The following is a 144,179-nucleotide window of genomic DNA, read 5'->3' as shown; positions in this document are numbered from 1 at the left end:
ACATCTGATTTGTGTCCATTATTCTTTACGTAGAGACTGTCCAGTTTGACCAATGTACATGGCAGAGGGGCATTGCTGGCACATGATGGCATATATCACATTGGTAGATGCGCAGGTGAACGAGCCTCTGATAGTGTGGCTGATGTGATAGGCCCTATGATGGTGTCCCCTGAATAGATATGTGGACAGAGGTTAACAACAAGCTTTGTTGCAAGGATAGGTTCCTGGGTTAGTGGTTCTGTTGTGTGGTGTGGTTGCTGGTGAGTATTTGCTTCAGGTTGGGGGGCCTGTCTGTAAGCAAGGACTGGCCTGTCTCTCAAGATCTGTGAGAGTGATGGGTCATTCTTCAGTATAGGTTGTAGATCCTTGATGATGCGTTAGAGAGGTTTTAGTTGAGGGCTGAAGGTGATGGCTAGTGGCGTTCTGTTATTTTCTTTGTTGGGCCTGTCCTGTAGTAGGTGACTTCTGGGTACTCTTCTGGCTCTGTCAATCTGTTTCTTCACTTCAGCAGGTGGGTATTGTAGTTGTAAGAATGCATGATAGAGATCTTGTAGGTGTTTGTCACTGTCTGAGGGGTTGGAGCAAATGCGGTTATATCTTAGAGCTTGGCTGTAGACAATAGATCACGTGGTGTGATCTGGATGAAAGCTAGAAGCATGTAGGTAGGAATAGCGGTCAGTAGGTTTCTGATATAGGGTGGTGTTTATGTGACCATTGCTTATTAGCATCGTAGTGTCCAGGAAGTGGATCTCTTGTGTGGACTGGTCCAGGCTGAGGTTGATGGTGGGATGGAAATTATTGAAATCATGGTGGCGTTTATGGCAGGGTGGGAGGTTGATGCAAATTGCCTGGCCGCTGAATACGCGCAGCCAGACACCAGGGCGGTTAGAAGAGCACAGCAGGAAGCGGTGCGCATCAGAGAAGCTTTGAAAACCAGTTTCATGACTGGCCAGAGTACTGTGTGACACTTCTGTTTGTTTCTCCTTGATGAAAACCCGTCCCCTTGGTTGATTCTAATTCCCTGTAAGCCACCCGCCCTCCCGCCTTCGATCACAGCTTGCTTGCAAAGGAAATAAAGTCACTATCGTTTAAAAAACATGTATTCATTATTAATTGATTATAAAAATAGGGAGATAACTCACAAGGTAGCCCTGGTGGGGTGTGGGAGGAGGGGAGGAGGGAAGGAGGGAAGGAAAAGGCCACTTTAAAACTTGTTGAATGCCAGCCTTCTGTTGCTTGGGCTGTCCACTGGTGTGGAGTGGTTGGGTGCCCGGAGCCTCCCACCCCGTGTTCTTGGGTGTCTGGGTGAGGAGGCTGTGTAATTTGGGGAGGAGGGATGGTGGTTAAACAGGGGCTGCAGCAGCAGTCTGTGATTCTGCTGCCGTTCATGAACCTCCACCAGATGCCGGAGCATGTCCGTTTGATCCCACAGTATCCCCAGCTTTTCCTCATGCCTCCTCTGATCTTGCTGCCGCCACCTCTCCTCATGTTCATCGGCCACCATCCTGTACTCTGCTATTGTGTCCCTCCACACAGTTCTGTCAGTGCCGGACGACTGCATGAGCTCAGCGAACATGTCATCGCGCGTGCGTTTTTTCGCCGCCTTATCTGAGATAGCCTCTGGGATGGAGGAGGGAGGCTTGAAACATTTGCAGCTGCTGGAGGAAAAAAAGGGAGTGAAGTATTTAAAAAGATACATTTTACAGAACAATGGCTATACTCTTTCACCGTGAACAACACTATTCACATTACATGGCACATGTGATTTTGGTACAAGGTCTCATTTTACATCTTATATTGAGTGCCTGCGGCTTTGGTGTTCTAGATCACACTCGCAGGGCTGGGCAACAAAATTCGGCTTGCAGGCGGCCATGGTAAGCCATAGTCTTTCGGCTTCTGCAATCTTCATAACAGCAGCCCCCTCCTTTCCCATAACAAGCAAAGCCCGTTGAGTTGGCCATTTACTGCTGCAGTTTTCCTGTTAACGTGCAGCAGCAGAAACCAAACTAACCTCCCGCCCCCATCCAGTTCTCTGGGATGATTGCTTTTCCTCTCCCCCTACCACCTGGTTGGTATCAGGGAAAATCCCTGCTAGCCAAACACGAACAGCTCAGCATCATTGGCCCCCCTCCCACTGCGTGGCTAACTGTGGGGAGGATTTCTTTTCAGCCACAGGCAAACAGCCCAGTAGGAACGGCCACCTCTGAATGTCCCCGTAATCAAATTCCCCTATTTCAACCAGGTTACCATGAACGATATAGCTCTCCTGAGGATAACACAGAGAGATAAAGAACGGATGTTGCTTGAATGCCAGCAAATACCGGGACCATACGCTGCCAGGCTTTGTCATGCAATGATACCAGATTACTTGCTACTAACATGGCATGGTAAAGTGTTCTACCATGGAGGACGGAATAAGGCTGCTCTCTCCAGAAACCTTCTGCAAAGGCTTTTAGAGTACCTCCAGGAGAGCTTCATGGAGATGTCCCTGCAATATTTCTGCTCCATCCCCAGACACGTTAACAGACTTTTCCAGTAGCAGTACTGGCCACGAATGCATCCCAAGTCCTCCATCATTAACAAATGCTTGCTTTTATAACCTGTATTATATTTAAAAAGGTACACTCACCAGAGGTCCCTTCTCCAGCTTCGTTGGATTGGGAGGGTATTTCTATCAGGGTGATAAAAAGATCCTGGCTGTTGGGGAAAACGGTGTGCTGTGTGCTCTCCCCAAGCTTGTCCTCCTCCTCCTCATCTTCCCCATCTGCAAAATCCTCAGCCATGGCGGAGAGTATCCCATCCTTGGAGTCCACGGACAGGGGTGGGGTAGTGGTGGCAGCCCCCCCTAGAATTGCATGCAGCTCAGCGTAGAAGCGGCATGTTTGGGGCTCTGTCCCGGAGCGTCCATTTGATTCTTTGGTTTTCTGGTATGCTTGTCTGAGCTCCTTAAGTTTCATGCGGCACTGTGTTGCATCTCTGATGTAGTCTCTGTCCCTCATGGCCTCGGAGATTTTTTGAAATGTTTTGGCATTTCGTCTTTTGGAACATAGTTCTGATAGCATGGATTCCTCTCCCCATTCAGCGATCAGATCCAGTACCTCCCGTTGGGTCCATGCTGGAGCTCTTTTTCGATTCTGTGCTGATGAGCTCACTTGGCCAAACAGGAAATGAGATTCAAAAGTTCCTGGGGCTTTTTCTGTACACCTGGCCAGTACATCCGAGTTCAGAATGCTGTCCAGAGCGCTCACAGTGCTGCACTGTGGGATAGCTCCCAGAGGCCAATACCTTTGAATTGCGTCCACACTAACCCTAATTCAAAACGACGATGTCGATTTCAGCGCTAATCCCCTCGTTGGGGAGGAGTACAGAAATCGGTTTTAAGAGCCCTTTATGTCAAAAAAAAGGCTTTGTTGTGTGGACGGGTGCAGGGTTAATTTGGATTTAATGCTACTAAATCCGACATACACTCATAGTGTAGATCAGGCCTTAGAGAGTTAAGCAGCTTTGCACTAAGTGCTCCTGTAGCACACGCATCATCCATTGATGTTTTCTAGGGGAACAAATGCGGTGTATATTCTCAACCTCCTGAGCACGACTGGCCTGTATTCGGCAGCAGAGACAGGCTGCTATGAGCATTCCATACGTGTCAGCATGAGAGTGCTTACCTCCATGGCCTTAAAACTCATGCATTTCTGCAGTGCAACGTACGACCCAACTCAAATGTAACTAATCCTGCTCCTGTCCCTACGCGAATGGATCGTTACAGCCCATAGGGCTCGTACAGACAGCCACAAAGAGTTACTTTATTCTGTTAAAATGCAGTGATGTCTAAGTGGTTCAAATTGCAGGCCTGTAACACTCAGTGATATCAAATGTCCTTGAGGCTTTAATGGCAAAGGCCAGGTAGGGGTTGATAAATGGGAGACAGGCAGCAGACAGCAGTAGGGACTGTGGCCTGGCCAGATGAGACAATCAGTGGATGTCAGAAAGGCTTGACAGGAGCAAGTGGAGGTTTTCTATTTGAAGCATTAAGGAAATTCAATCTGGAAGCGAATTTCTTCAAACAGAGTGGAATCCTCCCTGCCAGCAGGGTGGTGAGTCACAGCTGCTCTCAGCAGCACCCGGTGATACCATATGACTTCTATGGGCTATTTTAGACCCAATCTGACTCTCATTAAAGACACTGGGAATCTTTCCATTGACTTTAATATGGGTTAGATCAGGTGCTCACTCAGGAAAACACTTAAGCCCATACATACAGCTAAGCACCTACTTAAATCTCAAGGACAGGAATAAGATTTCAGCACATGCTTAAAATTAAGCATGTACTTAAGAGCATTATTGAATTGGGACCTGAGGTAAAATAAAAATGAAGCCAGTATACTTGGGATTATATCCGTGCTCTTGAAAAACCTGTCTTGTGATTTATCATCATTACAGTAGCCCCCAGAGCCCCTGATCAAATTGGGTCCCACTTTGCCAGTTACCTTAATTATGCATCTGATCAGAGAGATGGCACCTCCATTAGCACCTCACTGGATTTTGGTTTGGGACACACTCGGAGAGAACAGTGGATCACCACTGCAGGATCTGTAACACTGCATCTTCTTGTGATGTCTCTTATCCCACGGGGCCCATCTCGTATAGCTTGATAGCTATCAACCAGGTCTCCTCTTGAGGGTATAATGCTTGCAAATAAATGTAAGCACGTGAAAGGACAAGACAAGAGTTCTCCCCTTGTTGTTGCTACATGTCTTTATTTTCTTGGCTCAAATAAAAGTCAAGATATAAAGAATCTTGGGGCTGTTCTGTCTGGAAATGCTCATCCCCATAAATACTGATCGCCGCTTTGCAGACAACGTAGTGTGGACAGTTATCAAACTGATAACTCATTGCAGGGTATTCAGGGATGGAACGCTGGAGTCTGCCAAAAGACCTTCCCTGTGAGATCTTCCAGAGAATTTGTTACCTTTTCTGATGGCTGCGCGCAGTACAGCTTGGAATATATGTCGGAGCAGTGGTTGGGAGACTCTTGGGGGGAATCTGACACAGGCAAGAAAACAAAGGTTGGAGAATTATACAGTTTGGCTCACATTCATAGGCTATGAAGCTAGGACAACGGACACCTTCTTTTATTTGCTCTGGGTCCAAATCTGTCACTCTTACTCTGATTAGTAACGTACTACACAAATGGTCCCACTGAAGACAATACCTAGCCCTCGTCTAGGGCTTTTCATCTGTCAGTCTTAAAGCACTTTCCAAGGGAAGTCAGTATCATTATCCCCATTTTACAGATGGAGAAATGGAGGCAGTGAGGGGACGTGATACACCCAGGGTCACTGTGACAGGATTTGCCATCTTAGAGCGCCCCCTCACAGAAAGACCCAGCCCTGCAGCACTTCCACCTTAGCTTCCTCACAACCACAGGTGCTGAGTTTTTCTTTTCCCTGGGGGGTGCTTCACCCTGCTCTGCCCTGAGGCCCTGCCACCACTCCACCCCCTTCCCTGAGGCCCCTGCCTGCTTGCTGCTTTCTGCCCTCCCCCAACCCTCTCCTTCAGTTTCCAAATAGCTATTTGGCAGCGCCACCAATCAGCTAATCGGGAGTGCTGCCAAACAGTTGTAGCTGGGGGGTGCTGAGTACCTACTAGTATTTTTCCGTGGGTGCTCCAGGGCTGGAGCACCCACGGAGTTGGCACCTCTGCTCACAGTGATCTTCAGCCTCTTCCTGCAATAGATGGGACTTGGCCTTCTGGCCAAGCCACTTTACAGCATTCAATCCCTTCTAGAGCACAAGGATCCTTTGGTCCAAGCCCAAAAATAGTCTCACAAGGAAGATCTCCAACCTCACTGGGCTCAACCTTCAGTCCCCTTCTTGCAACCCGGTGCTCTCACACTCTAACCACCAGCGCCTGGCCTCCAATCAGCCCAACCATCCATGTCAGATCTACCCTCCTACCAAGGGCCTCTGGCCAGCCATAGCAGTCAGCCAGCTCCTAACTCAAGCCCAGCTTCTTGCCTCACATCGGAGCTCTTGTCTGCTCTCACCCCAGCTAGCACTTAATTGCCAGGCTTTCTTCCTTAGTCCCCCAGTGCTAGTCCATTCCACAAGCCTCTGGCTCCTCTTGGGCTCAATTTTACATACCACTCCAGCTTCCTCCTGAGCCAGGCATCCCCAGCTCTCATGTCCCAACCTCCCAACTCAAACCCAACAACCTGTCCACTCTGCTCCCCAGCTGGTACTTGACTGTGGGGTTCTTCCCTCCTTGTAACTCCCACACTTTGCACAGGGGTAGCCAGGCTGGGCAAACTGAACAGGGCTGACCTGCCCCAGGCCTCCTGGCTTTAAAGTTAGTCACCCAGCAAACCAGTAGCAGAACCAGGAGCAGAACACAAGGTCTCTCAAATCCCAGTCTGCTGCTCTATTCACTAGGCCACACTGCCTGGAGACAGTAAGGTGCTTCTTGACACAAGTAACTGGATCAGAAACCGGCTGAGAGCAAAGTACTGCTCAGTGCAAATGCGGGTGGCAGAAGTGAGGACTAAATGAACACTGCACAAACATTAACTCTTAAAACACCATTGAAACTGAAATGATTGGCACCATGGGAAGATATATTTGTAGTCGTGTGCACATAGATCACTGACCCCAAGTGTTCAAAAAATCCCCAGTCAGGCCTCCCAAAATGATGAGATTGGTTTTACCATCATGAGCTTTCCAACAATAATAATAAATTTGGGGTACTTTTTATCTGTTTTTTGAGCCTTTAAGGTTCATGTTTTCAAACTTTTCTCAGTAGCCATGAGCGCTAGAAAGTTCCTTTAATGAATGCTGACATTCTCCCATAATCACATGACTCCAGGAATTCAGTCTTTAGGAAACTGTCATATGTTGAGACTCATGATAAAATCATGAGAGTGATCACCAGGGCAAATGAAAGGTGGGCTGGATAGCTCAGGGCCTTGGTACTGGATTAACTAGCCCTTTTGGGTCTGCATTGCCTGTTTGAATCTAACCCACATTAGTGGTCATCAGTAACAGTTACCTTCTCCAGCAGGGCCAGGACCGAAGCAGCTGGAGTAAAGGTTTACCAGGTGATCACCAGACCATACTTTTTTTCTCATTTTATATCTAAAATATAGATTGTGCTTCATTAAAAGGAAGAGATGGAGTTTACGGCATGAACATGAACAGAAATGCTATCCTTACATTTTGATTCACGTTCATTGCAAACTTGTATGTTTATTTTTGTATGTAAACATTCCTCTCCATTGCTGCAAAGCCAAACCCTGTGGGCCTACTCCTTAGCTGGATATCAGTGAAACTCTGCCAGTTTCCACCAGCTGGGGATCAGGTCCCTCCTATAGTTCTTGAGACAGTGAAATTGACTAAAACAGAAAGTGAAAGTGGTTCCACTATTCAAACTGAGTGAAATACAGGAAGTAAAGAAACAGATGAATGTTGAAAAAGTACATTTATTATTTATATTAAAGAAGCACCCAGTGGCCCCAGCTGAAATTAGAGCACCATTGTACTAGCTACTGAACAGACACATAGGAAGAGACAGTCCCTGCCTCAAAAACTTACAGTTTTAATAGACAAAGGATGGTAGGGGAAACTGAGGCACAGAGGGGTGGAGTGATTTGCCCAGAGTCACCCAGCAGGCTTGTGGCAATGCTGAGAATAGAACCCAGATGTCCTCAGTCCCAGTCCAGTGCTCTCTCCAAGAGATCACACAATGTTGCTGAATTTTAAAATATCTTTTCACTTTCAATCACCCTGTGGCTTATTTGTAACACACGCCAGCCACTTAAACACACACACACGCCATGACTTTCAAAGAGGAGTGCCTGAAATTAAGCACCTGTCTCCATAGTTAGATATCTAAATCATCATCTACGGTACTTAACTCTCCCCCATTACTCTTGTACCTGAGCGCTTCACAGTGTTTAATATATTCTCCCTCATAACACCAAGGTGAGGGAGGGCATTGCTGTCAGCCCCATTGCACCATTCGGGAACTGAGACACAAACGGGAGGTCTACACTGTACACTGAGCCTGGGTTCTGACACGGGTTTGAACCTGAACCACCCTCTGCCTTCTGTCAGACATAAATCAGTCCGACTCAGGTAAGCAAGGCCTAGGTAGTGGCGTGAGTCAGAGCCCAAGTCCTGTCATTTTACAATGTGGACAAGCCGCAGGCCCGAGTTAGAAGGCCCATGAAGTGCAGTATGGAGACATTAGCCCAGCTGCGAGACCCGGGTCCAGCAACTGCAAGCCCAGTTTATCATGTAGTGTGGACACTCAAGGGTGAGCTTGGAAACACTAGCTATGTCTGCACTGCAATTAGACACCTGCAGCTGGCCTGTGCCAGCTGCCTCAAGCTCGCAGGATTTGGGCTTAGGGGCTGTTTCATTGCTGTGTAGACTTCCGGGCTCGGACCGAAGCCTGGGCTTTAGGACCCTGCAATTAAACAGCCCCTTAGCCCGAGCCCCTTAGCCAGAGTTAGCTGGCACAGGCCAGCTGCAGGTGTCTAATTGCAGTGTAGATCTATCCACTGAGTCCACACGCCCAGGTCCCACAGACCCAGGTCCACAATGCAGTGTAGACATACCCAGAGAGACTAGCCCCAGGTCACAGAGACCAAGACACTGAACCCAGGTCTCCCAAGTCCAAGGCTCGTATCCTAACCACTGGGCCACCCTCCCTCTCCACTCATTTTAAAAAAAGCGGTCGGCACCTTTCAATCAGACCAAATATTTAGCTATCTCAGTATGGACGTAGGCACCTGATTTTAGGCCCCTGTTTTTGAAAATCATGGCTCGCTCCTTCATGTTGATGTTGCCTTTCTAACCACATCCTGGCTGACACGCACAGGACTGAACAGAAGAGCACAGTTTGCTGCTTTTATGTGGGGTTTACTGGGTCAGAGGTTCCCTGGAGTAAAAGAAATTTAAAAGCAGCTCAAAGGCTATATCAGCACATGCATTTAGGCCCACATGAAACAATCCTCAGCATTACAAGAAAGGGACCGAAGGGAGGCTTAAGTTTGGGTGGCTTTACCCATGTCTGAAAACATGGGTGGGTTTCTTGGCATTGAGAATTTTTCTGTGTGACCTGTAATCCTTTATACAGCTTTCAGACGGCTGTGGCCAAGGGGAGGGAAACACTGCACTGACCTTTTCTCTTTGCATTCGTCCTCGGCTCAGCCTCTCCATGCCTGCTGGGCAAACGCCTCCTTTCTCTCCAGCTCAGAGAGCTGCACTCATTTCTGACCACACTTGCCAGTCAGATGTGCCTGATCCCCGAGCTTGTTGAAACCAATAACACATAATCAAATAGGCTGAGCAACATTTTCCGTTGCTTTGTCTTTGTCTTAGCACTGACAGGCCATGGGAATCTGCTCTTGATGGTTCTTCAGACGTATGTACATCAGAATCCTGATGGTTACGATGGCATGGTGATTGGGTGTTACGTTTTATTCAGATCAATTTATCTTCATTGTTTCTCTGCTGTCGCGGCAGAGAAAGCTGCTCCTGGGACTGGAAAGTGCAATTCGTTCAGCTGTGACTACTACTACAGCCTTCCCCAGCCTGGCCCTTGCATTAATGATCGAACATACAACTGAGGATCTCAAAGCACTTCACAAATAAGCAAGCCTCGATCACCCCCTCCTCTGAGGGTGGAGCCTCCCAGGATGGGGGTTTGGGGTGAGGAATCTCCATCCCGCTCAGGATCCCTGCAGGTACTAGGGATTCACATGTAGCAAAGACCTTCCATGTGGAGGTCCTGTGCCTCTATACAAGCTCTGGGCTCCCCTGAACCTCCCTCAGCTCCCTGACAGTGTGGCTCCTTGGCATCTTCAAAGCAGTGCACCCAACTCCCCCAAGAGGCAGAACAGGGCTACGGAAAAGTGAGTGCAGCCTCAAGTCTCCTGCATCAGCTGCAGGCATTCACTGGGCTTTGCTGTTGGTCCAACTAGCAGTAACCTCCAGGTGAATGTCCCCTGGGGATTCCTTTTGGACATGTGGTAGCAAGCCCCACCGCATAGCATGCTCCCTACTCCTCCCACTCTAATCTTACACCCCAGGGGCACTGAGCCCCAACTCCATGGAGCGCCTGCAGAAAGGTCTCCACAAGGTCCAAGGAAGTGAGGAGAAAAATACTGGGGAGCCAGTCCACCCCTCTTCTTTGGCACCACCAGCCTCTGCCCAAGCTGGGCCCCCTCCATATTCCCAGAAGCAGAGAGGGTCACAGTTCAGAGCACCTGCACCTGTATTCCCTCTCCGTGGTCCAGCCAGGACACGCACTCTTAGGTTTCTGCTCCCCAGCTGTCACCCCTTTTGGGGAGAGCCCCACATCTCTCCCCTTTCTGACTAGGGACTTTCCAGGCTGCTCAGTTCCCTGCCTACACGGTATTATTCCCAGAAAGCCAGACTGGCTGGGCTAGCCTGCACTGGTGCAAACGCTTACTCTTTGAAAGCTATGAACAACGTAATTGCCCACAGCTGTAAGCTGTCACATAGCCTTTTCTAAGCAAGCACATTTATTCTTAAAGTGAAAGCATTACAGAGAAAACACATTAAAAACAATAAAACCTACCTGCATGATAAGACACTTACCAGAAATCTCCCCCAACTCCAACAAGGGCTTTGAGAAAATCCAGTCCTTCAAACCCCACAAAGGGGTTTTCATGTGGTTACAAGTTCATAACAGCTTTTAGCTCAGAACATGCACCCTAATGCATAGGCTTCAGAGTAGCAGCCATGTTATTCTGTATTCGCAAAAAGAAAAGGAGGACTTGTGGCACCTTAGAGACTAACAAATTTATTTGAGCATAAGCTTTCATGAGCTTCAGCTCACAGGAATGCATCCGATGAAGTGAGCTGTAGGTCACGAAAGCTTATGCTCAAATAAATTTGTTAGTCTCTAAGGTGCCACAAGTACTCCTTTTCTTTTTCCCAATGCATAGGTTAGCCTGCTCTTTCTACAGCTTAGGTCGTCAATCTCCTGAGACCCTGAACAGGTAATCGGAGGAAATCTCCTCAGGGCATAGCTTCAAAAAGTTGGGTCTGGAGGTGGGAATTTGCATTTACCTCCCCCCAGGTATTTACTAGGAAACCCTCTTAACTTTGTTTGTCCCAGAAGTTCCTTCTTGTCTGGTGTATCGTCCTCTGAAGTTTGTAACACTTCCCAGGGTTTACATAGGCCATGTCTCCACCCTCGAGAAGTTACACACAATCCCACAATAAAGCATAACCTTTGCATTTATAATACAACGGACTCCAAAACTATTTAAACTTAATTCAATAAGATCTCCTATAGATATTCCCGGAAACTCATGTTTCGAGAAAGAACAATCAGGCTCTAGGCACAGAATTGATGTAATTCTGTGGCTGAGTAATGAGAGACCCACCACTTCTCTGAGACTACTTAGATTATGACCTTTCTGGGCCAGGGACTGTCTTCTCTGTGACTTGTTGGTAGCACCATGAGGCCCTGATAATTGACTGGAGTGCCTAGGGCAGCAGTCCCCATACTTTTGAGAGTCACACCCCCCTTACGCTGTCCACGCCTCCCCCCCCAGAGCCGGAGCTGGGAGTCGAGACGCAGCTCCGGGGAGAACGTGGACAAGGGTAAGGGGGCCGAGGCTGGGGCTGCAGCTGGGAGTGAATCTGGGGCCAGCAGCGGGGCAGCGGCCAGGGGTCGAGGCTGGGGGAGGGGACGGGAGTGGAGCCACAACCCGGCAGCCATGGGGGCCAGCAGCTAGGCCTGTGGCCAGGTGTGGCTCTGCTCCCAGCCTCACCCCCAGCCTCGGTCCTCGGCCAGGAACAAAGCCATGGCCAAAGGCTGAGGCTGGGGGCTGGTGTGCAGCTGGGAGCGGAGCCGTACCGAGGCTCGAGACAGGGCCAGGCGTGGGCTGAGAGCTGGGAATGTGGCTGGGGGTGGGACCAGAGCAGAGCTGGGGGTGGGGCAGGGCTGGGTGGCACTCCCTCCCTGCCCCCCGTGGGGGTTTGCCTGTGCCCCCCCCATGGATATTCCTCGCCCCTCTAGGGGGGCATGCCCCACAGTTTGGGGACCTCTGGCCTAGGCACTAACCTAGTAGAAATCAATAATAATTGTGATACATTTGTTCTGCTAGTCACCATCTTAGCGCATTCTCTGTTTATCCCCAATGGACTGGAAATGCCATCCTCATCCTAGGAATTGGTGGTGGAAACTCCTCCACACAAAAATATTTTGCCTGACCAAAAAAACTCTCCCTCTTCTATCTCAAGGGCCAAATCTTGGTTTTATTGGCATCAGGGGGATTTTTGCCATTGGCTACAATGGGATCTGCATTTGGCTCCAAACTATTAGACACCTTTTGTACAAAAAAACCTCAACACTGAAAAATATTTTCTAGACATGTTTGACAAGGTTCAGTGTAAACGGGAGACAAGTGGACAACCGCGAAAGTAGACGTGAGTGGAAAGTGAAAGTGACACTTGAAAAGGGAAGTACAAATAATCTATTATTATAATAGCCGCATTGCTCTGATTAAGACTGAGCTGCTGTGCTGTTTCCATGATAAATCTCTCTTTTCAAGGCTTGGAAACCCAGCTCGTCAAAGTTTGAGCTGAGCTGAAATGTGGCAGGAAAAAAAAATCTCACTTCAGGAATAAATCTGTCATTCGGTGGGCTGATCTTTCTAGGCATTATTTAAGGGCAAACAAAGGAAATTAACATTTTTATGATCTTTTATATGGTAGGAAGGGCAATTTAGTGGATAAGGTCCTGGATTCAGACACAGTTTTACGGTGTGACCTTGCGCAAGTCATTTACTCTACTCTGTGCCTGCATTCCCCATCTGTAAAATGGGGATAATACTTCTCTATCTCTCAAGGTTGTTGTAAGGATAAAATCCATGGATGACTGAGAGGCGCTCAGGTACTCCAGTGATGAGGGCCACATGTGCAAACAAAGCCAACCTGCTAGTCCACATCTTAACACTCAAGAGATATGTTTGGCATATGTGTTCTACTGCCGATCTATCATAAAAGAGAGTGCTGTCCTGTGGTTTGAGCAGGAGTCTTGGTGTTTGGATTCCTTCATTTGAGTGCTAGCTCTGCCATTGGCTCACATCTAGCTAAGGTACTTATATGACTCCACCACCATAGGATATGATCGCTGTCTTTAATGTATTTATCCTCACAATTCCTCTGGGAAGTAAGGAAGTGCTATTATCTGCATTTTACAGAGGCGGATCAGAGGCATAAGGAGACAAAGGCCCAGATCCGCAGAGCTGCAGAATAACTTCTGTTGAGTTCCATGGGAGTTAGGTGCCTAAAAACTTTTGAGGATCTGGGCCTAAGTGAGTTAGCCAAGATCACATAGGAAAGCAGTGGCAGAGGAGGGATTTGAACCCAGATCTCCTAATTCTTAGGCTACTGTTCTAAACCAATGAACCATCTACCTCAGTTTTCCCATTTCTAAAATGGGTATAAATGTTATCCACTTCACAGGAGGTTTGTGAAGGGTAATTTAGCAATATGGGAAGGGCTGGGTGGTTATGACTTCCAGGCTGAGACACTTGTTTGAAAGTTTTCTCTGTTCTCATTTTATATGGTAACCATCTGTGGCCACCTAGAAACTTCAAAGTTTTCACTATTCTGCACACATTATGGTCATCCTGAACTTCATTATAGCAGTGGAGAGCTAATGGAGATGCTCCTACTCCATACACAGGAACCCCTCTTGAGATAAATGCCAGCACTATAGGGCAGATGACACAATGGAGCAGTTAGGTTCCACTCCATAGTGGGCATACACACACATTCAGTACAAAGAAAAGGAGTACTTGTGGCACCTTAGAGACTAACAAATTTATTTGAGCATAAGCTTTTGTGAGCTACAGCTCACTTCATCGGATGCATCCGATGAAGTGAGCTGTAGCTCACGAAAGCTTATGCTCAAATAAACTTGTTAGTTTCTAAGGTGCCGATGAAGTGAGCTGTAGCTCACAAAAGCTTATGCTCAAATAAATTTGTTAGTCTCTAAGGTGCCACAAGTACTCCTTTTCTTTTTGCGAATACAGACTAACACGGCTGCTATTCTGAAACATTCAGTACGCTGTACTCTGGGATGCAAACAGACCTTTAGTATTGGAGAAAAATTGATTAATCTTTTATGCATGTCACAGGATCCAAAGAGCTAATTTTTTCTTCTTCAGATTAATTCCTCAGACAATAAAAATCTCACAGCAGCGTCACCTGACAATACCTCACTCAACACCTGACTGGATTTAAACCTGGCCAGTGAAATGCAAGGATTAACAGACAAAGAGACAGACTGCATGGTAGAGTGATATTTACCTCCTTTGAATACAAGTGACTTTTAAATCATGTGTGTTTTTCCATCCAGTTCTTGCTAGACAAGGTTTATTTGTGAATCGTAGTTATAGGAAACAGGTCTGGATATTGGTGTTTTTAAGAAGTATTTCAATATCGTTTGAAGGTTTAAATGTCTCCCCCAATATAAAAGAGACTATTCAATTGCTGATCTCCCAGTATAACTGACACTGTTATATAAAAAGAAAAGGAGTACTTGTGGCACCTTAGAGACTAACAAATTTATTTGCGCATAAGCTTTCGTGAGCTACAGCTCACTTCATCGGATGCACTGTAGCTCACAAAAGCTTATGCTCAAATAAATTTGTTAGTCTCTAAGGTGCCACAAGTCCTCCTTTTCTTTTTGCGAATACAGACTAACACGGCTGCTACTCTGAAAACTGTTATATTACTGATCCTCCTGTGTAACCAACATTACCATATAGTTGATACCTTGTTCCACTATCCTGAGAATCCCCTCTCATTACCCCTGTTGGGTAAATCATAACACGGCTGCTGCTGTCCTGTGCTGTCACTTCCCCCGGAAATAAAACTGCTTCATACACCAGCAATAACTTCCCCAAGGACTCAGCTTCTTTTTCTGTTCTCCGTCTGCCATGGCTGAAGCCCAAATAGAGAAGTCAGCTGTGTTTGTAAGCAGAAAGGAGAAAGGGAACCTAAGGTTGCTTCTGCAGAGACAGGAGGGGAAGCTGTTTGATATACTGAAGTTACCATGGGACAGAAGGTTAAACACAATGCAGACACTTATGGAATATTGAAATGTCCTGACGTTCTGTGGGAATCAAGATCTCCTCTCTGGTCTCAGGAACCTTTAAGCATGTGAATGGTCTCACTGACTGCAAGGGAATTGTGGCTCTGCCAAAAATGTAGTATTAGCACTGGTAAAACATGCCAATTATTCAAAATTTCCTTCCAAAATGCTTCAGGCAGCTTTTTGGAAGAAGGGAGCGGGGGGCGGGGGGGGGGGGAACAACCGCCACCACCACCAACTCCTTGCCACCCCCGCGCCCCAAACACACACACATATTTTCAGTTTCTGAAAGCCATTTTTGGTAAAAGAAAAGTTGGGTTTTGGTTAAAAAACAAAGTTCACGAAACCAGAAACTGAATATTTTTGCCCCCCCACCCCACATTCCATTTCTTTTTTAATTGAAAAGCCAGAAAAATCCAACCACAATGACAATTTTCTTTCCAGAAAAGCCATTTTTCATAGCAAAATCAGTTGAACAAAAAATATATTCAAGTGGTGGCTCGATCCAGTAAAAGTCTGCTCCTGCTCCCACGCAATTCAATGGGGAAACCTCCAGTGACTTCAAAGGGGCAGGACTGACTTCTGTTTTCTTAAGTGCTGGTTAAGGGACTTAAAGCAGAAGGCAGACAGGGTTCCTTGGTTCTGTTCGCAGCTCTGCACAGAACTGCTGTGTGAGCTTGACTATAAGTAAGGCTATGATTTAGTCACGGGTATTTTTAGTAAAAGTCATGGACAGGTCACGGGCAATAACCAAAAAATCAGGGCCAGTGACCTGTCCGTGACTTTTACTAAAAATACCTGTGACTAAATCTTACCTGCTGGGGGGAGGGGGAGGGCTCCAGGGGACGCTGCTGCTCCTCGGGGTGGGGGGTGGCCTGGGGCCCTGCCACCGCTGCTGCTTCTGGGGGTGGGGAAGGGAGCAGCCTGGGGATCCCACCACTGCTGCTCCAGGGGTGGAAGGGTGGCACGAGGCTCCACCGCCGCTGCTCTTCCGGGCAGGGGGTGACCCCACTGCCACCACTCCAGGCGGGGGGGGCAGCCCAGCACCCCGCTGCCACCTCTACTCTAGGCGGAGGGCAGCCCGGGACCCCACTACAACTGCTGCTCCTCCGGGCGGGGTCAGCCTGCAGTGCTGCTGCTTCTCCCAGCCTGCCGCTGTGGGGCAGCGCCTGGGACCAGTTGCCTGGGGCCGCTGGAGCCGCGGCCAGTGCGGCTGGCCCCAAGGCCACCCCAGCCGCTCAGGCGGGCAGCCCTGGGGTCAGCTGCACCAGCCGCTGCCATTGCGGAAGTCACTCAGGCCTGGAAAGTCATGGAATCCGTGACTTACGTGACGTCCGTGAAAGATTTACAGCCTTAACTATAAACATGCAAGTATTCCCATTGACTTAACTGCTATTCACATGCGTAAAGTTAAGCACATGTTTAGGTGCTTTTCTGGATGTTGACCACCATGAGATCATAGACTACTAAGAGTTCCCCCTTTTTTTTTTTTTAACTCTGTTGCAATGCATTTGTTGGGTGAGTGTAGAAATACATATAAGTAAACTAAAGATGTTGTGATGCCATCTCCTTGACACTAATTTGCAAATCACTGTAACCTGCAATGAGTTCCCCAGCGGTCAGTGTGAACTGATGAGGTTCTGTTCCATTATTTTATAGGTATGTAAATTCCCATAGCAGAACAGAATATGGAAAACAAACAAAGTTGTTGTTTTTTACATATTGGCTTGCTTCGTTTTGCACTTCGGCCCATACCCAGAAATGCAAAACTTTGAAAACTTGGTTTGGAGAGTGTGCGTTGAACCTTGCGTGTCCTTCTCTGGGACCAGTGTTATTGACTGCATAGAAATAACCTTGTGAACTGGGTGAGCAGGATTAGCCCCATGTTTGATGTTAATGAAGAATAAAGAGGAATGAGTCTTTCTCTGACTCACACTTCTAGCTGCTATATGTTTCCTCATGTTTCCGCCTTAATCTCTTGATTCAGTGTCTCTCACCTGTTACAGAATTTAAACTATTTTAACTCATTTATCCAAACAATACAAGAGGCAGTGCAACAACATCCGATCATAACAGGCTGATACCTGAGCATGCAGGAGAAAAACCAACAAGGCAATGAGACTGAGCTGGGAGCCTGGGTCCAGTTCCCACCTCTGTCAAGGTCTTCCCATGTGATGCTGGGTGTGTCACTTCATGTCTTTGTGCCTTAATTCCCCATCTGCCAAATGTGGTTAGAAATAACAATGCTTCCTTTCTCCCAGCCCTTTATCTGGGTTGGCTATTTAGATTGTAAATTCTTAGAGGCAGAGACTGCCTTTTGTTAAGGCCTGCTCTACATTAGAAAATTAGGTTGGTTTACCTACATAGGTCAGGGGTGTGAAAAATCCACACCCTGGAACAGCATAGTTAAGCCAACCTAAGGGCTTGTCTACACTACAAAATTAAGTCAACTTTATCTCATTCGACTTCGAGCCTCCGAATTAATTAATTCAATTGTGTGTGGCCACACCATGCTCATTGTCCGGATGGCGTGCGTCCTCACTAGCAGTGCCTGCATTGATGCACAAAGCAGTGCACCGTGGGTAGCTATCCCAAAGTGCAACTTGCCGCCGTGTGTTTTGGGAAGTTTGGGCAAAGCCTCATGGGACCAAAACATTGTTGCAGGGGAGAATGGGAACATTACATCAGCATCCCATGATGCACTGTGCTCAACGGCAAACAACCCAGTGGTTTTTGCACCTTAAAACTGCTGCGTGTACGCCATAACCCCAGAAGCATGGAGCCTGCTCAGTTGTGCACTCTTGTTGTGAGCATCTCAAACACCTCGTGCCTTCTCCTGCAGTATTTCCAGAGCTGAAGTAGGGCCCGCCATGCGGAAAATAGTGATGTCCTGCAAGCAGCCCCGCTGCAAGCCATTGAAAAAAAACAATTCACAGTTGCTGCTGGCAGTCACAGAGCAGCTGCACTCTGTTGAGCGTTGTTTCTGGTTCCAGGAAACAAGCACTGACTGGTGGGACTGCATTGTTTTGAAGGTGTGGGATGACGAGCAGTGGCTGCAGAACTTTTGAATGCGTAAGCCACCTTCCTACAACTACAATACCCACCTGCTGAAGTGAAGAAACAGATTGAGAGAGCCAGAAGAGTACCCAGAAGTCACCTACTACAGGACAGACCCAACAAAGAAAATAACAGAACGCCACTAGCCATCACCTTCAGCCCCCAACTAAAACCTCTCCAACGCATCATCAGGGATCTACAACCTATCCTGAAGGACAACCCATCACTCTTACAGATCTTGGGAGACAGGCCAGTCCTTGCTTACAGACAGCCCCCCAATCTGAAGCAAATACTCACCAGCAACCATACAGCAGAACCACTAACCCAGGAACCTATCCTTGCAACAAAGCCCGTTGCCAACTCTGTCCACATATCTATTCAAGGGATACCATCATAGGGCCTAATCACATCAGCCACACTATCAGAGGCTCGTTCACCTGCGCATCTACCAATGTGATATATGCCATCATGTGCCAGCAATGCCCCTCTGCCATGTACATTGGCCAAACTGGACAGTCTCTACGTAGAAGAATGAATGTACACAAATCAAACGTCAAGAATGATAACATTCAAAAACCAGTTGGAGAACACTTCAATCTCTCTGGTCACTCGATTACAGACCTAAGAGTGGCTATCCTTCAACAAAAAAGCTTCAAAAACAGACTCCAACGAGAGACTGCTGAATTGGAATTAATTTGCAAACTGGATACAATTAATTTAGGCTTGAATAGAGACTGGGAGTGGATGAGTCATTACACAAAGTAAAACTATTTCCCCATGTTATTTCTCCCCTCACCCCACCCCCCACTGTTCCTCAGATATTCTTGTTAACTGCTGGAAATAGCCTACCTTGCTTGTCACCATGAAAGGTTTCCTCCCCCCCCCCCTGCTGCTGGTGATGGCTTATCTTAAGTGATCACTCTCCTTACAGTGTGTATGATAAACCCATTGTTTCATGTTCTCTGTGTGTGTATATCAATCTCCCCTCTGTTTTTTCCACCAAATGCATCCGATGAAGTGAGCTGTAGCTCACGAAAGCTTATGCTCTAATAAATTTGTTAGTCTCTAAGGTGCCACAAGTACTCCTTTTCTTTTTGCGAATACAGACTAACACGGCTGCTACTCTGCTACTTCCTGGAACGTTGTGCAGAGCTTTCCCCTGTCCTGCAGTTCAGCAACACAAAAAGAAGAGCTGCTCTGACAGTGGAGAAGCGAGTGGCGATCACTATTTGGAAGCTTGCAATGCCAGACAGTTACCGGTCAGTGGGAAATCAATTTGGAGTAGGTAAATCAACCATTGAAGCTGCTGTGCTCCGAGTGTGCAGGGCCATTAATCGACTTCTGCTATGAAGGGTAGTGAGTCTGGGAAATGTGCAGAACATAGTGGATGGTTTTGCCGCAATATGGGTTCCTAATTGCAGTAAGGCAATAGATGGCATGCATATCCCCATCTTGGCACCAGACCACCTTGCCAAAGAGTACATAAACCGAAAGGGATACTTTTCAATGGTGTTGCAACCGCTGGTGGGTCGCAGGGGGCGTTTCACCGACGTCAACGTAGGATGGTTCGGAAAGGTTCATGACACGTGCAACTTTAGGAACTCAGGTCTGTTCAAAAAGCTGCAATACGGGACTTTCTTTCCAAACCACAGAATGAACACTGACGATGTTAAGATGCCTATCGTTATCCTGGGGGACTCAGCCTACCCCTTGTTCCCATGGCTCATGAAGCCATATACCGACCATATGGATAGCAATAAGGAACGGTGTCAACTATAGGCTCAGCAAGTGCAGAATGGTGGTTGAATGTGCCTTTGGCTGTTTGAAAGGTTGCTGGAGAATTTTACTAACAAGGTTGGACCTTAGTGAAGAGAACATCCCCATGGTTATAGCTGCCTGCTGTGTGCTCCATAATATCTGTGAAAAAAGGGGGAAAATTTTCCGCAGGGCTAGGCAGTTGAGACAGATCACATGGCAGCCATTTTTGAGCAGCCAGAACCAGGGCAATAAGAAGGGCACAGCAAGGAATGCTGTGTATCTGCAAGGCTTTGAAAAGCCGTTTCAATATTGAGTCACAGTAATGTGAGCTGCTTGTCTGCATTGTGTTTTCCCAAACCTTCACCTGCCCTGTATCACTGTCCCTGTAAAGCCAACCCCCAACCCAAGCCCACTGCTTCTACTCAATAAAGAACATTTATTTGTCAAATCCATTTACTTTATTTAACAAACATAAGGAAAGAGGGAGAACAGAAAAAAAAAGGTAACCGTGCGGAAAAGGGGCTGTAAAGTTGGAACGGGAGAAACATTTTCAGCTCTGTAACATAATACCGCACTCCAGACCATCAAAGGTCCGTGAATAGGCTCCTTCTGTTCCTTATACCCTCCCCCCAAGTTAAGTGAAAGGGATAATGGACTTCTTACCCATGCCTCAGGGAATGCTTGGGGAAGGGTGATTCTGTGCCAGAGGATGCTGGCTGGCTGTCCTCCAGGTTCTGCGTAGGGATTCTACCCTCCTGCTTCTGTTCCTGCAGTTCAACCAGACACCTCAACATGTCTGCTTGGACCCTCATAATCTGAAGCATCTCATCCTGCACGGCATGCTCTTGCTCATTGGAAGCTTTCCTGCTCTCCATGTCCATGTCTAACTTCTCGGACAGTGAAATCCTCCACACTCTCAGCTCTGTGTCAGCTCTCCTGGAGCCGTTCATTCTCTCGGTGAACATGTCCTTCCGCGTTCTCTTACTCCTCCTTCTAATCAGCGAAAGTCTACTTTCAGGTGTTGACGACCCACCACCGAAGGACACTATTTTTTTCCCATTACTGACAGCGGGAAATAATAAAGGAGCCATTTTACATGAATAAAATGTTTCCATAGCAAGGCCATTTTCATTAAAAAACCAAACAAACCTTTATTACACTAGGTGCAGCCATAACATCATCAGAATCCATAACTGTTCACTGTGCCATTTTGCTGCTCCAGCCCGGTGAGTAGGCGCCCCCGCACTTCTAATTAAGTTTATGGCAGGCCCATGTCGGGAGCAGAGGTAGCTAGCTGAACAATGGCCCTTCCCCATAGCACCACGGGAAGTTGAATTAAACAACACTGCACCTGCACTACCTCACAGCCGACCCATGAAAAGCGAATTAAGCACTATGCCTCTCGCAGAGGTGGATTACAGAAGTTGACATTAGCGGCGACTTAGGTTGTCGTAAAGGACCCGGTAGTGTAGACACATACATTAACAGGTTGACTTAAGGCGGCTTCCTTCGACCTAACTTTTTGGTGTAGACCAGGCCTAAGTCCCTGTGTAAACTGTGCTAGGTCAACGGAAGAATTCTTCCATCACCCTAGCTACTGTCTCTTGGGGAGGTGGATTACCTATGCCAACGGGAGAATCCCTCCCGTTGATGTCGGTAGTATCTATGCTGAAGCACTACAGTAGCACAGTGGTGCCGCTGTGGCATGTTAAGTGCAGAAAAGCCCTAAGAGCTTGGAGGGAGAGAGAGAGTATAGCCTAGTGGTTAAAGTACGTTGGTGAAAATCAAGCGATCTGGATTCTATTTCCAGCTTGCCTCAGCCTCCCTACGTGACTTTAGGCAAATCACTTAGCACCAATTTTTCAAGAGTTTAGGGTCTAATTGCCAGTTTTGCTGAGCAGCTGCATCTCCCGTTGATTTCTACAGGAGTTGTGGGTATGTGGCAGTTGTGAAAAATCAAGCTCTCGGTGTCTCGTATTGGACACCCAAAAGGAGTGGGCACTTTGGAGAATGTGGCCTTTAACCCCTCTGTGTCCAAGTTCCCCATTGGTCAAATGGGGATAACAACACTTATTAAATACCAGGGACGTTGTACAGGTAAGGGTCACCATTCAACAAAGCCCTGGTACACATGCTGAACTTTAACTTTTAATTCAGAGGGTCTTCAGCACATGCTTAAAATGAAGCACATGCTTAAGTGCTTTGCTGAATCAGGGCCTTGTTCCTTAATGTTAGTAAAGGGCTGGGAGATCCCTGGAGATGGAACGCACCATAGAAGAACTGCAGTATTATTCTAATTTTCAAACTTATTTAAGACAAACAGTGACCAAAAAGAAGACAATATTCATTCGATTCAAAAAGGGGTGGAGGGGGAGGCATGGAATGGTTATCAGGAAGAGAGAGATCATGCAAGATCATTTGGGGACAATGTATACCTTCAAATCAGTGGCACTGCGATGGGTACCCGCATGGCCCCACAGTATGCCAACATTTTTATGGCTGACTTAGAACAACGCTTCCTCAGCTCTCGTCCCCTAATGCACCTACTCTACTTGTGCTACATTGATGACATCTTCATCATCTGGACCCATGGAAAAGAAGCCCTTGAGGAATTCCACCAGGATTTCAACAATTTCCATCCCACCATCAACCTCAGCCTGGACCAGTCCACACAAGAGATCCACTTCCTGGACACTATGGTGCTAATAAGCAATGGTCACATAAACACCACCCTATATTGGAAACCCACTGACCGCTATTCCTACCTACATGCCTCTAGCTTTCATCCAGATCACACCACAAGATCCGTTGTCTACAGCCAAGCTCTACGATATAACCGCATTTGCTCCAACCCCTCAGACAGAGACAAACACCTACAAGATCTCTATCAGGTTTCAGAGTAGCAGCCATGTTAATCTGTATTCGCAAAAAGAAAAGGAGTACTTATGGCACCTTACAGACTAACAAATTTATTTGAGCATAAGCTTTCATGAGCTACAGCTCACTTCATCAGATGCATCCGATGAAGTGAGCTGTAGCTCACAAAAGCTTATGCTCAAATAAATTTGTTAGTCTCTAAGGTGCCACAAGTACTCCTTTTCTTTTTGCAAGATCTCTATCATGCATTCTTACAACTACAATACCCACCTGCTGAAGTGAAGAAACAGATTGACAGAGCCAGAAGAGTACCCGGAAGTCAACTACTACAGGACAGGCCCAACAAAGAAAATAACAGAACGCCACTAGCCATCACCTTCAGCCCCCAACTAAAACCTCTCCAACGCATCATCAAGGACCTACAACCTATCCTGAAGGACGACCCATCACTCTCACAGATCTTGGGAGACAGGCCAGTCCTTGCTTACAGACAGCCCCCCAACCTGAAGCAGATACTCATCAGCAACCACACACCACACAACAGAACCACTAACCCAGGAACCTATCCTTGCAACAAAGCCCGTTGCCAACTGTGTCCACATATCTATTCAGGGGACACCATCATAGGGCCTAATCACATCAGCCACACTATCAGAGGCTCGTTCACCTGCGCATCTACCAATGTGATATATGCCATCATGTGCCAGCAATGCCCCTCTGCCATGTACATTGGTCAAACTGGACAGTCTCTATATAAAAGAATAAATGGACACAGATCAGACGTCAAGAACAATAACATTCAAAAACCAGTCGGAGAACACTTCAATCTCTCCGGTCACACGATTACAGACCTGAGGGTGGCTATCCTTCACCAAAAAAACTTCAAAAACAGACTCCAATGAGAGACTGCTGAATTGGAATTAATTTGCAAACTGGATACAATTAACTTAGGCTTGAATAGAGACTGGGAGTGGATGAGTCATTACATAAAGTAAAAAGAAAAGGAGTACCTGTGGCACCTTAGAGAGATACCCGTGGCACCTCTAAGGTGCCACGGGTACTCCTTTTCTTTTTGCGAATACAGACTAACACGGCTGCTACTCTGAAACCTGTCATAAAGTAAAACTATTTCCCCATGTTATTTCTCCCCTCACCTCACCCCCCACTGACGTTCTTGTTAACTGCTGGAAATGGCCCAACTTGATTATCACCACAAAAGGTTTTCCTCCTTCCCCCTCTTCTTCCTGCTGGTAATAGCTCATCTTAAGTGATCACTCTCCTTACAGTGTGTATGATAAAACCCATTGTTTCATGTTCTCTGTGTGTGTATATAAATCTCCCCACTGTATTTTCCACCAAATGCATCCAATGAAGTGAGCTGTAGATCACGAAAGCTTATGCTCAAATACATTTGTTAATCTCTAAGATGCCACAAGTACTCCTTTTCTTTTTTGCGAATACAGACTAACACGGCTGCTACTCTGAAACATGCAAGATCTAAAGTCATTTGGTCAATAAAAGGTGACGTGGGTCTTTGCATTTTTACTGTTGGCCTCTTGCATAGAACTGGGATGAATGATTTCAGCAAAAAGAGCTACCCATCATAATGAAATATGGGCAGGCTTTATGCTAGCATAGTAATGATGCAAGAAACTCTAACACTGCTTCTTGACCCCTCACCCCAACCTTTGTATGGTCTTATTCACAGCTGAAGACAGCACTGATGGAAATTGAAACAACTAATAAATAATGCTCTGCATTTCTAGTGTGCTTTCCATTCAAAGATCTCCAACTGCTTTAATAAACATTAATTAACAAAGCCTCTCAACCTTCCCTGAGCAGATACGTATTATTTTATCCCCATATTCCCGGTGGAGACACTGAGACTCGGAAAAGGTATGTGAGGAGCCCAAGGTCACCTAGCAGCTCTGTGGCAGACTCAAGAATAGGACCAACCCTTTGTGATGAGTCTACCCTACCCTAGCCACTAGGCAGCACTCACTGAAATAGAGAGTGCTAAATCTTTCTGCCCCTCCCATCATTCACTTCTCCAAAGTAATGCTCTTTGATAGTGGAGGAGCAGATGGATCCATGAATAAGAAGTGGATTACAGTATCTATTGTGCCATCCAGTTCAAGCTCAGGTTGGCAGGCCACAAAAAATATTACTATTTAATGGGGGGGAGGGTGTCTCAATGCAGATCCACTATCTACTTGGTGCTTGGGGCTGGCTGTCTGTGGCAGTGCTGATGGGGAGATGGGAACGAGGACCCTGCTCCGCTGTTTCTGTGCTGCACCTTCAAAGGATGGAGGGCTGCAGATTCGGAGGCTTCCAGTCTGACACCTTTTTCAAGCAATGACTTAAAAAAAAACCCCCAAAAAACAAACATTTAAAAGGCCTGGTTCTGCCCACTCCAGTTTCACATCATTGTCATGCCATTGATTACAGTGTAGTCCCATCAGTTTAAAACTAGAGTAAGGCACAGGGGTGGGGGATCAAGCCTCAAAAGTTTTATCCATCTTTTCTCCCATGAGGATGGGAGGCAGTGTCACCTAGTGGCTATATAGCCCTGGACTGGGCCTCAGGACATATTCTCTGATGCTGGGTGACCTTAGGTTAGCCACTTCACCACCCTGTGCCTCAGTTTCCCAATCTGTAAAATGGGGATAATGATACCTCCTTTGTAAAGCACTTTGAGATCTACTAATGAAAAGTGCTAGATAAGAGCTAGGTGCTATTATCAGACACAAATAATTGTCCTTCTGAGCATCTCAGCTGGCTGCAACTTCCCTTTAGTTGCCATTCACATTCTGTTACATTTTTAGAAACTGTTCAGGAAAATTGCTTCTCATATTAATCAAGAACAAAATTAAAATAGACGCCTGGCTCTGTGAACCCTAATTCAAGGAATCCTAGCAAGTGGCTCACAGAAATAGTCTTTTGGAAACAAAGCTTCTTGTAGATCCGTTGCTTTCCAGGCATGTGTATTTTCCATAAATAACCTTAGCAGATACTTCAGGTTGTTTCATTAGCATAATAACACTAATAGTGGGGTTTTAAAAAACACTCAGCTTTGGCCTCACTCTGTTCCCGTTGAAGTCAGTAAGCCCATTGACTTCAGTGGGAGGAAAGTCAGACCGAAAGCTGAGCACTTTTGAAAAATCCCACCCGTGGCTCCTGTTTATTGCTTTGCATCCAAGGATTCCAAAGTGCTTTGCAAAAGGGGGTAAGTGTCATTATCTCCCATTGAGCAGAACGAGAAATTGAGGCACTTGGGAGGAATTAAACTAATAACACAAAGCCAGCCTGTTGCAGAGCCAGAAGTAGAAGTCAGGTCTCCTGCCATATCTCCTATACTCTATGCATGGGACTTTGTCATTGCGTCTAAAGCTGAAAAGTTCTGGTGCTTTTATAAAAAGGTAAAACTGTCCGCACGCCTCTTTAATGGCGGGGAAAGGCTGGGCTTGCCGTGGAAGCTACATGCCTAACCCCTAGGGATGTCAGGGGAGACCATGCATTCCCTTAGATGACTGTGGGCATCAGAGGGACTCTGATCTAATCTCTCAGCTGGAAGAATAGCATCTATGACTTGGGGGACCAGTCAGGATAGAGGAAGGGTTCTTAGAGGTCTGACAGGGATGTGAAAGACCATTGCTGGGGAAAAGAATTTGAGGCAGTCGCTAAAAGTGGGAATAAAATATGTACTGGAATGTGCATAGGGACCATTTCCTGATCAGGGCTACCATGCACATATATATGCACTACACACCCTTTATCCATGGGCCATACCATGTTATACCTCGTCCGTGACTCATGTGGCTTGGAGGTGCAGGCTCCCCGCAACTTGTCTAGGAAGCCTGGAGAGGGGCATCTTGCTTCCATCATGCAACTGAATAGTTGTCCCGTGGGTTTCCTGGTCCTCTCATCCAAAACGGCTCCAGGAAAATACAAATCTTACATGGTGTGCAGTTTATCCTCCTCCTCCTCCTTTTTCTTCTATTGTGGTAACACCTAAAGGCCAATTAGGTTAGGCCCCATTATGCTCAGCGTTGTATAAAATATCGAAAACGACAGTCCCTGCCCCAAAGAGCTGACAATCTCAAAGACAAGGTGGATGAGACAAACAAGGGCGTGAGAAGGAGAGCAGGGACAAAAATAATCGAAGGTGCTCAAGTCTTAGCCAGTCAGGAGCTGTAATGGCCACAGAGAGAAAGGTTTAAACTCATTCAACAAAGCAAGGGGGGAGGAAAATTTACATTGCACTATAGTATTATTAGGTAACAATACACCTAGAGGCTCTAACCAAGATTGGACTCCATCATGCTAGGCGCTGTGCACACATGGTAAGAGACAGCCCCTGCCCTGAAAAGCTTATCGGCTAAATAGACAAAGGAAGCATTTATTACCCACCTTTAACAGACAGGGAACTCAGAGACTAAATAACTTACTGAGAGTCACACTGGGTGATTGACTATATCTTCTGAGGGCCAGTCAAGTGCCTTTCACCACAAGACCTTACTGTTGTATATCTTACAGCATAAACCTTGTTTTTATTTTAGTGCCAACCTCAACCAATCATCGGAACATTTTCAGAATGATTCCCTAAGAACATATGGGATAACTCAGTGGTTTGAGCATTAGCCTGCTAAGTCCAGGGTTGTGAGTTCAATCCTTGAGGGGGCCATTTCAGGCTTTGGGGCAAAGATTGGGGATTGGTCCTGCTTTGAGCAGGGGATTGGGCTAGATGACCTCCTGAAGTCCCTTCCAACCCTAACCTTCTATGATTCTATATATCACTTTGAAGTGAAAATCCCCTTTGGCTTATTCTGTGGAGAGATCAGTCATCAGACATCAAACAAAATCCAGGCCCAATATTCTCATTCATTTTTTTTGGTCCAGAATTTGCTTCTCCACTATCCCCGCCTCAGTGAGACATAAAGCAGTGATGAGCCTTGCCGCCATTTTCCATTCTTTTAGGATATTGATTGTTGAATTGATATGGGCTGCCTTTCTGTTGTATTTTGTAGCATCCGGGTTTGCTGCTGTTTACACTGTAAAGGGGGAGTCTTAAATTACAAAAACCATAAGACTTTCCTGGATCTGCATGGGATGACTCATGATAGTAGAAAGTATTTCTCTAATTTAAGGTCAGTCTTTAGAGGAAACTGTTGCAACAGCTTCTCACAATTGGCTAACTTTTGCAGAACAAAAAGAAAAGGAGTACTTGTAGCACCTTAGAGACTAACAAATTTATTTGAGCGTAAGCTTTCGTGAGCTACAGCTCACTTCATCAGATGCATTCAGTGGAAAATACAGTGGGGAGATTTATATACAGAGAGAACATGAAACAATGGGTGTTACCATACACACTGTAACGAGAGTGATCACTTAAGGTGACAGGTTTCAGAGTAGCAGCCGTGTTAGTCTGTATTCGCAAAAAGAAAAGGAGTACTTGTGGCACCTTAGAGACTAACAAATTTATTTGAGCATAAGCTTTCGTGAGCTACAGCTCACTTCATCCGATGAAGTGAGCTGTAGCTCACGAAAGCTTATGCTCAAATAAATATGTTAGTCGCTAAGGTACCACAAGTACTCCTTTTCTTTTCACTTAAGGTGAGCTATTACCAGCAGGAGAGCGGCGGGTGGGGGGGACCTTTTGTAGTGATAATCAAGGTGGGCCATTCCAGCAGTTGACAAGAATGTCTGAGGAACAGTGGGGGGTGGGGAGGGAAAATAAACATGGAGAAATAGTTTTACTTTGTGTAATGACTCATCCACTCCCAGTCTCTATTCAAACCTAAGTTAATTGTATCTAGTTTGCAAATTAATTCCAATTCAGCAGTCTCTCATTGGAGTCTGTTTCTGAAGTTTTTTTGTTGAAGAATTGCAATTTTTAGGTCTGTAATCGAGTGACCAAAGAGATTGAAGTGTTCTCCGACTGGTTTTTGAATGTTATAATTCTTGATATCTGATTTGTGTCCATTTATTCTTTTACGTAGAAACTGTCTAGTTTGACCAATGTACATGGCAGAGGGGCATTGCTGGCACATGATGGCATATATCACATTGGTAGATGTGCAGGTGAACGAGCCTCTTTTAGTGTGGCTGATGTGATTAGGCCCGATGATGGTGTCCCCTGAATAAATATGTGGACGCAGTTGCCAACGGGCTTTATTGCAAGGATAGGTTCCTGGGTTAGTGTTTTTGTTGTGTAGTGTGTGGTTGCTGGTGAGTATTTGCTTCAGGTTCGGGGGCTCTCTGTGACAAAGACTGGCCTGTCTCCCAAGATCTGTGAGAGTGATGGGTCGTCCTTCAGGATAGTTTGTAGATCCTTGATGATGCATTGGAGAGGTTTTAGTTGGGGGCTGAAGGTGAACGCTAGTGGCGTTCTGTTATTTTCTTTGTTGGGCCTGTCCTGTAGTAGGTGACTTCTGGGTACTCTTCTGGCTCTGTCAATCTGTTTCTTCACTTCAGCAGGTGGGTATTGTAGTTGTAAGAATGCATACTAGAGATCTTGTAGGTGTTTGTCTCTGTCTGAGGAGTTGGAGCAAATGCGCTAGTATCATAGAGCTTGGCTGTAGACAATGGATCTTGTGGTGTGGTCTGGGTGAAAGCTGGAGGCATGTAGTTAGGAATAGCGGTCAGTAGGTTTCCGGTATAGGGTGGTGTTTATGTGACCATTGCTTATTAGCACCATAGTGTCCAGGAAGTGGATCTCTTGTGTGGACTGGTCCAGGCTGAGATTGATGGTGGGGATGGAAATTGTTGAAATCCTGGTGGAATTCCTCAGTGGCTTCTTTCCATGGCTCCAGATGATGAAGATGTCATCGAGGTAGCGCAAGTAGAGTAGGGGCATTAGGGGATGAGAGCTGAGGAAGCGTTGTTCTAAGTCAGCCATAAAAATGTTGGCATACTGTGGGCCATGTGGGTACCCATAGCAGTGCCGTTGATTTGAAGGTATACATTGTCCCCAAATGTGAAATAGTTATGGGTGAGGACAAAGTCACAAAGTTCAGCCACCAGGTTAGCCGTGACAGTATCGGGGATACTGTTCCTGACGGCTTGTAGTCCATCTTTGTGTGGAATGTTGGTGTAGAGGCTTCTACATCCATAGTGGCCAGGATGGTGTTTTCAGGAAGATCACCGATGGATTGTAGTTTCCTCAGGAAGTCAGTGGTGTCTCTAAGATAGCTGGGAATGCTGGTAACGTAGGGCCTGAGGAGGGAGTCTACACAGCCGGACAATCCTGCTGTCAGGGTGCTAATGCCTGAGATGATGGGGCATCCAGTATTTCCAGGTTAATGGATCTTGGGTAGCAGATAGAATACCCCAGGTCAGAGTTCCAGGGATGTGTCTGTGCGGATTTGTTCTTGTGCTTTTTCAGGAAGTTTCTTGAGCAAATGCTGTAGTTTCTTTTGGTAACCCACAGTGGGATCAGAGGGTAATGGCTTGTAGAAAGTGGTGTTGGAGAGCTGCCTAGCAGCCTCTTGTTCATATTCCGACCTATTCATGATGATGACAGCACCTCCTTTGTCAGCCTTTTTGATTATGATGTCAGAGTTGTTTCTAAAAAGAAAAGGAGTACTTGTGGCACCTTAGAGACTAACAAATTTATTTGAGCATAAGCTTTCGTGAGCTACAGCTCACTTCATTGGATGTGAACAACATTCAGAGAGTTGTTTCTGAGGCTGTGGATGGCATTGTGTTCTGCACAGCTGAGGTTATGGGGCAAGTGATGCTGCTTTTCCACAATTTCAGCCCGTGCACGTTGGCAGAACAATAAGCACAATAAACTAACTTTTGCATCATCAATTTTGCAACAGCTAAATCTCTGCTACCTCTGTTTATGCTGCACAGCGCGGCCACTCATAACTGCATTGTGACCGTGGGATTGAACCGAGATCCTCTTGCACCAAAAGTTTGAGCCGCTAAAGGAATACCTTTAGCAGGTATTAGTAGTATAGGGTCTATAACACACACTTAAGTAGATGACTCCATCCAGCAGTGACTAGTGGTGTACACATACACTAAGACGAGTGGTGTACACGTACATGACATACTTTCTTTTGAGGACACCAACATGCTTTACGAACCCTAATTAATAAATTAAGCCCCACAGTACTCCTGTACGGGAGGCAAGTGTCATTGTTTTCAATAGGACTTTGTCTATTCTTTTGATCTGAGTATTTTGTATTTCAGAGCTCCCTGTATCTCTGCCATGCCTGACAAATAGTAACCAGTATACAGATTAATATACTGAGGCACCATTGGTAAGACTAACATTTTCTAAAATTGTTAACTGAAGATACCCTGTTTTTTAGCAGTAATGAAAACCCAAAGCTTGTGCTATTGTCATTTGGAGTTGTGGGTGGTCAGCACCCACAACTATCTGGCCCAAAGTGCCTCACTAGACACAGAAACAGAGGTACCAAAATTTTGAAAAATTGGGGCTAAGTAACTCCCTCAGAGTCACCAAAAAAGCAGGCAATAGAAACAGGCGTCTGGATTCCCAGTCTTGTGCTCTAAATGGTTCTACTCAGTATAAATCACACAGGAAATAAATATTTGTGCTGTTGACCATGCCAGGAACTGGAAGCAAGATTTATGATAGGGAAGTTCTAGGCCAGAGATTTACATGCTGTGATACAGGCTAGACTTTCTGAGGTGCTTATCTCTTCAACAGGGAAGTATAACTAAACACAAGGGGTTGGTTTTTTTTGCCTTCTCATACTATAACTTCACACAAGGATAGGCAAATTTGCAAAACTAACTCTCTGATTATTCACCATATGGTTATACTTTTGCCATGTCCTCAGCAGAAATAACCTGACATTGCCCCACCTGCAGCTGCTTCCTGTAGAAAAAAAACCCACTCCATGAAGCACATCAATGTATGCAGAAAACAGACAAAAAAAAAAGCCCTGAGCAGATGAGTTCAGACCCAGCAAAACCATGCAGGCTGACAGGAAGAGTCAGATATCAGTCAAGTCTTGCAGTTACCAGTGATGTAAAAATGTGTGAATGGTTAGATAGACTGGTTTGATCTAGACCTGGGCCCTGAATCAGCAAAGGACTTAAGCGTGCATTTAATTTTAAGTGCATGTGTAAATCATATCCAGTTCAATGGGACTTAAGCACATGCTTAAAGTTAAGTACGTGCGAGTGTTTTGTTGATTTGGACGGTAGTTCTGTCTGTCTATCCAACTGTAGAACAAGTGCGAGTAAAACAAAGGTGTCAATCACATTGTAATCACTTAACAAATCATAAATAATATCTAGCTAAATGGATCTGTCCGTGTAGCTGTCCATTTGTAAAATAGAAAATGCGTCTGTCTTTTTAGATCTGTGTGCCTGTCCATCTCAACAAGAGGGATTGTCCCATCTTTTTCTCTTAGAATAGCTGATAGCTGGGGGTATCTCTGAAGCTACAGATAATATTTTGCAGTATGCACTTAATCTATAATCTGAAGAACTGGTTGACATTTTTTTCTGGTCCAAAATTTGTGAAAATTTCAATCACTGGTCAAAAACAAATATGTTTTTGCAAAAAAATTCTTTGCAATTTTGAAAAATGTTGACCATCTCTAAGTATCAGCCTTTATGCTACAGCCAACGCTGACCATATGCACAAACAAGTGCCTGCATGGGGAGCTGCAGTCAAGAATTTTCTATTATTCCACTTTAATTTCACCAGGTGATGGGTGTTCCTATACTGTATACTCAAAATATACATGTTTTAAGTCCTGATTTCATATTGATTTTAAAAGTCTTAGGATTTAGCTTCCATCATCTCCCTTCGACTTTCAAACACCCAACCTGTGTTCTTTAAAATACCCAACCCCAGAGGTTGCCCAGTAAAAATTATATAAAGAAAAAATTAAAATGAAATTCTCTGAATTGACTCTTGCAGTTTCATTTACCTTTTTTTTTAAAATTTAATTGTATGTGTTTGGGACTTTTTAAAAAATGGCTCTTTTCAGCATCTTTAGTCTTGATAAAAGAAGTCTGAGGGAAGACCTGACAACAGTCTTCAAATACGTTAAGGGCTGTTATAAAGAGGACTGTGATTGATTGTTTTCCATGTCCACTGAAGGTAGGACCAGAGGTAATGGGCTTAATCTGCAACAAGGGAGATTTAGATTAAATATTAGATAAAACTTTTGAACTATAAGGATAGGTAAAATCTGGAATAGGCTACCAAGGGAGACTGTGGAAGTTTCATCATTGGAGGTTTTTAAGAACAGGTTGGACGAACACATCAGGGGAGGTCTAAATCGACTTGGTTAGGCTTTGTCTACACGATCGCTTTTGTTGGTAAAACTTTTGTCAGTCAGGGGTGTGAAAAAACCACCCCTGTGACCAAGGTAAGTTTCACCAGCAAAAGTGCTGGTGTGGACAGTTATGTTGGCCGGAGAGGCTTTCCTGCCAGCAAAGAGCGGCCACATGGGAGACCTTACGGTGGCACAGCTGTGCCACTGAAAGGTCCCTAGAGATAGCCCCAGTGGAGAGGGCTGAACCTGATGACTTCTTGGCGGGTTACGGTTCCTTCCAGCCCTACAATCTGATTCTCTGACAATGCCAGCTACTGCGTGTGGACTCTCCACTTGAGCGAGGATCGCCACGAAAGGCATTTCCGATGGGGTTGAGGTGGTGCGCTGCAAAGCCGTATTTCAAAGCCAACTGGACTACATTATCCTCCACACTGGTGCTTATGAATGGCTCGGCAGGGATCTCCGCGCCCAAGCCGGTATTTCATCCCCATGGGCTTTGGGATAGGGCGTTTGCAGGCAAGGAGATTGCTGCTGGGCCTTGGGAGCGATAGACGCAGTGCAATAAATCCATATTGCCCTGCATCGCTGAAAATGCATTGTGCCCCCCCTGCCCCCGACGAGCTCGGCTCTGCCATTGTGTCTTTGCACCAGCGGCGCCCAGGGCGGCTCGCGCCGCAGCACTCGCGCCGCCTCAGGGCCCGCGCAGCACCCGCCTCCCTCCGCGCAGGCGCACACGCTCGGCACCACGGTGGCATTCCCGTTGGCAAGGCCGGCGCTCCGCCCCGTAGCGACGGGCGGGGGGGCGGAGCCTTCCGACTGACAGCCGAGCGGCCCAACGGAGGGGAGCCGATTGGGCGCGATTGACAGGGGCTGGGGCTCGGCCCCGCCCCCTGGGTGCGTTGCGGCGGCCCCGCCCACCCCCCTGGCGCGGTCTCTTCACGGCGGCGGCGGCGTCTCCATTTTTCCCCTGCTTCTGTCGCCGCGGCCTGCAGCGCCCGACCCGCCCGCGCCCCGGACCCGCGACCCCGCCGCCATGAACGAGGAGTACGACGTGATCGTGCTGGGCACCGGCCTCACGGTGAGGAGGGGGCGCCCGGCCGGGCCTCGTCCCCGTCCCCGCTCCCCGGGCCGGGCTGCGGCGGGCTCCCGCCCCGTCTCCTCTCACCTTCGCAGCCCAGCCCCGCCCCTCACCCCGTTTCCCCCTGGCCCCCTCCCCCGCCGCTGTCCCCGCCCCTTGCTTCTCCCGTCTCTGCCCCTCCCCCCCTCCTGCGCCAGTTCTCCCACCCCAGGCGTCTCCTCCTGCCCCCCCCCGTCTCCGAGCCCGGCTGGGTCCCAGCAGGGCCTGAGCTGCTCGCTGTTCTCCCGGCTCAGCTCGCGGAAGAGGCGGCCCGGCCCGTGTGTGTGTGTGTGGGGGGGGGGGGGGGTCTCCCGTGGGATGGCGGCGCTAGGGGTCGGTCGTGGTGTCTCCCTTCCCTTGAGGTGGCTTGAATCTTTATCTGGCAAATCATGTGTCCTGAAGCGGCCTCTAGGAGGCCTCGGGAGAGGCAGTTGCTCGAAAACCAATCAAACGCCAGGCGGGCTTCATGGCCTGGTGCTGCTTCTCCTCTCCTCCCCCCCCCCCACCCCCCCGCGAAAAAATGCACGCGCTGGGGCTCAAGGGTTTGCAGCTGGGACTCCGCTCTCCGTGCGGGGGGGGGGCTGGAAAGGCACAAGCCGAGCGTTAGGGTGGAGGCAGGCGGTCTCTCTCCCCCCTCCCTTCCTCAATGCAGCCTTCATGCTCTGTCAGTCCCTGCCTGCGGTAGGAAGGGGTGGGGAAAAGAACAAGCCCTTGCGGGACTGAGTTGTAAACGGGCAACCAGTCCCTTCGAGGGATTTGATATTGGGTTTGTTTTTTTTTTTTCGGCTTCTGCTCACAAATTGTCCCCCCCCCCCCCTTTTTTTTTTTTTTTTTTTTTCTCCACTGCTGAAATTTGACTATTGGTAATACTTCTGGTGATCCAGATGCAACCTTTTTTTTTTTTTTTTTTCTCCACCAAATGCATCCGATGAAGTGAGCTGTAGCTCACGAAAGCTCATGCTCTAATAAATTTGTTAGTCTCTAAGGTGCCACAAGTCCTCCTTTTCTTTTTGCGAACATCCTTTAGTGTTCATCTTTTGAACACGCTCAGTGGTTTGAGCATTGGCCTGCTAAACCCAGGGTTGTGAGTTCAATCCTTGAGGGGGCCGTTTAGGGATTTGGGGCAAAAATTGGGGGTGGGTCCTGCTTTGAGCAGGGGGTTGGACTAGATAATCTCCTGAGGTCCCTTCCAACCCTGATATTCTATGATCTTAAAAGATCACATTGCTCTTAACCTGTTTAAGAGCGAGAGGTGATCAATAGTTTTATTTGAATGGGTATACTTGAGTAACTGGCTGTATTGTTATAAAGTACTTGGAGTGAAACTTAAAGAGAGCTTGTGGTAAAAGGTAGGATTTAACTGTTTCTTTGTACTGTAGTGCCTAGGAGCTCTAGTCATAATAGGTATTGGATTTAATTGTGGAAGTTCTTCTAAAAGACTTTCCTCTTCAAAAGAATACTATGAGGAGATAAAATGGAGGCTTTTTTGTAAGGATAGACTCAAATGTGGGGAAGTGAATGCATGGGAACAAGGGGAGGAATGGGATAGCTAAGGGATTGGAATCAATAAACATACACTGCAACTTTGAGAGGGAAATGGATTACCAGCCAAAAGTAGGGGATAAACATCAAACTTGGAATCTCATTCAAACTTGACTACAGGATTTCTGCCCCTTCAAATAAATGAGGTAACGCATAAGAAGCTTGAAATTGTTGTTGTGTTATGGTCAATGTGGCAGCATTATCTCTGATAAGATGCTTTGAGTCCAGTGACTACTTTGGGTAGAGGCTTAGGGCCTGTCTACACTGGCAATTTACAGCACTGCAGCTTTCTTGCTCAGGGGTGTGAAAAAATACTCCCCTGAGTGCTGCAAGTTTCAGCGCTGTAAAGTGCCAGTGTAGACAGTGCACCAGCACTGGGAGCCACACCCCTTGTGGAGGTGGGGTTTTTTTTTTTAGAGCTCTGCCATGACCATACAAGCCAAGTTAAAGCACTGCTACAGCAGGCTAGCCCTTAGAGAGTAAAGCTACAGCAGAATGACATGAATAACCTCTTTGCCCTGTTGATCCCCAAACCCCTATTGAAACTTCACATGTCAGCTGTCCACACCCCCTTAGCCTCAAGGAATCTTCATCTGAGAGAAGCTGGATAGGGTTCCCTTCAGAGGTTCAGGTAGGAAGATGAGTAAGGCATGTTTGCTAAACTTTCTTGAGGGGGGTGCTTTATGGGATGGTTATGAAGCTCTGTAAGAGTCTCTGGGGGTTCACATTTGATGTGTGTTTTGAGGTGGAATGGAGAGATCTCAAGCTCCTAGAGATGAGGAACCTTAATATATTATACATGGAAATAACCTTAACCTGCTTGTCAGAAGTAAACTGTAGAATAACTTGTATCCCTAGGCACTAGTGAAGCATTCAAATGTCTGACTGTACAGTACAGTGTTGCTATGCTGCACCTGTCCTTTGAATTACCATCATATCAGCACAACTTTTGGTGGACATGCTAAATGTTGCTGAACTCTCAACATGGTGTGTCAAGAACTTTGGAATTCCAGTCTGTATAAAACACAATATATATAAAATCTTCTTCCTTGCGTTAATCCCATCAAATGGGATCTGTGTAATGAGTCCTCTCTCCAAAGTACTCTGTTCAATGCCATATCCTCCATCACACTACATGCTAGCATGTCTTCCTTTATTACATCCCACCACCTTTTTTTCGTTTTACTAATTTAAAATAAAAAATTGTTCTAAAAGCACCTGTTGCTTCCCCCTGTTTGTCATTCCCATCAAATGTGAAATAAACTCAATAAGTTGTCAGTTTTAAAATCGCCAAAGCCTTTGTACTAGGGCGTAAAAACATGCATTGTCTATTGGTGATCATTCTAGATCCACAGGTTCACTGTTATATAAATGTTGTGGAGAATTAGTAACCTACTGTCTTGTCAAATAGTTAGTTTTGATACTTACTGAATTGAGGTCTCATGTCAAATTGAGGAAAACTTGCCGTACAGATTTAAATAAGTTTCTCCTATGAATATCCAAAGACATCGCATCACTAACAACTGAAACATTTAGAAACAGATTAGATCTGCTAGTCAATTAAAACAAGCTAATTCTAGAGTTTGCTTTCCCAAGGAGCCTGGTGGAATTGGTAGCCTACAAAAAGTAAACCAACCCTTATACACTTTTTTGTAAGTCAAATTGGTAGTTCTTTTATTGTTACTTTGTACCATTAGTGGGAGGTGGATCAATTGCAATGCTAATTAGTCATGGTATCAATTGATAAAGAGGTACTGGGATGTTTGTGCTACTTTAAATTACTAGGAAACTTGGTTTTCCTAGAGTTAAATACAGCTGAACATGTGAACTCCTCATTCACGACAGATTTCACAATCTTTTGTCTGTAGGAATTCAAACTTTGATGCTACGTGTGACCTATCAAATTAAACCTGTATGAGGATGGTGGGGGAGAAACTTTGATCCATCTTAAGAGGTGGTGCCTGTCTGCCTACATGTCTACCAAAAGGACAGTTTTTATTTTCAGAGCTGACTGCTGCAAACTATGATTGCAGTACAACACCAAAGCTAACACAGGCCCTGCAGTTTTCTTACTATGTCCTAGAAATCCTGGTGGTGAATGGCATTTCAAAGTTGCATGTCAGTAGACTCCTAATGAAGTCTTAACCTTAGTTGTTGTAGTTAGAAGTTATGTGCTTAAGGTGCATGTTCGATTGAACCTATGTCTTGGTTTCAGCCTGGTGTTGGCTGACATCAAAGGGACAGATAGCAGTGTCATTCATTCCATGAAATGAATAGGTGATGAATCTTCAGAGTGTAAGAACATGGGCTGAAGGGGAAGAGAGACTAAAGAATGAGTTTTTGCTGGCCAGGGATCACTGTCAAAAATATTTCCATAGCATGCTTGGTTGAAAAGACCTAGATAGGCTTACTCTAAACACCGCAAAAAAACATGTCAGTAATGCCTTTCAAGTATCTGGAAAATATTATTTTAAACAAAATCTCCTGTTACTAATGTTTTTTTTCTCATTTTCTTAGTTTAATCAGAAATGAAACTGATTAATGTAATGGCTTAAGCTCACTTCAGAAAGTGACATGTACTTGCGGCTGGAGGAGTCTTGTTTGACTACCTGTCAAATCAGTATGCATTCAAACAAAGCAATAGTCATAACAGTATCTCTGTAGGAGTCTTCACTCTGTCAAATAGTAATGCACTGAATTAGATTTTGTCAATTTGGCAAAAATTATAGAAATTGTATCCACAGATCAAAGTGCTATACAAACACATCAATAGATACTGGTCCTATACAAAACAATTGAGGTAACTCAACTTTTCAGCCTGTCAACTGATATGCAACTTGGGGTTGATTTGCACTCCATAGGTAACAACTTTGGATTAGATTCCTTGACCAACCTAAATCTGCCTCTGGGAGAATGTAACTTCCAAATGGATGGCGCGCTGTTTTGTGCACATCATCTCTTCTGGTAGCTGATTATGGAGATGGGATATCCCATTAATCGGAGCTTTTAAAATTAGCTGATTTAACTCTCTTCTAACTTGATACCCATTGTTTGGAATATATTAATGATGGTGCTGTGAGTCTCCTAGAGACTTTTTTTTGGGGGGGGAGAGGGGGGAGCTTTGAATAACATACACTAGCTGGCTGTATGTAAACTTAAAGATTCGGAAAAAGAAAAAGGAGTACTTGTGGCACCTTAGAGACTAACAAATTTATTAGAGCATAAGCTTTCGTGAGCTACAGCTCACTTCATCGGATGCATTTGGTGGAAAATGCATCCAATGAAGTGAGCTGTAGAGCATAAGCTTTTGTGAGCTACAGCTCACTTCATTGGATGCATTTTCCACCAAATGCATCCGATGAAGTGAGCTGTAGCTCACGAAAGCTTATGCTCTAATAAATTTGTTAGTCTCTAAGGTGCCACAAGTACTCCTTTTTCTTTTTCCGAATACAGACTAACACGGCTACTACTATGAAACCTGTTAAAGATTAGTATTTTCTCTAGTAAGTGAGGATCTTCACCTACTGACTTACTGCCTGTCAGGTTCTTCTTCGAGTGATTGTTCATGTGCATTCTAATAGGCATGTGCACGTGCAGGTCACATGCACGATTGCTGGAAGCTTTTCCCTAGTGGTACCCATCAGGTCAGCAGTGGAGACCCCTAGAGTGGTGCCCTCATGGCAACGTATATATGACTGCCCATTCAGTTCCTTCTTAGCGCCCTTGTTGGAACTTGCTTGTGCTTGCTCGCAAATTATTTAGCCTAGTGGTTTCCTTTGTCTTCAGTGTAGATAGTTATTCAAGTTGTTAATAGTAGTAGTTATTATTCTCCCAGGGGGCTTTACCACCAATGGATGTCAAGGGCCACTAGGACCTACTTAGGAGGGTGGCAATTAACCTTAACCTCCAGGTGGAGGAAGTTGCTGAGGACTTAGACCCCACAGTAGATATCCTCCAGGGTTGCATTGCCCCTCATAAAGTCTCTACAGACCACCACCAGTGTGCTTTGGCAGACTCCAGCCTCTATACCACCAACGGCTAAAGGTGTGAAGAGACGCTATTTTGTGCCATAAAAAGGCTGTGAGCACCTTTTCATATACCTCAACCGGGTACGTTGGTCGTAGATGCGGTAAATCATAAGGAGCAGCAGGGTCAACTGGGTTCCACTCCTAAGTCACGTGACGCAAAGAAGCTGGACCTCTTCGGCCATAAAGTCTATTCGATTGGGGGTCTCCAGCTTCAAATAGCTAACTAATGAGCAGTGCTAGGCTGATATGCCCTTAATTCCTGGTCGGCGTTGGCCAGGTTCCAGGAGTTTATCCCAACTGATTCACGTAGGGAGTTCGGAGCCCTCCTGGAGGAAGGCAGGGTAGTCTCTAGAACTTGTCTTCAAGCAGCCCTCGATTCGACGGATTTGGCAGCTAGAACTATGGCCACTGCCATCACTGAGACGTAGTGTGTGGCTCCAGGTCTCGGGTATCTCTCCCGAGTCCAAAATACAATACAGGACCTTCCCTTTGACCATGAGGGCCTGTTTGCCCAAAAAATGGACTGACGTTTACACAGCCTCAAGGACTCACGGGCCACGCTGAAATCTCTTGGGCTGCGTACCACTGCACCTCAGAGAAGATCTTTTAGGCCTCAGCCCCTATCTTGCTTCTACCAAGGACCCCTAGATGGGACCCACCTAGAAGGAGGGGTAGAAACAATAGGAGGCACCCACAGTCCTCTTTGGGCCAAGACCAGGGTTGGACTAAACAGCCCTAAGCCTAAGTTTTGAAGTTACGCATGAGGACGGTGCAACAGTCGCCTTACCGGATCCTTCCTGTCCCTTTATGAACAGACTCCCGCTTCTACCGAACTTGGGCTCAGATCATGTAGGGTCTTCAGCACAGTAGGGTCGGGATATTCTATCCAATTCTGCTCCCTACACTCTTTCCCTCCCCACCCCTCTTCAGGGACCCTTCTCACGAGCAACTTCTTTTACAGGATGTTCAGTCGCTCCTAGCACTAGGGGTGAGAGAGGAAGTCCCTCAGGAATTCAGGGGCAAGGGGTTCTACTCCCATTATTTCCTTATCCCCAAGGCCAAGGCTGGGGGGGGGGGTTGGGCTCCTTCGGCCTATCTTGGACCTGCAAGACCTCAATTCATACATAAAAAAGATGAAGTTTCGCATGGTGTCTCTGGCCACCATCATTCCCTCAATGGAGCCGGGAGACTGGTACACTGCCCTCGACTTGAAGGATGCGTATTGCCATATTTCAGTTATCCCTTCCCACAGGCTTTTTCTCAGGTTCGTAGTCGATGGCCATCAGTACCAGTTCAGGGTGGTTCCGTTCAGCCTTTCTACTGCATCTCGGGTATTCACCAAGTGTACGGCGGTAGTGACAGCATTCCTCTGCAGATGCCAGGTCCAGGTTTTCCCATACTTGGATGACTGGCTTCTCAAGGCAGAATCTCAAAGAAGGGAAGCGCAGCACGTATCCCTGGTCAGGGACATGTTCCTCAGGCTGGGCCTTATATTGAACGAATCCAAGTCTATCCTGACCCCTACTCAAAGAATAGAGTTCATTGGAGTCTTATGGACTCTACGGTCATGGGGGTGTTCCTCCCAGACCTACGTTCAAAACAATCTCGGACATTATTCGTACCCTCCTTTGTTTTCCAACCACCATAGCCAGAAATTGTATGGGGCTTCTGGGACATATGGCGGCCTGCACATATGTGGTGCAACACACCAGGCTTTGCCTTCGACTTCTACAAGCGTGGCTAGCGCAGGCAGGGCAGGGATCCACTGGACTTAGTAGCGACCCTCCCTCCACTAGTGGCTCTAACCTCAGAGGGTCTGCCAGAGTACCTTTCACAAAGCCCCAACTGACTATTGTCCTGGTTATGGACGCTTCAGCACTCGGTTGGGGAGCTCATCTGGGCAGTGTCAGAACCCAAGGACTCTGGTCCCAGGCAAAGCTGTCGCTGCACATCAGTGTCCGAGAGTTGAAAGCAGTTCCCCTGGCATGCCAGACCTTCCAGAGCCGTCTCCAAGACAGGTGCGTATCAGTACTCACAGACATCGCAGCAATGTTTTATACAAACAAACAGGATGGTGCTCGCTCCTCTTCCCTCTGTCGGGAAGCCCTCACCCTGTGGGATTTTTGCATCACGCACTCCATACGCCTGCAGGTGTCATACCTTCCTGGGGTGTAGAACAAGCTGGCAGACAGCCTCGGCTGCTCGTTCCAGGGACATGAGTGGTCCTTCAGATTGGATATTGCCTACTCAATTTTCCAGAAGTGGGGCTTTCCCCACACAGACCTGTTCACTACCCGGGGCAACAGGAAGTGCCAGAGATTCTGCTCCTTCCTGAACTACAGCCTGGGCTCTGTTGTGGACGCCTTTCACCTATCTTGGGCGAGGCACCTGATGTATGCATTCCCACCGTTCCCCCTTATACACAGAGTGCTTTTCAAGTTTCACCAGGACAGAGCCTCGTTGATCCTGATAGCACCAGTGTGGCTCCGCCAGCACTGGTTCACCATATTGCTGAACCTTTCAGTGGTCACACCAATAGCGCTCCCCATCTGCCCATTCCTAATTTTGTAGGATCGCAGCCGCTTGTAGCACCCCAACCAGGAGGCCCTCCACCTCACAGCATGGAAACTCCATGGCTGAACCCTTTGGAACTTCAGTGCTCAAACTCGGTCAGGGAAGTCCTGTTGGGATGCAGGAAACCCTCCATTCGAGCCACGTACCTGGCCAAGTGGAAGCGTTTCTCCATTTGGTCTCTACAAAGAGGATCTGAACCACAACCGGCCCCGGTTCCCCTTGTCCTAGACTACCTCTTGGACCTCAAGTGCCAAGGGTTGGTGATATCATCCCTAAGGGTACACCTAGCAGCCATTTCGGCCTTCCACCTGGAAATGCTGCGGGGATCAGTATTCAGTAACCCTATGGTGGGCAGGTTCCTTAAGGGCCTTGACAAACTTTACCCACCTGTACATTGGCCTGTCCCCCCCCCGGGACATAAACCTGGTCCTAGCCTCTCTCATGAGGGCCCCCCCTTTGAGCCTATGGCTACCTGCCCTCTCTCCTACCTGTCCTGAAAGGTGGCCTTTCTTGTAGCTATAACCTCTGCGAGGAGGGTGTCCGAGCTCAGAGCCCTGACCTCTGAATCCCCGTACACAGTGTTTTATAAAGACAAGGTGCAGCTACGCCCCCATCCTGCATTTTTGCCCAAAGTGGTCTCCCAGTTTCATGTAAACCAGGACATATTCTTGCCTATATTCTTCCCTAAACCCCATGTCACCAGCAGGGAGTGAATGTTTCACACCTTAGATGTTAGACGGGCCTTAGCCGTTTATGTACAAAGCTGTTCTGTAAATTACCACAGCTTTTTATTGCAATTGCAGAAAGGATTGGGGGAGGAGGGGCTAGTTTCCTATCATCACAGAGAATGTCATCATGGATCACGTCCTGCATCAGGATGTGCCATGACCTGGCTAAAATTCCAGCTCCACATATTACAGTGCATTCCACCAGAGTGCAAGCGACGTCCGGAGCTTTCCTGGCATGGGTCCCCATCCTGGACATCTGCAAGGTGGCAACGTGGTCTTCAGTCCACACCTTCACTTCCCATTACACCATTACCCAGCAGGCGAGGGATGCTGCTTCTTTTGGTTTGGCAATCCTCCAGTCGACAGTCAGGTGAACTCCGACCTCTCCTCTGGGGTAACTGCTTGGAAGTCACCTATTGGAATGCACATGAGCAATCACTCGAAGAAAAAACAGTTACAAACCTCTTGTAACTGTTGTTCTTTGAGATGTGTTGCTCACGTCCATTCCAAATCCTGCCTACCTCCCTGCTGTCGGAGTCTTCTGGCAAGAAGGAACTGAACAGGAGGCGGGTCGGCAGGGTCATCTATACGTTGCCATGAGGGTGCCACTTTAGGGGTCTCCACTGCCAACCCGATGGGTACTGCTAGGGAAAAGCTTCCAGCAATCATGCATGCAGCGTGCACACACACCTATTGGAATGGACATGAGCAACACATCTGGAAGAACAGCAGTTACGAGAGGTGAGTAACCGTTTTATCACCTGGGCTTCCAACTTGTTAGGTTAGAACACTTATCCCTCAACGTGTGTTTAGAGAGGGCCTTAAAATCATACTTAATCTTCTAAGCTAGAGGATGCATCACAAGATCACTTGAATACAGAATCTTTTCAGCCAATTGTGTCATTGTGGGGAAGTTTCTATGATTCTGGCAGTTTGCGGCTGATTCTGAACTTGTCATACTTGGCATCGAGCTCTAGGAGAAAATCCATACAAACTCAGACTTTTTTTTTTTCCTCGAAGGTTTTCTGTTTTGAGAGAGAGACTTCTGCCATGTTGGCACCAGCAGAGAGAAGCAAATCCTGTTCATGTAAACAGGTCAGGTCACTTGGTGTCCTTGCTTGTGAAAAGCTGTTACTAGGAAGCTTAACTTAAGCCCCAGTGTCTCTGAGAGATCTCTTTCTGTCCCTGTGTTGATATGGGTTCATATCTTTCCTTACCTGTTACTGTATCAGACTATGCTGAATCACAAACTGGACTCTTGGATGCATACTTAAGTATGCATCCAAAAGGGAATCTGCTTTCAGCTACCTGACAGCTAGCACTGAAAGGCCCTAAACTTGTTTTGAAGCCATACCCTGGACAAACAGTCTATGCTCCCAAGGAGCTTGTAGTCTAAAAGGATCTATCACTGACTGCATATGCTACAATGGCACATTGCTGCATGAGTGTGGTTAACACTAACTTTCACTTTTCCGACAGTTTGAACAATCTCTTGGGTGTTCATCATTTATATGCAAAATGAGCGTGCTAAGCCTCTTACTACTACTTCATTCTTTTCTTACTCTTTAAGATTCCCTGGGTTATCTGGGCCCCTTTCCCTTGCAGAAGCCTTGATGCATTTTCAGCAATATTTTGTGTTCCAACAGCCACTCTAACTTATTTTAAAAACTACTTGTGGCATGCTGAAGGGCCCGATTTGGTTCTACCAATAAAATGGGTGGAGGGCCACAAACTGCTACTGAAAGGGAAGTTTGGCAGTTAAAAACTATCCCTTTCTCCACCTCTTCCTCCCTCCCCAGAGGCTGTTCTTATTCTGTTCTCTGACTAACTTCCCCATCCCAATTTAACATATGGGCATAAAGTTTCAGCAGTGGGGTCCCAGGTGTCAATTGCTGCACCTGGGGCCTGGATGTGACCTCAAAAGCCTGATCAGCCAACAAGTTTGGCTTTGGACAGTCTATATCTGCAACTATCTTATCAGATTTCAGAGTAGCAGCCGTGTTAGTCTGTATTCGCAAAAAGAAAAGGAGGACTTGTGGCACCTTAGAGACTAACAAATTTATTTAAGCATAAGCTTTCGTGAGCTACAGCTCACTTCATCAGATGCAACAGACTCTATCAGAGAAAAAGATGACATATCAGCCTGATATACATGACATAAGGCTTGATGTAGTTTGTTGCTGCCTCTTTCACTTTCTCCATTGAACATAGGCTTGTGGTATTTGGGTACAAACTGCTTAAGTTGAACTCCAGTGCTGTGTGCTAGAACCTGCTTTTGGAGTTCAGAAGCAGGCCATTAGTTGCATGGATTTTAATCTATTACAAATGGATCTTAAATAAAATTGTACTAGTTCTTAAAGCCTGAACTACAAGAAGAATCCAGGTTAGACAAGTACAGAACTGAAGGAATGGGGCAACTAGAACACTTCCTATGACTTCTACCAAGCTCCAAATTCATCTTTTGCTGCTTCCTCTTAAGATTGTCCTGATGGAAGTAGCATACACCTGTGAATTGAGAGAGAGATGAGGCAAAAGATAGCTAAAATGTCTATTTGTGTCACTACTGGGGAGAGGAAATCCACTGACATCCAGCTTCAGGAATTTAGTTATTGAAGGCATTAGAGTAACTCAGATATGTTAAGTTGACTTTTTCCTTTTGTTTTGCAATCCTAGTCAGCTTTCTCATGGCTGAACTCAGGCATGGAAGTTCAGTGCTGTACCACCGTCTGCCAGACCTGACAAGTCAGTGTTTTGACAGATTTTAATTTTTCAAATAAGTCACTGTAGGCACATGGCTGTTGAAGAGCAGCTGTAAAGACAAGCCATTCAGTTAATGAGGACCTGTCAAGCCAAATCCACAAAACTACAAATGAAGACTCTGCAGGTTAATTTAGTGAACAGAGTCCAGGGTTTCAAATCGGCCAGAGAATTAATTGCACTTGGTAAATCCTGTTGTTTGCTGTCAGAATATAGCTTAGTGGCACCCTCTCTCGGGCAGGGATCACTCTAATCTTTTCCAGCTCTGCTTCTCTATCAGTGTGACTTTTTTTCTTTCTGGATTGAGCAGTAGTTAGGCTAACCCTCGTTCAGGACAAAGGCAATCTAGACATGTAGTTATGCATTCCATTTGGGTGGTATGTAACCAACCAACAATAACTTCACCTTACTCGAAAGAGATTCACGTCTTCCTGAATTCTGGCAATGGTAAGGAATGTTGCTGCTGCTGCAGTGTTACTGTTCTTGAAGCTCTGATGTTAGCCTCACTAGCAGATAGTGTGACATGTGAATTCAGTAGACCTTGATCTTACTATAAAGAGAGACCACAGGCTTGTTTCAATGGCGAAGCCACTCAGCTGGGTTTATTGTTGACAAAGCACAGTACTAGTGCCCTGGCTTCATGGTTACAGATGCAGAAACATGTATGACCACAACAATGGGACCAGCTCAGTGAGCATACCAAGATGCTGTCCCCTTGGCTGGCCAAAGATGCCCCTTCTATGACTTCTCCTTTTTATACACTGATGTAAACAAGTTACTTTTACTCCAGATATTGCTAGTTACCACCTTCTCCTTGTGCCTGCTAGTTTGAACAGAACATCCATATCCTGTCATCCCATCCCATCCCTATCGTATAAGGGATTGGTGTGTTCCTGTACCATCTCTTAAGAATGTTTATGTAGGTACTTGAGAACTCTGGGTGTTCTTGTACCTTCCTCTCCTGTCAGGAATATGCTTACTTGGTTAGCCAAAAATTAGTGCGTTTTGCCAAGGCTGGGGAGGGAAGAACCCAACCCCGCCCCAATCCAGCCAACACAAGCCAGCTATTTTAAGACTAAAGCACCACTTAACTTGATTTTGAGACACTGTATGGGTGGGAGTCAGGTTAGAGGCAACACTCCTCCAGTTACAGCTTGAGCTAAAAATGCAGTGAAGACAAGCCCTTAATGTATTCTAGTTCAACATATCCGTGTTCTAACTGTCTAAAAGGCTTGTTTAAGAGCGAACAAGGGTTGACTGTAGCAGAATATTCTAGTTCTGTAACTTCTTATTTTTTTGAGAACCATACACTAAAATGTAGACCCACAATGGGCAGATGTTTGGACTGTTAACCAATATGGGTTAACAGGTTCACTTAGCATTGTGGTAGACCAGACTCTGGGGTGGGGGTGGGGGGGAAGAGAGAGCAGTGGACAATGCTGAAATAGCAAACTAATCACAACATGTGGTGAATGTTGGTGAAAGAGCGTGGCTAGATATGATGGCTTTTGGTTGACAGCTGCATGCTGCAGATTTTCAGGAAGTTGGTAGAAGCCTTAGTTTCACTAAAGAAGTAAACTAAACCTGTGGACGTTCTAGAGGGCAGCTTTTGACATCTGAATGTCTTAAGGATGGATGTTAGCATATCCAGCTCCAGGTCAGATGAATGCTAACAGCTGGTAGCTATTAGGCATGGCCAAAAGACTTACCATCACTATTGATGCCTTTGCCAGAAGTCAAGGACTGAATGTGGAGAACTACCACTTCACTCTGCAAGCTGTCCTGGGATAAGAGGGAAGGTCCTCTCATGGATTGGTAACTGATTAAAAGATAGGAAACAAAGGGTAGGAATAAATGGTCAATCTTCAGAATGGAGAGAGGTAAATAGTGGTGTCCCCCAGGGATCTGTACTGGGCCCAGTCCTATTTAACATATTCATAAATTAACTGGAAAAAGGGATAAATGGTGAGGTGGCAAAATTTGCAGATGATACAAAACTACTCAAGATAGTTAAGACCCAGCAAGACTGCAGAGAGCTACAAAAGGATCTCTTAAAACTCGGTGACTGGGAAACAGATGAAATTCAATGTTGATAAATGCAAAGTACTGCATGTTGGAAAACACAATCTCACCTATACAAATAAAATAATGGGGTCTAAATTAGCTCTTACCACTCAAGAATGAGATCTTGGAGTCATTGTGGATAGCTTTTTGAAAACATCCACTCAGCGTGCAGCGGCAGTCAAAAAAGCAGAACAGAATGTTGGGCCTCATTAAGAAAGGGATCGATTATAAGACACAAAGTATCCTTCTATTGCCTCTGCATAAATCCATGGTACGCCCACATCTTGAATACTGCATGCAAATGTGGTCGCCCATCTCAAAGATGTATTGGAATTGGAAAAGGTTCAGAAAAGGGCAACAAGAATGATTAGGGGTATGGAACAGCTGCCATATGAGGAGAGTTTTTAAGAAGACTGGGACTTTTCAGCTTGGAAAAGACAACTAAGGGGGGGATAGGATCGAGGTCAATAAAATCATGACTGGTGTGGAGAAAGTAAATAAGGAAGTGTGTTATGAGGAGCCAATAACAAGTACTAGGGGTCATCAAATTAAATTAATAGGCAGTCGGTTTAAAACAAAAGGAAGTATTTCTTCACACAATGCATGGTCGACCTGTGGAACTCTCTGCCAGAGGATGTTGTGAAGGCCAAGACTATAATAGGGTTCAAAAAAGAACTAGATAAATTATTGGAGGATAGGTCCATCAATGGCTATTAGCCAGATTGGACAGGGATGGGGTCCCGAGCCTCTGTTTGCCAGAAGCTGGGAATGAGTGATGGGGAATGGATCACTTGATTACCTATTCTGTTTCCCTCTGGGGCATCTAGCATTGGCCACTGTCGGAAGAGAGGATACTGGGCTACATGGACCTTTCGTCTGACCCAGTATGGCCGTTCTAACTCTGAGAGGTGGTCCTTATTGAACAAGGTAGAGGCACAGAAGTGTCATGTGCCTTTGCTGATTTCTGTACTGGTCTCTGGCTATACACGTGTTTTAGGCCTGTAAATTATTTAATAGCCTTCCTGCTCCAACTAACTGAGATTTTTTTTTTTTTTTCCAAAGCTGGTTGGGGGTTTAGCCAGAACTCCAACTATCTTCAAAGGGAGTTGCATAGTTAGATCTGAAAATCTGTGTACCGTTTCTCTTGGAGGAACCCAGTTTCATTTATGTGCTCAGACCATCACTTCAGCTGTTTCTCAACAGGGCAAATATAAATGTGTTCTGACTTCAAACATGTGGGGGAAAAGGGCCACAACTGGGTCAATGTTAAATGAATAGTGGATTCCTTGGTGTAATGTTCAGCAACATCTCTGTTCTTAAAGGGTGCCGGCAGCAACAGTATAAAAACTGTGTTAAGTCAAATTCATAAGAACCGTGGTGTGTTTATATATGCTCTTCTGCACATCACTCCGTTTGATCAGAAACAAATGGCAAAATAAACCTTCAGTTTTAACTGAAGCTTACTAAAGGAAATATCAAGGCCTTGAATCCTTCAAGACTTGGCTAGCACTTCTAGTGCTGATATAGCAGCAGTTGCATCTCCCCATAAGATGGGCATCTTTAAACTGGTTGTAACCTATAGCCCCACAACAGGCAGCTTTCCTGGCTTGACACGCATGCGCTATAAAACTTCCCAAAGCTTATTGTGAGAGCAACTGTAGCTTCCGTTTTGAACAAAGCTCAGCAAAACGGTAACACAGCTTGAGTCTTCTCCAATCCCTGCCAACACTGGTGCCAGGTACTGCTTTCCTTCTAACTTGATGGGGAGAGTGGAGATGACTACTACTTGTCCTACCTTCAGTGGACATGCTAATCTGCAGCAGGGGAGATTTGTGTTTAGATATTAGGAAAAGATTTCTAACTATAAGGATAGCTAAACTCTGGAATAGACTTCGCTGCAGACTTTTAGGAACCGGTTAAACATCTGTCAGGGATGGTCTAATAACATTACTTAATTCTGCCTCAGTGCAGGGAACTCAACTAGATCTATTGAGTGCCCTTCCAGCCCTATGTTTCTGTGTATGCTCCTAGTCTGCCAAAAGTTACTTGTGTATAACAGGCTGACAAGCTTCACTCTGAAAAAGAAACGTTCACAACATGGGGTAATACCTCAAACAGAATATCTAGAACAGCTGTTTTGAAACACTTGACGTCAATGGCTTTTATCATAAACAAAACTGCTAAAGACTAGCAGGCTTGAATTGACTTGTTAAATCAACATTGGATTTTGAGTTGGTTGAATCTATTCAATTTTTGCTGCTTTATAAGTTGTCTTGCAATAAAAAATAGTAAAATAACTACTTCAGCATATACTCTTTGTAACAGCATCTTAAAAAGATGCCTATTCCTCATGTCTGCCTGGTGGTCCCATTGTCAAAAACTACAACTTCCTGGCATGGAGTGGCTATATACTCCAATATCTACTATACTCTTGCTGTCTACCCCATATTGTCCCTACAAGCCATCTTGCTTTGCCCATCCAACTTACATTTATGGGGTAAAACGGTCAAAAGTGGTTTGGATGCTGTTAAACTCTACCCAGGTGCTTAAGGAAACTTAATGTGCTGCTCCTGTCCTTAGGGCTTTTATTGAACCCGCATGACTTGCTCCATGCTGTTTCCAAGAATTGAAGGAAAGAGGGTTGGTGGAATGGGATGACCCAGTCCTATAACTAAATCAAAGGACTCTTTCCCTGCATTTAAAACCTCTTATTTGTACAGGAATGCATCCTCTCTGGCATCATGTCAGTGAATGGAAAGAAGGTCCTTCACATGGATCGCAACTCATACTATGGAGGTGAAAGTGCATCCATAACACCACTGGAGGATGTAAGTACCTAGAATAATGTACTGTATTGTACTCACTCCTGAACCTACATGGTCTTGCTTCTAACTCTTTAAGTATCCTCATCCTAACTGAAGACTGACTCTTGCCCCTGTTCCTAAGGGGAGGATTAACCACACATCTTACCAGGAGTGCAGCTAGGACAAGCATGGAAGAGACCAAAAAAGTAGCAGACACCTAAAACAAAGAGATGCTGTCTTAGAGCATTTGGTCCTTATTCCTACACTACTTGGGGAGCTTAACACTAAGGACAGTTCATTCAATGTCACGTGTCAATCTTTCAGTGTTCATGTAAATAGCTAGTATTTTTAAACATGTCTCTGGAAATAAGTTGATCCAAAATAGCTTTGTTTCGACCGTCATGGATATGACGTGGCTGTCTTCTGTATTGCTGTCCTGCTCGCTGAGTGACATGACTGTTGTATTTTTATGTCCATGTGTCAAGGCGTCTAGCACTCAAAAGGATCAAAAGTAAAAGCACTAATAATGCATTTTAATCCAACAGTCACTGATTGGAATAGACTTAATTGTTTAGCTCACTTACGCATGAGGATTGCAAAGCTCGCTAAACATCCTAGCCCCAAAGCTGCAGTTGCTGCAAATCACTGATATTCTGGTAGGAACTGATCTCTGCAATCTCAACACATAATCATACAATACAAGATGGACAAAACACTAATTCACATGGAAACTTTTGTTTAAAAATCACTCTCTCAAAATATGGATATTTGCCTTTCTGCTCAGTGAGGCAACAAACTTGATCAGCGGAGTGAATTTACTCTTGCAGTATTATACAACTGCAACTTCAGTTCAGCAGCTCACAAACCTGACAAATTTTGTCTCCAGTTTAGGAGCTCTGTACTGGAGGAAAATCGGACATTGAGGAAAGCAGCCTACCTGATGCCTAAAGTAGCAATAGCTTGATGTGACTTGCACATGGCATCAATTAGTCCAGTTTCCACCAAACTAAATTCGGGCTGGCCACAGGCTTGCAGTGGGAGGGCTGTAGACTAATGCACAAGAAGTTTTGGCATGTTGTGGAGAGCATACACATGTATTGTGATGAGATTATTTGTAACCTTGCAGATTCATTAATGTAATGAACAGTGCATGTTTTCTCCATCGTATAAGAGCATTTATCCTTTTCTAAAGCTTTACAAAAGGTTTAACATACCAGGATCTCCACCAGAATCAATGGGCCGAGGAAGAGACTGGAATGTGGACCTAATTCCAAAATTCCTTATGGCTAATGGTAAGTAACTTAAATCAAACCGAAGATCCCAAGCTAGTAAACTTTCTATGAATCAGTCACTCTAACAGCTACTATTAAGGATTGGTTTATTGCAATATCTACTCCAAGGCTTGAAATACTGCTCATTCAAACCAGCCAGATACAAGAGCATGCTCTCATTGCTTTTAATACACATCTACCCTCCAATGGCAAGTTGTGCAGGAGCCACAGTTCTATCTGTCTTTCCAAATGAGATGTTGCACATGAAGATATGTCTCATAGTAGATGCATTGTAGCATGCTATGCTACTCTAAAGGAATCCTGAAAACACAACTGGAAAATTCTTGTCTTACAGTGTAAGAGAGAGGAAAGTCTGTAGATGACAAATTAACACCTGTTTTCCACACTAATTAATCAGGGAAAGTTGAGCCATGACTTGTGAAGACTTTATGGAAAAACACACTCTAAAACCTCTGTGCTTACTAAAGCAAGGTTTTTGAATTTTTAGCTGGAGTGGATGCCATTAGGCTGCAGTACTCATCAAAAAATGTAGGAAGAAACAGTGACTTGCAATTGTCGGGTGGGAAAATTAAGTTAATTGACACAGGCTGTTAGAGTCTATGGCTTGCATGCTTCTTGACTCCAGTGATCCCTTCCTAAATTTTCCAAAAACTAATTTCTTTAACCACTGACCACTTCAGTAGTACTGAGTTTCCTGCTTCTCAGTGCTTATTGGTGCTAAGTGTTTTGGAATGGCTTCCTCTTTCATTGGCAGCTGCAGAATTTTTTGGGTGCAGTTGTCTTGTCTTGTTGACTAGTCAACAGCTTGTCCTGTGGTGTGTCCCTGAGAACTTGTACTTTCAATCTGACAGTGTATTACTTGTAGTGACTTTTTGTCACTGAAATGTATGTAAGGGATAAGACACTACCAAGCATAAAACTTGTCTTTGCATAGTGACAATAACTACATAAAATTAGCTGAAGCTTGAATGTAGTAACTCTGGAACAGCTCATTATGTTGAGACTACTTCGTGTGCAGAACTCTAAACTCAACTAACCCACATGAAAATAACTAGGGATGTGACCTTTTTCTGTCAGTAGGTTAGGTCAGGAGTCTGCAACCTTTCAGAAGTGGTGTGCCGAGTCTTCATTTATTCACTCTAATTTAAGGTTTTGTGTGCCAGTAATACATTTTAACATTTTTAGAAGGTATCTTTCTAGAAGTCTACAATATTTATTTTACATACAACAATAGTTTTAGTTATAAGAAGCTTCACTTACAATTAAATTAAAATGCAAATCGTATCAGTTTAGTGTGATCCTTGCCCTTGCTTTTCCTTGTTGAGTTTTCCAATGTCTGGCACGTATTTGGACTCTTTAAGCTGCACACAGGCTTCTGAGTGATCAATTGTTAACCGGCTCCGAGAGGGACAGATTTCATGTGTGAAAATACCTGTTCACACAGGTACGTGGATCCAAATGCTGAAAGCATTGCAAACACAACTTTCTTCACACAGTTAAATTTCACTGGCAGGGACGTCCAGCAGGTCAGAATAGAGGCCCCATGATCTCTCTTGGTAGCTTCAAGTACACTCCGCAGATCTCCAAACTTTGATGCCCACAATTCTGAGCTTTTTAACTGAATGAGCTGCATTTTGGAATCTTTAACACCCATCCACTGAAATACAGACCAATCCAAGTCACTTTCTTTGAACTTTTCAGGTTTAATTAGAAAAGAAAGCATTGGGCCAAATTGCTAGAAACCTTGAAATCTGTCAGAAAATTCTGATTCCAGTTCTTGCATGTACGTTCTAATCTCAATGTCAAACGCAGTGCGCTGTTCCACATGGCACAATAGTGATATCAGCAACAAACCAGGACTTAAAAATATCCCAGTACAGTGGTGCTGGAACAATTTTTAAGGTGGGGGTTCTGATCTTGGCCCCCTCTTGCCCCTGTCTGTACCTCTCACTGCCCCAGGCTGGGGCCAGTACCCAGTGGGCTGGGGGCCAGGACGTGCGAGTGCCACTGAAAATCAGCTTGTGCGCCTCATTCAGCACACGTGCAATAGGCTTCCTACCCCCGAGCTAGGTAGTAGTATGATCTTTGCTGCCAGGGATGTATTCATGGTGTCTGAAGCAGGAGGGACAGGAACAGGGGACCACCCTACAACTGCATATAACAGCTTCTTTGTTTAACTTGTTTGTATACTTGACTAATACTCTAGTCTTATGGACGAGCTCCTGTCCCTGCTACTACAGTCTATTCTATGTAACATTATTTGCAAAGTTGAAACTTAAGTCTAAATGTTGCTACGTGTAGCAGGCTTCATGATAAATGACAGGGATACTAATAGAGTGGGGACAGTGGTTATAATATTCTTGTATACTTACCAATGCTTTAGTGTGCGTAATTTGTATCCAAGGAAGTTGTTAAATTGCTGTAAGCTGGCTAAAATTAATAGAATGTCAATATTTTCATAAATCTCTACAGTTTGTGCAACCTCTACCTTGTGTGTTCTAATCTGTGGGAATGCTATGGCAGAGCAGTGCTCCTAGCATTGCAGGAGCTCATCCTAAACTACAAAAGCACATTTCTGTCACAATGGGGGGCCCTGCAAAAAGACACAGTCCTCTATCCTTCATACACAGAGTAAATGATCACCTGGCTGAAGACTGCTGGCTGACTTTTTTTTTTCTGCTGAAACTTCTTAATTGCAGGTCAGTTGGTAAAGATGCTGCTTTACACAGAAGTCACTCGCTACCTAGACTTCAAAGTGACTGAAGGAAGCTTTGTCTACAGGGGAGGAAAAATCTACAAAGTTCCTTCCACTGAGTCAGAAGCCCTGGCATCCAGTAAGCTGTTATACTTTGCTATGCTATTGCTTGTGTCCTTCTGAGAGCTCATAGCTGTAAGCTTAATTATTTGACATTTCCTGTGACTTGAGTTGTACCATGGTCATCATGGGTCGTGGATGAACTGGGACTCATTCATGGATGTGTTCTTCATCTGCAACCACATTAATCAAATCTTGTTACCCTTTTCTATAATGTGTCAAGGTAATGTGCATTAGTAATGGTGTTTATAATGTGACCTGTTCCAGTAGCGCATTCTATGCCTGAGTACAGTAACCGTCCTCAGCTGCTCACTTTCCAAATGAGATCTATTTCCTACTGCAAACACCAGATGTGGTCAATGTAGCTAATAGATTCTCAACCTTATTTGAATTGCATCCCATCTTAGTACTTTTTTGCTTGGAGCTCCTCCCCCTTATAGTAGCAGTAAGGATGCTGCCTGGTATGTGGGGTTGCAGTGCCATTCAGATTTGATCCACAGCCCCTCCATGATAGGCAAATGCAGGTGTGTGTAGAAGTGCCTTCCAGGCAGGTGCAGGACCTAAACTTCAATTTTGTAACTCATTAACTGTTGAATTGGCAGTAGGGCCTGTTACCCTCCATCAGGGACTGCATACCCTCCATTCTGCCATAACTAGGGTGGGAGAGGCACTGGCACTGCCAGGATCCCCTGTTCTAGCCCTGCTCCCTGCAGAAAGCACAAGACCTGGCCCCACTGACTAGGGCCTCAGTTTATCTCTTGGCATAGCGGGGTAGCTATAGAAGGGGCAGCCCTCAAGGGTGCACAAGAGCTGCTGCTGCTCAGCAGGCCTGGCTCTTGTACTTCTGCCTCTGCCAGAGGATATCTGGGGTGAAGTGTGAGGCCAGTGTCAGCAGGCCTGAATGCTGGGGGCGATGCTTTACACAGAAGCCAAGCAAGGTGAGCCTCCTGGGGAACTAGGCCCCATGTTCATCCTATTCTGATCCTTTCTCCCCACCTGATCATGATTGAAGAATGTCTGAAACAAATTTTGAGTGGTGGTGTAACCTCATATACCAAGTAGTAATGCCACATATTCAGTCTGGGTTTGACATGCTCTGCCCCCATTGGGTCTCTGAGGGATGCTCTCTAGAAGGTCTCCTGTAGTACAGGACTAGCAGACCAAACTCTGCCATAGACTTGTTACCTTGGAGCTGTAATCTTCCCATCTCCAAATTTCTTCACTGTGAACAAAGATGCTTTGCTTATCTTGTATTGTAGGCAAACTGTTAAGTCTTCTCCTCATATGAATGTGTTAAATAACTTTTCACCTGGCAAACCTGAACTTTTTCATTCCTTTAATACAAACTAGGAATCAGCTAGCAACAGTTAAGGTTAATGACTGAACAGTTTTGTCTCCAAGTAGTATGCTAGTGATTTATTCACAGTCCAGTGCAGCTTGTTAAGATGGCCTAAGACAAAGTCAGGCACTCCCAACACCGTTCCAAATATTCAAATTGGGGTACTAGATAATACCTAGAGCCTGGAAAATCCACAGATATCCACAGACCATTTTTGCCAATCACAGCTCTAATGCAGATACAAATTTTGTATCCACGCAGGGCTCTGCAGCACACTCGCCAGAACAGAGCTGCTGTCACCTAGCCTTGAGGCTGCAGCTCCACTCTATGAATCACGCTGCAGCAATTGCCTGCTGGGCGTTCTGGGAGTTGTAGTCTCCAGTTTGTTCAAACTAAGGTGATAAAATACAACTCCCAGAAGGGAGCGTGACCATGCACTCCTGTGCAGTGAGTCAAGCACAGTATGTGTTAGAGCTGCTACTGCTGCACCGGGGTGTCCAAGCCCCTCATTGGGAGGGCGGCACTGCATGTGAGGGCCCAGGATGTAGGCTCCCCACCCATAGCAGGGAAGGAAGCATGATGGGGGTGGAGTGTGCTATGGGAGATCGCTGCCTACTTCTCCCCAGAGGTTGGGGGTTTGGCAAAGCCCTGTGTCACTGTTGCATGGTGATCTGTGGAGCTGTCAGTAGAGCCCTGCAAATCTGCAATATCTGCAGACCATTTATGTGGATCAGATGTGGATACAAATTTTTGTATCCCTGCAGGGGCTCTAGTAATACCCTCTCCAGAGGAACAAGACAGCCCAGAATCTTTCACAGATGAAGAAATAACTTTCCTGACGACAAGCTGGGGAAGGCTCTGAATGTGCCAGGGAGGAGGCTGCATGTGTGCTCCAGATGCACATATCATGCATGATACAGGGGAGATCTTTGTCAGTAGCAGACCTGGCTGTTAGCAAACCAGAGAGAACAGGTCCAGAAGCAAAACTGTATCCCTTGGTGACCCTGTCAAATCAGCCCTTTGTGGCTAGTCTCTTGTCCTGATTGATTGGCCTTCTGTAAGTTTTCTGTGGCATTCCCCTGCTTCATGTTCCTATTTAACTTTTTCAGGTTCACTGACATGTAAAATCCTGAGACTCCAGGAAACTGTTGTATTTGGCTTCTTGCTCAGTAGCAATGCCATCTATTGACACTTTGGAGTCTTTGGGTATGAGTACACTAGAAATGGCACGGCACAGCTGGAGCACTTTAGCGTAGACACTACAGCACTGCGAGTGGTCTTGCACTGCTAATACATGCATCTCTCAAGGAGGCAGTAGCTAGGTCCAGGGAAGAACTCTTCTGTTGACCTAGCAGAGTGAATGCTGGGGCTTAGATGGCTTAACTTCATCTCTGAGGAGTTTTTCTCACCCCCCCAAGCGAAGTAGCTGGGTTGACCTAACTTTGTAATGTAGACCAGCACTCAGACTCTTAAGTGACATTAAGCAGGCAAGATGCATAAACTGAGGAAGAGTTATTTAGGTAGCCCTTTTAGTTCCTTTTGTACCCATTGCAAAAAAAGTGACAGTCTAGTAACTTGTAATCGTATACAGGGTCCTTGTGCATTTCTATTGTGGAACACACCTGAATAATGTATCATGGGGCAAGACTCTCCCACTTGCTGTCCTATCCATGTAGTTGCTACAGTTGTTTACACAGACCAGCATTACATAGCCATCTCTGGCAAGTATGGGGAACTAAGCCATTAAGTTCCTTAAAGTTTTTGTAAAGAATTCTCAAACGTGAACTGAAAGCAACCAATGAAATGTCTGCCTAAATCTGCAGCTTGCTCAAATCCTGCTGCTGCTCGGTCTAGTTCAGCATTGCTATCTGTTGACAGTGACTACCTTTTGCTTTTGCTTAGAACAGCAGTGGAATGATCATGTCTGCTTCATGTCTTCAATTTGGAGAAAGCTGGCAGCCACATAGGCAGTTGCTAATCTTTTGGGGAGGAGCCAAATGCTGTGGAAAAGGGTGTCTGGTTCCCAATGTATTGGATCGGAGAGAACCCTCCTTCTCCCTTAGCTAGAGGATAATGGAGCTTAACACAGACTTCTGTTAGTCTGAGGCTGATCCAAAAAAGCTCGCTGACCATGGTCAGTCAGTTCCCTCCCCTCTTCCAGTGACTGGAAGTAGTGGAAGCCAAGCCACATATAGGTTGTCTCTGAACTCTCTGAGTAGTGTCTGGCACATCTTCCAAGCTCTTAATAGTCAGTTACTATGGCAGCTGCCAGTATTAAGCAAACTGGTTTTCCATGCTTAGCTGGATTTTTAGCCTCTGTAGCCTGAATGGTTACTTCATACTCTGGCACAGTTAACTTAGGGGTACCTTAGGGAAAGATTAAAGTGTAAACTTTTGCTGTCTAGGGCTAAACAAAGCCATTCATCTCTGTTGTAATACTTCATGGTCTTTGCCATGGAACTGGAAGAAAGCTTACTTTGAAAGGACCTGCAAAGTAACTCAAATTCCTCACTTCTAACCTGTGATCTGACCCATTCTTTTGGTGTTGTAGGTTTAATGGGCTTGTTTGAGAAACGCCGATTCAGGAAATTCTTAGTGTGTGTGGCCAACTTTGATGAAAATGACCCCCAGGCTTTTGAAGGTGTTGATCCCCAGAAGACCACCATGAGAGAGGTGTATAAAAAGTTTGACCTGGGCCAAGATGTCATAGACTTCACAGGCCATGCTCTTGCACTCTACAGAACTGATGAGTAAGTGTCTGCTATTCACTGTTTTTTCCCAAAGTAAGCTAGTGGCCAGTGAGTTGGGAGATAATCCTTCAGAGTAATGCACCACCTCCATTAACCACAAATGTACCTTTCTTGAAGTAAATCTCATGCAGCATCCTTGAGTGCTGCTTGTTGGAATGGAGCCTTTAAATGCTGGGTCTTCAGTACTGATTGGGTTTCTTTCACAAGCAGAAATATCCTCCAGAGGTCCTTGGAGCCTAAATGAGTTCTCCAATTGTACACTGAATAAAGTGTTCTCTTCCCTTTCAGTCTGACTGAGAGCTCTTCTGAAGCATAAGCCTTTAAGGGGAAGCAGTGGAGTCGGGGAAGCATGGGGAGCATAACTTCATGGGGGATGAATGTGAACTCTTAAAGCACAACCTAATCCAAGGCCATCTTGGGTCTGAGTAGATCGCAACTCATTTCACCAAACACATTTTACAGTCTTGATTCTCTTTGCAGCTACCTAGATCAGCCATGCCAAGAAACAATCAACAGGATTAAACTTTACAGCGCGTCTCTGGCTAGATATGGTAAAAGCCCATATCTTTATCCCCTCTATGGCCTTGGAGAGCTGCCCCAGGGATTTGCAAGGTGAGGACTGGGTTGTGGTGGTGTGAATAACTTGTCTCAAATGCGTCAAGTGTATTTGAGGATTCTGTTAAAATCTAATGCACAGACTCTGCTGAGAACCTTTTTAACTATTAAATAGCATTTTCTTTAGCTTCCCTCTCGTCTCTAGGTAAATACCACTGTGTGGGATGGGCAGCATCAGCCAGGAGCTGGGAAGGGCAGTGCTTCTGCAGGAGGGCAGGATGGTACTTGAATAAGCAGTGTGGATGGGGGGGCTGGTGTTTCTCAGAGGGTGAAGTGTCTAGTGGGTCACATATTGGTTCTCTGGTCCCAGGTTAACTAAACTCACTTGAAAGGGGAAGGCATTTCAAACTAAACTTTTCTGCAGAGTTGAGCCATGGTCTATGCTAATTTAGTGTCAGAGGTGAGCTAAAGCAGAGGTTATTAATATTGGCTTAACTTAGCAGTTAGCAGGGCATCTGAAATACTACAGGAACTGACTAAGCTGCCTTTGGGAGGTGTGGGTCTTGTGTGTGGTTTTTTTTTTTTTTTTTTTTTAAATGGAAACTACAGTAAAATGCAGTGACTAGCACTTCTACTTTAAATGTGCCAGTGTTTTATGTGGAATCGCACTCCAGCTTCTTCATAACTGAGGCCTGCTGGCTGGTGTTCAGAATTACTAAACCTTTCTCTGTGACATAGGGAGATCTGTATAAGCTGAATAGAATTTGTTCAAAGTCCAAATGTTAAAGCTGAAACAGTATCTAGCTTTTTTGAATAGACTTGGCTTTTGTACCACGGAACAGTTGCCTGAATGCTGCAGGTCTTGGAGTTATTAGCAGCTTGAAGCCTATTTGAGTTACTTGGCTATCAAGAAGCTGATTTTGACCAGTCAGCAGATGTAAATCATGGCTTTGACTAGTCCCAAGTATTGGCTGGTGTCTTGATAGTTTACTCCAGTCTCCTCCTTTGCCCTTAAACTGACAGTCCTTGACTCTTAATCAAAGAAGTAAGTAGAGACTGGACATGTTGAGTCTCTGCTTTCAGTAAGTCCCATGCAATTTCAAAACTTGTTGCTTAAGTTACCACATATGGGCCTCTCCTCTTAATATTTGAAATAAGCAATTGCTACAACAAGATTCATGTCTTGGCTAGAAATGCAACTGTGTTAAAAGTTAATTGTAAAATGGATATTTGGGGGCTGGTAGAATTTGGGAGCAAGTATCTAAGTTACTGAACTATATTCTTAGTGGCAGCCTAGGCAGTAAAACTATGACCCCAGATTCTTGAGTTACAGGAATAAGACACTTCTGACTCCAAACTAAAGGTTCACTGACTGTTTAAATGGTCTACTGAGGAATTGCCCAAGTTACCTAGACTTGGGCAGGGCATGTGTTCCCTGGGTGGGGTGGGGGTGAAGGGGATTTTTCTTCAAACCCTCCTGGCTCTGACTCTCTGGAGACCAGGAAACTGTTACTAGAAGCTCAGTTGCTTTCAGTGTATGCAGCTGCCTACTAAGGCAGAGTAAAGGAACAATCTGCTATAAGAAGGCTGTAGCAAACATGAGGCTTCATTATGCTAAAGCGTCCTTACTCTTGTAGGCTAAGTGCTATTTACGGAGGCACCTACATGCTGAACAAGCCAATTGAAGAGATTGTGATAGAAAATGGCAAAGTCGTTGGTGTGAAATCTGAAGGAGAGGTACAGTAATGCTTTGGATTATTTTCTCAGATATTTGCTGTTTGAGACCTCCTCAGTTTGCATTAACACAAAAGCAAGTCTAGTGTCTGAGTAACTCAGGCTTGGTTTGGTACATGCACAAACTAGGTTGAGCCATCAGATTGTAAACTTGTTGGGATTTTTGATTCAATCTTAAGGTTGCTTTTAAGATCCCAAAGCTGTGCCACTGGAATGATGTGGTCAAAAGACCAGTAAGAAAATCTAAACAGGTGAATGTCATATGTTACTTGAAGTAGACTTAGAAAATAACTTCAGAGGGATTTTATCCTAAATCTTAACTCTGGATATATGTCAGGATTGTTGTATTCCTTGAAAGCTGAGGAGACAGTTCAATCAAAACGAGACACCTTTCCTTGCAGCTGTCAGTGCATCTAACCTAAACATACAATTGACTCTGCCCTTGTTCTTAAGATGCATTAGTTGCTTGTATATTTCTGGCACTGAATTTCATTACTGTTTCCCCAGATACACAGTTAAATCAGCCTTGCACAACTATCAGAATTTACCAGCCCAAGCAGAAAATCTAATTGCCCATATCTGATGGAATCTCTAAATACGCTTTACTTATCTGCCAGTTTGCTTGCAGTTTTACAGGGGGAGTTGAATTTCTCACTTGCTAACTATCTGTACAATACAGATGCCTCTTAATCTTCAAATCATGAAAAAAAATGGCACAGTTGTTCATACCAGGGTGAATCCAAATAAAAATCTACAAATGATGGCTGCTGTATATAGCAAATATCTAACTTGTGCTCAAATTCTGCTTCCAAATCTCCAGATGGCGTCACTCACTGGACACATGCATTTATAACCTTAATCCCTCTGATGCTGATGGGGCAATTCTTGTTCAATGTCCCTACATTCTTACTATTGATACATCCATAAGATTGCATAATATAAATGCAAAGTTACACTAAATAAACATCTGGATTAAGGAAACCAAACTTTGCAGCATGTACTAGCTTCTAACCTTTCAATAGTTCATGCATATAGCTCAAAAGTGTAGAAAAATGTAAGTGTCTGCTTGTAAAGTTGCAGATAATGACTTGTATTGAAATGACATGTACAAAATGATGGTCTAGAGCTGATGGTGGAAAATCCAGATCCTGCTGAAGGTGGAATACAAACCTATGACTCAAGGAAAATAGCTCCTAAATGGAATGCTTCATAATACTGGAGGCTTCAGTGCTCTAAGCATTTACTTCTCTGCTGTGAAAATCTAATACTGCACTAAACTGTCAGGCTAATCTACTGAAAACAACCACCTCACGGAACTAAATCTAAAATAGTTTTTTTTTTTGTTGCTGGTCAGCAGCAGTGCATCTCATCAATTCTGACTAGAGATGCTAAGAGGCTACTCTGTGCTTGAGAACATCTGGGAAAACTTTTCTTCCAGTTGAGGAATTAAAGTTTGTACTTTGTCCATCCTTGGCAGGTTGCTCGCTGCAAACAACTCATCTGTGATCCCAGTTACGTCCCAGATCGTATAACAAAAGTTGGCCTAGTGATTCGAGTAATCTGTATTTTAAACCACCCAATCAAGAACACAAATGATGCCAATTCCTGCCAGATCATCATTCCACAGAATCAGGTCAACCGGAAATCAGGTGTGTGGGGAAGAGTGGCTGTTAAATGCTTATCATGTCAGTGCATAAGTGGGTGTTGCTATAGACTGTCTGCACTTAAGTTAGCATGCTCATTAAATCCATACTAAGTGGACTTGCCTTCACTGGGCCAAATGAAAGTCTTAACTTTCTGTGAAGTAAAGAACTTTATCAGTCATCAAGGAAAACATTTTAAACAATTCATAATAAAACCACTTCAGGAAGCCACCCTCCCAAAGAACATGATCACCTTCCTTTTTAATGGCTTGCACATGTGCTACTTCTCTGGGTCCTCAGTGTCTTGGTATAGCTCCCTTCCTGATCCCACACTTGTCAAATATGCAAAAAGAAAAGGAGTACTTGTGGCACCTTGGAGACTGACAAATTTATTTGAGCATAAGCTTTCATGAGCTACAGCTCACTTCATTGGATGCTCACGAAAGCTTATGCTCAAATAAATTTGTTAGTCTCCAAGGTGCCATAAGTACTCCTTTTCTTTTTGCGATTACAGACTAACACGACTGCTACTCTGAAACCATCATGTGGCAGTAATTCCTGGACTCCTTCTCCCACACACTAGTTCCTAGTCCTTTCCATTGTGGAAGCGGGATTGGTTCCTGATGAAAACAGCTGTTGGCTGTTTCTGCAGGTGATGGGTATCATTTAGGCATGCAAAGCTCGTCACTCTCCCCAGCATGCATAAGATGTCAAAGTGCTTTATGGACCCAAGTTTGAGCTGCTTGCTGCCCTCCCATAATCTAGGCAGGGACCTCTGTATCTGAAGCACCAAGTGCCAGTAGAGCTACATGAGAAACTAAAAGGTTAGGTGAAGTTTGCATTTCAGACTGATTTAGGCCCCAAACCTAGGCTTTCGTATTTAAATCCCTTGTCTGAATCCAAAGCATCCAAGTGTTTGCAGTCCAATACTGGGCAAGGGCATGAGCCAGAATGTGAAACTTGCTGCTTCTAATTCATCTTGGATCTGGAAACACTTTTTGTGCCTGGAACTTTCTTGCAGGGTTATAAATAGCTGCCCAGTACTGGATGTAGTTGGATCTGCCCAGTTTGCAACTCAGTTGATTGGTCTGATGAGAAGGGCCACCTCTTCTCTTACTGCTGTCAGTTATTGTCTGTCTTTACTCAAGCAGTGGAACCAGAGGGCTGAATTCTGTTCCTAGTGCAATCAGCTGATGGGGGGAGGGGGGGATTGTGTGACCAGAGATATCAATACTGGGTGTGTAAACTCCTTGAAATTAGGGGTTTTCATATAAAATCCCACTGTACACTTAGGCCAAGGGCTTGATGTATGTAGAGGTCTGAATTGCTTGTAAATCCTTGTCCCAACAAAATAAAACTAGATCTCAGACAAGGTTCAAATGCAACAAGTTCTAGGAAGAAAAAGAGGGAAACAAATGTGAATGCGCATTCCCATGGCCCAACTAAGTGTGCAGCTAGATGGGTGAGTCAGTTCACATCCAAAGTCACTGCCAACATCTCCCTAGCTCCTCTCAATTGGCATGTGGTGTAGATCAAATCTCATTACTGTAATGTTTTTCTAGATATCTACGTTTGCATGATCTCTTCTGCACACAATGTGGCAGCGCAAGGGAAGTACATAGCCATTGTTAGCACTACTGTGGAAACAGGAGATCCAGAGAGAGAAATCAAACCTGCATTAGATCTCTTGGAGCCCATTGAACAGAAGTAAGCTTTCCATCTTACATCAGCAATTTAGAGGCTCTTATGCATTCGTGATTACTAAACTAGCCCGGGCATTAGTTAACGATTACTTGCCACACACAGACAGATCTGGGTGTCTTTTGGTTGTATTCTGACCTTGAGAGGTCATGTGGCACATGAGGGAGGCTGGAAGGCCAGTAGATACATCCACTCCCATGAGAGTGGATATATCAGTCATTGGAATACCTACTCCTTCACCCCCTAGCAACTGCTCCAATGCTCTGTCCTAGCACCAAAACCTCCTTGTGTGTGCTTCTTGCCCTAGGGGTTTGGCGTTTGATCATATTACAAGTTACCTGGCTCCTGTATTCATTCACCTTTCATTGAGGTGCTGGGATTAGATGTTGGGTAACATTTAAGCATTCTGAAAAATATCTTCTCTCATAGGTTTGTTAGCATCAGTGATCTGTTTGCACCAACTGACTTGGGAACCGAAAGCCAGGTTAGTATGAAATAGCAAACAATCAAACTGGTGTGCCCATGTAAGGGGAGACTCTCCAGACACTAAGCCTGAAAACTTATTTTCCAGATCTTTATTTCTCGCACTTACGATGCTACCACTCACTTTGAGACGACGTGTGATGACATCAAAGATATTTATAAGAGGATGATGGGATCAGAGTTCGACTTCGAAGAGATGAAACGCAAGAAAAATGATATCTATGGGGAGCAGGAGCAGCAGTAATGAGCTAATGTCTAATTAGGAGAAATTAAATCGGCTAATATGAATATAAGGAACTTTAATGAACACTGTATGAAACTCAGTATTGTAAGGCCTGCTTTTGTAATCACATCTCTGAGAGACTGAAGAGTACTGCACTGGTAAATGCTCCCCTTTTGGGTATCATGTTAGTTTCATTCTAGCAGGGCTGCTGTCCAGAATCTGGCTAATTACTGACACTGATTTAACTGTTCACTAACCTTATAAGCAAACACAGACTACTGAACTTTTTTTTGCAGACCTAGACTTTGGTGCAAACTGAAATAACTCATTGCCATGTTACCTTTGTATTTTTAATCATTTGTAAACCCATTTCCCAATTATGTGCTTCTGGTGCATCAGTGAATTTGACAGATGCCGTTCAGAACTGATACCAAGAAAACGCTAAACTGAGCACTCCATTATTGTGGACAGCATCCCTAAAGTCTTTCCCATCAATCTTAACTTTGTGGCAAATTGTATTATGGACAAAGCCCACATCTATTGTAGCAGCAAATGTTGGCATAGTTCTAGGCACAGAACCTAACCCATCCTTAAGCTTCTAAAACTGTTTACATCAGTTGGGACAACTGTGCCTAAGGTTCCTTTGTGTGTCAATCTAATAAAATTGAGAGAACAAATTACAAAGCAGGCATGATGTGAAAGTATTTTCTGTACTCCCATGTGGCTTTTTGGATGGACCAGACTGCACTGCAGTATTGATATGACAGAGCCTCTGCTTCTGATGTCTCTTGGAAAGGCTCAAATGATTTCTGTACTGCAAAGTAAAGCCAAATTCTGGAAACCAGTCCTTTGCTCTGGTCTGATTCACTCCACTTCGTACAAATAGCGTCTGCTTAAGATCTTAAAAGATGCATGCCTGCCAGAGTGAAGCTTCTGTGCCTTGGAATTCAACCATCTAAATACAAGGAAAAACCATGGATTTAAACATCCTTGGCTTGACTTTCAAAGCTGCTGTGCCCTTTTTCAGAGCAGCTGGTAACCATGTAAGCTGTTAGCCCATCTCATGGACACTCTGTCCCGCTAACCAGTGATAGAGGTATAGACCAGATGAATCACTATACAGGGAGTGCACTGCAGCACCTGGGCTAAACATTTCAGCTCTTACTTTTAGCATTACTTGGCCCTATCACTCTCTCAGCAGGAAGTGTGACAGCTTGGTGTGCAGCCAAATTCCTAGACTATCCAGTCTCACTGGAGCTACTTTCATTTGCCCCTCAAGTGCCACTGTTGCGGTTGAGAACAGCAGTGTCACCTTGGTTCTGGACTGCAAACTCCTGTCTAACTTGATGCCCATTAACAAGTCTAGCTTTGGCCGTTTTAAAGATTCATGGGTGTCCCCTTTTTGATGGGGGTACTTCAGACTTTAACCAGATCTGTTAGTACTTCTCGTTTCAGTGTTCACACAAAGTAATCCTGCATTTACCAGAACAAGCTTTGCAGGGTACAGCTCAACATGTTGAACTAAAGCTATGCTGCTACTCAAACCTCTATGGGAGGTAGTAAAGCAATTGCTGACCTAGGTTTGGTAAATTGCCTCTGAACCATAACACTCAGTGGATGTGTAGGTTAGGAAGTGATAGCACCACTGGCTCTGTCAAAAGCCTTCTATCAGCCCTAAATGTGAGCCAAAATACTTGTGGGGGCTGACATGTGGCATTAGTGACTGGCCAACTGAACAATAGAACCAGAAGTACAATGATGTTGCCTTGCTACCCTACTGCTGCATGCTAAATTTGAATAAAATTCTGAGTTTTACCAGTACCCCTCAAATGCCTCAGCAGTGCTTTTGGGGAAAAAAGCAGCAATGATGATGGTTCCTGATACACCACCACAATAAAACTCTGCTCAGCTGTAAACCAAGGGACCAGGCTGTCTGTTCCATTCCCAATCTGTTTCTAAGTATTCCAGTAATGTGCTAAAAGTGGGTGTTACTCCATTGATGTGGTGGAGGTGAACGAGGAATAAAATGATTTGCCTTGTTCTTTGAAGATGGGGCTTTTCTGAAGATCTGTGTATGGTTGGAAGCCTCTGGTACCTAATAGGTAGGTAGTAAGAGTTGTGCTTGGTAGAGCAAGAGCCGCTTCCAGATGTACACTCGCAGGAAGTGTATCTAACTCAAACTAATGCACCTTGAGAACTTGCATGAATGGTTAGTTCTTACTCTCACTTACACAACTCTCCACGCAGTTAGTGGTTGCTATCTACAATAGTCTGTTTTTATTCTCAGTAGACTGATTTCTTTTTGGATGCATCTGCTAATTGCTGTCAGTGCTGGCCATGCTCTTCACCTTTCAGCAGCCGGTGTCTCATCTCTTGTCTGATTCAACTACTTTTGGAGCCAGGTCTTACTCTTGGGTAACAATCAAGCTATGGGAGGAGTAAATCTTGCCTTTCCCTAAATTTGGCCACCTATGCAATAGCAGAGGGGTGTGTATAGGTAAGTTAATGGAACTAATTTATCTTCTACTCAAAGCTCATGGTGTAGGTGGTGGAAAGGGAATGTTACTGTAGTAAAAACTGCTGTTATCCATCCAGCTTCAAACTGTAGTCTGGCCATTCTGTGTGCCAGAACTAGTTTTCAGAGTTGTTAAACCCTGAACTCCCTGATCATGTCCAATAAGCTTGTTTCCTTCATGCTGTCAGCTAGTGGTTTTGGCATGAAACCTTTTTCATAAGTGCTGTCTGGCTGCAGGCTCAACTCCTGCGTGGAGGCTTTAAGTGAAAAGGCTTATTTCTTAAACTATGTCTGGTTAGTGCTCTCCTCTCTCTTCTTCCCCCAAAATGGGGAAGGAGTAGGGGATGTCCCTGGAAGCCTACATCAGTAGTATCTGAGTGTAGAGTTTGTTTCATGTAGATGTCCTCTTCTCCCTACCCTGCAATACCATGAATATCTTCCTCATGAAATCCTTCATCTTAAGATATGAAGTGGGGTGCCTACCTGGCTGACTACTAGAAAGATGTAGGCTTTGGACTCCATCTCAACTTAGTCTCCCTTGCTTCTAGCCCCCTTTTAATCATGAAATGTGAGATTCATGGACTTCTGCAAACTATTTGAGCTGTCCAAAACCAGAGCCATAGAGGCAGTTGCACCCTGACATGACACAGGACTAGAGGAGTGAACTTTCATTGGAGATGCTAAATACCCCAGGAAGGGTAGGATCACTCCATTGCCCAGTGTAGGGAAAAGTCAGGTCTTTCCTAGAACTATTGCCAAACTCTAAGCACTGCTATTTCAGTACAAGCCCATTGAGGGGTGGGGTGGTGGAGGAATCTTTAACCAGCCACCAGTCATGGTTTTTAGGTTGTGGTAACTAGTAATGCCCTATTACTGTTATCCCTTCAGCAGCCCCTTGAAACACAGGCCTTGACTACATACCATTAATATCCCTTAGGAAGAGGTTACTCCTGGTGTACAGTAACTGCAGTTGAAGATGTGGTTTCCCCCATGGTTGTGCCACTATAGGTGTTGTAGTGCCCTCTTCAGCTAGGATCAGATTTTTAGCCAGTGCCTGTGGGACTGCACATGTGCTCCACCTCACTTGAGCTGTGAGTGGAGTTCTAGGTAGAGTGCTGGGGGGTCCTGTTTTTGTAGGCTTAAACTCCCTCCTGAGGAAGTGAAAGCAACCGCACAAGCTGCTTCATATCCTGCATCCCTCTACGACAGCAGAACCTTCCCTATCAATAAGGCCCTTCTGGACCGGGCCTTAAAGGTTCTTTAGCACACCCCAGCATTGATCCAGCAGATAAACATTACAGCCCTGCTAAGGACATGGAATTTCTCTTTGCCTGCGCAACTCCCTGTTTTGTCAATGCAGTTCAGAATGATTTGTATTAGGGGGTAAGCTACAGGGGAGGAAGTGTGAGTGCTTTGGTAAAGTCCTAAACCAACAGCAATGCATGAGACTTTGAATTGTCTTGTTTTATTAGTCAAACGTTTTAGTCATCCTGTACACGACAGCTTTATTTTAGTCTGCTTTATTTAAAAAAAAAAAGGTTACAAAACACTTCCCAGTAGATACCTTAAGTATCTTACAAATGTTGCTTGACTGCTGAAGTTTCCTTTCAAAAATTTTTTTTTTTTTTAGAATACCATAAATATGATTTTTGTTCCAGAAGCCTGACATTCTGCTATTTACAAGAGTTCCATCTAGTGGAAAACAGAAGTCCCCCAAGTCAAAGGGAAATGGTACCATCAGAAAACTAGTGAGAACTTAATGTAGTGTTGATTGACCAATTGCAGACTTAGTGAGCTGGAGTAATCTTGACCACGCTGAAAATGTACAAAACTCCTGCTGCTCATATACCCCATGCATGTTGAGTATCTTATTTACATAAACACACATTTATAAAAAGCACTTGCTAAAATGGACTAACATTTCTCCTAAGCTTCAAGTAAACTGCACTTCCCCTAGTTTCCATATGTAGCTGTACTAATTTCAGAAAACAAATAATTTAAAATACTGTATACATTAAAATAGCTCTCTTCCTATGCAGCTGGAGTAGGGTGCAGCTGTTCCTCTAGTGAGACTCATTGGCTATCCTTAAATAATTAACATTCTACTAAAAAAGGGAAATCTACTACCTCTGCCTTCTGCACCTAGAGCTTTACTCTGTAACAGCAGAACCCGAACAAGTTACCTTTATCTAAACTATTTTAACAAAAGCTTCATTCTTTGTCACTGGAACCACCTGTGCTGTCCTTGAATTTCATCACCTGTAACACATGAAGTTTCACAAATTGTTTTTAGTAGCTGTTCAAATGGCACTGGCTACCCGCTCTATGCTGTGCGGCAGGCAGGATGTTCTATATGTTCACAGGGGATCACCACACTGTCAACATAGGGGCTGAGTCACTGGAAGAACATCCAGGCATCTAGTCGAATGACCGACTACCAGCAGAGTCTCACTAGGGGAAGCATTTTCAGGAAGTCTGCTCAATTCTCCCCCCTTTCCAACAACGGGCTCTGATCCCATCCCTTCTTCCCCTTGTGAGCACAGGAGAAAGAAGAGTGCAGCCTTTGTGTCTGCTTGGCCACCGTAGAGCTGGCTTCATCAACCCCCCGCCCCAACCCTATCCTTCCACTGCTCGGGGCGGGGAGGGGAGGGTGAGCTAGATTGCAGGTCTCCATTCAGTGCAGCATAGCCCCCCTCACTCAATTCCTGCCAGCCTGAACATCGCAGCCAGCAAAACAAGACCTTGGCTCAGCCGAGGCTGCCGCCTGCTGTCAAGGGAGAGACTGTTCCTATTCCACACATGCTGCCCCAGCTGAGCTAGAGGGGAGTAGGCTGCTGACCCCCCACCCATCCACTGCATAATTACCATGACAACCCTTCATCCCTGGAAAGTCTGTGCCAGCAGTTCTCAACCCACAGACCACATGTGGCCCAAATAGGGCCCAGCTGTGTGCTTAAAAAAAGATTTCAAAATTTGCCACTCTGGTCTGATGGGGGGAGGTCTCTGGGCAGGGGCTTGGGGGTAGAGGGTGCTGGGAACCAGAGGTTTGCAGGGTGCCAGCTTTTAGACTAGGAACTTGGCTGCCAGCCCTCCTCTGGCACTCCTGGCCTGATCCCATGTGGTGGGATCCTGGGGTCTAGCTGCCTGGCCCCACACCACAGGGTCCTGGGGTCTGGGTTTAGCTGCCTGCCTCAGTGCAGCAGGGTCTGGCTGCCAGCTGCCCGGTCCTGCATGGCATGGTCTCGGTTCCAGTGCCTGGCTCCCCACAGCGGGGTCTGGCTGCCAGCTGCCCGGCCTCGCACTGCGGGGTCCCAGTCCAGCTGCCCGGTGCCCCACGGCAGGGTTCCAGCTGTCCAGTCCCCCCTCTCAGGGCTCCCCTTCGGGTCCCCTCTGTGGAGGGTTCTCTGGGGTTGGGCGCTGGGCATAGGGGACTGTAGCTGTGGTTCTCAACCTGCGGCCCACTGATAAACAGGTTGAGAATCACTGGTCTGTGCACTACCAGCCTGCATGTTAACACAAAGTGCGCTGTAAGGGCTTATCTATGCTGCAGTGTTAGCTTGAGTTGTTGCCCCTAATCTGCCTCCTGTCCACAGCAACCTCTAGCTCATGGTAAATGGTGCTTTATGCAGGAGCTAGTTGGTCTGTCCAAGGGGAGTGGGCCTTGGTTTAAAGCTTGACTGCTGCTACTCCCGGAGCAAGTGAGACAGCAGGGAGGCAGCTCCAGCATTTTGCAGCACGAGCACGCTCGGCAGAGCTACGCTAGCTCCAGGAGTTCATTTGCTAGCAGAGCAGAGAAGCTAAGCCCTGAGGAGTTACATGCAAACAAAAATAATCAGGAACTGCAGAGTTAAAGCTAACAAGTGCCTGACTTTTGGTTGCATAGTCTTTCAGACTTCTTTCATCATTAACCCCTTATGACACCTTTTTTTAAACTGGGGGAGGAGTCGGGGGCAATCAGGTGGACAGTGGCTTCAAGACCATTAGGCAGGGAATGCCCTGGTGCTGTGTGGGGAGGGAGGGGGGGCAAGGGAGCTGGAGTGGTGGCGAGGGGAGGAACAGATGCAGGAGCAGGAGAGCAGCGGGGTGCAGAAGAGGTGGGAGGCCAGGTGGCTGGTGTGGCAAAGTGTTGCAGAACAAGGGGTGCAGACTGGGATTCTCAGGAAGACGACAAGAGTCTAGCAGAAGTGTGTGTGGAAACAGCTCCGCTGTACCCATTTTACTTGTGCGCAGTCCAAGAGACAGCACGGCCGTTTGACAAGCTCAGCTGTCTGACTTAGGGAAGTAGTTTGAGAGAAGGAAGGCACAGATACCCCTGCGCTGCTGACCGCTGGAAACATGCAGGCTGGGTATGAGGGGCGCTGCCTTTCTGCCTTGACCTCAACGCTTTAAAAAACTGCAATGGATTCAATAGGGAGCACAAGGCCAAGGCAGGTACGTGAGCGTGTTCCATTTGCTAAAGAATTCCATTCCGGAGCTCTAGGTTTCCTTTATTTGCATTCTGGACCCTGCTGTTCCCTTTTTCAGCTGCTGGAAGGCAGCTACCACTCTAGGAATACCTGGCTAGCGTCAATTTAATGTATTGGTGGCTGTGGGTCCCTAGCCCTTGATGCAAAGCACCAGTGCAAAAGACAACAGCACTCAGGAATCCCAGCTCCTGGGTCTTAGACACAACACACACAGGATTTAGCTACAAAGGTAACTCCTTCTCCCAAAGCACCAGATGGAGCCACTGAGTAGTCAAGCTCCTGAAGTGACTGGGAGGAAAAGAACAGACAATGATAAGCTATAATGTTATACGCCCCCCTGTGGAACAGGCTAGATCAGCCTCATCTGAGTAATTCTAAACTCCAGGACTCCACTCTTTCCCCACAGTGCACTGATAAATTCCCTCTATTATTGAGAAGTCTGTTACTAGATTTGCTGCTTCTGCATTTCTACAATTCCCAGCTTGGGCATTAGTGCACTTTCTGATAGAGGGAGTCGCATCGTAAGCCCTCGTTTGCTCTTACCAATAGCTGCTTTGAAATGGGAAAACCATGTTTTGCACAGTTCCAGTGAAGTTATTTACATCAGTGACTAGGATCCCTTTGCTTTCAAAGACCTCTCTGCTGACACTGGGCTTATCTGCAAATGGAAAAGCAGCAAGAAGAAGAATACACTTGATGAAATGAAACAGTTCTTTTTGCTTATGGAAACCCTAAAGTAACTGTCAAACTGCCACATCTAAACAGCATGTATTATCTTCCTCGTGTCAGAGTGGAGTAGGTTCATCTCCCTGGGTGAAATGACTGATTCCAATTATTATTTGCTGTTTTGCAAATTTCAGCAGATTAATGGAAAGTGTCTTGTAAATATCTATTGAGCAGCCAATAATAAAATGACCAAATATAAGAACACACATTAGTGCATTAAATAGCCTTGAAAAATCGACACAAAAATTTTCTAATGCAGGCAGAAAATTTTCTTGCCCTTTACTGTGACGAATGATAACGAAACAATCTTTTATTTGCCTGATAAAAAAAAATATTACTTGCACTGAGCAACTGGAAGTTTGCAATCCGGTACAACAGTACCGAGGAGAGCACTGGAATGGGAGACCTGGATCATATTCCTGCTCTCCTTGTGTGACACTTGTCTGTGCATCAGCTCCCCCAGCTCTAAAGAGCAATTAACACTGTCACTTCACAAGGCTATTCTACACTTTAGTTCCTTAACTGCTTGTAAAGCACTGTGAGATTATCCAAGGGAAGGAACTCTAGAGCATGCAACACCGAGTTGTTAGCTATGCCTGATCCATGGACCCATCTGTTTTCTACCCTCCTAGACTGAAAGACGGCACAACGCTCTGTGGTGACAAGCAAATTCACATCTATGCAAAGCTCACAGAGCATACAGTGAGTCTGCGGGCATGTCGGCAAGGCAGGTAAGCATCATCACACTCCTTTTGAAGAAGGGTGAAGGGAAGCCCAGAGGTCAGGTGCATTCTTCCAGTGAAAAAGCCAGATAGTAACAAAACTGGGAAGACAACAAGATGTCTGTGCTTCTAATCCCCTATGCTATAGACACCGCCCCTTTACCAGGATAAGAGGACACTCACTACAGGTGCTTGCCTCACAAGCTTTGAGTTAATTAGCATTCAACTCCCAAAGGAATCTTTTCTTTATTTTTACCAATTATAATTCATGTCAAAATCTGTTTGTCGTCATCAAAAGGGAATGTTTAATAGAATCCATAAGAACGGCCATACTGGGTCAGACCAAAGGTCCATCTAGCCCAGTATCCTGTCTACCGACAGTGGCCAGTGCCAGGTGCCCCAGAGGAATGAACAGACAGGTAATCATCAAGTGATCCATCCCCTGTTGCTCGTTCCCAGCTTCTGGCAAACAGGCTAGGGACACCAGAACTATGTGCAACCAGATGTCCCTGTTTTGTTACCCTTGCCTCATGCTGTGTTTCACACCCACCTACCGTGTCTGTCCTTCATTAGAACATAAACAATTTGAGGGCAAAAAGAAAAGCAGTACTTGTGGCACCTTAGTACTGCTTTTCCTTTTGCGAATATAGACTAACACGGCTGCTACTCTGAAACCTGTCAATTTGAGGGCAGACACTGTCTATTTCACGATTGTAAAGCAATCAGCACAATGAAGCCCCAATGCCGACAGGGGCTAAAAGGTGCTACTGTATGACAAATCATTAGTGGTGTCCTGAGCTCAGTTCTTACCTGTGAGATACACAGCAAACCTAGCACTGATGTGCTGAACCTGCAAGTTTAATAAGCACTTCAGATGCTCGGATTTTGTGCATGATTTGGAGTCGCACTGATGGTAATGAAGAACTTCAACAGTATTAGCTTCTTGGCACGATTTCAGTATCCAGTTCTTTTTGTGCGCAGTAGAATCCACCCTGTTGGAACAGAAACAAGTTTTATACCGTGAATCATGGCTTTGGTTTACGTTCAGACAGAATAATCATGGATAATATTTAAAACCTTTGTTCTACACACTTGTTCCTTTCCCTTTGACTTTCCTCCCTACATGTGTTTGCTTTTTACAATGCCATTACAATACAATAATCTGTGCAATTACACTAGCAATTATCACTATGGCTCACCCCCACCCCGCCATCTTGCAAGAAAGTTTGCCAAGGGAGCTCCCAACGCTGATCACTGCTTAGGTGATCTCAGGGTGGCTTGTTATTGTCAGCTCAGGTGTCTTGTTACCAGCACCAGAACAGGACATGGGAAGGGGTGCTTGAGTCTAACTGAAGTAATGGTTCCATCTATGTAGCTAACACCTACAGATGTTACGCACTGCAGGAGCCTCGTCTGGTAGATTCTGAAGAGCGAGCCCGCTGAGGGTACATCCATAATGCAAATAAAACTCTGCAGCAGTGAGTCTCCTGCTACGACACTCAAAATAGTAGCAGAGATGCTCCCACTAGGGAAAGAGCCCAGGCTCTGAAAGCCACCTGGGCCCAAGCAGGAACGTCTACATGGCTACGTTTAGCACCGGAGTTCAAGCTTGAGTCCTAAACCCAGACTCGCTGCCACAGCTTTTGTTTTGGCTTTTTTGCAGTGCGGACATCAGAGGCCCAAAGTTTCTGAGACACCAGAGGCCAGTCAAAGGGACGCACTGTCCGATGACAAATCGCATTTCCTGATCTGTATTCATGGGTTAGGTTGCTGAAGGTGAAAGAATTTTAAAACTATATTTACTTTTCACCAATTTTCCTTTCAGTACTTCTCTCTGCTCGGGCAGTGAAAACAGACTGCTCAGTTTTCACCTTTGATTCTAGTAAGTTTCACTTTCTGTCTCGCTCGCTAGCTGGGGAATGTTCAAAAAAACCGTTTTCATTATTAAAAAACCATGGAAGCAATACTATTAAATGGACATTGTAAACTTTAAAAAAAATTTCTTTTTTTTTTTCTTTTTTTTTTTTTAAAAACTTATGGGTCTTACAAGTAGCACCTAAAATGACTGACTGACAGAGATGTTTTTTCCAGCATATATAACTTTGTCCATTTGTACTTCCTAATAGCTGGTTTCACTGTTTTCCTGGCACAGTAAAGTCTCCTCATTGTTTGTGTGAGTCTTTCACACAGCAACAGCGGGAAAATGTTTTAAAAAACATAAAGCCACAAACATTATTCTGGAAACTTAGTGGCTGATGTAGGACCCCAAAATACTTTGAACTATTTTTTTTGAAAATTGACTAGATTTCAGGTTGACAATGTCCCTTTAACTTTAGCTTTTGCAAAACTCTGCCTTTACAAAGCTTACATTGAGCCTAATCTGATCTGACAGTTTAATAATAATACAGTCCCACTTTATCTGAAACTGCTTAATGGAAATTTGTAATATTAATTATTTCCTTTTTAATATCAATTGGAAAACCCGCAACCCACTCCAAACAGCCTTCAATAAACCAAACATTAAAGTCCTTACACAGGTACCACTCCCAATGATTTCAATGGGAGTTTTGCACAGTAAGGACTTCAGGATCTGGCCCAATGCCAGCAAGTCCAGTACAGCATGAGTAGCTTTTTAATGGCCTATACAATACAGCTTTGTTTTCAGTGTAGCTGCACAGTTTGTATATGCACTGAATAAGGCAGGTGTCTGGTGGAAAGATAGTACGTGATCATTTAATTGAAGACTATCATGAATATGCACAAGCAACCTTAGTTCTGGCATTTTCTAACTCCAGAGGGTTTGACGTGGCAAGCATAATCTCTTTTACCACCGTTGTGTGTGTGGTTTCACTGATTGAGGCCTTTTTTCACACTCCCCAAGGTTAACAGATTAAAGAAGTGTTTTTGCTGACCTGGATCAGATGATTTTTTGTAACTTTTACTTGATTTATAGATAGTCTGGATTTCAGATTTTAATTATAACCTTGCTGGAACTGGTCCTTGTCTAACAAAAAATTGCTCAGGTAAACAAAAAGTAACATGAGCAGAACTTAAAATCCTCTAATCAGTCCAACAAGGGACCAAGACAAAGTTTCAGATGCTTAACTAGCCCGATCAGTCCGTACTGGACTTTCTGAAGACTGTGATGTCAGGATGTATTACTCATGCAACTGACAAAGGGCTGTGCAGAAGGGCTGGAAGCTAAATGAATCTGATGGGGGGTTTGGTCTACAAGGGGGTGTGATTTCTGGAGCACTCTAACATATTGTGCTCAGACTTCTCCATAGACCCTGCTGGCGTGGTCTGAAAGGTACCTAATGTGCATTAATGTAGTCCTGTTTGAAACACAAATGAGAGATCTTGTAGTTCATGCCAGCAGAGGCTTCATAGGGCAGAGTGCTCTAGAAATCACACCTCTGTAGTCCACACTGCAGCACTGCGTAGACAAGCCCTGGGAAACCAGCCAGCCAATGCTGTCCCATTACTGTAGAATCACAGAATCGCAGGACTGGAAGGGACCTAGAGAGCTCACCTAATCCAGTCCCCTGCACTCAAGGCAGGACTAAGTATTATCTAGACCATCCCTGGCAGGTGTTTGTCTAACCTGCTCTTAAAAATCTCCAATGACGGAGATTCCACAACCTCCCTGGGCAATTTATTCCAGTGCTTAACCACCCCGAGAGTTAGAAAACCGAGGAGTACCAATTAATTAAAGGTGAGCTTTCTTTATTCTTTTGTGTAGAGATTGTCCAGTTTGGCCAATGTACCAAGGTTGCCAACAATGCTCCTCTGTCATGTACACTGGCCAAAATCAGACAATCTCTACACAAAAGAATAAATGGACACAAATCAAGAATTATAATATTCAAAAACCAGTTGAAGAACACTTCAAACTCCCCGGTCACTCAATTTCAGACCTAAAAGTCACAATTCTCCAGCAAAAAAACTTCAAAAACAGACTCCAACAAGAGACTGCAGAATTGGAATTAATTTGCAAACTGGACACCATTCAATTAGGCGTGAAGAAAGACTGGGAGTGGATGGGTCAGTACGCAAAGTAAAACTACTTTCTCATGCTAATTGTTCCCCCCTACTGTTACTCACACCTTCTTGTCAACAGTTTGAAATGGGCCATCCTGATTATCACTACAAAAGGGTTTTTTTCGCCTGCTGATAATAGCTCACCTTAATTAATTGGTCTCGTTACAGTTGGTATGGCAACACCCATTTTTTCACGTTCTCTGTTTGTGTGTTTGTGTGTGTGTGTGTGTTTGTACATACACACATACACACACATCTTCCTACTGTATTTTCCACTGCATGCATCCAATGAAGTGGGTTTTGGCCCACAAAAGCTTATGCCCAAATAAATTTGTTAGTCTCTAATGTGCCACAAGAACTCCTCGGTTTTTTTGCTGACACAGACTAACACGGCTACCACTCTGAAATCTGACAGGAAGTTTTTCCTAATGTCCAACCTAAACCTCCCTTGCTGCAATTTAAGCCCATTTCTTCTTGTTCTATTTGCAGAGGTTAACAAGAACAATTTACAAGAAGGTGGGAGGTAACAGTCTTCTCTTCTCCAGACTAAACAAACCCAATTTTTTCAATTTTCCCTCATACGTCATGTTTTCTAGACCTTTAATCATTTGTGTCGCTCTTCTCTGGACTCTCTCCAATTTGTCCACATCTTTCCTGAAATGTGGCACCCAGAACTGGACACAATACTCCAGCTGAGGCCTAAGCAGTGCTATGTAGAGCAGAAGAATTACTTCTTTTGTCTTGCTTACAACAATCCTGCTAATACAGCCCAGAATGATGTTTGCTTTTTTTGCAACAGTGTTACACAGTGACGTATATTTAGCTTGTGATCCACTATGACCCCCAGATCCCTTTCCACAATCCTCCTTCCTAGGCAGTCATTGCCCATTTTGTATGTGTGCAAGTGATTGTTCCTTCCTTAATGGAGTACTTTTCATTTGTCCTTATTGAATTTCATCTTATTTACTTCAGACCATTTCTCCAGTTTGTCCAGATCATTCTGAATTTTAATCCTATCCTCCAAAGCACTTGCAACCTCTCCCAGCTTGGTATCATCTGCCAACTTTATACGTGTACTCTCTGTGCCATTATCCAAATCATTGATGAAAAATACTGAACAAAATTGGACCCAGAACTGATCCCTTGCTGCGGGACCCCACTCGTTATGCCCTTCCAGCTTGACTGTGAACCACACTCTTGGAACGGTTTTCCAACCAGTTTTGCATCCATCTTATAGTAGTTCCATCTAGGTTGTATTTCCCTAGTTTGTTTATGAGAAGGTCATGTGAGACAGTATCAAAACGCTTACTAAAATCAAGATATACGACATCTACCGCTTCCCCCCATCCACAAGGTTTGTTACCCTGTGAAAGAAAGCTGGTGGTTTGGCACAATTTGTTCTTGACAGATCCATGCTGACAGTTACCTTATGTCTTCTTTTAGTTTTTTACTTTCTTTGTAGTGAAGCAGCCATTTCCACTTTCCATGACTGTTCAACTTTTCCAGTGTTTTAATTATTTCCTTCAGCTGACCTGTGGGAACAAAATATTTCAGTATCGAGTCTGATAATCAGGTGGTGACGGAAAACCAGATGTCCAAGCATTACTACATATAGAAGGCACATTATCATGTTCTTAAAGAGCAATCTGAAGGCCAAAAAGTCAAAGAGTTTTGTATTATTTTCAGTGAGAGTTCAAGGGGTTATTAGAACAGAGGCATCTTTCATCTCCAACTCGCCAGTGGATCCAAAGAAGTTTAGTACTGGCCAAAAGTCGTTACCCTCTAACCACTGTCCTTTGGCCTATGTAAAATCAATTAGTGGGAATCTCTGCCTAGTTTCTAGCGTACAGATATTCACACCACAAAACACTCCCATTCTCACTGGAATGAACTGACACTACAACTGTCATAAGAACAGCCAGACTGGGTCAGACCAAAGGTCCACCTAGCCTTTCCTCTGACAGTGGCCAATGCTAGGTGCCCCAGAAGGAACGAACAGAACAGGCATCATCAAGTGATCCATCTCCTGTCGCCCATTCCCAGCTTCTGGCAAACAGAGGCTAGGGACACCATCCCTGTCCATCCTGGCAAATAGCCATTGATGGACTTATCCTCCATGAACTTATCTAGTTCGTTTTTGAACCCTGTTCTAGTCTTGGCCCTCACAACATCCTCTGGCAAAGAGTTCCACAGGTTGACTGTGCACTGTGTGAAGGAACACTTCCTTTTGTTTTAACCCGCTGCCTATTAATTTCATTTGAACCCTAGTTCTTGTGTTATGAGAAGGAGTCAATAACACTTCCTTATTTACTTTCTCCACACCAGTCATCATTTTATAGACCTCAATCATATCCCCCCTTAGTCGTCTCTTTTCCAAGCTGAAAAGTCCCAGTCTTCTTAATCTCTCCTCCTATGGAAGCTGTTCCATACCCCTAATCATTCTTGTTGCCCTTTTCTGAACCTTTTCCAATTCCAGTATATCTCTTTTTTGAGATGGGGTGACCACACCTGCGCGCAGTATTCAAGAGGTGGGCGTACCATGGATTTATATAGAGGCAACATTATATTTTCTGTTTTATTATCTATCCCTTTCTTAATGCCCGTGAAGGGCCATGGACACTGAACTACCCTCTCAGCCCTAGAGATGATCTCGCATTGTCAGTGTTAAGGAAAGCTGGCGATGGTGTCCATTTTGTGGACAGAGGGAAGCCAATCCGATGCCTTTCACAAGTATTACATTCAATACACAGAAAGAAAAAAGTTCTCTCTTCTGGGGGGAAATGCTCCAGCCTGACTGGCTTTAGGGATACTGGCATCTGCTACCAACCAACATCTCTCAGGAGGCTCCTGACAATGCCACAGCCTTCTAGAGCCACGTGTTTCCCTAGATCTATCCTAAGCCTGCGCTGTATTTAAGTCACAGTTATTACAGTGCTGCAATATCATCCTCTTGCAACAAAGACCAATGATTTTCATGGGTATAAAGGGGGAGGGGGTAATTAGACTCACCTAAAGTTACAGTTTCTAACACTTCATCATCAGAGACCACAAACCCCCCCATGTGAAACAGCTCCTGATAAGTGTGATCAGTTACGTCCTCTGGGCTGTCCACTCCAGCAAAGGTTACATTTGGGCAATGCTTTAATCTCAGCAAGGAAGGGATCTGTTAAAGGCAAAAACATTCTTCATGTACAACATGTACCTTTTAACGGGTCAGACTTCACACACCTAACCAGGAACTTCTCTCATTCTTTCTTCTTCCAGGAGACGGGGTGTCCCTGCTGGAGTCTTGAGGATGTTGCCCATTTCCCCCTGTTTTATGCACTCCATCCTCAAGTCCCCACAGCACAGCCCCGCCAAGCTGTGGATGACTCAATGGGACTCTGCAGGAGTCTCTCAGCCCTCTCTTTATGAATCCAGTAGTGATTGCTGTGAGGCTATGAGGTACTTCTCTCTCACGCCGAGCCACGGGGCTGAACACATCACACTGCTCCCAGTACACTGCCAGCAATTCAAGGACTATGGGTACATCTACACTGCATGCTCAGCCCAGGGTCTGACTTGAGCCCAAGACCTCCATCTGTCCACAGACAAGACACAAAGCTGTCTGACTCAGGTCAGCAAGCACTCAGAACCGAGGTCCAAGGACCCTGCTTAGGGGATGTGTCAGAGCCCAAGTCTTGCTGCGACTCAGGTCCAAGTTATATTGTCTTGCCGAGTAGACGCAGTCCAAGCCACAGATCTAAGTCAGAAAGTCTGCATAGTGCAGTATGAATACGTTAGCTTGGCCGTGAGACCCGGGTCCAGCCATTTTAAACCCAGGTTTACAGTGCAGTGTGGCGGCATAAGCATGGGCTTGAGAACAGTGAGTCCAGAGACCTGGACTTAGTGTGTAGTGTAGACATGAGACCAGGTAGAGAAATCAAAACTGGGTGACAGGGTACAGTGAACTCTAGTACGTCTTAAAACATGCAAGTTAAAAAAGACAGAGAAAAGTTGGAGCTGGGGACAGAAAGGGGTACTTTGATAAATAGTCTCTGGTCACATCTTAGAATTAGCAACTACTGGGATAGGCTAACAGGTAAAACGGAAGAAATGCAGGATTTACAATTACCACACAGGCTCCAGAGAATTATTCTAAATGACACTCTGCCATAGTATAATTATAGCATGATTTCAGAAAGTGGCAATTCCTGTATCTATTCAGTGCCAAGTTAGTTCAATGAAAGCCTCACCTGGGTTTTATACCTTGTGTACAGCACTTAGACACTGCAGTGATTGGTGCTGCTGGAATGCTGATGGGGATCTCAACAGGGGCCTACGAGCCAGAAATTCCTGCATTCTAATCCTGGCTCAAACTAGTTTACTGTGCAGACTTGGAAAAGCTAAACCAGACAACCCAGACTGGTGCCTTGCCTGGTTTGTACTGCCTTCTGAGGTCGCTAGCTATTTTGTGATCTGAAGTGGAGCAACAGCAGTGAAAGAAATGGGCCCTCTGTTCTTGTGGTTTTTACAACTCCTTAGCCATGGATCCTGCGTAAGTATTAGGTTAGCTTTAAACTGCGACATCTTTAGGACATCACCAATAGGTATGCAGACGTGAGCAATTAAAGATAAAACTCTGGACAGGTGCAAAATTAGAAACCTGTTTAAAAATGGACTCATATTTAGAAAGGGTGTTTCCAGTTTTGACACTTCTGAACCTACTTTATGAATATGCAAAGATATGTCCTCATTTCTAATAATGACAATCAGTCTGTCTGTCTCCAGGTGTTGTGTTTTACAGAAATTCAGAGGTTCGATTTCTGTGTGGCCACCTTTCTTCAATAAGCTCTGAAACACAAATAAATCATTGCAACAAAGTAAGAATGTTTGTCTGGCCAACATTTTTACACCTTACCAAAAACAGGCCATTTAATATGATTTCCAGTTGAGTATGAAAGCTATGATTTATCTGCAAATAACCTGGACATTCAGACCCTGGTTATGCTAAAGCCCAACATGAAAAATAAATCTTGTCTTGTTTAGATGGGTTTTCTCCCCAATTCTGCAAACAAATTTATATAAAAGTTTGATCTTATATAGTTCAGGATTGTTTGATGAGAGTACCAGTCAGGACTGGAAAGAGTAAGCTATTTTATCAATATGCCTAAGGCAGGGGTTCTCAAACTGGGGGTTGGGACCCCTTCAGGGAGTCGCAAGGTTATTATATGGGTGTCGCGAACTGTCTGCCTCCACCCCAAACCCCGCTTTGCACTCAGCATTTATAATGGTGTTAAATATATGTATAAAAAAGTGTTTTTAATTTATAAGGGGGGGGTCACACTCAGAAGCTTGCTATGTGAAAGAGGTCACCAGTACAAAAGTCTGAGAACCACTGGCCAAAGGTGTATTTCTGTTATTGATTATTTTGTTTCTAAAATAATTTAATTATCTGAAAATTCAACTTACTCTAAATATCAACACAAAACTTTAAAAATAAATTGACCACTTACTCAACCACCACACGGGAAAAGAAATAAGAAGAAAAAATGGCAAGCATTTTGAAGTGGACTCTCCCTGTGCCAACCTGTTTGCAGTGAGGAGAGATTCAGAATGGCCAGCCTCTCTCATCTCAACTCATCAGCACAGCAAAATCTATTTTCGTACTCTAATATACTCTTGGTTAGATAAACATCTCGATCTATGTATTACATGTGCTCTCGGGGAAGTCCACTGCAGCCAGAATGCAGAGAGTAGATGACCCAGTATTGAGACAGCGTGCTAGCTCATTTAATTTTACATTTTTTAAAGTTCCCTTTGCAGACAAACTCCACCACAGAATTAAGTTGCTGAGGTTAAAAAAAAAACCAAAACGCACCCAGTCAATCAACTACATAGAAAAGCATGAATAAGCAGATGGGCTTTCCACCATGCCCTGGAAGTCAGGCTGGAGTTCTATCAGACTAAGGCTGTGTCTACTAGAGTTGGCCGGAAAACAGATATACCTTCCTGCATAAAATGTTGCGTGTGTGAAATTTTTCTTTTGTCCCACACTGGGACAAAAGGCCAAAAATTTTCACGGGAAGGGTTTTCAAGAAATCTTTTGTTTCAGGAGCACTGAAACACAATGTTTGGCTTCCTGTCTGCCTGCTTGTAAGACACTTGTCAACTACAAATTATGAAAATTATGAAGCATACACAAACTACGGCCATGATACAGGCCTGGCAAATGCAAACCATAGTCATCTGGCACATGGTTTTGCATGGTTTGTGAATTTTCTTTGCTATTATGAACAGACAAAAATCTGAGGTGCTGGATTAGTCTTTAATGCCTGAAGTCCACCTCTTTTCTTTGATCACAAGTGAAAATTAATCAGTGATCGCTGATCCTAGTTCCCTCTGTTTATGTATCACTAAACTATCACACACTTTGGCATAATTTGGGTTGAATTATGGCTCCAGAGAGCCAAGATGAAGAAGCAGAGGGTGTTACTGATCAGGACTGAAATCCCCTAAGACCAACACAGCAGGAAGATACTGCAGGTCAGCATTAAGAAGCACTGGCCAAATCGTGTGAGGAAGAGACCCCCCAGAGCCATACCTGACTCAAGCCACTGGTACCAGTTCAACATTATAAGAAGCACTAAGTTCACTCACAATTTTAAATTTACTAGGAAGATTTAGAAATTGCCACATTACCTTCATTCTCACAAAGAAAGGGTCATCTTCTGTTTCAACTAGGTAGAACATACAAGCATTTTTGCAAGCCTCTTTAACAACACTTTTCAGTCTGTAGTGTAGAGTGTTGCATAAGTCACTAATCATGTTCTCATAGGAGGCTGTTCTTTTGGGGAAATGTGTGCATTTTTTCCTTTTGCCTGCACACTCTTCTGAGGTAGTGCTCTGATCTCTTCCTTTGTTACCCGCATGTATATTGTTCAAGATCACCCTGTTGAACTCAGCATATTCATTTAGAATGACCGAAATATCCCCCCGGGATTCTTTTAGTTTATCATCATATTTTAATTTGCTGAGATGTAAAGGAATACCATAGTCACAGCCCTGGCTTTTGACTTTTGCCGCATTTCTTTCACTGCTAAATTTATCCTGCCATGGAACAAAGAGAGGTGGTTCAGCAAAATCTGTGTAAATATCATTTCTCGGGTGCCAACTTGAACTACGCTGCCTTGTATCTGAACGCACAACTGTTACCAGAAGGGGGCTCCTACTCCTGGATGGTAAATTTAGACTAGGGGCTTCAGGAGCCTCTCTCAGGGGCAAAGTCTCAGCCATTACCTGGGCAGAAAACTCTTTTGGAAAGACACAATTGGAGGTAGAAAGTTGTGATTTCTGGCTCTTTATTACTTGTTTTAGCTTATAACTGAAACGCAGACATTCCATATCTAAAGTGTTCTGGGTAAGATCATCAATAACCTTCCAGGTCCTAGTCAACGAGCTTATTAAGTCAGATCGTTCCACAAAATGGTCATGTCTCTTTGAAGATTGTAAAGTTTTGTCTTTGTGTTTTTTGGTAACAATAAAGTTTGAATAATCCCTCACAGTGCCCTGATCATCTTTAATATTGACAAAAGGGGGCACATAGCTATCATCTTCCCTAAACCCAACAGGCCAGCCTGACTCATCAACTGAAAATCTTTTGCCTGCTTCCAAGGAGTCCCAGTCATCCCTCTTCCAATTTTCATTCGCTGAGCTTATACATGAACAATCGTAATTAGTCCTTGTAACGGTTGTTGCGCAGATAGTACCAATGGGTCTTGTGCCACAAGAACCCCTAAATTTAGCTGTGCGATGTACAGTACCTCCAAAGTACTCCTGGTCAGAGTCTCCAGAAAAAGACTCATACGATAAACTTTCAAAGGTCAAATGCACACCTCTATCTTTGTTAGAGAATTTTGTACCTTGGTTGGCCAAACGTTTCTCCAAAATATCCTCAGTATCACTCACTTCTAGAGTCTCTCTAGAGTCTGTGTGCGCATATAACGTTGTAGGCATTTGAACAGAGGAAACAGGGGTTTCTTCCCTAGTGACATCTAAGTCGGTTTGATGTAAATCAGCAAACATATTAGATTCTTCCATCATACAATCACTCTGCAGTTCTGTTATTTCACAAACAGAGCTCTGGTCACACGCTTCTAAGAACTGTTCCTCCTCTTCCTCTTCTAAAATAGATGCAGTGCTCGCAGCAGGGCTAGTCCTTCCTAGATCAAATTCCTCTCGTGATGTGGGTTCTTCTTTGTCATCATTCTCTAGTAAGTCTGCTATTTTGCCGACAGGGATTTTACGTTCAAAAAACATGTCTTTTTTTGCACATTCTGTGTAACAGGAACCTGAGAAAACTTCTTCTGCTGTGGAAGACATCTCCATCACATCTATTTGATCAGTGTGGTCAGAATTCATACTTTTGGAAAATACTGGATTCTTCTCACTTTGCTTTAATAAACTAGTGTGCAGAACTGTCTCTCTGCTGATGGGGATACTATGCTGCTGAAAAGCAACACCAGTCAACAATTCTGGGTTAGTACAAGTAGGCTTGTCAGCTGGAGAAATCTCTTCCTCACTCCCCAGTAAGTCTGCTATTTTAACTACAGGCATTTCATGTTCGAGAAATTTCTCTTTCTTTGGTCGTTCTGTATAACAAGAACTTGAGGAGTCATTCCCAGAAGGCAAAGGTGTTCGACTCTCAGAGATGGAGCACATTTCCGTAACACCTATTTGATCAGTGTGGTCAGAATTCATATTTTTGCAAAGCACTGGATCATGCTCACTTAGCTCTAATATACTTTCATGGAGTTCAGTCTCTCTGCTAATATGGCTGCTATACTGCTGAAAAGGAGTGCCAATCATCAATTCTGGGTCAGTGTGAGTGGGCTTGTCAGTTGGACTTGTCTCTTCCTCACTCAAAATAAGACTGTGCGTATACTGATGGTTTACAAAATTAATTTTTTTCAAGTCCAAATGTTCTTTAGCAAAAGATTTTTCATTATCCACTGATAAGATGCAAGCTGATTCTACCAATTTGCAAAGAGAGGTCTCATGTTCTCCATGTGTAATAACCATAGTTACCTGGTTTAATTCATCATTACATAGTGACTTTTTAGTAACAGAACAGACTCCAGTATTCTTATATTTGTCACAGCTTTTCTTGGCTTCAGAGTCAGCTTCCAAGTGTGTATTTTCAAATATTAGGCATGGGCTTTCACTTGCTTCTGAAGATTTGTTCAGCAGCTCTGTTGTGTCAGTAGAAGGGCTCCTTTGCTCTCCTTGAGTTGCTGTATTGCTTTGTACTTGATTTGATTCTTTAATACTCAGAGAAGTGTAATCGACAGAACCAGTTCCGCTGTCTTCCTGAGAAATGCAGCTGTCCTCTACTGAATCACTTTGTGCGGATGACTTAATTTCTTCAGCTGGTTGGACAGTGATTTCTTGGTTCTCAGGAAGTGCATCTTCAGATTGTGTTATTTCATCAAAAGGTACGTCCTGGACAGGACTTGCACCAGGTGATAATGTTAGAGTTAATACACTATCAAAGGGTTCTTCCAAGTCAACTGGACTGATTGCTTTGCTCTCTTCAGGTATGCAAATTTCCTTAGGAAGTACTACATTGATTGGATCCTGGTCCATATCTTCATGTTCCATATGTGCAGCATTAATTTCTTCGGCTGGTTGGACAGTGATTTCTTGGTTCTCAGGAAGTGCATCTTCAGATTGTGTTATTTCATCAAAAGGTACGTCCTGGACAGGACTTGCACCAGGTGATAATGTTAGAGTTAATACACTATCAAAGGGTTCTTCCAAGTCAACTGGACTGATTGCTTTGCTCTCTTCTGGTATGCAAATTTCCTTAGGAAGTACTACATTGATTGGATCCTGGTCCATATCTTCATGTTCCATATGTGCAGCATTAATTTCTTCGGCTGGTTGGACAGTGATTTCTTGGTTCTCAGGAAGTGCATCTTCAGATTGTGTTATTTCATCAGAAGGTACTTCCCGGACAGGACTTGCACAAGGTGATAATGTTAGAGTTAATACATTATCAAAGGGTTCTTCCAAGTCAACTGGACTGATTGCTTTGCTCTCTTCAGGTATGCAAATTTCCTTAGGAAGTACTACATTGATTGGATCCTGGTCCATATCTTCATGTTCCAGATCAGCATCATTACTTTCAGAAAGTGCTAAATCAATTGGTTCTACATTTATACTTTCATAGTCAAAATCTTCCTCCTCCTCCTCCTCCTCCTCTTCTCCCTGGTTTTCTAATGGATCATACGGTTCTCTCCCTTTTCCACATGGGCTATCATGTTTTGTGCTCTTCATATTCACTTCTAACTCTATTGCTTCACAGAGACGTAGTGATCCATCACCACCAGCCTGGCAATTGTCTTTGTCCTCTGCAGAGAGAGTGATGTTGTCCAGTGTCTTTCTTTCCTCAGAAATGACAGTATCATCACTAATAATCGCTGGCTGTTCATTTTCCTGCTTCTCTGGAAATTCAGTCTGCGAAAATGCAGAGTCACTCTGTGAAACTTTACTTAAATCAAGGGCTTGATGTGCTTCATCTGAGTCATCAGTGGAAAATTCTTCAGGTCTTATCCTTATATTGCTGGGTTTACCAGAAGGGTTGCAGGTAGAGCTACTGATAGAAATTACAGGGTCCAGTAATTCCTCTCTTTCACTCTTCTCTTCATCAACCTGAAATTTCAAAGTTTGAAATTTAACTACAGAGAAAGACAAATGTAGGAAGAGAAAGATCTCTGCAACTGGAGAATGTATCTTTTTAACTCCTCAAGCTTTCATAAGACAATCTTTTTTTAAAAACCCTAGAGAAATGAATTTCAATTCACACCCTGAATATTTTACTGCCAAATTCTGTCCTCAAAATAGACAAGTGAGCCCATTCACATCCCCGATCCTTCCAATTCCTCTTCAAGATCTGCTTCTTCTGTGATACTTATAGGGTATTGGCAGCTAACAACAGCTAGGGGGTTGGCAAATAGGAATTCCTGATTTTCTATTTCGTTTATTTGTATCTTAATATTTATTTTTTTAAAACTGCCTTGAAATCATCTCATGATGCACATAGCTAATCAAACCTCATGCTTTCCAACTTTACTCTCGCTTATTGCGGCTTGTCTTGAATTAGATTGTAAGTTCTTTGGAACCTGGAACTGCCTCTTACATTTGTACAACACCTAGCATAATGGGTTCCCAATGATCCCAATTATGGCCGCTGGGTGCTATTGTAGTACAAGAAATAGTGAAATCAACAGACACTGTTCACACTAATCTGAGGGCTGAATTTGGCTGTAAAAGCTCTGACTTTTGTCCACATGGGGCTTGTTCACCTGGTGGGGTAATGGGCTAATGGGTAATGAGTGATTTCTAAAGCACATTAATGTGTGTACGTTAATTGGTCTGGGTAGAGCCTGCTGGTGCGCTTTAATGCAGTACTGTTTCAAAGCATACCAGCAGGGTCTACATGGACCAGTTAATATGCAACGTGTTAGTGTGCTTTAGAAATCATTCCCCTGGAGAGCCTATTGCCTTACCATGTAAACAAGCCCAAGTGGACAAAAGTAATATTATGTAGACTCAGCAGGGTCTACACATTGTATGGACCAATTACCGTGCAAGATGTTCGTGAGCTGTAGAAATCACACCCTCATAGAACACATTATCCCACGATGTAGACAAGCCCTTGGGTTTCTCCCAAAATACTTCTAAATTTACAGTACAATACTAAACGTATATTAAAAACCTTTGGTACATCCTTTAAAATGCAAAAGGGGACCCCACTCTATAGTCTCGCAATTTGTTCAAGATGCTCCAGGAGACCCAGTCTAGGGGCTGAGTGCTCTATCCCAAAGCTGAAAAGACTATCAAAAGGTAGCCCAGAAACAGGTTGGGAAAGGGCCCAGAGGGTGGGCTGAAGAGAAGCCCTGGAAGGCATAAGAATCCTTTGGTTTGTTTGGACCTTTGTTACCATGGAACAGGTTACGGTTATTAGTGACTTGCCCAGAGGGCTAAACCATATCTCCAGCACAGACTGGTGTCTGGAAGACCGAGGATACCAACCCTGGGGAAGGAAACTGAGGCAGGGAGTGCCATGCTCGGCCAGTAGGGGACATTATAGGGCAGCCATACCCCATGACACACACCCTATAGAGAAAAAAAAACCCCAAACATAACAAGCTATCCCAACCTCAATAGTTAAACCACCCTCCCCACCCCCACTCCCCAGCCCAAAATACCCCTGCAAACAGACAGCCTTTGCGGTGGGTCATAAAGGCCAACAAATTCTGGCTATTTTGGACTGAGGGTGAGTGAATTCCAAACACAAAGGACCTTCATGAATGGAGAATGTCTGGCCAGAGTACTTATAAACAGAAGGGGACTCCATTTCAAACCCCTTGGCTGAGCAGAATGTGGCCGTATCCCAGGGGGAGATAGGGTGCCTCTCAAGTAGGAAAGTCTCAAGCCACTCACCGTTTTGTTTCAGCAATGAATGAATGACTGAAACGCTGATCAGCTTAAAGAGGCACTGTAAAGCTTTTTATTTTTTTTAAAAGGATCGTTTATGATCTTGAAATCAGCATCTATAGACTTAAAAGGGTACAAAAACATCACCAACAGCCCTTCTGCCAATCAGTTCCTTCCTCATTTGTCAGCCAGGGCATGAGTTCATCAGGGTCCATAGTGCTTCGTGTGCAATAGCAACTTTATTAGGGTCTAAGCAATGAAAATAGGGACGAACACGCTCCCAGCCTCTGCCTAGGTGTCTGTAATGTCAGGAGATGCTCTAAGAGAAACTGAAGCCTGAACATGGAACTCAGCTGTCTGTCAGGTGCTCTCTAAGTCCAGCGGATTCCACTTAATAGAATCCTGGTATTAGCAGCTTCTGATTAATGGCAACATATTGCTGGGAACCATGCCCTTCCATGAACATCAATGATAAGGGAGTTTGGATATTAGCACCTGTATGCTGCTTATAAAATTAAAAAAAAAAAATAGCTTAAGAATGGCCCCACTGCAGGCAGGCTTGTGCAGCTGCAGCCAGGGAAGGAAGTGCTGGGACGTGCCTGCCCTGGTCATGCCTCCCCACCCCCCCCATCGCAAACCTGCCTGCAGCTGGTGCTCAGCCTATCACAGCACTTCCTTGTGGGCTGCAACCTGGCAAACCAGCTGGCACGCAGGGACCACACTGGAGGTAAGGGACGCTGGGCAGGGCTGCAGGCTGGGAGGGGAAGCAGTAAGGGGAAAGGTGGAGGGTGCAGCCTGGATACCAGAGTACCTCTCCTTGCACTCTCCAGGCTGCACCCTGCTGGGGGGACTGCACGAAGCGCTGGGAAGGGCTGGGCCTTGAATGCTGGAGAATGCAGGGAGAGGTAGGGTGCAGGCTCCTATCAGCCATGCTCTCTGAGGAAAGCCCCAGCATCCAGCCTGCAGCTCCCGTCCTTGCTGCTACCCTGCCTGTAAGCAGGTTTGGTCAGAGCCTTCAGGACTCCTCACATTCCTCCCCATTCTGTTACCTTCTTCACCATCAAAAGAGTCACTGTTGTGGCAACATACCCCTAACAGGAATGGATACAACTCCTTCCAGCTCCCATGCACATTGATAGTTATGAACCCAGCAGAAGGAACAAGCGTCACTCGAGTGGGAAACAAGGCCCTCTTGTGCCCCCTTTTTACATTACTTAGTATGGGTCTTCGAGGCAGGTGTTTGTTACAAACACTCCCTATGTTTTCCCTGTGTTGTATTTCTTACATAACTATAGCGACTGAAATCCATGATCTTACCTTATTGAATGCATGGACAATATCTACGCATCCATCAATAATCACCTCTTGTGGTCCATCTTTCAAAGGCGGGCTGCTGGGATCACTGCAGTCATTGTTTGAAAAGGTCTTTATACAACCCGTGGATGACGGTTCATCACAAAAAAGCAATTGCTCAGAGGAATATGACACTGTGCTATGGATACTGCTGGAAACTTGATTGACCTCAGACTGAGAATCTGCAGGACATTTTTCCAAGCCGAAAGCTCCTTCACAGTCATCACTTAATTCAAAAGGATCCAGAGTAGTGCTGGAAGTCTGATTGGCCTCAGATTGAGAATCTGCAGGGCACTTTTCTAGATCAAAAGCTCCTTCACAGTCATCACTTAATTCAAAAGCATCCAGACTACTGTTTATGGATACATATTTTTCAGGGTTACTGTGTTCTACCACCTTCCTTGTACTGCTTAGGAATTTGTTTGGTTTGCTATAAAACAGAGCTACCCACATGTGAAGTATAAGTTTCATTTCTTCCACATCATCGGGCATACCAGGGTCCCAGGGCCTGGAGGGAAAAACAAATAAACTTAATTTCTCTAGCTGGTTGTGCAAAACTAATTCACATCAGCTCAATGGATTCAGAAGTCTCAAATGCAGGGAGCTCTTAGCAGAGGTCTAAATTATAAACTAGGCGGTTGTTTGCTTTGTTTTTTCCTTGTCTGAAAAAGGGTGGAATTTGTAGCCATAAATCAGTGGCTACAGTTTCGGATTTTCAATTCACTGGATGGGGACATCAGCTGGGAGCAGGGGGGAATCTGCCCAGAGTCTGGTCGGCTGCCGTGCTCCCTGTTCGGAGCCCGGGTGGCAGCCCAAGCCAGGAGCCTGGGTAGCAGCCTGGCTTGGAGCGGAGACCTACTAGCAGCCCCCCAGGGCAACTGGCTTTCTTGACAATTTCACAGCCCCATCAGAACCATGAAATTTACAAGACAGCCAGCAGCCAATGTAAGGAACGCAGCGTCTACACGACACTGCCTCACCCTAACTACACTGACATAAGCCCAACGCCTCTCGTAGAGGTGGAGTTATTATTAGGGCTGTCAAGCAATTAAAAAACTTAATCGTGATTAATCGCACTGTTCAACAATAATAGAATACCATTTAATTAAATATTTTGGATGTTTTCTACATTTTCAAATATATTGTTTTCAATTATAACACAGAATACAAAGTGTACAGTGCTCACTTTATTTTTTATTACCAATATTTGTGCTGTAAAAAATAAAAAAGTATTTTTCAATTCACCTCATACAAGTACTGTAGTGCAATCTCTTTATCATGAAAGTTGAACTTACAAATGTAGAATTATGTACAGAAAAAACTGCATTCAAAAATGAAACAATGTAAAACTTTAGAGCCTACAAATCCACTCAGTCCTACTTCTTGTTCAGCCAGTCATTCACACAAGCAAGTTTGTTTACATTTGCAGGAGATAATACTCCCTGCTTCTTGTTTACAATGTCACCTGAAAGTGAGAACAGGTGTTCTCATGGCACTGTTGTAGCCGGCGTTGCAAGATATTTACATGCCAGATGCGCTAAAGATGTCCCTTCATCTTCAACCACCTTTCCAGAGGACATGCTTCCAGGCTTATGAGGGGTTCTGCTCAATCCAAAAGCAGTGCAGACCAATGCATGTTCATTTTCATCATCTGAGTCAGATGCCACCAGCAGAAGGTTGATTTTCTTTTTTGATGGTTCAGGTTCTGTAGTTTCTGCATCCGAGTGTTGCTCTTTTAAGACTTCTGAAAGCATGCTCCACACCTTGTCTCTCTCAGATTTTGGAAGGCACGTCATGTTCTTAAACCTTGGGTTCAGTGCTGTAGCTCTCTTTAGAAATCTCGTATTGGTACCTTCTTTGCGTTTTGTGAAATCTGCAGTGCAAGTGTTCTTAAAATGAACAACATGTGCTGGGTCATCATCCAAGACAGAAATACATGTCAGAAAGCGGGTAAAACAAAGCAGGAGACATACTATTCTCCCACAAGGAGTTCTGTCAAAATTTAATTAACACATTATTTTTTTTAATGAGTGTCATCAGTATGGAAGCATGTCGCCTGGAATGGTAGCCGAAGCATGAAGGGGCATACGAATGTTTAGCATATCTGGCACCTAAATACCTTGCAATGCCAGCTACAAAAGTGCCATGCGAACACCTGTTCTCACTTTCAGGTAACATTGTAAATAAGCAGCGGGCAGCATTATATCCCAAAAATGTAAACAAACTTGCTTGTCTTAGCAATAGGCTGAAGAAGAAGTAGGACTGAGTGGACTTGTAGGCTCTAAAGTTTTACATTGTTTTGTTTTTGAGTGCAGTTATGTTGCAAAAAAAAAAAAATCTACATTTGTAAGTTGCACTTTCACGATAAAGAGATTGCATTATGGTACATGTATGAGGTGAACTGAAAATACTATTTCTTTTGTTTATCATTTTTACAGTGCAAATATTCATAATAAAAATAATAATATAAAGTGAGCACTGTACAATTTGTATTCTGCGTTGTAATTTAAATCAATATTAGAATATATAAAAAACATCCAAAAACAGTTAATAAATTTCAATTGATATTCTATTGTTTAACAGTGCAATTAAAACTGCGATTAATCGTGATTAATTTTTTAAATCGCGATTAATATTTTTGAGTTGATCGCGTGAGTTAACTGCAATTAGTTGACAGCCCTAGTTATAATGTTGGTGTAGCAGGGCCCTTACATTGGCAGGAGCAAGGCTGTAGCATAGACACTGACATAGTTAGGTCGACATAAGCTGCCTTTTGTCAACCTACCTCTGTAGCATAGACCAAGCCAAAGAAACCCCTTTTCAACAGTGCTCCAGAAGTACTGTAGAGAAGACAGGGCAAGAAATATCTATAATTTACCCACCACTGAGCCACTTACCCATGCAGAGCACGAATTACAGTTTTCTCTAAAGAATTGTTGGTGTATTTGCTATCTAAATTGAAGAGGTATTCAGCTTCCCATTGACATGTCACCTTAACAGATCCATCACAGCTCTTCACTGTGTGAGACTTGGAGAAGTCTTCCTTCAACCTGGAAGAAAGGGCACCTCTTCTGTGTTTTACCACCAAATCGTCAAATGGCTTCTGCATATGAGTATTGTTCTGCTGATGCCGGAAAGGCAGAACTTTCCCAACTAGAGGACCCGATTTAGCACTTTTAGCTCCATTTCGGAAGGCAGCAGGGCCCTGTGCTCCTTTTGGGAGGGCGTTTTTTTTAGAATGTTCTGATATCTGTGAGGCATAAGAGTGCTCAGAGGCAATAGAAGAATGCTTGTTCACATCTGAAGTATCTAGCACCTCCTTGGAAAGCAATGGCCGGGCTTTGGCAGAATTAGGGCTTGTGCAGTTCTTCTTGCTGGAAATTACAGGGCTTTTATCTTTTGGGAAAGCAGCTAAGTCTTTTCTTAAATCAGATTTTGCAGGAGAAGAAAGTTTCTGATTCTCTGTTTGGCTAGAAGAGGATCCTCCCTTTAGATGTTTATCCACCCTGTGGTACTCATGATCTGAAGCAATTCGCGAAGGCTTCCTTTTCCGAAGAGAGCGTCGCTCTTTTGACAGGTCATAAGGAGAGGCAACTCTACTATCTTTATGATCAACTGGAGGAATGCAAGAGCTCAGAGCTAGATCAGCCAACAAATTCAACCCATGCGATTCACAGTTACTTCCTTTCAGAGTCAGGTTGACATCTTGAGCAGTAACACTGTGTGTGTAAGTCTCATTTACACCACTGACTGTCCCTTGACTTTCTGATGGAATGTCATTTGATGACAGTGACAACATCTCTTTCTTTACTGCATAAGAAAAACAAAATCAGATAATAAATACTGAATCATGTATTTCTATCATGAGAAATACTTAAAGTAGAGTTCTGCTCTTAAAAGTGACTGTCCAAATGGCATCATGGCATTTATTACTTCTCAATTATTTCCACCTCAAATATACCCAGTTTGCAAGTAAAAAGATGGTAAATTTGCAAATTTAAAATAAAGTTCAAGAAATACAAAAGTTAATTTTGCTATTATTGTTACAGTAGCATTTTAGAATTCACTTTGTTGTGCAAGGAGCTGTACAGAGAGAGGCTGTGAGTTTACATTGTAACTTGAACACACTGCACATACTGAATATATTCAAGTATACATTTAAACAATACAGCCAATAAGGAAAAATACTACATATATACAGTGTAACTGCTCTTTAACCTTACTTCTCCATTTCCTCTCTTTTTTCATTTTAATTTGCAATCTTCATTGTTTGCATTAACAGTGGTTTGCTTTTAGTTCTCCACATAGTTTCTGAAGTCTTTAAAAAGAGGAAACAAACCCCACTGATGCATGCATAGGTGAGGTTTTTCATAGGAGTGGGTGGGTGAGATTCTGTGGCTTGCGCTGTGCAGGAGGTCAGACTAGATGATCAGAATGGTCCCTTCTGACCTTAGTATCTATGAATCTATGCTTCCAAGTAGTGCATAATTAGTTCTTCCAAGTGCAGAATACAGATACATGCATCTCAAAGACTGTGTACTTTATACAGACCCAGGCACAATTATGGTGCCTCCTGGAAGTCAGGTAGTGACACAAAACTCCAGAGCGTCAGGAATATTTAATTTATTTATTTATCCAATGTTTAAAATGCACCCACCACCATGTCTCTGGGCATGTGCATATAAAAACAATACAAAAATTATATAACATTACATTAATTAGACTCATAATAAAAAAACAGTACAAAAATATCGCTTCCCACTCTTCATGCAAAGCCATGAAAAGATACGCTCTGTATAGTGTCCTGAGGGCTAAACTCTGGCTCTGTAGCAAGGCATTTAAGTTGTGTTCTTCTTCTTTCTAAAAATTTTCCCTTTTTTTGGCACATGCTGGGACTCTGCTCCCAGTTTCTTTCCCTAAAATATTACACATCCACGTACGTGTGTAACAAAACCAAAACAGGACTTGCCCTCTGAGGGCATAAACAAGACACTGGACGGGCTTGGTACTCAACTTTGAGACTCCACCTCACCTTGGCCACAGCCAGTGCACAGGTAGGAGACGAGTACTAATCTAACAAACGCTGAATGAAGTATATTGCTTACACCACAGACAGCACTGCTTATTTTTTATGGTCTGTAGTAAAAGAATAACGATTCATAATTTGAGTCTACGGAGTGAGATTACTCTCCAAAACCTTCTCTCCACTTGGCAAAGGGGCCAGAGAGAAAGAAAGACTGGAGACAGAGAGATCCAGAGAAGGATGTTGTAAAACATGCTGAGTTTAAAAAATGTAAGGGCTTTCCTGTTCCATCGTTTATTCTGGCACTTTAATACTAGTTCTCAGTTGTAGACAGAGAGTCTTTGCAAGCCAACATTTGCACATACTGTATAAAGAGGCTTTCCATGCTGCTTTTGAAACTTTCTCTAGTTTATTCTTTTGAGTTGTGGCAATTTCACTATTTTTAAAAGCACTGGATTTACAGTGTAATAAGCTAAAAACCTGGTCAGATGCCAAATATAAATTGGGCTTATAAGACATTACACAATTTGCCTTAAAGCAGTTTAAAAGCATGAGCCATTCTGAGATGTGAAAAGAGCAGTCTGAATGATCAGAGAACTGCACATTTTCCAAGCTTGCTATCTGAGTGATTAGGAAGTGTCTCAAAGAGGCTGGAACTATTTACAAATCAAATTGGATATTCATGATATCCCTAATATTTTAGATGAAAAGTTACACAAAGAACAACATTCTTACCAGGTTCCAATTGCTGTATGGCTTTAGGCTTACAGCTCCCTTTAGGTATGGTTTTTATTGTCTTACTTTTTGTTTGCTTTGCGACTTTCTCAGAAGTCTGATCATTTTTTGCATCTGGTTGCTTAAGTTTCCTTGGTTTCTTGGTAGCCAAACTAGTATCTACAGGCGAAGACGTTCCTTTAGTTGTAGGCTCAGATTGTGTTCTGTGTACAAATTCTGCAGACAGTACCTCAGCACCTTGGATAAAAAAAGGTCTTTTTAAAGGGGGTTAGTTAAAAAAATTTTTTTTTAAAAAGAAACACTAATTTCAATAGACATGGGAATGTACAAGTTACTGCTGACAAGTAAGCACTGGTGACAACACAGTCCTGATGAAAATTGGTTTAAAATATTTGATTTTAGAAAGAGGGGTATGTGATTGAAAGTAACCAGCAAGTGCTTATTAAAATTTAAGCTTCAACACACAAGCTTATTAGTGCACTATTTCTCAACACTTTCACTGTCCAAGAATCAACACTTGATCAGTGTGAACTCGTTTGACAAGTTACTGTACTCCTCCTGCTTGGCACATCTAGATGTAAAGCCTAGATGCATTTATTTAGCATCCCAAGTGGCTTCTGAGCCCTTGTCTCATATTGCTCAGAATTGTAGCCAGGAGCAGAAGCTTTTGGGTAATTTCCAAATGGAAGGCAGTGCAGTGCAGGATGGAGTTTGGCATGTCGGTTGAACAGGTGCAGCCATACTCATAGTTTCCAATCCACATGGAGAAGAAACCATTGTAGACTGCACGAATTCAGCCCAACCTGAACTAAAGACCAGCTCCTGATGTTGCAGCTACTGATACAAACAAACACTTGTAAAATGTCTGGAACGACTGTTATGTGTGGACATATACGACAACAACTTTGCATGCCCAAGGCATTTTGGCTGCAAGCTTATCACCATGTTTTTTCACCGAGTGTCATCAGGGTCATAATGAGACTCCCCTGTAAGGAAGCCAGAAGGAAAACCATGAAAGGAAGTCTTTCAATTAACTAGCAACAAGTGATGACTCAGCAACTGATCTACCTGCCCAAGATATTGGAAGCCTGTTTATTATTATTGTTAACATTCTCACCCAAGGCAGGAATTGAGTGGTGTTCCTTAAGTATATCAGCACACAAACAAGGTAAGACCATTGTGATCGAGTTTTAAACTTCAGACATGGATTATATATGACGAGTTTTTTTGAGCGAGTTGGTTTATATGGTGCTTACCTCTTTTCCTTTTATGTGGAAACTGCAAATTTGCTAATTTAAGTGTGGGTTCATTAGAATTTGTTGCAAGACCCTGTTTTTTGGGAAAAGGAAAAGAAACATTCATCCTTTTCTTTTTGGTCCCTTTTCTGTTGCTGTCCACCACAGAAAGAATTTTCAAAGGGGCCCATTTCTTCTTTGTGCTGGTCACAATGGCTCTGTTGGATTTCCTCTTATTCTGCTGCATCTTCAGATTACCTGCTGGGTTCACTTCCGCCTTGGCATCTTCCTGGCACTGGTTCAATTCTGGAACATTCTTAGGTTTTTCAGTTTCAACTCTTATCTCTGCTGCTATATCAGGAGGCACAGAGTCCGGTGGCAAAACGAAAGAAGAGTCAGCTTCACAGGTTCTGTCAGAAATGCCGCACAGGGACTGAGGACTGCCCGCCAAACAGTCTAAGGCCATGGACATTTCCAAAGAATAGCTGCTGGGGTCAGAAAGATAAGACTGTAGTTGGGAAAATGACTGTTTTGGGCATTTTTCAGGAGGAGAAACACTTTCAGACTTATTTGGTGATAGATCACAAAAAAGGAGCAAATTGTCATTTTTGCCAGAAGCTGCAAGTGAATTTTTATCAAGTTTTGCAAATTTCTGGAAGTACTGCTTTACCAAAATGCTGGAATGGAGTCCCGCCTCAGGTGAATATGTTGTAGCTTCCTGTATGGCACAGTGAAGGCCCGGCAAAACAGAGGTTACTTTTAAAGAGATCTCGTTGAATTTGTTTTCACAATTCAATTCCTGTTTTTTTACTGGGGGGAAAAAAAACAGTACTTCAATAATATAATAATATGATCACGCAGACACACAAACATATCAATGCTAAAGTAATGTTAAAGGTCTGAAAAACCCACAAAAAGTTATCCCAGAAACATTCTCCTCACTTTGATGGATGCTTTTAACTCCTGCTAAAGATAAGGAGAGTTCCACGTGGATAACAAACATAGACTAGACCCCTCAGAGTCAAGAAAGAAATTCTCTTTCATTAGCTTGCCCTGTTGTGCAAGTTATTACAGAGGCTTTAGAGAAAAGTGTAACATTACATATCATACACAGATCAAATTCAGGTTTCAGAGTAGCAGCCGTGTTAGTCTGTATTCTCAAAAAGAAAAGGAGTACTTGTGGCACCTTAGAGACTAACAAATTTATTAGAGCATAAGCTTTCGTGAGCTACAGCTCACTTCTGTTTTTTCCACCAAATGCATCCGATGAAGTGAGCTGTAGCTCACGAAAGCTTATGCTCTAATAAATTTGTTAGTCTCTAAGGTGCCACAAGTACTCCTTTTCTTTTTTAGATCAAATTCAGTTATCTGAATGTTTCCAAGGAAATCTGAAATGCTGGGATAAACAGAGTTTTGAATAAATGAATTTTCGGTTCCATACCAATTTAAAATTTAAGATACCTTAAAATTCAGGTAACTGGGGTTGGCCTATGCTGTTTATCTCCCTGTTTAGATGCTACTTTCAATAGTATTTGCATCTTTACTATGCTGACCGCTGGAGAAAGTAATTGGCTTGGAAACTACAGGTCTACTAAACAAAACACATATAGTATGTTGTGCAGAATAGGGAAAAGAGGGCATAAACAGGAGGTGTTAACGTAATACAAATAAATAATGCCAGAATGCTAGTCTCAGCTGGACACATTGCCTTTAATGGGGCCAGGATTTCACCCAATGGGAGTTTTACCATTGACTTCAATGCGGCCAGAATTTTACCACTCATTGTCTTCAACATTAGGGAAAGAGACAACTTGCTGAAGGTACGGATCTCCATTTGTTAAATGCCCCTGCTATTTGAGGGAATTAAATTGAAGGTAGAGTCAGATGTTTTTCAACCACACCCATTTCATGAATAACCAATGTGAGACATGGCTTGCTGGGTTTCGCCAGATGCCCAACTTGTGCAACCTGCTTCATTATTTAGCCTACTGCAATCTCACAATTGCAACACAAGCCCTTGTGAGCCCAAGACTTGATTGACATATGTCACTCTTAGCAAGGCTCCCAGCAGTGCTGCTCTGCAGCCTGTTGCTTGTTCAAGAACACAGCAGCACATTTGTTCACTGGGTTGAGCAACCGCAACCATATTACACGTATCCTACATTCTTCACATCAGGTGGGCTTCAGAGCCCAAGCTCCAACTTGAGCTGAAACTTCCAAGTGCTGTTTACACAGCTATTTTAAAAGCACTAGCACCAGGCCTGCAAGCCCAAGTCTGTTGAGCGGGGATGGGAGGCTTGCTGCCAAATGATGTGCAGATATACCAGGGGCAAGCAAACTTTTTGGCCTGAGGGCCGCATCGGGTTTCTGAAATTGTTCGGAGGGCTGGTTAGGGGAGGCTGTGCTTCCCCAGACAGCCAGGCGTGGCCCGACCCCTGCCCCCTATCCAACCCCCCTACTTCTCGCCCCCCCAGGACTCCTGCCCCATCCAACCTTCCCTGTTCCCTGATGGCCCCCTCCCCCATCCACCCCCCCGCTCCCTGTCCCCTGACTGCCCCCCACCACCCCATCCAACCCCTCCTCTTATTCCTTCCTGCCTGATGCCCCGGGACCCCTGTCCCGTCCAAGCACCCCTTCTCCCTGTCCCCTGACTGCCCCTGGAACCCTTGCCCCTGACTGCCCCCCTTTGCCCCATCCAACCCCACTCTCCTTCCTGACTGCCCCCTGGGGACCTCTGTTCCCCACCCTCTGAACACCCTGACCCCTATCCACACCCCCGCCCCTGATCACCCTCCCCAAACTCTCCTGCCCCTCTACCACGCTGCCTGGAGCACTGGTGGCTGGCGGCGCTACAGCCATGCTGCCCAGAGCACCAGGACAAACAGAGCATTGCACCAGTGGCACAGTGAGCTGAGGCTGTGGGGGAGGAGCCGGGGGCTAGCCTTCCAGACCAGGAGCTCAGGCTCCGGGTAGGAGGGTCCCGCGGGCCATAGTTTGCCCACCTCTGAGATATACCCTTAGGTAGGCTCACAACAGACACTGTTAATTTTCAAAGCCTTTAATCCTCAAATCTCCAAGGGCATAAGAATGGCCATACTGGGTCAAATCAAAGGTCCATTTAGCCCAGTATCCTGTCTTCCAACAGTGGTCAATGCCAGGTTCCCCAGAAGGAATGAACAGAACAGGTAATCATCAAGTGATCCATCCTCGGTCACCCATTCCCAGCTTCTGGGAGACTAGGGACACCATCCCTGCCAATCCTGGCTAATAGCCATTGAACTTATCTAGTTCTTTTTTGAACCCAGTTATAGTCTTGGCCTTCACGACTCCTCTGGCAAAGAATTCCACAGGTTGACTGTGCATTGTGTGAAGAATGTTTTGTTTTTTTTAAGCCAGCTGCCTATTAATTTCATGGGGTGACTCCTAGTTCTTGTGTTATGAGAAGGAGTAAGTAACACTTCCTTATTTACTTTCTCCACACCAGTTATGAGTTTATAGACCTCAACCATATCCCCCCTTAGTCATCTCTTTTCCAAGCTGAAAATGTCCCAGTCTTATTAACCTCTCCTGATACGGAAACCATTCCATACCCCTAACCATTTTTGTTGCCCTTCTCAGCACCTTTTCCAGTTCCAATCTATCTTTTTTGACATGGGGTGACCACATCTGCGCGCAGTATTCAAGATGTGGGCGTACCATGGATTCATACAGAGGCAACATGATATTTTCTATCTTATTCTCTATCCCTTTCGTAATGATTCCCAACATTCTGTTCGCTGTTTTGACTGCGGCTGCCCACTAAGTGGATGCTTTCAGAGAATTATCCACAATGACGCCAAGATCTCTTTCTTGAGGGGTAAGAGCTAGTTTAGCCCCCGTCACTGCATGTGTATAGTTGGCCTGACTATTAATTCTTAGAATTCTAAAGTGAGAAACAGCAACAGAGTAAATTCAGCGCCCACCTCAATTCTCCTCTCCCTTTGCCCTCCCTTTTCCATCTTGCTGTCTTCATAGCCTCACAAAACCCCAGGACAGAGCCAACCAAAAGGCTCTCCATTCTTCCCCTCAGAGCTAGGAGAGAATCTATAAATGGGGTGGCCAACCTGTGGCTCTAGAGCCACATGTGGCTCTTTAGAGGTTCATACGGCTCCTTCTATAGGCACTGACTCCAGGACTGGAGCTATAGATGCCAACTTTCCAATGTGCCGGGGGGTGCTCACTGCTCAACCCCCTGCTCTGCCCCAGGCCCTGCCACCACTCCACCCCTTTCCCCAACAGCTCTGCCCCTTTCCCCCAGTCTGCCATGCCCTCGCTCCTCCCCCTCCCCCAGAGCCTCCTGCGCATGCAAAACAGCTGATTGCGGCAGGTGCTGTCTGGTGGGGCTGCCGGCAGGCGGAAGGCGTTGGGGGCTGGAGCTGATGGGGGGCTGCTGATGTATTACTGTGGCTCTTTGGCAATGTACACTGGTAAATTCTGGCTCCTTCTCAGGCTCAGGTTGCCCACCCCTGGTCTATAACAACTTTATTTTTAACACTGGGAAGGAGAAAGTTCAGTTCTGGCAGGAAAGCAAGATTTCAACTGGGTTAACACAGGTCTAGAATAGCTCATTCAGATAACTGAAATTAAACAGGTTTCAGAGTAGCAGCCGTGTTAGTCTGTATTCGCAAAAAGAAAAGGAGTACTTGTGGCACCTTATAGACTAACAAATTTATTAGAGCATAAGCTTTCATGAGCTACAGCTCACTTCATCGGATGCATTTGGTGGAAAAATCTTTTTTCCACCAAATGCATCCGATGAAGTGAGCTGTAGCTCACGAAAGCTTATGCTCAAATAAATTTGTTAGTCTATAAGGTGCCACAAGTACTCCTTTTCTTTTTGTGAAATTAAACAGCAACCTAAAAAGGAGTCCTGTTGAAACCAACAACTGGAAGCTACTACATGTTAAAATCCTACAGTGCAATCTAATTGAAATTACACTGTCAATATAATTTAAGAACTGTAATATAATTAGTACTCTAAATTACTATACATTATCCTCTCCTCTTCCCTCTTTTCCTGGCTTGGAACCAGGAAGTAATTGCAAACTCCTTCCCACATCCACACTGTGCTCAAACCTGCCACTTCGTTCTCCATAACACATAAAAGCTCTGTCCTTTCTGTTCCATTCATCTGGGCAGCGCTGGCTTCCAATCATTTCCTGCCTTGACTACAGCAAAATCCTCCCCTCTGGCCTCAGTGACACCCACATCATCCCGACTCCAGTCTGTCCAAAATGTGGCCATCAAAATTATCTTCCTTCACAGACTGACCATCTCACTCCCCATTCTGAATCCCCTCCAGTAGCTTCCCTTTGGAGACACATCAAGTTTAAAATTCTCACATTCATTTTCAAAGCTATCCATAACTCTGTCCCAGCCTACATCTTGGATCTTGTCTGCTATCACATTTTCCCCTTCTTGCTCTGCCATTTTCTGTGATTTCCTTCTCTCACATTAATCTCCGTATGTCTCCTCCCACCCCATGCATGGAATGCCATTCCCAAAGCAGTGTGCCAAGCTACAGTCATCTTTTCATCCAAATTAAGTTTAAAAGCCTATTTCTGCCACAGCTGCCTGAAGGAAGAGAGTTTATAGCTTAGTTCAAATTATGAATACAAGCTAAACTCCCCCCACCTCTGGATTTCCAATTGGGTCCTGTCTACTTTCTAAATTATGAGCTCTTTAAGGCCTGGTTTGTTTTTATTTGTGTGCTGTATGGCACTGAAGCACATTGTCAGCACAATAATCACTAAAACAAAAACAGAATAAAATACATGATAGTGTGGGTTGATGTAATGTTTTACTGGCTTGAGTTTAGGATGAATCACCAAAAACAAGGCCAAAAGTTACACAGGTCATTTAAAAGGAGAAGCAAATACAACTTTTCTACTAGCATCACGTATTATATTTCATATGTTTATAATGAAAAGTTGTTTCAGAAACTATTTTAGAATTGTAACATTTTGAGTGCTACAATTTTTTGTATCCTTCCACCTGTACAGTCTAGTTAGTTGTGTTACAGTACATCCTCACAGCAAGAAAAAAGCCTATGGCAGCAAGTCTGAGAGCCTGGGTCACCTGACTTGGGCTCACGCTACAACGCTAAAAATAGCAGCTTAAACGCTTGGCCCTGGGCTAGAGGCCGGGCTCTGGAATCCGGGGACAGGGGAGGGTCTTGCAGCCTGGGATCTAACCCAAGCATCTACCCGGCTATTTTTAGCCCCGCAGGATGAGTCCTGAGAGCCAGAGTCTTTTTTTTGCTGTGTAGACGTACCCTTTGTTACTATGCGATGAATTCTACAGGTCTCAGAGGAAGAGAAAAGTTATAATACATTTTTAAACACATGACTATAAATAGCTTTACTGTTCACTGGGATTACACAGATCTATAGTCCAGTATCTTATGAGCCACCATAGATGATATGGAGTGTGTGTGCGCGTGCACGCGCGCGCACACAAAATGTGGGGTAATGAGCCCCCCCATTTGCTGCTTGCCTTGTACTGTTCAGAGGTTTGCAATATTAGAAGTATTCCCTGCTGAGGTGAATTAGTGAAAAGAATGCAGGCGGGGCAGTAAAAAGTGAATAACCATTTTTTTACATGATTAAATAAATAAACTTTACACATTAATACCATCACCCTCTATAAGGCATGGTATAAAATTAATATACAGATATAAAATGTTATGTGAATATAACATTGGAGTTGAAATTGTATTATATTTCGAGATTTATGTGTGTTTAAATTTGCAACCTTCATTTTCCATTCATTCGGGTTTTTTTTACATAAAACAGAGGCAAATCTTAGAGACCGCAAACAGCAGTGAACGTAAGCAGTGCTTTACTCAACAAAGCTCCTACACTTAACTTCTAGTTCTTATTGAAAATATCATTTGAAGATTTATAATAAGTAAACCATTGTTTATAATTCCATCAGTATTAGAGTTTTAGAATCTGCTGACCAAGAGGCTTAAAGGGAATCATGTAATCAAAATATAAATGCTATGTTTTATACCAGTTCAATATTTTCACACATATAATAGATGCAAACAGAACACCCTACCTGTCGAACATATTGATCTAGAAGAAGTGAATAAAAACAACGCTTGGAGACTGATGGGCTCATCTAGGTCAAAACCTGTAAAAAAAAAGAAAATGCAGTTTATTTATAAAAAAGAGAGTGTTCTACAATTTAAAAAAAGGCACACAATGTGAAGTATTTATTTAGACCTTAGTAAATTCTTACCTTTGTCATCTGTTAACGCAGAGGATGTAAGTAAAATAAGAAACCCTTGATCTTGTAAATATTTGATGATAGCCTAGAATAAGTACATATGAAACTATAGTGAGTTTTTTCTTTTTCTTTAAAGCAAATTCATTACTCACTAAAGACACACAGCATAGTCACCAGCACTGCAGGTTTTCCCACCAATATGTCTCAACAAAATCTTAGCGGCATCACCTCTAGAGATAAGGCAGCAGTTCAGCCTCTAAACCTCTCGGCCTGTGCTGAGACCATCAACAAGAGTACCAGCTGTGATGATTTTCTAATGTAACTGTTCTCTAAGAAATAGACCAGCATGATCAACTCACTCATTTCTTATATACGAGGTCAACGAACCACAGTCAGATGGTAAAAACGTTTCAGTCAGTACAGCCTGTACCAATTTGAGCTAGTGACCCATAGATGAAATGTTCCATATAGTCTATTATCAATCCCGCAAATTATCCACTCCCCCCTTATTTCTTAATAATTATATACAGATACACCAGCAAAACTAAGAAAATTTGTCCAAATAAATCCAAGAGTAGGAGCGAAATAAAACTCCAGTATCCTACCAGCATACAACAGTTACACCCACATCGCCAAACTAAAGTGAAAATAAAATGTTACATATGTTTGACTTATTAATATCAGCAATATAAAATGGGAAAAGTAAAAAAAAAACACACATTCATGATGAAAATACAGTAATTTAGAAACATTAAATAATTTCACTATTTAATATTTAAACAAATTAATGTTAAAACATTTTATAGTTGTTTTGAACCAGTATGTGAAAAGAATAAAAGCCAAGTTCATCACAAAGTTATTACAATGCGCATCCAAATAAATAAAACAATGACATCTCTTATCAGTATGAAGGCTGCAAGCAGGAAGGATGAGGAAAGCCAAATGCTAATTAAACATCAGAGTTTAAAATACAGTTCAAAAATTTATACTGAACAAAATAGGTGCAGTTTGATTTCAAGCAGCACAAATTACCCCAATACCACTTTCATTTTTAGACTGCAAAAAGAGTACGTATGTACGCACACACAGTTGAAAGTGAAACTATGATGCTAGTAATTTTAGTTTCACTTTCAATTAGGTGCCAGTGAAGTAAAAATTACCAGCAATTAAGTAACATAAATAAATGGTAAATAATAATAAATATAATAAAAAGCCACAAAACAGAATGGGGCAATGCTTGCTGCCTCCTCCTTGAAACACAGAAGAGGTTTTTCAGCCCAATTTGACTATTTTTTGATACTTTAAATACAACTATGAAATGTTCTTATTTGCACTCAATTCCCAATTCCTATTCACCACCACTGTGAAACCTTGACTTCATAGGCTCCTCTGAGATTCCATTCTACCAGTGCCTAATTTATAATGAAAGAGGTGCCAGGGCTCAAGCAATTTTTTTACATTCAAAACTGATGCAGCAAGCCCAGAGGGGCCAAGGCTATGAATTGCTAAGCCCAGAGGGTCCAGGGCTCAGTCCTGAGGCAAGCCCTGGCACAAATTAAGCACTGATTCTACCCATGTCACACAAGATTGAAATCCAGCCATCAACCTCTTCAGCCTTTCTGAACGAGAAGCTGTAGAAGGCTGCAGACCTTGGGCCAATCCTCAGCTGGTATATATCAGCATACTGTACCTGAAGTCAACAGAACCTTGCCAGTTTACATCAGATGAGGATTTGGCCCCCTAGCTTTGAGTCAGGAGGAGAAATTCTTTTTCAGATCACAGCATAGCCTCCATAATTTCAGAACTCAGGAAGCCTATGAAGCTTCTAGGGGACAGCTGCCAAATATCTGATTGGATTGGGGCTCCCTATCAGCCATAAAGGAGAACTCTGAGAGTGGGGCACCTGGTATCCTTTGCTCAGTAATTGGTCATTCTGCTTGCACTGCAGCAATCAGTCTCCACCAGCTTAATACATATAATGCAGTAAGAGCTCTTTAACTATATGATTTAGTCTGCAGTAGTAGAAAAAACCAACCCATCTCGGCAAGACATAAAGGAAGACTCAAAGGCCTTGAAAAATGCATTGTATTCAGTGCTGTGTTTAATTCATGCTAGAAATCAGGTCACAACTTGTACCCTGTAATCTTCTGTCAACACTCCATAAATTACAGTCTCCCACCTAAAAATATAAAACATGCCACTTTTCAAAGTTAAGTAACTCAGATGCCAATTTGCATTATTTAGGAAAAGGCCTGTAAACCCCTTTTAAAGACTAAGAATCTTCACATAGAAATTAAATATGACCATTTTTCCCTAGACTACAATCACTTAAAATAATTCTTACCAACTCCTTTTCCTTTAGGTTTTCTAATAATGGATCCATTTTATGTTGGTCTTTATTTGAAATTTCCACTTCATACAAACTGAAGGAAATATCTTGATAACAGACTGGGAAGAAAACAAAGAGCACTTTATATTTAAATAACTGATTTAAATGAACCTCTGACATACAAAACAGAAAAAAAAATGTAGTATTACGTATTGACCAGCATGATTAGTTTTCAGAGAATGAAAATCCTGGGTTTTAAAAGAGTAAATACTGCAGAGATTTTCTAAACAGTTGCATGAATTCACATCACAGGAACAATCTACTGCAGTGATTCCCAAACTTGTTCCGCCACTTATGCAGGGAAAGCCCCTGGCGGGCCAGGCCAGTTTGTTTACCTGCCACGTCTGCAGGTTCAGCCTATCGCGGCTCCTAGTGGTTGTGGTTCGCTGCTCCAGGCCAATGGGAGCTGCTGGAAGTGGCGCGGGCTGAGGGACGTACTGGCCGCCACTTCCAGCAGCTCCCATTGGCCTAGAGCAGTGAACCGCGGCCACTGGGAGCCGCGATCAGCCGAACCCGCGGATGCGGCAGGTAAACAAACCAGCCCGGCCTGCCCGGGGCTTTCCCTGCACAAGCGGTGGAACAAGTTTGGGAACCACTGATCTACTGCTATCACCAGTTTAAGAGGAAGTTCATAGCTGAAACCCTGCGGCAGACAAAAGCAACTTAATGTATTTTCATTCATTTTGCAGAGCTTTGCGGAGTTGTTCAGAGGTATGTAACATGCAATATAAAAATACAACAAGTTGTCATAAAATGCTCGTGAATGCTATCAACAACATCTATTTTATATCTTGGATTCCATAGGCGGTGTAGTGGAACACAGATATTGGAACCTATCTAACAGCTACTGAGGTCAATAGCAGAATTCTCCGTTAGAAATTAATGTTTAAATCTATCATTTGGCATGGTAAAAATTGGTTGTAAGATTCCATAAACCATATCCTAATGGTCAAAATCCCATGCCAAAAGAAATATAAGCTAACAGACCCATACTTGAAAACAGGAACACATTTCTTCTTCACATTTGTTCTCCCTCCACCCACCCCATTGACTAGGGCAGGGGGAGAGAGAAAAGAAGAAATCCCTATGCTTATACTTTATACCACAGCGACAAGGGCAGTATAAATTACTAGCTTAGTGAATCTCTTTTCTCTCCCCTCCCTAAATTTGCTCCGATATGAGAATTCCTCACACTTGACTTCAAATGGTATCTTTCAAGCCTCTCCCAGAACCCTGTGGATCTTCCCATTCAATTTCTCCCACTCACAGATGCCCAAAGTCATGGTAGCGCTCCCTCTAGTAGACAGCTGGATGCTGCTCCCTGCAGACTCTGTTCTTTGGGCTTATCAAAGGTTGCTCGATAGTGCCATGAGGCCTACACATTGGCTGCTGAATGCCTCCTGCTGGCTTAGGAGTGAGTGACTGTGGTTTTGATCAGGCAGGATGTAAAGTACCCTAAGATCAATGATAGATGAGGATACTCAACACCGTGCAGATTCAGGCTCTGAGTGTGGATAGGCAACGGCAGAAGTACCTTGTGCTACCCTCTGTCACCCTATAAAAAGGGTTGCTTTAAAAGAAAACAAGCCACGTGAAAAATTATGAAATAAATACTCATTCATACTGTGAATGATTTTACACATACCTTCATTTTCAGTGTAATTACTTTTTCCAAATGCAGCTTCCGGTAGCTTTTTTTTCAAATCAGACACGCCTATGATATATTTCATTTCCAGTTTGGCTGGCCTATCAAAAGAAGAGCAAAAGTGGTCAAGATGAAATATATGTATAGTTCTAACTCAAATGATGAATCTAAGATTATTATGCTGTTGTAAAACTGAAAAGTGGACAACTTCTCATTCCACTGAGCAGAGCTCTGATATATGGCTTATTGTTTGCAGTGTTGTAGCTGTACTGGTCCCAGGATCTGAGAGAGACAAGGAGGATGAGGTAGTTCTTTCACCAACAGAAGCTGGTCCAATAAAATGATATTACATCACCCACTTTGTCTCTCTCACATTGATTATTGGCTTCCAGAGAAAGAATACCGAAGTGGATCTAACAGAATTAATTAGTTTCAGTTGACAAGACAGAATAGTCTTCCCAAAAATTACTTTTTAAAAATAATACCAATTTATGGCTTCTTTGACTAGCTTGACAATGACGGCAAATGGGTAATAGTCGCCACAGACCTAAGCAGACATCAGAAAGAATTAACAATCATAGATACAGGTGATGCCACCTAATAGTGAAGTGTCCAATCAGATGTCTCAAAAATAAAAGCATGTCCCTCATGAGGTAGAAATGGTCAGGATACAAAGCCAGGTGGATGCCTACTGCAGCAACAGAAAGGTGGCATTGTGTATTCTGTACCAGACTTTGGCCTGGACCAGCATCATGTGATCTCTACTGACCCAAAGAAACCTTCAACAGTGGCATGTTACTGCAAGGGGCATATGTTGGAGAAAACAGCTTTTGACCTGAAGAGTTATAGCCAGTATCCTTCCTGTCTGACACTACTTGCTAAGAACCTTCGTAAAGCAGAAGACAATATATTCTACTCTCTCTCACTTTAAAACTTTTTAAAACTATGTTTTTAGCTTCGAGGCCAACACATACTCCCTGCGAAATTCATAAAAACCACAGCAAACCTGGAGGAAAGTATGATCAGAAGAAAGTAAGTGACTAACAAATCCCTAGCACCAAACAGACTACAAACCCTTTAACTTGTTAAATTCTTCACTGTTATCTAATTCTGACTAAATATTTTAAACACTTACTTTAATATCTTATTCACCATTTCCCCAAGCTACAGTTCAGCAGTTTGACTTTATTAGTATAATAACAAAGTCTATTTGCCATAGGAAAAAGAAAAGGAAAAACTAGGAATAATGTATTAGGCTCAATACTCAAAACTAGACACCTCATGTAGCACAAGCAAAATATGTCCTTTCTTGGTGCAGCTCACTTTCCTCTCTGTGCCAGCTCATCTGGCAGCATGGGGCTGGGGGAGGGGGCAGCAGAGCCTGGGGACGGGAGGGGCGGAGAAGGGAGGCACAAGAGCAGCCACTGCTACCTTTGTGCAGGGGAGGGAAGTAGGAGGAGCAGGAGCTCAGAAATGCTAGTGGCTGGTCTCCCCTAACACACCCCCTGTGAAAGTTCAAGTGATAAGGGTAGCCCATGTAGGTGACCAGATAGCAAGTGTGAAAAATTAGGACACTTTTTTGGGGTGGGGGTTTATAGTTGCCAAAATAAAACCAAGCCCCTAATATTGGGACAGTTCCGATAATATCAGGACGTCTGGTCACCCTAAGCCGATGTAAGGGAGTAAGGGGGCTCCTTACCCCACTAAGCAGGGATGCAGCTGAGCTTATGACTGAGCCTTTAGCTTTTACATCTGCTTGAAGCTGGAAACTGCCTTTCTAGCTAGGGTGCCAAAGGATACATCTGAGATTCCCAGCATCATTGTCAATAAAACCTCAAATTGTGTTTTTTTTCCATTTCACTCTGCGGCTACCCAAGCATACAGAAAAAGGGAAAAATATACTTATATACTTACAGTTGTGCTGGAATCACAGCACTATATGGGGACTTAAAGGCTATATCACACAATAGGTGCCCCTGGATAGAAAGCTGCCCTCTCCATGGGCAATAATATACTAAAAATAAAATTAGAAAAATAATTATGTGTAAATTAAAACAATGCCAATAAAGCTACATTTAAATACCACATATCAAACCGACAAGAGGTGCTCTTACCTTTATTTTCAAGTTCAATTCTAGAGAAAAAAGGGGGGGGAGGGAGGGAGAAAAGAAGAATGCTTAAAAATGGTCAAGGAAAAGCGGCACATGACTGAATGTTGTACAATAATGTAAAGTTGCTTACATTCTTTTATGATTTAATGTTGACATTATTTTAGGTTCAGTGTACTGAAAGGCTATTATTACATAGGGACAAATCTGTCTAGGGCGTTCAACAACACTGTCACTGGAAATTTCATACACGTAATACTGGAAAGAAAAAAAAAGGAAAAACAGATGAAAGAGAATGACTTCATTCAGCAGTGCCTTAATGCAGTCCTTCATCCCACACCCATCTCACATTCAGTTCAGTAATATTTCTTCAAGCCGTCTGTTTGTTGCCAGCCACCGTACCTGACTCAATTCGAAGGCCCGAAAATGACTAGTCTCCAAGGAAATATTGTTTATATTCACAGAGATGTGGCAGTCATAGCCAGGAGTCGGATTGGTGTAATTTGCCGTGTAATTCTCTGGCATGAACTTGACCTTTCCCTGTGACAAACACATTTGCAAAAAAATAATGCTGGTAAAAATGCTTTAAACAGCAGCAAACCACCCGTGAATTTGAAGATAACTTTGCCATCCCTCCCAGAATCTCAAAGCTCCCTATAAAAGGTGCTGCTCGCACATCCTCCACAACTCCCTAAAAGAGGGAGACAAACAAACAGACCGATCTCCCCATGGGGGTCCCGCTGAGCAAGGGAAGCCGGTGGCGGGGAGACAGGGAGCCTATGTCCCCCACCCCACATTCCTTGCAGGGAGTGCAGGGGAGAAGAACCAGAACCAGAGTCCTCATGGGAGTCTGGGGCTGTGCGGGGTGCAGAGGGGGTAGAGAGCTTGGCACAAAGCTTGGATGGGTTGCTGGGAGCCTGGGGAGTGGTAAGAAAGACAGAGCTGCCTTTCCCACTCTGCTCTCCCATTTCCGCCCCCGCTTCACCGCTCTGCCACCCACGCCCCACCTCTGCCGCCACCACCCGCCTCCCTGCTGCCAGGAGGGCTCAGAGAATGCTGGCCAAGCACCACCTGGAGACCCACAGAGAGGGGAGGCAAGAGAGGATGCCTGAAATCCAGCACCACAGCAGTGTCCAGTGGCCAGAAGGACAAACTTGCAGATGGATATGGGATACTGTAACAGGGCTGCAAGCCTGCGTGACATGGCTGCCGGATGGATCAGCGTCACGCCAGGTACGTAACACCTGGAAGTGCTGTAATTCTCCCTTTGGATAGGAGTATGTGTGCCGCTCCAATCAGCTTCCATGGGAGCGCCATCTTTGCACCCAAAAGCTGAGTTTGTCATTTAAGTCTAGCAGGGTAGTAAATAGGGTGACCAGGTGTCTGGTTTTTGACCAGAACACCTGGTTGAAAAGGGACCCTGGCGGCTCCAGTCAGCACAGCTGACCGGGCCATTAAAAGTCCGGTCGGCGGTGATGCAGAGCCAAGGCAGGCTAGTCCCTTCCTGTTCTGGGGCACGGCGCTGTGCCCCGGACGTGGCTAGCAGGTCCAGCTCCTAGGCGGGGGGGCACGGGGTTCTGCATGCTGCCCTCGCCCTGAGCACTGGCTCCGCACTCCCATTGGCTAGGAACCAGCCAATGGGAATTGGCGGGGATGGTGCTTACGGGCGAGAGCAGCATGCCCCACGGAGCCTCCTGCCCCCCACTCCCCACCTAGGAGCTGGACCTGCTGGCCGCTTCCAGGGTGCTGCACAGCGCCCCAGGACAGGCAGGCAGCCTGGCTTAGTTCTGCTGCGCCGCTGACCTGGAGCTGCCCGCGGTAAGCCCGCGCCCCAACCCCGAACTCCCTGCCCCAGCCCCCCCAAACCCCAGAGCCTCCTACCGCATCCAAAACCCCTCATCCCTGGCCCCATCCCAAAGCCCGCACCCCCACCCTGAGCCCCTTCCCAAATCCAGAGCCTCCTCTTGCGCCCCAAGCTCCTCATCCCTGGGCCCACCCCAGAGCCCGCACCCCCAACCCAGAGCCCTCACCCCCCTGCCCCAGCCCAGAGCCCCCTCCCACACCCTGAACCCCTCATCCCTGGCCCCACCTCAGAGCCCTCACCCGCTCCTGTACCCCAGCCCCCTGCCTCAACCTGCAGCCTTCTCCCGCACTCCGAATCCCTCAGCCCCAGCCTGGAGCCGCCTCCTGCACCCAAACCCCTAATCCCCGGCCCCACCCCAGAGCCCACACCCCCAGCCGGAGCCCTCACCCCCTCCTGCACCCCAACTCCCTGCCTCAACCTGCAGCCCCCTCCTACATTCTGAATCCCTCGGCCCCAAACCCCAGCCTGGAGCCCCCTCCTACACCCCAAACCCCTCATCCCCAGCCCAAGCCCTCACCCCCCCCACACACACCCCAACTACCTGCTCCAGCCTGGAGCCTGAACTCACACCCTGAACTCCTCATTTCTGGCCCCACCCCGAAGCCCACACCTGCATTTAGAGCCCTCATCCCCTCCCGCACCTCAACCCCCTGCCCCAGCCCAGTGAAAGTGAGTGAGGGTGGGGGAGAGCGAGCCACCAAGGGAGGGGGAATGTAGTGAGTGGGGGCGGGACCTCGGGGAAGAGGCAGGGCTAGGGTGTTCAATTTTGTGCCAACAGAAAGTTGACAACCCTAGTAGTAAATAATGCATCGTGGAACAAATACTGAAAGACTTTCTCAGATGAAACTCTCAGTGATATCCACTCTTCTGGAGTAATACCAAGGCACTCTTTGATTTCATACTTCACGGTGCACCATGCCCCTAATCAATATGAACTAAATACCCCAGATTCCAAAAAAAGGTATCAATATAGTATTGATTTTATAGCATATCAATATTAGGACAACACACCAATATTAACATTTTTGTCCTGCCTTCTGCTCTATGGGAACTTTCATTAACCAGTCTGTGGGGGGACAAAAAGATTGAGTTTTACCTTAATTAGTTTAAAAATTACAATACAGCCAGATTTTCCATGATACCAGGGCCTTGGATGAAGGTAGTCCGAGTACTTGGAAACATAAACCCCTTTAAAAAATAAATATAAATATATTTAATACTCTTTTTGGAATTCTGGATTATAAATAATGACTAAATAAGAAAATCCCAATGAAAAATATTTTAGCATTATACTGTATGATTTGTTCTTTGAGTAAAACCTTAATTTTGAGCCTAAGCTACCTGAAAGTGTCCCTTTGTACCCTGAAAAGGGTTCTTAAAGGACTGAAACTGTGACAGCTCAGTGTTGTCTGCTATTGTAGATTGTGGGCCCTGCATTATATTGTTTGATACCCAAGCATATCATGTAAGACCGCATGATTACTTCGCACCCCTCCCGAGACCCTCAAGTCTCACAGGAGATGTGTATGTTATAAGATTTTCCCAGTCAGAAGTGTTTAAATACATTTCAAAGTTAAAACTAAGGGCTATGGATTTATTTTAGATATGACTGGCTACAATACACCTCATTCACTACCAAACTTAGGGCCTACTCCTGTGAGTAGTCCTACTGATTTAGTAGGAGTACTTACAGTACGCGTTTGCAGGATCAGGGCCCTCTATGGTGAAACCTGATGAAAGGTCATAAAGAGCTGTGTATGTTGGCCTAGCATTGAGGGGGTTAATACATGCTGAGGTTATCAATTTGGAATTTACATAAGTAGGAGAACTCAGACCAGATGTAATACGTGGTGTTTGCTGAGGGCTTGTTTTTATTCAGCTTTCACCTGGGTTAATTAAAGAGGGACAGTCTGTGGTTCAGGCCAGATGACAACCATTCCTTCCTACTCCTTCTCTGTAACCTCCTCATGCCCCTCAACTTCCAGATAAAATAACTCTAAACTATTTCATAACACAAGGGAGCTTTATGTTAAAGTCAGCATCTCCTATCCCCTTTCTCTGTGGGGAAAATCCAACAGTGCTTACAACCAAAAATACAGATAGCTACCAGCAATAGTCAAAAACAATAACTTCCAGTTCATTGGCTGCATTTATCCCTTAATTTCCACATACAGAAGGGTGGCAAGGGAAGGGAGTGAGATTATGTGTTTGAATTCATAGAGGCAACAATTTCTTGGCAGCTGCTAGTATACAAAACATCAGGAAAAAATGAAACCACAACAGATCTTGAATTACTTTCAAAAGAAGGAGCTATGTACAAAAATATTAGTCAAGCAGGAGAAAAAACCGTAAGAAATTAAAATATTTCAGACACTTTCTATTTTAGCATTGCTTTCATGTAGCCCCCTTCCCCAAAAAAACAAAAATGCATGTCTAAATTCTCAGAAATGTAGTGTGTGATTCACTGCCACACTACTTCAGTTTTACTCCCGTTTGATTCCACTGATTCCAGAATGTACGATTCCTGAGCAAGGAGGTATAGCTACAATAATATTACTTTTAGTGTAACCAGAAGCCTATTTCAGCTTCCTGATACCAATAATAAAATAGTTTAAAAACAAAAGATATAATGCTAACAATCATGTTGCCTTAGTTTCAAATGTTAAGTCAACTTCACAGCGTGTTTTTTTTGTTTGTTTGTTTTAACTTAAAATGTAAAATTGATGTAAACCTCTGATTTATGCATTTGATGAGCTGTATGTTGGGTGTGTAAATCAAGTTACGAATATCAGTGGCCCTAATCATCTAGATTTGCTTGTACTATTTTAATTTATATTGAACAAAATGTGCCAAAGTGCCTGGTTATAACATTTGGGGCATTCAATTAAATATCTAAAACAAAAACGACAAACAAACGTCTGTTTGGTTTTTTTAATACGAAAATTCACCCTCAAGAACATTAAATTAAAAGAGTGAAAATCCACAGGGCCTTTTCATCAGCTTCCTGAAATGAATGCGACTTTATGTAATTTATCTAAGAGTTCTTGTCGTCATAGTACTCTTCATAATCCAGTTTGATTAAGATGCAGACATAGATGAAGCAATTCTAACCTTCCCCCTATCTGTTATTGTCTAAATTGTTTCTAAATTTGGGGTCCAATCCTGCAAACATTTCTCTGAGCCTAGCATTTACTATCATGAGTGGTCCTACTGATTGTCAATGGGATTACTCATGATGGTTAACCCTATACCAAGATCTTTTGCAGGATCAGGTCCTTAGACTTTTGGGTCAGGGAACGGGTCTTTTCTATGTTTTGTAGAGTGTGCAGCACTGTATTATTTTGGCACAATATTATTATTAAAAGTAGTAATAACAAAAACTGACAAAATACAATGGATCAGCAAGAGGCTCTGGACAAGTATGATGGTCAATGTAGAGGAAGATGTTTTAAATTTTGGCATTTTTGCTAAATTGTTATTCTGACTGAAAAAACTGAGATGGAGAAGAAAGCTGGTAAAACGATCATCATTTCAATAGCTAACTACATTACAGAAGGAAAACAACACTGATTGCTTGATCCATAGAACAACTGAATCTAATTTTAAAAAATAAGAAATAAATTTTTAATCTTTCAAATAAATAAAATTAACAAAGTCATAAAAGTTCATTTGTATGTTTCTTTTCAAGAAACGGCTTGCAGTTTATTATAACAAGTCAGATTTTTTCCCTTCTGTACTTAAACCTTACCTTTCGCTGGATCACCTAGCGTGGTAAGGGGTCTGGTGTTTATACGAAGTCCACTCTGACACACCGCTTTTGCCTTCAAAATAAGTTATAGCCTCATTTATTTATTTTAAAGATAAGATGTTTAGCTATCCTGTCACTATTACAACACTTAGCAAACATACTTTCAGTTAATAAATGTATTTAAGTATTGCCAAAAAGTTAATTATTTTCACATCCACAAGACACTTATGATCTGAACATAATTACGGACATATCCAATGTTCACTGAAGTCAGTGGAAAGATGGCCCTAAATGCTGAGAGCCATTTATCAGGTCTGGCTATGACATTTAATGAACATTTTATATTCATGCAACACACAGTGCTTTGGAAGTTTTTGGAAAATTCCACCCTCTCAGAAAAGTCTTGGCAGACAGAAGGCTGATGTCTTGCACTTTCTTAAGCTTCTAGCACTTTACTTCCACAATCTACAGAGTTTCTTCAAAAGGATGCTTGTAAACTCCTGTCTTCTGTCACTGAGGTTCTTTTTCATTATAAAATGTATCTGAGCTGTTTTGATCATGTCTGCCCTAGATTGTAAATTCACTAGGGGAGGGAAAATGCCTTTCCCTCTGTTTGCACAGTCTGTCAGCACTCAGACAACAATAGACTTTTTAAAAAAAGATCAGAGTCACTGTCAGATCCTTTTTATCAGATAAATTCTCCTCTGGGTTATTTATACAGCAATGATCACAATGAAGAGGCAGTGCAGATTACAAAGAGAAACTAAACCATTTAAGAATAATTCTGATGGACTTCCTTGGGGAGGAGCCTCATTGAAAATGAAAGTATTCAAAGATGCAGCATCTCAATATCTTATGCTGAACAACTTTTCCACTTTACCTCTCTTTCACTATCAAACAGAAGAAATGCATAGGTCTCATCAAGTTCCTCCTTGGTATAGCCACTCGCTTCCTTTTCTTGGGTAAAAGTTTTGTACTGCAGAAGACACAAAAAGGCTGCTTCTTTTATATATTCCAAGTACTAGACCCATATTAATATTGTGATACAGGGATTATTATGCAGTTATATAGCACATTTCATTTAAAGATCTTAAAAAGTGCTTTACAAACATTAACTAAAGGTAACTAAAATGCATTTAAGATCTTATAGTCTTGAAAGCATACATACTTAATATGTGTTAATAATTATATTTTATAAATCAAAATATGGTAGTTAATCATTAGTTCCTCCTTTATTTATGTGGCAAGACCCAAGTTCAGGGTCTGTGATTTCCCTACAAATATCAGTGACCTCACTAACTCCCAAAACAACGTAAGGAAACATCTACCTGCACTGTTTAGATGCTAGTAAGATAAACAACTGCTGGTGCAGGGGAAACACGGATCATGGAATGCCTAAAAAGCCTTTCAACACAAGCATTTATAGACTCATAGACTTTAAAGCCAGAAGGGCCCATCATGATCATCTAGTCTGACCTCCTGTTCTTGCACACTGAAGGCCACAGAACTTTTCCCACCCATCCCTGTAATAGACCCATAACCTCTGGCTGAGTTACTGAAGTCATCAAATCATGATTTAAAGACTTAAAGAGAATCTACCATTTACACTAGTTTAAACCTGCAAGTGACCCGTGCCCCATGCTGCAGAAGAAGGCAAAAAGCCCCCTCGGTTTCTGCCAATCTAAGCCAGGGGAAAATTCCTTCCCAACCCCAAATATGATGATCAGTTAGACGCTGACCATGTGAGCAAGACCCAGCAGCAGTGTATTTGTATTATTTGTTCATCTCTTCACCATAAGTCTGTTAATTGCTTGAGGCCATTTTTATTATTATTAAAAGAATTGCAGCAGTACATTTTTTACCCTCGCAACTTCCATGTGATGGAGGCATATGTTATATCCATTTCACAGAAGGGGAAACTGATGCACGGGGAAGTTGGAATACTGTATAGCCTACGAGTCTTGGTTCCAGTCCTCTGCTCTAAGCACACTCCCTTTCTAGGGCATAAAATATATTTAAAATGGTGACAGAATTCAAACTGACCTGCTTAAACTAAAACATTTACCAGGTCTAAACGAACCACCAAAAAAAAAAAAAAATTCTTCATTCTTGCCCCTCTTTACAGAAATGATGTGAAGGTTTTGTATCCAGTATTAAAATTTCTTTCATGACTTGCTCCCTGGACATGCAATCATTGACGAATTATGCAGCAGGCCAGCTGATCTATCCCACTTGTTAGTGCTCAAAGTATGCACAGGGTTTGAAGGGAAATCCAGAGGATTGTTGAAGTGCCCCTGATGTTCCAGACTGACAGCACTTTTAAAGGGTGAAACTATAAGAGAGTGGCTTTGACAGACAAGCGTGACTGGGCCTACTCTAGCAATTTTCTCAAAATCTCCTACGAGTGCACTACCCATTGGTGGTATCAGTAGTAGGAGGCAAGGAACAGTTTTTTTACCAATGTCTCATCTGTTTACATTTGGAAGGATTTCTTCACTGGCATATGAGCTAAAACTTCATTTGAAAGTGTAGTTTGACTCCCAACTAGAAAGCAGGGAGTGTGTTTGTCAAGGCTTGTGAGAACCTTGGTCCAGATGCATAAAGGGACTTGCTTGGCATTCCATTCTGCCCTTTCTACTGGCCAAATGCAATAATGGGGGTTTATAGTTTGACTCTTTTAAAACTTTTTTCCAGTGATTTAGTACTTGTATAACTCCAGCACAGGATGCTTTTAACTGAGCTCCATGCTACAGAAAATGTCACAAGAGCCTAAGTGAGCAGGCAGGGAGCCAATTTTTTCATATTGCTTTTCTTATCTCATGGAATTGATTTATGAAATCTCCTTAAAAATTGTGGGAGGAGAGAAAAGATTTAAGATGAGATTGCAAGTTAGAAAAGCAGTAGGCTGAATATCACACTTTCGGTTTTTGTACTTACGCCAAGTGTGACTGCAGCATTGAAGACGGTTTGATCGGATTTTAAAACAAACGTAGATGTTTGCTAAATTATTGTTAAATATCAAATGAACTGACTTCTAATTTAGGAGTCCATGACTGAGATTCCCGGGCTACAATATAAATAATAATATTAATCTAAAAAAATTAACCGTTATTAGGTTGACAAAAGAATTCTGCCAGCGACCTACCTGCGCCTACAGTGGGGGTTAGGTTGATCTAACTGTCAGAGAGGGCATAAGAACATAAGAATGACCCTACTGGGTCAGTCCAAAAGTCCATCTAGCCAGTATCCTGTCTTCCGACAGTGGCCAACACCAGGTGCCCCAGATCAGAACAGGTAATCATCAAGTGATCCATCCCCTGTTGCTCATTCCCAGCTTCTGGCAAACAGAAATTTTTCACAACCCTGAGTCATGTGGCCAGGTTGACCTAAGATTTAGGTGTACAGCAGGCCTCTCAGAGCCTTGGATTACCTACATCAATGGAAAACCCCTTCCACAGATATAGGAAATTCTACACTCTACAGTGTAACTGTGCCACTGTAATGCAGTGTGAAAGTGTCAGAGTGGCCTAAGGCTGATTTGGCAATCGTCCCCATGCAAATCCAATTGAGGAGATAATTGGCTTAGGACTGGATGTTTAACCAGTTAACAAGGCGAGTCAGCTCCTCAGCTGAGGACAGTTAAAAGAGAGACAGGAAGAGGAAAGAGCAGGGAGGGAGGGATACACAGGAAGGAAGGGCCAGTGAAGTCCAGGATCTCAGGGAGGTAAGATCTCTTCCCTCCCCTCTTCCCCTCCACCTCCCACCCCTCTGCCTAGAGGAAATGTAAAAGTTTTATGTTGTTGGAGGGACAAGGACTTGTCTACCGTAAATAAAGCACTGGGTGTTGAACTGGCCACTGGCGTACGTGAGGACTGCTTGCAGAGAGGAATCCAGGGTGAGGTGAACCCTGCCCTGTGACATGTTGACTAAAATTTCAGCTCTATTTTTAGTTAATGACAACAGAAGCACTGGTTCTTGGGGGCTCGGAGAAAAGAGTCATTTGCAGTCTTCAAAGAATACAGCCTTGAGCACAATACAAATGAAGATGGTACTGGAAAGCCCTTTTTAAATAAATATTTTTAAAATGGTTTCACCCCTGCTGTAGAAAGGGCATGATGTGGTTCAGTCTTGTGCATGTGTAACCCACACACCTCCTGGGTGTGGTGTTCTGTCCCATCTAGTGGCTTCGAGACCACTTAGAGAGAGTTTTAAATGAGTCTGCTCTACAGCCTTAGCTAAGAAGTCAGTTGGCTTTTAGCTCATGCAGTATAAGCTCATGCACTAAGCTCCAGAGGTCCCCTGGTTTGATCCCGCCCGCCGACAACTGGAGTCTGTCGGTGTTACACATGAATGTTTGCAAGAGGAGTTAAGGGAAGAGCATAGGGAGCTATCCTGGTCACAGGTAGATGGAGGACCTGACATGTCCCAGCCAGGGCCATGATAAAAGGAGAGACATCCTGATTTAACTTGGGGCTCAAGTCAGCATGAAGCGGCTCATGCTCCATGCAAAAAGCCCTCAAGCCTAAGCATCGCATTAGCATTTCAACCGGGCCTGAGGGCCCCCCATGACTTGTAGAGGAGGCCCTGCAGCTGCAGGTTTGCAGCCTTTATTCCACAGTCAAAGGAAGGAGTGGGGTAGGGAGCAGAAGGGTCAAGAAGAGAAAAGAAAGAAAATGCTCGACTCATTCAGGAATTGTAAATTGGGCAAAGGTCACAATGGGACGTATAAATTAACTGAACTCAGGAAACGAAAGAATCAAAACATCTGCCACAAATGGCAGGCAAAAAAAACAATGGAACATAACAGAACCCTGGAAGACACGGAAGGAATTCCCTCCTTTGCAAAGCCTTTAACTAAACCCCTCGTCCACGAAACATACCTCCTTTAAAAATACATCATTATTCACCAAAGTCACTCGACTGTACTGAAAGCCATTCCGAGATGTGGAATCCAAATACGAGTTATGCAGCACCGAAACTGCTGACTGGTAAAGGGAACTTGAATCCACTGGCATTTGGTGAAAAGCTGTAAGTAAAACAATAAAGAAGTGAAAATATTCAAGATGACAGTGTGTGTACACAGATCACCACGAGAGTCTCTTCTGATTTTGGTAGCAGCTGAGTAAAACAACAACAAAAATTAATAAACTTATTGATAATTCTTCAACAAACCCTGACATTAAATTACAATTAAAAATGCAAAATAAAATTGAGGACATAGGGAAGAGAGGTCTCACTTCATTTCCCTGGTGCATGTAACCCAGTTCTACATAGGACTTGAATATAAATCTTTCTATTTGAATTGGGAAGGCTCTTGGTAGCAACTACCCTCAAATTCATGCAACCTACAATACTTTATAGCTGCAGTTTAAACTACTATCAAACAGGAAGAAAATGAGTTCACGTTTCTCCTCTAGCTTCACTAATAACCTCTAATAACTACTGAGTTCAGTCCCCACACTTTTCCTCACAGGACCCCTTCTCTCAACCCCCTCTAAAGAGAAATGAAGCTGAGGAAGCCTTATTTTATTCCGACCAGGCACACCTTCAAATTCCTTTTCACAGCCCTGATTTTTTTTGGTTTGCAAATGATATAAATGCAAAACCAAAAAAATAACAACATTTAAATAATAGGGACAAATGAGACCTTACAGCAAATTATGTTTGTGATTCCTAATAATGCCAGATTTGATCATAATATTACAAATAACATCTTAGATCTGTTGTCCCTCTGCTGAGCAATAGCGGAGGTTGGGAATTGGCTTTGTCTTGGAGGAGAAATCGATGATGTGGAGTCAAGGTATTTTCTCTGTGTAACTTGTTTACTTACACTGTATACACCAGTCATTGAACAAAGGTCACTAACCACATGCAGGCAATCCCAGGCCCTCTTTAAGAAATCTCAGGCCAAACACCAATGCCCATTCTCAGGAAGCCACTCTTCAGCAGTAAGAATAGTTAGAGAGAATGATTATAGCAGAAAAACTCATAAATACATAGTTAATGTATATAATGAAGTGTTTCTTCAGACTGCATTCTGCACACATGCTAAGAAAAGGCATTTGCAAACCCACATGTAACAGTAGCAGCTGGTGATTCATGTCATAACAGATCCCAAACTTTACAAACTATATGTAAATATATTTGACTAGGGAAAAACAGTATGTTACTATAAAGCTAAAGTCCATTCAGAGAAAACACAAACACTTAAAATACAGGAAATCCCGAATTAAGGTTCTTAGACTTCACAAATCTTTACTATAGGTGAGGGTGCACACGCCGGAAGCTTCAGTTCACAGGTTTAGTTTGCAGTATAGACAAAATACAAAAGATGTTTTTGTAACTTGTGAACTTAAAATAGAACATGAGCCTGAAGTCACTGAAAGACAATAAATATGGAAGCTCACAATGCCATTTAAAGAGTAATTCTTCAGTGGACAGTGGTGCTTTAAGAAAGATACCAGGAGATCTGTAAAGACAAGAGGTTTGATCTCACGTCAAAAGGATTATCTTCATCAGAGCTATGACTAAGTAAGAGATAATTAATCTCTGTCACACTACATTTTTCACTTTTATGATCTCAGGTTTTTTAAAGTGAGTTTGAAGGTTTTTCTTTTTTGCTTCTTTACAATAAAAAACTTCCCTAGTCCTCAAATCCCATTATCCCTGTCAATTACTCAGATCCAAAAAGATATAACATAAGGAAAATAATAGGCCAACACTCCCAAACTGACAAGCTTTTAATTTATTTAGCATAGGCAATGTTGCCTATAGCCTCGGAGTTATCTGATTTTGCATTTCTGCAGCATATGATTTGCAACAATAAAGGGAGATAAACTCTAGTTTTATGTGGGTCAAATGAAAGGTATGAAGAAAGGCAATTATATCAGTAGAAAACCAGATTTAAATAATTGTTGTAATAAATGCATTTAGAGGACAGACAAGAATGGATATCAGGTTATAATTATGGAAATTAATTATTCGAAAGTGCCTTTTTCTCTGTTAACCTTCCTGTGGAAAAGTTACCTCTTTTTTCCCTGTTCACGTTTGCCCTTTATCTATCCTTTAGTGTACTAATCACTCTGTTGGGATTATTATTTAAAAAGTAGAAGTAAAAAAGTAAGAAGCAGAACTATTTTTCCTAAACGCACAAAGATGAAAAATATAAACAGCTTAAAGAAAAACATCTGAAAGATATTAATCTATTTTCTCTTATTGAACCTAATGATGATAAAAAGGAATATATATTAGTTTGCCTTTTCCTGACCCCTCTTTTGTTTTTCTTTGTCTATAACTTTCCCGCTCACATCTTGAAGATATTAAAAAGTTAACAGGGGAGGTCAGACTTATTCCTGTAAATCAGATGAGGAATTTTAAATAGGTAGAATAAAATTACCTCAACAGTTTCAATTGAAACACACTAGCTTTCTTCCCTTCCTGTCCCAAATTTTATGAGAGAGCTGCTGTACGCTTTTACATTCCACCTCAGTGATAGCTGAATTTCATTGGTGAAGGAAGTAATAAAGGCCCGGTTCTTCGAATACGTGAGCTCATAAATCACTCTACTCACACAGGTAGTCCCTGTGATTTTAATGGGTCCAAGGCACAAAACAAGATTAAACCAGCTAGAGACAAAAGGGAACAAGAAAACATTCTACAAATACATTACAAGCAAGAGGAAGACCAAGGACAGGGTAGGCCCATTACTCAATGAGAGGGGAAAAACAATAACAGAAAATGTAGAAATGGCAGAAGTGCTAAATTACTTTTTTGTTTCAATTTTCACCAACAAATTTAGTAGCAATTGAACAACTAGCTTAATGAATGCCAGTGAAAAGAAGATAGGATCAGAGGCTAAAATATGGAAAGAACAACTTTAAAATTACTTAGACAATTTAGATGTTTTCAAATCACCAGGGCCTGATGAAATACATCCTAGAATACTCAAGGAGGTGACTGAGGAGACATCTGAGCCATTAGCGATTACCTTCGAAAAGTCATGGAAGATGGGTGAGATTCCAGAGGACAGGAAAAGGCAAATATAGTGTCCATCTATAAAAATGGGAATAAAGACAACCTGGGGAATTACAGACCAGTCATCTTAACTTCAGTGCCTGAAAGATAATGGAGCAAATAAGCAATCAATTTGAAGAAACCTAGAAGATAATAATGTGATAAGTAACAGTCAGCACGGATTTGTCAAGAGCAAATCATGTTAAACCAACCTAATAGCTTTCTTTGACAGGGTAACAAGCCTGGGGCGGGGGGAAGTGGTAGATGTGGTATATCTTGAGTTTAGTAAGGCTTTTGATACTGTCTCACATGACTTTCTCATAAACAAACTAGAGAAATACAGCCTAGACGGAGCTACTATAAGATGGGTACGTAGCTGGTTGGAAAACCATTCCCAGAGAATAGTTATCAGTGATTCACAGTCAAGCTGGAAAGGCATATCGAGTGGGGTCCTGTAGGGATCAGTTCTGGGTCCAGTTCTGTTCAATATCTTCATCAATGATTTAGATCAGAGGTCGGCAACCTTTGGCACCTGGTCAGTCAAGATAAAGCCACTGGCTAAAGCAGTGGCTAGCACTTCCCTCGGCCCGCGCCGCTTCCCACAGCTCCCATTGTCCAGGAATGGCAAACCGCAGCCAGTGGGAGCTGCGGGGTTCCATGCCTCCGGACTCTCCAGATAAACAAACCGGCCCGGCCTGCCAGTGGCTTTATCCTGACAGGCTGCATGCCAAAGGTTGCCACCCCTGATTTAGATAATGGCATAGAAAAGTACACTTATAAAGTTTGCAGATGATACCATGCTGGGAGGGGTTGCAAGTGCTTTGAAGGACAGAATTAAAATTCAGATGATCTGGACAAACTGAAGAAATGGTGTGAAGTAAACAGGAAGAAATTCAATTAGGACAAATGCAAAGAACTTCACTTAGGAAAGAACAATCAATTGTACCCACGCAAAATGGGAAATGACTGCCTAGGAAGGAGTACTGAGGAAAGGGATCGGGGGGTCATAGTAGATCACAAGCTAAATATGCATCAACAGTGTAACACTGTTGCAAAAAAAGCGAACATCATTCTGGGATGTATTAGCAGGAGTATTGTAAGCAAGACATGAGAAGTAATTCTTCTGCTCTACTCCGCGCTGATTAAGCCTCAACTGGAGTATTGTGTCCAGTTCTGGGCACCACATTTGAGGAAAGATGTGGACAAACTGGAGAAAGTCCAGAGGAGAGCAACAAAAATGGTTCATGTTCTAGAGAACATGACCTATGAGGGAAGACTAAACAAACCCAGTTTTTTCAGTCTGGAGAAGAGAAGACTGATGGGGGGGACATGATAACAGTTTTCAAGTCCATAAAAAGTTGTTACAAGGAGGAGGGAGACAAACTGTTCTCCTTAACCTCTGAGGATAGGACAAGAAGCAATGGGCTTAACTTGCAGCAAGGGCAGTTCAGGTTGGATATTAGGGAAAGCTTCCAAACTGTCAGGGTGATTAAGCACTGGAATAAATTGCCTAGGGAATTGCCTGTGGAATCTCCGTCACTGGAGATTTTTAAGAGCAGGTTAGACAAACACCTATCAGGAATAGTCCAGTTAATACTTAGTCCAGCCACAAGTGCAGGGGACTGGCCTACATGACCTCTCAAGGTCCCTTCTAGTCCTATAATTCTACTCACAAGAGTTACTCACCTATGTGTTTGTAAGATTGGGGTGCTGGGAGCTTCAGTGAGACTCCACACGAGTCTAAGAGTCTGCTTGCATGGATCCAATTACAGTATTGGGACCTGTGTTTGTCTAATGCCTTGGGATCTTTTGGAATAGAAAGCACTATTAAAGTGTCAGATACTCATGTATTATTGGCTGAGGGAAGGTGGGCCTTACACTCAACTCATTTCTCTGACTGCCTGTAAAACAATCACTTTTGAATGCCAAATTTGTAGTTATATTTCTCGCCTTTTCTCTAATACTCATTTAAACACTTTTGATTTACATCTAGTTTCAGGACCAGTAGTAGCCACTTAAAGGAAGTTCCTATAATTCTCAGAACATAATCAACAGAGGTGGTGGGCATGAAAGAGGAGGTTGTTGGCATAAGCCTACGGGACTCAATACTGAAATTCACAGGGGGAAATTCAACCATTTGTATTTCACCACAAGTCTAGTAAAGATAAGCCCATTAGGGGTGAGAAGCCTTGTACAGTGCTTTGGAAGAGCTGGGGGCTCAACTGGGCCCAGAGACCCCATAAAGAGCTTGGGAGGCGGTGGAAGAGAATTTGAGGGGCAACAATGAACTGAGGGGTTAATCTTCAGGAATGTAGCTTTCTAAATGGTCTCCCACAATGCTCAACCCCAGACTCCCATGGGACTCTGTGCTTCCCCATGTTGGATCTCTGGGGTAGGAGTGTGTGTGCACTCTCTGCTACTCCCGACTGGACTTTCTCTCTGGTGTGTGCGTGTGTGTGAATCCTAAAAGAGGGGTGGGCAAATGGCAAGAGGAGAAGGGGGCAAGTGGGGGCAGTTTAGCTCTATTCTCTGAGCACCTGCGTAGGTCCAGCTCTCTCAAACTAAACAAGGCACAGAAATGCCACAAAGCCATAAAAGTTCTAGCTGCAGAGCACATTAGTCTTCAACCTTCCGGAGTGACACTGGCTAAGCAAAAGTCAACCTAGGCCTCAGTTTCCAATCCGTAAAACGGGGCAGAGGCGGGATTGGGACTGTGTGTGAAAGAAGACTGGGAAGATGGCTTCCAATGCCAATGAATTGGGATTTGTTTGGGGCTGGGGACTGGACGTAGGGGTTCATCGGACGAGGTGGGGACAGGGGAAAGAAATTGAGGGAATGACGTATGAAAGCGGGTTGGGAAGACAGGTATGTGGGACTGGGTGGGCAAAAGAAGAAGAGTGTGAGAGGTAGTTGGGGTGTGGGGGGAGAGATGGGGTCCTAGGGCAGGGGAGGCTATGGTTGAGGAGGGCCTGGAGCCTGGGAGTGGGGCACATGGGGGGCTAAGTGGTTTGGGTGTGGAGGCATGGGGACTAGGGGTAGGGTTGAAAAGTGTGGGTGAGGGAAGATAGGATGGATAAGGTAGGGTTGGGGGCACAAGGGGGCTGAGTTTGGGGGAGATGGGGGCCAGGGGGGTTGGGAGTAGGGCCGAGGGGCTCAGGACTGAGTGTGTGGGTGGAGCCTGGGATTTGGGGGTAGGGCTGAGGGGCAGGGGACATTGATGGAGGCTGGTTGTGAGAGCATTGAAGGAAGGAGAAGGGTAAGACTGGAGGAGATGAGGCAGTGTGTGGGGGCTTCCCCTTCCCCTCAACTGTGGGCCTGGCTGATTCCTCGGAGGCCGCTCCCTCTCCCACTCAGGCCCACCCGAGGGTGGTTACCTCTCTCCAAGTAGCCTGGCCTGTCTGTGGGCAGCAATCCCAAGTGAGCAGGTGACACCGGCAAAGCTAAGCACTGGGAGAGGGGGCAGCAGTGCATGCCCCTAGCGATGGAGACTGGCTGGAGTGGGGCCACTTGCGGGGGGGGGGGGGGGGGGAGGAGGGTGATCTGGGGAGCAGTTTTGGAAGGAGGGGGGAAATTTTTTACAGAGCGGCAGGATTCGGGGGCAGTGGGGCAGTTTTCAGGAGGTGGAGGCAGTTTTCAAAGGGAAGGGATCCGGGGGGCTGGGAGCCATGCCAGCATCACCCCGCAGCCTACACCGATGGAAGAGGTTTTCTGTTGCTATAGGAACACCTTCTCCCCGAGTGACGGTAGCGTTCTTCTGTTGACCTAGCTGCATCTACTGGGAGGATGGGGTGGGGGGGTTAGGTCGGCACAGTTACAGCCCTCACACCCCTGACTGATGTACCTATGTCAATCTAAATATTAAGCAAAGACCAGAGCTAATAGTGTAAACCACACATATATGTATATATATAACTTCAGCCACACTGAGCAATTGTACTGCTTTAACTGTACCAGCAAAAAAGGTTCACCCTGTTAACTGACAGTTATACCGATACAAAAGCAGTCCTCAGACTCCATCAGGAGACTATTGGGCGTGCCCAGCAAGTCCTTCAGTGCCCTAAGGTCTGCGCCAACTCCCACTGAAATCAGTGGCCAACTTTCTACTTCCTTCAAAGGGGGCTGGATTGGGCCCTGCAAGTGGCTACAGCCTGACGTTTTGGCTTTTCTTTGCGTAACAGATCTTCTTCTAAGGTTCACCAGAGAGCAACTCGGCCTTGTGTACTGTCGTGTCTTCGGTTGGAGAAGGGGCTGATGGTAAGAGGATGAACTGCAGGCTTTACCCATGTCTGGTCTCAACGCATTACACGACTGATGACAGCATCTGCCATGAATGACTTTTCTCGGCTAACTTCAGAAATGTAATTGGGTTAATCTGCTAAAAAACATCATGGGCCCCTTTATGGCTTGAAGATTCAATCCCCTCTTTCTTGCCCTACTTCCAAATAAAACCCCGCACACTTATTGGGACCCTCCCACTATTCCTCTGCAACGTGATCTGTCTTTTAAGTAAAATAAGAGCCAGAGGAATGCTGGACTCAGCCCAAGGATGGGAAAATTTTTTGGCCCGAGGGCCACATCTGGGTATAGAAATTGTATGGTGGCCCATGAACGTTCAAGAAACTGAGGGTTGGGGTGCGGGAGGGGGTGAGGGCTCTGGGCTGGGATTGAGGGGTTCGGAGGGCGGGAGGGGGATCAGGGCTGGGGCATGGAGTTGGGGTGTGGGAGGGGGATCAGGGGTGCAGGCTCCGGGTGGCACTTAACTCAAGCAGCTCTCCGAAGCACCGGCATGTCACCCCTCCAGCTCCTCAACGGAGGTGCAGTCAGGTGGCTCTGCACACAGCTCTGTCTAGAGGCACCGCCCCGCAGCTCCCACTGGCCGCAGTTCCTGGCCAATGGGAGCTGCAGGGGAAGTGCTTGGGGCGGGGGCAGGGGGGACATGCTGCTGCTTCTGGGAGCTGCGCAGAGTGGGGCAAGCCCCTGGCTGGAGCACCAGAGCAGGGCAAGCCCCCCGACCCTGCTCCCCGGCGGGAGCTCGAGGGCCGGATTAAAACATCTGGAGGGCCAGATGTGGCCCCCGGGCTGTAGTTTGCCCACCCCTGCCTCATCCTGTGTCTCTCATCATCAAGGTTTGCAGAATTATTAACATATTCCATCAGTAGTACATTTTCCCTGGTGTCCAAAACGAGCTCCATAGTCTGCTTGGGGGAAAGGCAGCAGCATGCAGCTAATTCTAGCCTTTTAGTTACTTTTCCTTTTTGTGGCCAAATGCCAAATCCAGTGTGGACTATTTGTGGCTTGGAACACACAATTTGGCAGACAGCAGAACTCAAGTGAACAGTGAAGACTCTGATTTCAGACTCCACTGGCTTGTTTGAGCTGCAGAGTTAGCTCAGGTGATCAGCACCCAGGTTAGCTTAGCCCTGGTGCGAGCAGCCGCCCTGCAACGCCCTACCCAAGTGACTGTGTCCGCACTGGTGCTGCGCTCCCCCAGCCTTCTGAGGGCACATCCCACGGTTCTCTGTGCAACAGTACGCTGAGCTGCTGTTTCCCAGTGAATTGTGGGAGAATGTGTCCGTCCTTCTGGCCACACGGGAAATTATGGGATGGCACTGGAGGACCGAGAACTCAAGTGATTTAACTTGTGTCTATACTGCAAAGTGGGCGGGTTACCTGCCTAAGTGAAGAAAGAATTCAGGCTCTAATCCATCCCCTGGCTGGACCAGCTAGCCCTGGCTGAAAGCACCACTAAGCTCAGGTGAGAGACTTTTATGTGCTGAGAGGGAGGTGGCAACGCCCAGGTAAATGCCTCATGTGGCCTAATGAACTACAAAAAACAGAGTGAAACTGATGGCAGATCTTGTCCTTAAACACATGAATGTTTAAATGATATGCTGCAATCACTACAATCCTGTTCGTGGATTTACTCTTGAATCACTATTGCTTTGACAATCGTTTAAGGAATTTTGAATGATATTTTTCATTATTAAAAACCCTAAGCTACAAGTTTGCCACTGGGTCTTGTGTGTCCTTCTTATAAGTCTCAGTCCTGCAAATATTACCAGGCATGGTGCTTACTACTGAGCGTAGCAACACTGAATTTGACCAGACTAGCTGCATTAGTAAAGTTACTTCTATGTGTTAGTACTTGCAGCATTGAGAACCTTAGACCACATCTAGCTGGTTGTCCTTATATATTAGCTAAGCTGCAGGTGAACAACACACTGACCATAAAGAAAGAGAATATAGGGTCATAAACCTGTACAAGCAGGAGAATGCATTTTAAGGGCCCGATGGACTGAAATCAATGAGAATTTTAAGTGCTTGGCATCTTTCAGGATCAGGTTCAACAAGGCGACCTCACAAGAGCCTGTGAAGCTTTCTGAAATGTGACAGAAACAGAACATTTATAGTGAACTAGAAACAAGGAGTTGTGCTACCTAAGGCATACACTATTCAGTAAAAACTGGAGAAAATTTTAAAAGTTAGTATGTAGATATGTATCAGAGGAAACAATTACAGAAAATGCAACAAATCTGGAAATTCAGTAAAATTCACAGGTTCTCTTTAAGGCTAAAGGGGCACTTCCGACTATATTTAGGCCCAAATTTAGATTCTGCATTGAAAAAAAGTTGCAAAACTTAAAAAATTCAAAGCTTTTTTAATTTGAATGGAAACAGCCATTTCTGTTTTAAACAAACATTCTCCTGTTGTGTCTGCACTGTACTGAGAAGCTGAAAGTGAAACACAGAATAGAAACAAAAGTGAAACTGCCTATTTTCCACTATCTTAGCTGAGTATCATAAGAGAAAGAAAAGTAATAGCATAAATGGTGAAAAGGAAATTAGATTTGTAATGCTAACTGATTTAATAATCCCAGGCATTCAGTTATTACACAAGTTTTACTGAGAGTCCCTTGAATTCTGCAGCGTAAAATGAGTAGTCTTACATACTTGATTAAATCTTTTTAACTTTGAGTCTTTAGCTATATTCTGTATGGTACACATTCTGTAATCATACTTTGCTATTTAAGGACCAATCCTGGAAACACCTATGCAGGTGAGTAACTTTACACACCCACCTACTCCTCTGGATATCTATGGGGTTATTCACATGTGTAAAGTTACTCTTAGGCATCAAATTTGCAGGACCAGCGCCTCCATTTATAAATATATTAAGTCTGTAAGGCATTGAGACATGTTAATATGAAAGATGCTACTTTTTTTATCATTTGACTACGACAAACTATTCCTAATTAGTAAGATAATGTAAAATTCATGTAGGTCATTGCTCCAAGAGTAATAATACACATAGAATTAACAGACTGTTACATGGTTAATTGTTATTATGGGTACTTGGAAACTGGCCACCAGAGGCCAACCCAGGACGTAGTCTACCAATCATTTCATGGATCAGGTGACGTTATTACTTTTATAAAGCATATAGTGCAGTGTTTTGGAACAAACACATACTGCATTGCAATGAACAGATTCTTAGAAGTTAATCCCTCTGCTGTATGTCAGAATCTCTACCTGTAGAACAAAACACTATAATTACAGGGAAGGCAAATGATTTCAGCCTAGATTCATATCAATATTGACTATCTACTTCTAAGTACAGTTCTGCACGGTTCTTGCCAGGAAAATTGGCAAATCATAGTAGAGGAAAGACAATTAGAATTTTCTTTGACAAATCTCTATATGCAGCTAGGTGGCACCAGAATGTTTCAGAGAGCAAGATGGATAAAGCTGCAAGCATCTCCGATAGTTAGGGGACTTGCCATACCATATTCAGTCCCCCCCCTCCTTTTTTTTTTTTACATTTAATGTTTTCTTTTGTTTAAAAGATCACCACCAAATACCATATTCATAAAGTTACTTTCAGGAATGAAGCAGAATGTCTTAAGTGTTCGGAATTCCTTTTTTACATTTAAAAGTCAATTTTATGGAGTAGAAGTGAGTTTATATGGGAGTTTTTTGTTCTTAAAATCTTTTCCACATTGAAGATGCAAATAGGTCGTGGGCTATTATTGGTTTGGAATACAACCGCACAAATGCATGTCTTTGTCTTTAAGTATTGGTGTTAGACAAATGGTTATCTCATCTCAGAAGCAGATTGGGCAGGCAGGATTCATTTCAAGAAATTTGCTTGTGTAGTACAGAGTGAGACCCTTACAAGAGTGAGACAGATTTTTGAGAGCAAAGCTATTCAAACCTTGTTCCTTCCTACAAATTGGACAATCCCACTGTCTCTCTTCTTTTCTCCACTGCTCCTCCATTGTTACCTGACCTATTCTCTCTCCCTTGGTCATTACCCCTTCCTCCCCTTCTCTCCATGAGCTCGCCACTATGAGACACTGGCAACAGTTCTAGTATTGTATTTCAGGCACAGGTAGCACTGAGTAGGGTTTAAAGTACCACGTGCTTCTAGTGATCAGAGCTGTAGGGCCAGGGGGATAAACATGACATAATAGATCAAGGGTATGCCTAGGAGACAATCATGCAGCTTGAGGTGAACCCTGGGGATGGGAGTACTTGCAAGGCTTTATGTTCAGATCCTGGAGCAAGGGAATGCCTGAGTAAATCACCTTTGCCCATGAGATCAGCATTAATAATTTCTGGGAAAAGCCAGGCTAGTTGCAGCCACCTGGATGTTGTGAAGGAGAGGAAGAGGATTCCAACGTCTTTTTGTATTTCACGTTTTCCGAGGCCTATGTGACCTGATCCAACCTCCATTAAAGCAACAGGAATCTTTCCATTTACCTCAGTGTTCCCTGAGTCAGGCCCACAGGGAGGCGAATTTTAAAAGAATATGTAATTATCACACTTGAGTGATTGTGGCATGAAGGTATCTCCTATTCTACGATGGAAAAAAGCCTTAACGAGTCGTACCACTGGTCCAGTATCCCATCTGATGACAGCTGATAGCACAAGCAATTTCCTATAACAGACAATTACAGGGGAAGTTTCTTTATAACCCCAGGAAGCTATTTTTACCGAGATGTATGAGCACTCAAAGTGCCCAAATCGAGGGGAGCTGCAGGTCTTTACCACTTGGGAAGATCAGACAGAAAGGTGTCTCAAGTTAGGCACCCAAAATCAGTAAACATTCCTGGAAAATTTTAGTTTCTTATTCTCAAATACCTCCCTGGGTGGCTTCACTTATTCTTTTGTAGCTGGAATAGGGAGATCATCTCCTCTGATGGTCCAGTAATTGGTTGCCATCCTGTTGTGGATTCACTTAACTGCAAATACTTATCCGATTGAGTATTCCCAAATCTACCACACTTTCACTATGACTTAAAGACCTTTTAGCAATTAGGAAATTAGTGATACTTTTCCCTGCAGCCTACACATCTAGAAGAGTATGCTCACAATCTTCTGATCCTCAGATAACATGCCACATTTCTTATTTCTATCTTTTTTCAGGCCTCGGGTTTCTCTTTTGCTCTGATTCACCTAATTCATTTAAATGTTTCCCTGTTCCTTGCTCTCTGTATTGGATGTCTTTGGGCATGATTTAGCTTTCTCCCTTCTGGTTCCTCTATGATCTTCCTCCAACAAAACTAATTCATATCGCTCTCCTGATTTTTCTGAATCACACCAATGTAGATTTAGGTTAGATATTAGGAAAAACTTTCTAAATATAAAGGATAGTTAAGCACTGGAACAAGCTGGAGATTTTTAAGAACAGGTTAGATAACCATCTGTCAGGGATGGTCTAGGTATACTTGGTCCTGTCTCAGTGCAGGCGGATGTACGAGCCCTACATTTCTAAGATTATGGCTCACCAAAATCCACTCACCACTTTTAACAACCTTCAGTTTTCTGTCCCCCAAATCATGCATGTACAGTGTTAAACAAGTTAGAGTGCAGTAGAACCTCAGAGTTACGAACACCTAGGGAATGGAGGTTGTTCGTAACTCTGAAATGTTTGTAACACTGAACAAAAACATGATGGTGGTTCTTTCAAAAGTTTACAACTGAACATTGACTTAACACAGCTTTGAAACTTTACTATGCAGAAGACATATGCTGCTTTTAACCATCTTAATTTAAATGAAACAAGCACAGATACAAAAAGAAAAGAAGTACTTGTGGCACCTTAGAGACTAACAAATTTATTAGAGCATAAGCTTTCGTGAGCTACAGCTCACTTCATCGGATGCATTTGGTGGAATGAAGTATGCTGTAGCTCACAAAAGCTTATGCTCTAATAAATTTGTTAGTCTCTAAGGTGCCACAAGTACGCCTTTTCTTTTTGCTAATACAGACTAACACGGCTGCTACTCTGAAACCAAGCACAGATACAGGTTCCTTACCTTGTCAAGTATTTTTTGTAACTCCCCCACCCCCCCCTTTTTTTTTTTAAGCAGTTTTATATTTAGCACAGCACTGTCCTGTATTTGCTTTTTTATTTTTTTGGTCTGTGCTGCGGCCTGATTGCGTACTTCCGGTTCCAAATGAGATGTGTGGTTAACCGGTCAGTTCATAACTCCAGTGTTCATAACTCTAAGGTTCTATTGTATTCCCTTTCATTTTTGTGTCTAATCAGTTTCACTTTCTGATTCTCCGGTAGAAGCACAATGATGATGAATTTGGGTATCCAGGGAAGCCAGGGGAAGTTTAAGTCCACTAGAAGGATATTTTAAAGAAATATTTTGAATAGGTTTTGCATTTAAAAAACAAAACAAAAACGCAACAAAACCCAAACTTGGATTTTGGACCTATACTTCCTATTAATATAAGAGGGGCATCGATACTAGGGAAAAAAAGCAATATTTATACCTGAATTAAACATGAAACAGCATTTTCTTGTGGGTAAGAGCAGAGGATAGGGAGTCAAAAGTCCTGGATTCTAATCCGGGCTCAGCAACTGACATTTTTTGTGACCTTAGGCAAGTCTTTACATCAGATTTTTCAAACTTGGATGCCTAAAGTTAGGCACTGACATACGGGCTGAGACTTAGGCATTCCGAGTACCCAGATTGCCCTATCAATTTAAATAGGAGCTAGTGTGCTTAGCACCCCCAAAGATCAGTCCACTGATTTAGGAACCCACATTTGAACATGTTGAGTGAGGCTCACAAAGGACCTTAGGTGTCTCAGTCTGCGGTTTAGGCACTTAAGCCCAGTTTTAGGCCTCACTGCGATGCATAAAATTCCTGCCGAAACCCGTAGGTGCCTAAATGCACTCGGTCCCTAAATTTTCAGGATAGCAGTTGCCTCAGTGTCTAGTTTCTGCTTCTGGGCATGTGCACTCCTGCTTCCTTCAAGGCATCTGGGCACCAATTTCCCTCCTAAGCCCTAGTGATTCAAGAACCAGGGGTTGAGAGGTCTAGCTCACCTGTGAGGCCCAATCCAGCCTAGGGGCCACCTATTAGAACACGTCCCATTTATAATCTGGCAGAGGGAGGTTGTAGTGGAGGTGCCCACCTTATAGCTTTTATCTCAGTGGTTACAGCACTCACCGGGGATGTGAGAGACTGAGGTTCAGTTCCCCTGAGGGGCGGGTGGAGGAAAGGATTTGCACAGAAATCTCCCACTTCTCAGGACAGTGCTCTAATCACTGAGCTGTGGGATATTATGGTGTGTGGGCTCCCCCACTCTCTCCTCTTGAAGCTGTTCCACTGTGGGCACCATGGATTAGGCTGACCTAACTATGGAGCTCAGGGTGTGAAATTTTTCACAGGGCTGAGCGATGACGCAGCTGGCTTGATCTAATTTTTAAGCATAGACCAGGCCCAAGTGTTTCTCCCACACAGCCCAGCATCTCCTCCTGCTTGACTCAGTGGTGAAGATATAATCATGTGCTTAAGTCCTCAGAGGAAATTACTTTGCTATCGAGTCATGCTTACAGCTTCAAGTAGGCAGAAAAACAAAGTTGTGAAGTAGCAGAAAACCCTTCCTAAGCGCAGTGTCCTGACCAAACTGCAGTGGAGGTAATTTATTCCACCGATCACATACAGTGTATATTGGATAAAACATTCTTCACCTTCCCTCCAAACCTGCTGTTAGCTGACCAATCAGTTGTTGTGTTTCAACCCAGATGCGGTATTCCGGTGGTAGCGGAAGTAATCCTTATGTATTGTGCCTACCTGCAGAAAACCATGCCATTTGGATGTGTTGAATATATTAGATGTGCCTGAGTATTGAGAGAAGTCCTAAGGGTAAAGGGAATCTCATGCCTAACTGAAGAGGAAAACAGACCAAACATTATATAACATTGCAGGATCAGGGTCCGAGAATGTGGACTCTAAAACAATACGTCTACCCAGGAGCTGGGCAGTGCATTTCCCAAATTGGGTAGGTGTACAAGGTGCTAGTGCTGCTTGAGCTAGCACACTAAAATAGGAGCGTGGCCACGGTGGCAAGGACTAGCCACCCGAGTACAAACTCGCTTAAACCCTGTATAATAAATTATACACTCTTTAGGGCCGCAACACTCTCCTTTGACTGTCCTGTACCTTTATAGCTCTGAACAAATAATCTATCCCTAAGCAGAACACTGACCCGACAAATGATAAACAAAGAATGGATTCTTCAGTCTTGAGTTGTGTTTAAATTGGACTCTTTACCATTTTTTCTGTCAATTTATAAGCGCCTCTTATGAAATGCTGGCTGATTTTTACTGCCTCTGAAGTGGCACTGGCAATAATTAAATAATCTGAAGCATTGTGCAAAATTAATAAACAACTCAGGCCTTTGTCCTGCAACATGATCCACACAAGCAGGCCTCTCCGCAGGCGGTGAATCAGAGCAGGATCAGGAGAGTCAGCCAATGCACATTGCAGACTCGGGACCTAAATAATAAGGGTCCAATACATAAATAAGATGACCTCCTAGCTCTCTCCCCAAAACCCCCACTCACTTATCACAACCAGGTAATTTTCTTCACACAAAAACGTTCCTGAGGCAGCAGGGCGATATGGAGATTTTGCTGTTCATCTCCAGATGCAGAAATATTTGTTTGGAAATGCTATACATTATAATATTTCACATACAGTAGCAATTCATCCATGGAAAAAGTGAAGAGACGGTTTCTTTTTCGCCGGGGTATATTTCAAGAGGTCACGCCTACATGCAGGGTTTGCACAGATTTTTCAGTTTTGCTTATATTTGCCTGTTTCTTCCATTGCATTATCAACAGGTAGCTCAGAACCACTCTCGTTCTTTCTTCAGTGACCACGTTGTTTGCCAGTTTAAATGATAACCCCCTGGGAGCAGGCTCCATGTCTCCCTTGGCATGGTTAATACACCATCAGGCTACACAGCCCTTGCTTTATTTATATATATATATATATATATATATATATATATATATATATATATATATATAAAATCATCTCTTCCCTCGCCAACCACTTTACAAGCAATGGTTCTGCACATGGTGCAGGCTCCTCAATACACCCATACATAATTAAGGCTAAAACCAGCACTGCAAGGAGAATGGGGAGTCCCCAGGGCTAAGGCTGCCTGCAATCTGCACAAACTCTCCCCAAAACAGGAGAATCCTCTCTGGAGGTTTCAGAGTAGCAGCCGTGTTAGTCTGTATTCGCAAAAAGAAAAGGAGGACTTGTGGCACCTTAGAGACTAACAAATTTATTAGAGCATAAGCTTTCGTGAGCTACAGCTCACTTCATCGGATGCATTTGGTGGAAAAAACGTTTTATTAGAGCATGAGCTTTCGTGAGCTACAGCTCACTTCATCGGATGCATTTGGTGGAAAAAACGTTTTATTAGAGCATGAGCTTTCGTGAGCTACAGCTCACTTCATCGGATGCATTTGGTGGAAAAAACGTTTTTTCCACCAAATGCATCCGATGAAGTGAGTTGTAGCTCACGAAAGCTCATGCTCTAATAAATTTGTTAGTCTCTAAGGTGCCACAAGTCCTCCTTTTCTCTCTGGAGGGAAACACACCGACATGCCCACCTGACTGCCCCTCCTGGGCGCCCTTAAACATTCAAGCCAAGCTGGGTGGACGGTGTCGTCTGTTATTTATTCTTTTTAAAAAAGTGACCCCCGCCCGCCCACCCACACACTTTGATCCCCCCCTCCGCGCTGTCTGACCCCCCCCTTTGTGCAGAGACGTGTCCTGCCCCGTGGTCTAGCTCGGCCTAAAGCAAAGACCCACAGAAGCTGCCCACAAACCCCCCGCGATCAGCCGCCGCTCACCTGCGCCAGCGGTGCCGGTGTCCTGCGGCTCCCCCATGGCAGCGGGCGTCTTCTCTCCGCCCCTCCGCCCGCTCCCTCAATGGGGCAGCCGCGGTCCCCGCCGCCCGTCCCCGCCGCTCCGCATGCTTGCAGGGCAGTGGCCGGCCTCCGCGTCCTTTCTGGGGGGGGGCTCAAACGGCGCCTCCCCCCCCCCTCCCCGAGTCAAAAAACCAGAGGGGTCTTGGCTGCCCCTGGGGCTCCGACCCAGGAGGCCGGAGATGATGCTGGGGCGGGGGAAACGCTCATTCAACGGCGGGGCAACGGGGCGTGCGGTGGGGGTGGGAGCGGGGGTTCCCCCTTCTCTCAAGCTTGCGCTTGGATGGGAACCCGCGGCCGGAGCAAGGGGGGAGAAATGGCCCGGGATGACGGGGAGGGTGCCCCCCGCCCCACTCCTCTCTGGCAAGGATGCCCGCTCTTCTCTTCCATCTGCTCCCCGGGCCGGGCAAGCGACATGGCTAAGCAAAGGGAAACATGTCCGACGCGGGCTCCGCTTTCGCAGGGGAGGCTGCACCCACCCTCCGCCAGCCCCAGGAAGTGAAAAAGGGGCTGGGGAGGAAGAGGAGGAAGGGAAAAGGAGAGAGAGAAAGTGAAAACTGAACCGGAAAGCTAAGGCGTTGTACTTCCCGCAAGGTCACCGTGCAATCAACCCAGCCGCTGCCCTGCCTGGGTTGATTCTCCGGAGTGCCACGAAGCTTTTAGCTTATTCCGGTGGCCATCACCTACGCGGAGGGATTGTTGCCCCCCCCCCCCCCGCACGCAGGAGCAGGGAGCCAAGCCCTGGGCTGAGCTGAAAAAAAAATTGCGCCACAAAAGTTGACCCTCGGAAAAGAAGTGTTGCCGTGTGAACGGGGGGGTTTTCAGCGGCGCACGCTCCGAATACACACTCCAATCCCCACTGCTCCTTCCCACCACGGCTTGGCAGCCTGGAGGGGTTTCGGAGGGAAGAGCGAGACCTTGCACGTTTCAGTGAGACGTTTCCGTAAAAGCCTTCAATCTCCCCTCTGTTTTTTCCACCAAGTGCATCCGATGAAGTGGGCTGTAGCTCACCAAAGCTTATGCTCTAATAAATGTGTTAGTCTCTAAGGTGCCACAAGTCCTCCTTTTCTTTTTGCGAATACAGACGAACACGGCTGCGGCTCTGAAACCTGTCGTTAGAGGGGGAGGCTTTAAACATGGGGCATCCAGCTCTGTAAACCCACACAGCCCGTGGCATGGGGTGAGCACAGGGAATCTAATTCAATACAGTTAATCCGAAATCTAGGAGTCCCCTCTCTAAAAGAAAGTCACTGCCTTTCGGCCTGCGCGCCAGGATTAACATTTAAAGAGAACAGGAGAGTTTAAAGGGAAAAGGCAGGAAACATGCCTGTTAAAAAGGTGTATTTTGAAAATCAGTGCTGTACATTTGGCCAAGGTATAGTAGGGAATCACTTAACTTTACATGTCCCTGTTGAAAACATGCATATATTTAGGCTTGGACAGATTAGATTTGTATAAATGTAAGTAAACATGGATTTCAGTGCATACCCACCAACCAAACAAAATATATTTCCCCTGATAATCATTGAAATTACAAATAGGCAAAGTAAGAAAACCGCTGCTGGAGAACTTACTAGACTTTTGAATTAGGCTTGTTACAAATGGGCTAGTGAATGGATACCAAAACCAGGTCTGATTTGTTGATTTAAGCATATTTACTTTGTATATTTTGCCCTGTGATGTTGATACGTTGTGCTTGAACAGTTTATAAAGCTCTATCTTTTTTGAATCTCAGCGTCTACTGTAGTTAAATAATTGTCCGACCCCCCCACAGCTTCCTTCAAGTGTGAACATTTAAATAGATAAAAATTTTAAAAAAATACTTACAAATAAACATCGGTCTAAATTATAAAAAAAAAAATATCAAATTCTGCCAACCCTACATATATTGCTATTAAATGTGAGGATCAAAGGCCCGGATCCTCAAAGGTATATAGATGCCTAACTCCCTTGAAATCAATGGAAGTTATGACCTTTGAAGATCTGGGCCAAATCGAAGACTTGTAGTAGGCTGAAATCAAGAATACAGTGGCTCACAATTATTTTTTTCCTGGTTCAAAAGAAAATTATCATCAACCCCTCACCCCAGCTTTCAGCTCCCCTTCTTCCAGGAAAGTATATTTAAATGAAGAAATATAGATAAATAATGTCATTCACCTCTATCAAACCAAATTCTATCCTAGTAAAACTGCTGAGTGAAAATGAAAAAACAGTAGATAAATAATACATGTATTTCCTTCAACCACCAAGAGCTGGCTTGTATCAGTCCATGTTGTAGTTCAGTGGTTACTTTTGTAGCTTGCTTATCTTATAAAAAGAGAGTGGAGTGAAGTAGGACCTGTTACTGATCTTTTGGGTCTGACCCCTGCTTTCTCCACCCCTTTAAATTTAATTACCTGATTTCGTTGCTCTTCTGTGCCTGGAATGGACCTGGCAAAATACACTGGGCCGGGAGGTCTTGCTTTACTGAGCAGTTCATAGTACCTGTGGATGCCTACCTTGTGTTTGCTCCAGTGAATGACTGTAGTTGGGGTAGGGTTCATTATTACTTACTGAAATGCTATCTATCTATCTGGGGAGTACATCTGAAGACTGAGGTAACACAGCCCCTTTATGGTGTTGCAATAGATAGCCTAATCTAGACGGTACTGATATAGGGCTTGCTGTACCTGTAATGGACTTCATTATCATTCACCACATTATTATTGCCTGGAATCTTCAAATTCATGGCCTCTTTGTGCTGGGCACCATACAAACGTGGTAAACACAATCTCATTGATTTGAATTACAGCAGTGTGTAGAGACCCCAGCTAAGAGCAGGGCCCTATTGTGCTTGGCGCTACATACAGTCATAGTAAGAGAGTCCCTACCCTCAAAGAGCTAACAAGAATAGACAAGACAGACAAAGGGTGGGAGAGGAAACATGGGCACGGACAGATGAAATGACTTGCCTGAGATCACACACAGGTCAATGGCAGAGCCAAAGACGCAAGAGAGTACAAATCATTCTTTCATCTAAGGCTCTCACAGCAGTTTACAATTAATTAAACTGCATGGCCTCTGAGAGGTAGATAAGTGTTATATTATCCCCATATCATTACAGGGAGCAAAACGAAGGCACACAGGGGCTAAGTGACTTGCCTAGGGTCACTTGGTGAGTCAGTTGCAGAGTTGGGAGTATGACGGAGGAGTTCTGACTTCTAGTATGTTGCTTTCTCCACTGAACAACACAGCTTAGGCTTGTCAGCCTTTCTAGATTCCATTGCTTTACCAGAAATCTACCCATTGGCATTCATGGCCCTAAATCCACCAAGTAAGATTAATTTTAGAAATCTTTTCACATCCTAAAAAGAAAAGGAGTACTTGTGGCACCTTAGAGACTAACAAATTTATTAGAGCATAAGCTTTCGTGAGCTACAGCTCACTTCATCGGATGCATTTGGTGGAAAAAACAGAGGAGAGATTTATATACACACACACAGAGAACATGAAACAATGGGTTTATCATACACACTGTAAGGAGAGTGATCACTTAAGATAAGCCATCACCAACATCTTAAGTGATCACTCTCCTTACAGTGTGTATGATAAACCCATTGTTTCATGTTCTCTGTGTGTGTGTATATAAATCTCTCCTCTGTTTTTTCCACCAAATGCATCCGATGAAGTGAGCTGTAGCTCACGAAAGCTTATGCTCTAATAAATTTGTTAGTCTCTAAGGTGCCACAAGTACTCCTTTTCTTTTTGCGAATACAGACTAACACGGCTGCTACTCTGAAACCTGTGGTTTCACATCCTAGATAGCTTGGGGGTAAAAATAGTTTTCCAGGTTCCGTTGTTCTCATTCTAGAGTCAGATGATTTAAAAAAAACCTTCTCCAGGCCAGAGTGCCAACCTGCCCCTTCAAGGTCATATAAAGTATAGTCCATGTCTGTGGACCCTGCCATTGGGACACATCAAAAGGGCCATGAACTTCACTGCTTTTATTATAAAATGTAGAATCATAGACTATCAGGGTTGTAAGGGACCTCAGGAGGTCATCTAGTCCAACCCCCTGCTCAAAGCAGGACCAATCCCCAACTAAATCATCCCAGCCAGGGCTTTGTCAATCCTGACCTTAAACACCTCTAAGGATGGAGATTCCACCACCTCCATAGGTAACCCATTCCAGTGCTTCACCACCCTCCTAGTGAAAAAGATTTTCCTAATATCCAACCTAAACCTCTCCCACTGCAACTTGAGACCATTAGAACTTGAGAACAAAATTGCGAGTCCACGTGTTTCTTTCGCAAGCTGTAAAGTACTCAGGCATTACAGCAGGGAGGGTGCTAAAAACACAGGTCG

At 44.1% G+C, this 144,179-nt stretch overlaps 2 protein-coding genes and 1 long non-coding RNA gene across 7 annotated transcripts; 2 read left to right on the top strand and 1 right to left on the bottom strand.

Moving 5' to 3' along the window:
- Nucleotides 1-33,900: 33,900 nt before the first annotated feature.
- Nucleotides 33,901-66,097, top strand: GDI2 (GDP dissociation inhibitor 2). The gene is made up of 11 exons (XM_038387646.2): nucleotides 33,901-34,182; nucleotides 50,635-50,742; nucleotides 51,911-52,010; nucleotides 54,710-54,844; nucleotides 58,716-58,914; nucleotides 59,395-59,526; nucleotides 61,107-61,206; nucleotides 62,681-62,852; nucleotides 64,409-64,553; nucleotides 64,977-65,031; nucleotides 65,119-66,097. The coding sequence occupies exons 1-11, from the start codon at nucleotides 34,138-34,140 to the stop codon at nucleotides 65,272-65,274; spliced, it is 1,347 nt and encodes a 448-aa protein (XP_038243574.1). The 5' UTR covers nucleotides 33,901-34,137; the 3' UTR covers nucleotides 65,275-66,097.
- A 3,114-nt stretch (nucleotides 66,098-69,211) lies between these two features.
- TASOR2 (transcription activation suppressor family member 2) lies at nucleotides 69,212-140,451 on the bottom strand. 5 transcript variants are annotated; one of them, XM_038387639.2, is made up of 24 exons: nucleotides 139,761-140,433; nucleotides 122,456-122,601; nucleotides 118,456-118,551; nucleotides 117,576-117,648; nucleotides 114,924-115,015; nucleotides 112,366-112,503; nucleotides 112,097-112,221; nucleotides 111,970-111,989; nucleotides 111,770-111,869; nucleotides 109,856-109,956; nucleotides 108,166-108,269; nucleotides 105,834-105,906; nucleotides 105,651-105,725; nucleotides 98,571-99,359; nucleotides 97,315-97,551; nucleotides 94,454-95,366; nucleotides 91,521-92,064; nucleotides 84,405-88,415; nucleotides 82,431-82,556; nucleotides 80,733-80,886; nucleotides 79,150-79,255; nucleotides 74,493-74,674; nucleotides 72,778-72,892; nucleotides 69,212-70,027 (listed from the first exon to the last, which is right to left on the bottom strand). In XM_038387639.2, exons 1-24 carry the CDS (start codon nucleotides 139,795-139,797, stop codon nucleotides 70,024-70,026), a joined length of 8,361 nt encoding a protein of 2,786 aa, XP_038243567.1. In that variant the 5' UTR covers nucleotides 139,798-140,433; the 3' UTR covers nucleotides 69,212-70,023. The 5 variants fall into 5 exon arrangements, with proteins under 5 accessions (XP_038243567.1, XP_038243568.1, XP_038243570.1 ...); XM_038387640.2 differs by having other exon boundaries at nucleotides 97,381-97,551; XM_038387642.2 differs by lacking the exon at nucleotides 72,778-72,892 and having other exon boundaries at nucleotides 139,761-140,436.
- On the top strand, nucleotides 82,455-100,926 carry LOC122456963. Its single transcript, XR_006276178.1, has 4 exons — nucleotides 82,455-82,585; nucleotides 98,274-98,482; nucleotides 98,718-99,674; nucleotides 99,914-100,926. It is a non-coding gene; the product is annotated as an uncharacterized LOC122456963 (long non-coding RNA).
- Nucleotides 140,452-144,179: the final 3,728 nt, after the last annotated feature.

The sequence above is a fragment of the Dermochelys coriacea genome, chromosome 1 (genome assembly GCF_009764565.3).
Source record: "Dermochelys coriacea isolate rDerCor1 chromosome 1, rDerCor1.pri.v4, whole genome shotgun sequence".
Lineage (NCBI taxonomy): Eukaryota > Metazoa > Chordata > Testudines > Dermochelyidae > Dermochelys > Dermochelys coriacea.
This window is presented reverse-complemented; position numbering and strand designations above follow the sequence as displayed.

What these genes read in the sequence shown, in the direction of transcription:
- GDI2 (XM_038387646.2), top strand. Translation starts at nt 34,138, where the DNA reads ATGAACGAGGAGTACGACGTGATCGTGCTGGGCACCGGCCTCACG. An exon ending in TGCTGGGCACCGGCCTCACG is followed by an intron (nt 34,183 to 50,634) that starts GTGAGGAGGGGG and finishes TTATTTGTACAG; the next exon opens with GAATGCATCCTCTCTGGCAT. An exon ending in TTGGAGCCCATTGAACAGAA is followed by an intron (nt 64,554 to 64,976) that starts GTAAGCTTTCCA and finishes CTTCTCTCATAG; the next exon opens with GTTTGTTAGCATCAGTGATC.
- TASOR2 (XM_043499311.1), bottom strand. Translation starts at nt 139,797, where the DNA reads ATGGGGGAGCCGCAGGACACCGGCACCGCTGGCGCAG. An exon ending in TAATTTTTAAACTAATTAAG is followed by an intron (nt 112,504 to 114,923) that starts GTAAAACTCAAT and finishes TGTTTGTCACAG; the next exon opens with GGAAAGGTCAAGTTCATGCC. An exon ending in ACATTAAATCATAAAAGAAT is followed by an intron (nt 111,990 to 112,096) that starts GTAAGCAACTTT and finishes TTTTTTCTCTAG; the next exon opens with AATTGAACTTGAAAATAAAG.